The 124,571-nt window shown below is 42.4% G+C and overlaps 5 protein-coding genes and 1 pseudogene across 8 annotated transcripts; 2 read left to right on the forward strand and 4 right to left on the reverse strand.

The window, feature by feature from the left end:
* Nucleotides 1-4,865: 4,865 nt before the first annotated feature.
* Nucleotides 4,866-20,736, reverse strand: LOC145881478 (NACHT, LRR and PYD domains-containing protein 1 homolog). The gene is made up of 10 exons (XM_082978265.1): nt 20,722-20,736; nt 11,785-11,843; nt 10,463-10,527; nt 10,116-10,330; nt 9,671-9,927; nt 8,922-9,056; nt 8,657-8,789; nt 8,526-8,555; nt 6,462-6,744; nt 4,866-5,988 (listed from the first exon to the last, which is right to left on the reverse strand). Exons 3-10 carry the CDS (start codon nt 10,468-10,470, stop codon nt 5,982-5,984), a joined length of 1,068 nt encoding a protein of 355 aa, XP_082834391.1. The 5' UTR covers nt 10,471-10,527; nt 11,785-11,843; nt 20,722-20,736; the 3' UTR covers nt 4,866-5,981.
* A 5,158-nt stretch (nt 20,737-25,894) lies between these two features.
* Nucleotides 25,895-28,575, reverse strand: LOC145881480 (trace amine-associated receptor 7e-like). Its single transcript, XM_082978267.1, has one exon. The coding sequence runs from the start codon at nt 27,425-27,427 to the stop codon at nt 26,465-26,467; it is 963 nt and encodes a 320-aa protein (XP_082834393.1). The 5' UTR covers nt 27,428-28,575; the 3' UTR covers nt 25,895-26,464.
* Nucleotides 28,576-62,041: 33,466 nt separating this feature from the next.
* Nucleotides 62,042-63,047, forward strand: LOC145881494 (trace amine-associated receptor 13c-like; annotated as a pseudogene).
* Nucleotides 63,048-68,647: 5,600 nt separating this feature from the next.
* On the forward strand, nt 68,648-84,503 carry LOC145881477 (NACHT, LRR and PYD domains-containing protein 1 homolog). Its single transcript, XM_082978263.1, has 10 exons — nt 68,648-68,662; nt 77,467-77,525; nt 78,785-78,849; nt 78,982-79,196; nt 79,385-79,641; nt 80,256-80,390; nt 80,518-80,650; nt 80,752-80,781; nt 82,518-82,800; nt 83,318-84,503. The coding sequence occupies exons 3-10, from the start codon at nt 78,842-78,844 to the stop codon at nt 83,322-83,324; spliced, it is 1,068 nt and encodes a 355-aa protein (XP_082834389.1). The 5' UTR covers nt 68,648-68,662; nt 77,467-77,525; nt 78,785-78,841; the 3' UTR covers nt 83,325-84,503.
* Nucleotides 84,504-94,241: 9,738 nt separating this feature from the next.
* LOC106591190 (NACHT, LRR and PYD domains-containing protein 1 homolog) lies at nt 94,242-98,818 on the reverse strand. 2 transcript variants are annotated; one of them, XM_082978254.1, is made up of 7 exons: nt 98,081-98,818; nt 97,734-97,948; nt 97,289-97,545; nt 96,913-97,047; nt 96,741-96,780; nt 96,045-96,074; nt 94,242-95,665 (listed from the first exon to the last, which is right to left on the reverse strand). In XM_082978254.1, the coding sequence occupies exons 1-7, from the start codon at nt 98,227-98,229 to the stop codon at nt 95,331-95,333; spliced, it is 1,161 nt and encodes a 386-aa protein (XP_082834380.1). In that variant the 5' UTR covers nt 98,230-98,818; the 3' UTR covers nt 94,242-95,330. The 2 variants fall into 2 exon arrangements, with proteins under 2 accessions (XP_082834380.1, XP_082834379.1); XM_082978253.1 differs by having other exon boundaries at nt 96,648-96,780; nt 98,081-98,816.
* Nucleotides 98,819-103,463: 4,645 nt separating this feature from the next.
* Nucleotides 103,464-111,977, reverse strand: LOC123735922 (protein NLRC3-like). Of its 3 annotated transcripts, XM_082978240.1 has the most exons (9): nt 111,815-111,977; nt 109,914-111,711; nt 109,657-109,830; nt 109,204-109,377; nt 108,940-109,113; nt 108,503-108,676; nt 107,817-107,863; nt 107,131-107,680; nt 103,464-105,580 (listed from the first exon to the last, which is right to left on the reverse strand). In XM_082978240.1, the coding sequence occupies exons 1-9, from the start codon at nt 111,933-111,935 to the stop codon at nt 105,400-105,402; spliced, it is 3,393 nt and encodes a 1,130-aa protein (XP_082834366.1). In that variant the 5' UTR covers nt 111,936-111,977; the 3' UTR covers nt 103,464-105,399. The 3 variants fall into 3 exon arrangements, with proteins under 3 accessions (XP_082834366.1, XP_082834365.1, XP_082834364.1); XM_082978239.1 differs by lacking the exon at nt 109,204-109,377 and having other exon boundaries at nt 103,464-105,577; XM_082978238.1 differs by lacking the exon at nt 109,204-109,377 and having other exon boundaries at nt 103,465-105,580.
* Nucleotides 111,978-124,571: the final 12,594 nt, after the last annotated feature.

Genomic DNA, 124,571 nt, shown 5'->3' on the forward strand with positions numbered 1-124,571 from the left:
ATGTGATACAAATTTACCCTGTCCCCACCACCCAACAGACTCTTACCCTGCCCCCACCACCCAACAGACTCTTTTCCTGCCCCACAACCACCACCTAAGACTCTTACCCTGCCCCCCCACCACCCAACAGACTCTTACCCTGCCCCCACCACCTAACAGACTCTTACCGTGCCCCAAACATCCAACACACTCTTACCCTGCCCCCACCACCCAATAGACTCTTACCCTGCCCCCACCACCCAACAGACTCTTACCCTGCCCCCACCACCCAAAAGACTCTTACCCTGCCCCCCCACCACCCAACAGACTCTTACCCTGCCCCCACCACCCAAAAGACTCTTACCCTGCCCCCCCCCCCACCCAACAGACTCTTGCCCTGCCCACCCACCAGCCAACAGACTCTTACCCTGCCCCCCCACCCAACAGACTCTTACCCTGCCCTTGTCCATGTGACTAATAAACTCTAAATGTATTATTGTTATAATAACACTATTAATTGTTATTATTATTGTTATGAATAGAAGCATTATAAATAATGTTTTGTTATTTGTATTACTGCTGTTACCACGACAGCTATCTAGTAATCATTACTATTAATGCTGTTAATAAATGTCAACGCTATAATAAGAAACCCTTTCCTCTACTACTTCCTTATAAATGGACTTCCTGTTTCAACACAGTGGGCGGATTCAACACCTATAGGTTTATTTGTTGATATTTATGTCATGTAAAGTCTTCATACACTTAATACCAGTATTCAGCCTATAAATTAAGATTCTATCTAGTAAAAGTGCAGCTACATTGTTTTAATTTCCTGATTTGCTTTAATTAGGTGATATTTTGCAGTTTAACCAGGAGAGGGCAGTGTGACACAACAACCAGGTTTGGCAGTAGGACTCTAGACCAGTGGTTCACAACCTGTGGTCCCTGGGGGTGGTGCAGCTGTCCACATTATTTTTAGATTAGTATTTTATTATTCAACAATAATAACAGTTAGGAGTATTAATGGTATTATAAGCAATGTTACATTCCTTTTCACAATGCAAATAGTTTATGATAATAATAGACCATTACAGGCCTTATTACATTCACATGTATTGATAGAATTTGACCGGCAATATATTTGATGTGGAAAAATATCAGCGACTCTGTGAATGGTGGTCCTCAAGAGCTTTTGACGGTGACTTGATGGTCTCCAGAATGGAAAAGGTTGGGAACTGCTGAGCTAGTCAGTCACATCTGTGTGGTAACATGATAGGATGGGTAACCAATCATATACAATGATTCTGCAGCCCCAAAACAGACTGATTATAATGTATAGTATATGATGTTACATTGAACTAACAGTAATCAGAGACCTACTAACATACATAGATATACACACACACAATGTATTACATGTATTTGACAGGGATACTGCACATCAATCAACATTTCTATAAATGTGCCAGATTTAGCCAGCTAGCTAGTTTTCAACTGTAGTCCCTGGGCAGGTAGATAAACATAAAAAATACAACATTAAAAAACATTTAGTAAAACATTGTGTATACATGGGGTCTGATTGTCCTTCAGCCACTCTCAAGTCATTGGTAAAGGCGTGACAGGTTACACAGCTCCTTATATGTCCTTCAGACACTCTCAAGTCATTGGTAAAGGAGTGACAGGTTACACAGCTCTTTATATGTCCTTCAGTCACTCTCAAGTCATTGGTAAAGGAGTGACAGGTTACACCGCTCCTTATATGTCCTTCAGACACTCTCAAGTCATTGGTAAAGGAGTGACAGGTTACACAGCTCCTTATATGTTCTTCAATGGTCAATGTGTTCCAGACGTGAGGCTCTCACTGAGAAAACTGCTGATAGACTGAGGTGGTTGTGTTGATATTCAGTCTCTCTCATGAACCTCTAACAGGAAAGCTGCTGATAGACTGAGGTGGTTGTGTTGATATTCAGTCTCTCTCATGAACCTCTAACAGGCCAACACTGTACAATATATTCATCAAATACATTTATGTTGAATGTGTGTAGGACTGACTGACCCTCCTGCTAGATAGTGGTCCAGCTAGGTACCTAGTGGAGGACTGACTGACCCTCCTGCTAGATAGGGGTCCAGCTAGGTACCTAGTGGAGGACTGACTGACCCTCCTGCTAGATAGTGGTCCAGCTAGGTACCTAGTGGAGGACTGACTGACCCTCCTGCTAGATAGGGGTCCAGCTAGGTACCTAGTGGAGGACTGACTGACCCTCCTGCTAGAAGATCCACACTTCCAGGAGGCTGCAGAAGGAGAGATGCTGTGTGGTTGGTCCTTCAGTAAGTTTATTGCTATTATAGTGGTCGTTTGATTGACATTTTCTGTACATTTTTGTGACCCTGAATTAAAGCAACAGACAGCAACAACATGTTGAACCATCCTGCCTGTCTATTCTGCCTGGTCTCCCCACACCCAGGGGTTGACAACTGTTGATCTGAAGCAGTGAACAAAGACAGGGGTCCAGCTCCCCAAGAAGGTTGATCATCCTGGAACTTGACTCAGTTCCTTTTCTCAACACCATGTCGATGATGTCACGTGCCTTCTCTGCCCCCTCAGCTATCCCCTTTAGTGAGTCCATTTCCTCACTTCCTTCAGACAGAGTGAGTTGTAATCCCATAAAGTATCTAAGGAAGGTCTTTGGTCAAGATGTCAACGTGGTGGTGTGCATCTTTGACTAGCCTGACTATCAGCCTCCCCATCTGTATAGGACAAGAGATCATTCCAGTTCATTCCCTTAATTGTGTTTTCAAAATCATGTTGTGGAAATTCTTTCACACAGAGACACTCAAAGTCAATCTGAAATGAATCATTGTTTATTGTCAGCGAGCTGGAGAGGTTCCAACCAATCAGGATCTCTCCCTGGTCAGACCCAACTCAATGTACCATAGTACACATGTCAATCAGGATCTCTCCCTGGTCAGACCCAGCAGTTGTCTTATAAACGGCTAGACACAGACAAGTTATATTTGCATGATTTAGCATAATTAATGAATCATTACTGTTATGTTCCATTAATGTGTGTCACGGTTATCGTCGGTGAAGGAGGACCAAAATGCAGCAGGACTGTGTTTGTTCATTTATTAAATCAAAATGAACACAAAAAAACAACAAACGAAATACAGACAGTCTGGCAAGGCACAAGGCTAAACACAGAACAATCTCCCACAAACAAACACACCCAACTAATATAGGACTTCCAATCAAAGGCAACACCACACAGCTGCCTTCAATTGGAAGTCCACCCCAATTAACTCTACATAGAAACACACTTCCTAGACTACACATAGAAATACATAAACATAGACCATAAACCAAAAACCCGGAAATACTAAATCAAACACCCTTTTACCAAAACACCACATAAAACAAATACCCTCTGCCACGTCCTGACCAAACTACAATAACAATTAAGCCTTATACTGGCCAGGACGTGACAGTACCCCCCTTAAAGGTGCTAACCCCGGAAGCACCTTAAAAAAACAAAAAAACAACAACCCCAAACAACAAAACTACAATTCCCCTCTACTAAAGGGAGGGAAGGGAGGGTGGCTGCCGTCAACGACGGCACTGTGCTACACCCCCCCTCCCCAACCCACCTATATCTGGAGGTGGCTCCGGTTCTGGCCGTTCCAGGCAGTCGGGCCACTCTGGCAGCTCGGGGCAGTCGGGCCAGTCCGGCAGCTCGGGGCAGTCGGGCCAGTCCGGCAGCTCGGGGCAGTCGGGCCAGTCCGGCAGCTCGGGGAAGTCGGGCCGCTGCGGCGACTGTTGACTGGCGGGCAGCTCCGGCGACTGTTGACTGGCGGGCAGCTCCGGCGACTGTTGACTGGCGGGCAGCTCCGGCGACTGTTGACTGGCGGGCAGCTCCGGCGACTGTTGACTGGCGGGCAGCTCCGGCGACTGTTGACTGGCGGGCAGCTCCGGCGACTGTTGACTGGCGGGCAGCTCCGGCGACTGTTGACTGGCGGGCAGCTCCGGTGAGTGTTGACTGGCGAGGCTGGGTTTACGCACTTGAAGCCTGGTGCGTGGTTGTGAACACGCACCTCCAGGCTCGTGCGGGGAGCGGGAACAGGACGAGTCGGACTGGGTTGACGCACTTCCGGGTCCGCACGAGAGACAGGAGCTGGAAACCCAGGGCTATGGAGGCGCACAGTCGGTCTTGATCTTACCTCCTGCACAACCCGTCTTGGCTGGATGGAACTAGTAGCCCTGTACGAGCGGGGTGCTTGTACAGGGCAGACTGGGCTGTGCAGGGGCCTGATGGTAGCCGTGCGTAGAGCGGGAGTTGGGTAGCCTGGTCCTCGGAGGCGTACCAGCGACCAGATGCGCTGCGCAGGCATCCTCCTACCAGGCTGGATGCCCGCTCTAGCACGGCACCTGCGAGGGGCTGGAATAACGCGTGTGTATGGGTGAGATGTTTCGCTGAGGAGCGCACTATGGCGCTCTCCACCTCATACGCTCCTCCATATAACCACGGGTAGCTGGCTTCCGGCTCTTCCTATGCCTAGCCAAACTACCCGTGTGCCCCCCCCCCAAACAATTCTTGGGGGTGCCTCTCGTGCTTCAACACCAGTCGTGTTCCTCGGAAACGTTCCCGGTCCATACCAGCCTTTTGCCTTTCCTCTCTCTCTCTTACCACCTGTCCCCATGGAAGGCGATCTTTGGATCTCCTCCCAAGTGTAGGAGCCTTCTCCCTTCAAGATCTCCTCCCAAGTCCATCTCTCACCATAGTCCAACTCAAAATCCCACTGCTCCTTCCTCTGCTGCTTGGTCCTGGTTTGGTGGGAGATTCTGTCACGGTTATCGTCGGTGAAGGAGGACCAAAATGCAGCAGGACTGTGTTTGTTCATTTTGAACATTTATTAAATCAAAATGAACACAAAAAAACAACAAACAAGAGAACGAACGAAATACAGACAGTCTGGCAAGGCACAAGGCTAAACACAGAACAATTTCCCACAAACACACAGACAAACACACCCAACTAATATAGGACTTCCAATCAAAGGCAACACCACACAGCTGCCTTCAATTGGAAGTCCACCCCAATTAACTCTACATAGAAACACACTTACTAGACTACACATAGAAATGCATAAACATAGACCATAAACCAAAAACCCGGAAATACTAAATCAAACACCCTTTTACCAAAACACCACCCCGGACCACATAAAACAAATACCCTCTGCCACGTCCTGACCAAACTACAATAACAATTAACCGTTATACTGGCCAGGACTTGACAATGTGACCGACCAATACTGGTTCATAACATTTAACAGACCAATACTGGTTCATAGCATTTAACAGACCAATACTGGTTCATAACATTTAACAGACCAATACTGGTTCATAACATTTAACAGACCAATACTGGTTCATAACATTTAACAGACCAATACTGGTTCATAACATTTAACAGACCAATACTGGTTCATAACATTTAACAGACCAATACTGGTTCATAACATTTAACCGACCAGTACTGGTTCATAACATTTAACCGACCAGTACTGGTTCATAACATTTAACAGACCAACACTGGTTCATAACATTTAACAGACCAACATCTCACCAGTCTTCTTCTCTCTAAGCTGAGACCTTGAAACTGAGATATCTCCTTCTCAAAACAACGTCTGGGCTTACTGCCAAATTACAGCTACTGATAGTGAGGATTGTACAGTCAGCCACTTGATGAACACACAAATTAGTTTATAGAACAGCACATGAATAAAACACAGACATTTGTTAAAAGAATAGCAAACATTACAATTTCCCTTACAATCTTTAAGTGTCTTTGTCCACAGACTAGGAGACAGGGCTCAGCATCTTCAGATTAGGTGAAGTAGTGTCTTTGTCCACAGACTAGGAGACAGGCCTCAGCATCTTCAGATTAGGTGAAGAAGTGTCTTTGTCCACAGACTAGGAGACAGGCCTCAGCATCTTCAGATTAGGTGCTACAAGACAGAGGATGGAGGAGAAGGGAAGAGAGAGATCAGAAAGTATGGAGAAGAATGAGGAGTGAGATACACCTGAGATAATGATGTGATGATGGTCCTATGATACACCTGAGATAATGATGGTCCTATGATACACCTGAGATAATGATGTGATGATGGTCCTATGATACACCTGAGATAATGATGTGATGATGATCCTATGATACACCTGAGATAATGATGTGATGATGGTCCTATGATACACCTGAGATAATGATGTGATGATGTTCCTATGATACACCTGAGATAATGATGTGATGATGGTCCTATGATAGAACTATAACAAGAGACATTTATTACAGACATCAACACAAAAACATGCTTCCATTCTGAAAAATACTTTCTCTTTGATCTGGGTAGCTATGTTTTTATTTGACCTATATTTAATCATTCCACATATTCAAGGGAGGGAGAAAAGAAAAAGGTCTTACCTAGATTCACTCAAGTACTTAACAAGATGGTGTTCATGTTCAATGAGAGCTTTGAGACAAGCTCCCGTCACTTCTGGTCCTTTAGGGAGGACTGATCTCAGTAGTTCTCTCATTCGGTCCTGTTCAGTTGTTTCAGCTTTTATTCTGGAGTACTCTTCATCACCAATCATGCCCTTTGACCGCAGAACATCTGCTATTGGCATTGGGTTTTTGACTCCCTGAATGAGTATAGCCCTGTGATTCTGAAGAAACTCCTCAGCAGGAATCCCAATGAGTATTAATGCTGAAGGGGGGATCAATTAAATGAATATGTCTTTAGGGTGAACAGCAGCTGTTTCTACATCATGCAGTCTCTCCAGTTATCATTCCCCTGATAGTCATTTATTGAATAGAGCTGACTCCAGGGTTGTGGTCAATTCCAATTGAAGTCAGTCAATAAAAAATAAATAAAATTACTATTCTGTTTATTGAGAAGTCATTGAAAGTAGATGCCCTTTTCCAGTTATTGAATTGGAATTTCAGTTCACTTCCTGAATTGACTGACTTATTTGGTATTGACGCCTACCCTGGCTGACACGATTGCCTATTCTACATAACATACAGAGCCTTGCAAAAGTGTTCATACCCCTTGGATTTCTCTATTGTGTTACATAGTGGGATTAAAATGGATTTAGTTGTAATGTTTTGTCATCAATCTACTGAAAATAGTCTGTAATGTCAAAGTGGACATGTTCCCCATACATACAATATCTGGAAGTATTACATTTCAAGCACAGATTCAACTATATACAAAGACCAGGGATGTTTTTGAAAGCCTCGTGAAGAAGGGCAGTGATTGGTAGATGGGTAACAATAACAAAATCAGACATTTAATAATTATGCTGTGGATTACATATTAAACCACCCAGACACATCAAAGATAGTTGTCCTTCTGAACTGAGTTGCAGGACAGGAAGGAAACTGCTCAGGGACGTCACCATCAGGACACTGGTGAATTTAAAACAGTTCCAGAGTTCAACGTCTGTGATGGGAGAAAACTGAGGATGGATCAACAACATTGTAGTGACTCCATAATAACGACTTAAATGACAGAGTGAAAAGAAGAATACAAATATACAGAATAAAAATATTCCAAAACATGCATCTTATATGCAACAAGGTACTAAAGTAATACTGTAAAAAACATCTACAAAGGAAGACACTTTTTGGCCTAAATGCAAAGCCTCATGTTTGGGGCAAATCCAACACATCACTGAGTAACTGCCTCCTTATTTTCAAGCATGGTGGTGGCTGCATCATAGTATGGGTATGTTTGTCATCAGCAAATACTGGGGAGTTTTTCAGGATAAAAAATAAATGGAATGGAGCTAAGAATAGGCAAAATCCTAGAGGAAAACCAAGACACTGGGAGAGGAATTCACCTTTCAACAGAACAATAACCTACATAACAAGGCCAAATCTACACTTGAGCTGCTTACCAAGAAGACATTGAATGTTCCTGAGTGGCCAAGTTACAGTTCTGACTTAAATCTGCTTGTAAATCTATGGAAAGACTTAAATGGCTGTCTAGCCATGATCTCCAACATCTTGACAGAGCTTGAAGAATTATGAAAATAATAATGGGCTAATATTGTACAATCCAGGTGTGGAAAGCCCTTAGAGACTCACCCAGAAAGACTCCCAGCTGTAATCGCTGCCAAAGGTGTTTCTAAGTATTGACTCGGGGGGCTGAATACTTATGGAACGACTATTTTAGGCATTTCATTTCTATCAATCTAAATATATATATTCTTTGACATTAGAGTATTTTGTGTAGATTGTCGTCAAGAAATGACAATGAAATCCCTTTTAATCCCACTGTTAAACAAAATGTGACGCAGATAAGGCTCTGTATTTCTGTCTGAATGTTTTATATCATTACACCCCACTGAACATGACTCATGAAGACCTTCATCACCCCACTGAACATGACTCATGAAGACCTTCAGTGTCCTTCATCACAACTTGAAGAGATGTTAGCTCTGTAACCCGTTTTATAAACCTCATCCACAAAAACAAGCTTACATGTTGGATGAGAGTCTTTGCTGTATACATCTGAAAGACAAACAATAGAAAATATCATAAAACATTTTAAAAGCATCTGTTAGAAAAGGACATTGATGATTGACATACTGTTTATGTCTAGTATTTCTTACCTTTTGATACCACTGATTTCCATACTGTCCTCTCATCTTCCCCGATTAATTCCATCTCAATGTCAACCCCTGTGTTTCTCATAATCATCTGACAACAGCTTGGTGTGGTGTCTGCAGGTAACAGCTGAATCTTCTGTAGAAGGCCATATGGTGCAACGATTGAGACAACAGACAAGAGATAGAAAGAAATAGTGAAATAGAATGATATTCCAGTTATTCATATACAATATGACAGATTCATGTCCTCAGCCTGCTAAAACTGCACCTCTGGATTGATGGAAGTGGAGTGGGGATTCTTGAATGCAAACAAACTGTTCAGCTTTAAGGGCCCGTTTGGACTTGACAGGACGAATTCTGAAAATCCTTTGGACACCTGATCTTTCTCCCGTTCCTGAACAGCCTACAAAATGAGCAATGTAGTAGTCAGTCAGAACAATGTAGTCTCGTAATTCACACAACATGCAATCCATTTTTGTCAACAAAAAAATGTGTAGACTATTGTTCTACTATCCCAATTTTACCAGGATAATATTTTAAAGGTGTACCAGGTAAGTTGACTGAGAAGAGATTCTCTTTTACAGCAACAACCTGGGGAAAAGTTACAGGGAAGAGGAGAGGGGATAAATGAGCCAATTGGAAGCTGGGGATGATTAGGTAGCCATGATAGTATGAGGGCCAAATTGGGAGTTGAGCCAGGACACCGGGTTAACACCCCTACTCTTATGATAAGTGCCATGGGATCTTTAGTGACCATGGAGAGGACACCCATTTAACATCCCATCTGAAAGACAGCACCCTACACAGGGCAATGTCCCCATCACTGCCCAGGGGCATTGGGTTCTCCTTCGACCAGAGGGAGGAGTGCTGTCTACTGGCTCTTCAAATGAATGAGACAAAAATAGATTTATCACAGAGCTGCATGTTGTCTTTGTAATCTAGAGATTTTCAACAAACTATCAGCTTTCCTTCAGTAAGTTTCAACATACTGTTGTCACTTCAGTGAAAGTGCCTCACCTCTTTCTGACTGGAGTTTCTGAGGAGCAGGTACAGCCTTGAAATGACTGTTGACCTTTTTACTGCCATATAGAGGACCACGTCACAGTGGACATCTATGTTCAAAGACAGTAATCTCAGTATAACAGAGATAAGTGAGAACTTGGGATGGAGAATTTTAGCATGGAATCTGGTAACCTCATGCACTTCCTCTAAAGACACTCCATGTTCCTCTACATGAAGAATCTTCATCTCATTCCTCAGGGACGGGTTGGTCCCTGAACAACACAATAAAAAGGAGACAGAAAGACAAATATTGTATTATTAATCCAACTAAAACACAAAGAATATGCAGTATCAGATCACAGTAAACTCAAACTCCCAGAATAGTTCATTCATTCATTCAGGAAGTGAAACTCAGTTACATGAAAATGTCTTTCTGAATACTATTTCTATATGGTTTTACCTAAACAGACACAGTGTGGCAGATGAACTTCCTCCAGTTCACCTAACTCCATAGTGATATCCAGCAATGGACCACCTTGTGTGTACTGCATGTCTTTCAGAAGGTGACTGTAGGGTTCCCAGTTCCTGAAGTGATACTTCAGAATGACATCTCTCTCACACAGCCAGCGGAGCCCAGACACTGTGCACTCATAACTCCCTTTGGGTGTCCTGTGCCTGAGGGCAACAACAAGATATGGTAGAGAGGGTCAATGGTCAAATGGAGATGTTGGATTAGAAGACTATTCCCAAAGGTAATGGGGAAATACACTAGCAAGTGGAATGAAATGTTAAAAGTAGTTATTTTACCTGAACATTGTCACTCCCTGGACAGTGGAAGTCAAGGGTTCAATCTGAAGCCAGTGTGTGGAGTCCTGAACAAGGACAAGCATGCCAGTAATACATATGGGGCCTGTTTCCTGGACACAGATTGAGTCTAGTGCTGGACTAAAAAGCATACTCAATGGAAGTTTCAATAGAAAGATCTTATCGGTCCAGGACTAGACTTAATCTGTGTCTGGGAAACTGGCCCATTAACCAAAGTAACTAATCTAATGTATTTATTCAATGTTACTGTCACGAGTACTGTCTTCAAATTTCCTGTCATATAGGAGCCAAGGCGCAGCGTGCCGGTAATTCCACATACTTTAATAGAAGTGAAACCGAACAAAAACAATTAACAGGATAAACAGAAATGAACGTGACACAACTGCAGTACACACAAAACACTCATAGAAAGAATAATAATCCACAAACAGGTTGGGAAAAGGCTGCCTAAGTATGATTCCTAATCAGAGACAACGATAGACAGCTGCCTCTGATTAGGAACCATACTCGGCTCAAAACAAAGAAATAGACATCATAGAAAGCCCACCCCACACCCTGACCTAACCACATAGAGAAACAAACCCTCTCTCTCAGGTGAGGCGTGACAGTTACATGGAATGCTGGTGATTTATCAATTCAACTGTCAAATTAAAAAATATGACAATAGCTAAAATCCTGCATGACTACAAGCAGAACACAGGACTGTCTATATCCCAGTATGAATGGTTGGTCAGTACACACCTGGCTTTGAGACTGTGTTTATATTACTAAAGCAGAACACAGGACTGTCTATATCCCAGTATGAATGGTTGGTCAGTACACACCTGGCTTTGAGACTGTGTTTATATTACTAAAGCAGAACACAGGACTGTCTATATCCCAGTATGAATGGTTGGTCAGTACACACCTGGCTTTGAGACTGTGTTTATATTACTAAAGCAGAACACAGGACTGTCTATATCCCAGTATGAATGGTTGGTCAGTACACACCTGGCTTTGAGACTGTGTTTATATTACTAAAGCAGAACACAGGACTGTCTATATCCCAGTATGAATGGTTGGTCAGTACACACCTGGCTTTGAGACTGTGTTTATATTACTAAAGCAGAACACAGGACTGTCTATATCCCAGTATGAATGGTTGGTCAGTACACACCTGGCTTTGAGACTGTGTTTATATTACTAAAGCAGAACACAGGAATGTCTATATCCCAGTATGAATGGTTGGTCAGTACACACCTGGCTTTGAGACTGTGCCTGACTCCTGCAGGTATGTAAAAGTAAGAATTGACATTATGACTTACCTGAACATGGTCACAAGTCTTACAGCTCTGAGGAATCCCTGAAGTCAAAAGTAGCTGTTCTATAAAACATATTTAAATACAAGTAATTAGACTGTCAAGCAACCAGACGCATTTATGAAATTGCTTATTTCAGTTACTAATAACCATGCACCCATTAATAACTGACTGTAAACGCTGTTAAATTACCATGGATTGATGAGGAATTAAAAATGATATGGTTGAGAGGGAAAAGGAATGACAGACTACTGAGGGCAGTAGGGGCTGCGCTACCCCCTGAAAAATCAGAATGAAATAAATATATATATACATACAGTGGGGGAAAAAAGTATTTGATCCCCTGCTGATTTTGTACGTTTGCCCACTGACAAAGAAATGATCAGTCTATAATTTTAATGGTAGGTTCATTTGAACAGTGAGAGACAGAATAACAACAAAAATCCCCCAAAAAATCCAGAAAAACGCATGTCAAAAATGTTATAAAATGATTTGCATTTTAATGAAGGAAATAAGTATTTGATCCCTCTGCAAAACATGACTTAGTACTTGGTGGCAAAACCCTTGTTGGCAATCAGAGGTCAGACATTTCTTGTAGTTGCTCACCAGGTTTGCACACATCTCAGGAGGGATTTTGTCCCACTCCCATTTGCAGATCTTCTCCAAGTCATTAAGGTTTCGAGGCTGACGTTTGGCAACTCGAACCTTCAGCTCCCTCCACAGATTTTCTATGGGATTAAGGTCTGGAGACTGGCTAGGCCACTCCAGGACCTTAATGTGCTTCTTGTTGAGCCACTCCTTTGTTGCCTTGGCTGTGTGTTTTGGGTCATTATCATGCTGGAATACCCATCCATGACCCATTTTCAATGCCCTGGCTGAGGGAAGGAGGTTCTCACCCAAGATTTGACGGTACATGGCCCTGTCCATCGTCCCTTGATGCGGTGAAGTTGTCCTGTCCCCTTACCAGAAAAACAAACCCAAAGCATAATGTTTCCACCTCCATGTTTGACAGTGGAGATGGTGTTCTTGGGGTCATAGGCAGCATTCCTCCTCCTCCAAACACGGCGAGTTGAGTTGATGCCAAAAAGCTCCATTTTGGTCTCATCTGACCACAACACTTTCACCAGTTGTATTCTGAATCATTCAGATGTTCATTGGCAAACTTCAGACGGGCATGTATATGTATTCTTTAGCAGGGGGACCTTGCGGGCGCTGCAGGATTTCAGTCCTTCATGGCGTAGTGTGTTACCAATTGTTTTCTTGGCGACTATGGTCCCAGCTGCCTTGAGATCATTGACAAGATTCTCCCGTGTAGTTCTGTGCTGATTCCTCACCGTTCTCATGATCATTGCAACCCCACGAAGTGAGATCTTGCATGGAGCCCCAGGCTGAGAGATATTGACAGTTCTTTTGTGTTTCTTCCATTTGCGAATAATCGCACCAAATGTTGTCACCTTCTCACCAAGCTGCTTGGCGATGGTCTTGTAGCCCATTCCAGCCTTGTGTAGGTCTACAATCTTGTCCCTGACATCCTTGGAGAGCTCTTTGGTCTTGGCCATGGTGGAGAGTTTGGAATCTGATTGATTGATTGCTTCTGTGGACAGGTGTCTTTTTTACAGGTAACAAGCTCCGGTTAGGAGCACTCCCTTTAAGAGTGTGCTCCTAATCTCAGCTCGTTACCTGTATAAAAGACACCTGGGAGACAGAAATCTTTCTGATTGAGAGGGGGTCAAATACTTATTTCCCTCATTAAAATGCAAATCAATTTATAACATTTTTGACGTGCGCTTTTCTGGATATTTTTGTTGTTATTCTGTCTCACTGTTCAAATAAATCTACCATTAAAATTATAGACTGATCATTTCTTTGTCAGTGGGCAAACTTACAAAATCAGCAGGGGATCAAATACTTTTTTCCCCCACTGTATATACACGGCTCAAAAAAATAAAGGGAACACTAAAATAACACATCCTAGATCTGAAGGAATGAAATAATCTTATTAAATACTTTTTTCTTTACATAGTTGAATGTGCTGACAACAAAATCACACAAAAGTAATCAATGCAAATCCAATTTATCAACCCATGGAGGTCTGGATTTGGAGTCACACTCAAAATTAAAGTGGAAAACCACACTACAGGCTGATCCAACTTTGATGTAATGTCTTTAAAACAAGTCAAAATGAGGCTCAGTAGTGTGTGTGGCCTCCACGTGCCTGTATGACCTCCCTACAACGCCTGGGCATGCTCCTGATGAGGTGGCGGATGGTCTCCTGAGGGATCTCCTCCCAGACCTGGACTAAAGCATCCGCCAACTCCTGGACAGTCTGTGGTGCAACGTGGCGTTGGTGGATGGAGCGAGACATGATGTCCCAGATGTGCTCAATTGGATTCAGGTCTGGGGAACGGCGGGCCAGTCCATAGCATCAATGCCTCCCTCTTGCAGGAACTGCTGACACACTCCAGCCACATGAGGTCTAGCATTGTCTTGCATTAGGAGGAACCCAGGGCCAACCGCACCAGCATATGGTCTCACAAGGGGTCTGAGGATCTCATCTCGGTACCTAATGGCAGTCAGGCTACCTCTGGCGAGCACATGGAGGGCTGTGCCGCCCCCCAAAGAAATGCCACCCCACACCATGACTGACCCACCGCCAAACCGGTCATGCTGGAGGATGTTGCAGGCAGCAGAACGTTCTCCACGGCGTCTCCAGACTCTGTCACGTCTGTCACATGTGCTCAGTGTGAACCTGCTTTCATCTGTGAAGAGCACAGGGCGCCAGTGGCGAATTTGCCAATCTTGGTGTTGTCTGGCAAATGCCAAACGTCCTGCACGGTGTTGGGCTGTAAGCACAACCCCCACCTGTGGACGTCGGGCCCTCATACCACTCTCATGGAGTCTGTTTATGACCGTTTGAGCAGACACATGCACATTTGTGGCCTGCTGGAGGTCATTTTGCAGGGCTCTGGCAGTGATTCTCCTGCTCCTCCTTGCACAAAGGCGGAGGTAGTGGTCCTGCTGCTGGGTTGTTGCCCTCCTACGGCCTCCTCCACATCTCCTGATGTACTGGCCTGTCTCCTGGTAGCGCCTCCATGCTCTGGACACTACGCTGACAGACACAGCAAACCTTCTTGCCACAGCTCGCATTGATGTGCCATCCTGGATGAGCTGCACTACCTGAGCCACTTGTGTGGGTTGTAGACTCCGTCTCATGCTACCACTAGAGTGAAAGCACCACCAGCATTCAAAAGTGACCAAAACATCAGCCAGGAAGCATAGGAACTGAGAAGTGGTCTGTGGTCCCCACCTGCAGAACCACTCCTTTATTGGGGGTGTCTTGCTAATTGCCTATAATTTCCAGCTGTTGTCTATTCCATTTGCACAACAGCATGTGAAATGTATTGTCAATCAGTGTTGCTTTCTAAATGGACAGTTTGATTTCACAGAAGTGTGATTGACTTGGAGTTACATTGTGTTGTTTAAGTGTTCCCTTTATTTTTTTGAGCAGTGTATATACACACACACACTACCGGTCAAAAGTGTTTGAACACCTACTCATTCAAGGCTTTTCTCTTTATTTTTTACTATTTTCTACATTGTAGAATAATAGTGAAGACATCAAAACCATGAAATAACACATGGAATCATGTAGTAACCAAAAAAGTGTTACTCAAAATGTATTTTATGTTTGAGATTCTTCAAATAGCAACCCTTTGCCATGATTACAGCTTTGCACACTCTTGGCATTCTCTCAACCAGCCCAACCAATGCCAAGAGTGTGCAAAGCTGTCATTCCATATGTGTTGATTCATAGTTTAGGGTCGTTGTCTTATTGGAAGGTGATCCTTCACCCCAGTCTGAGGTCCTGAGCGCTCTGGAGCAGGTTTTCATCAAGGATCTCTGTACTTTGCTCCGTTCATCCTTCCCCTCGATCCTGACTAGTCTTCCAGTCTCTGCTGCTGAAAAACATCCCCGCAGCATGCCACCACCATGCTTCACCGTAGGGATGGTATTGACCAGGTAATGAGCTGTGCCTGGTTTCCTCCAGACCAAAGAGTTCAAGCTTGGTTTCATCAGACCAGAGAATCTTGTTTCTCATGTTCTGAGAGTCCTTTCGGTGCCTTTTGGCAAACTCCAAGCGGGCTGTCAGGTGCCTTTTACTGAGGAGTGGCTGATTAGTGGAGTGCTGCAGAGAAGGTTGTCCTTCTGGAATGTTATTCCATGTCCACAGAGGACCTCTCAAGCTCTGTCATAGTGACCATTGGGTTCTTGGTCAACTTCCTGACCGAGGCACTTCTCCCCCGATTGCTCAGTTTGGCCGGGCGGCCAGCTCTAGGAAGAGTTACAATCCTGTTTCGGAGCTCTATGGACAATTCCTTCGAACCTCATAGCTTGGTTTTTGCTCTGACATGTACTGTCAACTGTGGGACCTTATATAGACAGGTGTGTGCCTTTTCAAAATCATGTCCAATCAATTGAGTTTATCACAGGTGGACTCCAATTAAGTTGTAGAAACATCTCAAAGATGATCAACGAAAACAGGATGTACATGAGCTCAATTACGAGTCTCATAGCAAAAGGTCTGAATACTTACGTAAATAAGGTATTCATTTTCTAATTTTGCTAACATTTCTAAAAACCTGTTTTCAGTTTGTCGTTATAGAGTATTGTGTGTAGATTGAAAAAAAGTAATTTAATCCATTTTAGAATAAGGCTGTAACGTAACAAAATGTGGAAGTAGTAAAGAGGTCTGAATACTTTCCGAATGCACTGTACACACAAACATGATAACATACAGACCATACACTCACATACATGGATTTTGTGTTGTAGATATGTGGTAGTGGAGTAGTAGCCTGATGGCACACAGTTAATGTGTTGTGAAATGTAATGTCATGCTGTTTTTTTTTTAGATATCAGTGGAGGCTGGTGGGAGGAGATATAGGAGGACGGGCTCATTGTAATGGCTGGAATGAAATAAATGGAACGATATTAAACACTTCAAGCATATGGAAACCACGTTTGACTCCGTTCCATTTTCAACCCTCCAATCAGAAATTGGGAGAACACTCATAAAACTCCTGAAGTGTGTGTGTGTGTACGCGCAAGTGTCAAACTTCAAGAACATTGATAAGCAGGGCTACTTAAAGAACTGTATGTTACAGAGACTTGGTGTTGTTTATGGTGAAAAAACATTCTGATACAGATTATTTTGTGTTTTTTCCCTTACAATCAAAGCATTGCATGCTTATAACTCAATGCACTGCTTTTTAAAAATGGACAATGTTTTATTTAGGGACAAATTTGAACAAATTCTAAAATTGAACTAATGCCATTAACTCGATGAATTGTTTTAATCGTTTGACTTAGACTTGTAATAAAAAGGAATATAAGTGAGCAACAGGCTTAGAATGTTGTGTGGATATTGAAGTCATACATGATTTATACACTCATTACCATAATCTGACGTGAAAAGTATTAAGGATACAATTACATTGTTCTATTAATTCATGTTTGTGGAAGCAGGAAACAACATCGCTCTGGTCCATGTTTTGTAGACGTTAGGGGCCTGATTTCTGGTTCCCTAGTTTCTAAAATGAAAGCTTAAGCTTGTTTTGACCAAATGTGACTCACCACCTAGATTTGGTGTTATTCATTCTCAATTTTAAATTGTGTTTTTTACACTGGATAAAAGTAGAGACTCAGAGCTACAAAATGGTATATCATACACTGCATTTTGAGGAACAATGGGAACATAATTCTGCTTTGAAAGTTGATCAACTTGTAAACTCACTTTTGAGAAAATTGCCTTTGAATGTTTTGGTATTTAGTGAATAGCATCGTTCACACCCACTTAAGCTTTAGCCCCACCCATCTCGTTTCACTCTTGGAGTGTTCAGAGCACACCTGACACTCTGGCCGATTTGTTTACCTCTGTTGTTTATCTCATGAAAACAGCCTTACCAGCTCTGCTGACTTTTTGTCGACATTTACTGACACTGGCCATATTCAATGGGTGTTGTACACTTTAGCTTAAGACATGTAGCTAGATAGCTAGGTAAACAACGTGTAAGATCAACCACGTCACATAACGTTAGTTAACGTTAGCTAACATTATCTGGCTGGCTCGTTAACTAGTTACCCACCAGGTACAACCCTAAATCCGTAAACATGGGCACCCTCATAGATATTATCCTGACCAACTTGCCCTCCAAATACACCTCTGCTGTTTTCAACCAGGATCTCAACGATCACTGCCTCATTGCCTGCATCCGCTATGGGTCCGCGGTCAAACGACCACCCCTCATCACTGTCAAACGCTCCCTAAAACACTTCAGCGAGCAGGCCTTTCTAATCAACCTGGCCCGGGTATCCTGGAAGGATATTGACCTCATCCTGTCAGTCGAGGATGCCTGGTTGTTCTTTAAAAGTAATTTCCTCACCATCTTAAATAAGCATGCCCCTTTCAAAAAATGTAGAACTAAGAACAGATATAGCCATTGGTTCACTCCAGACCTGACTGCCCTCGACCAGCACAAAAACATCCTGTGGCGGACTGCACTAGCATCGAATAGTCCCCGCGATATGCAACTTTTCAGGGAAGTCAGGAACCAATACACAGTCAGGAAAGCAAAGACTAGCTTTTTCAAACAGAAATTTGCATCCTGTAGCTCTAACTCCAAAAAGTTCTGGGACACTGTAAAGTCCATGGAGAATAAGAGCACCTCCTCCCAGCTGCCCACTGCACTGAGGCTAGGTAACACTGTCACCACCGATAAATCCACGATAATCAAGAATTTCAATAAGCATTTCTCTACGGCTGGCCATGCTTTCCTCCTGGCTACCCTAACCCCGGCCAACAGCTCCGCACCCCCCACAGCTACTTGCCCAAGCCTCCACAGCTTCTCCTTCACCCAAATCCAGATAGCAGATGTTATGAAAGACCTGCAAAACCTGGACCGGTACAAATCAGCTAGGCTACACAATCTGGACCCTCTTTCTAAAATTATCCGCCGCCATTGTTGCAACCCCTATTACCAGTCTGTTCAACCTCTCGTATCGTCCGAGATCCCTAAAGATTGGAAAGCTGCCGCGGTCATCCCCCTCTTCAAAGGGGGTGACACTCTAGACCCAAACTGTTATAGATCGATATCCATCCTGCTCTGCCTTTCTAAAGTCTTCGAAAGCCAAGTCAATAAACAGATCACTGATCATTTCGAATCCCACCATACCCGTACCTTCTCCGCTGTGCAATCCGGTTTCCGAAATGGTCAAGGGTGCACCTCGGCCACGCTCAAGGTACTAAACGATATCATAACCGCCATCAATAAAAGACAGTACTGTGCAGCCGTCTTCATCGACCTGGCCAAGGCTTTCGACTCTGTCAATCACTGTATTCTTATCGGCAGACTCAATAGCCTTGGTTTCTCAAATGACTGCCTCGCCTGGTTCACCAACTACTTCTCAGACATAGTTCAGTGTGTCAAATCGGAGGGCCTGTTGTCCGGACCTCTGGCAGTCTATGGGGGTACCACCGGGTTCAATTCTCGGACCGACTCTTTTCTCTGCATATATCAACAATGTCGCTCTGGATTCCCTGATCCACCTCTACGCAGACGACACCATTCTGTATACATCTAGCCCTTCCTTGGACAGTGTTAACTAACCTCCAAACGAGCTTCAATGCCATACAACACTCCGTCCGTGGTCTCCAACTACTCTTAAACGCAAGTAAAACTAAATGCATGCTTTTCAAACGTTCGCTGCCCACACCTGCCCGCCCGTCCAGCATCACTACTCTGGACCGTTCTAACTTAGAATATGTGGACAACTACAAATACCTAGGTGTCTGGCTAGACTGTAAACTCTCCTTCTAGACTCATATTAAACATCTCCAATCCAAAATGAAATCTAGAATCGGCTTCCTATTTCGCAACAAAGCCTCCTTCACTCAGGCCGCCAAACATACCCTCGTAAAACTGACTATTGGCTAATAGCAGTAAAAACTGCTGTTCCATGAAATATATATATTTTTAACAACAATGAACATAGTGCCAAATCATGTCGTTACTACCCTGCATGAATCTGCTGGGAGCTAAGCAACCAGGTTCAATGTTAGCTAGCTAACATTAGGCTCTAACTAGCAAAGCAAACGGTTCTGGGATACGAATAATAACGTCATACACGTAACTTTAGCTAGGGAGCCAGCCAGCTAACGTTAACTAGCTAGCTAACAGTACACTTTAGCTTGAAATGAAACCCCTTTGTCAAAATTAGAAATATCTGAAAATGTAGTTAGCTAGACTATCCTACCCGTATACATCATCATGCATGATGGACGCGTCTCCCTTTCACAGATGCCATGCCACGGTTGCCCTTAGTTTGAAGATGTAATCCGGAGACAGGTGTTTCTTCCATCTCTTTAGCTATCATACTCTAATTCCACAGATTTCAAAACTCGATCCTCCAGAAAGTGGAGAGCAACTCTACTAAACAATACATTTTTAAAAAAGCAGCATTCAACAGGATTACCAACAGACTGACCAGGTCAAATAGACAGAAGCCTTCTATGGCAAACCAATCCGAACTCCTCTCTTTGCATGTCCAGCCCACTCATTATCTCAGCCAATTATGGCTAGTGGGAAGGTTTCTGACTTTTTCTGTAGCTTAACCAACAAGGCTCGTAATTTAACAGTCTTATTCATATTTACAGATGGCATACAAGTTATTAAGGCACATGAAAGTTCACATGTTCCATATGGCATTTCTGCCCCAAAAATGCATTTTGATAGAAGGCTCTCCTGTGAAGTCGTGACTTGCGACATATGCCTAGTTTCCTGAAACGGGTCACAAATACATAATTATTGTGTTCCTTGCCTGGGACTCAAGTATAAGCTGTAATCATATTTTGATTGGAAAACAAGTAAATCATTTAACACTCACTTTTCTCAGGTCCAGGCTTGATCCAACTCTCTCCACCATGGTCTCTGGTGTTGGGATAGCAGACAGATTGACCGTGATTAAACAACTACAACTTTATACTGTATAGCATACATGGATCTTTCTATAAATTAGGGTACCAGTGAGGGTTTCCTGCAGTGGACAACTTGTTACAGCTGTTGATAAGTCATTGATAATAATCAGGGGTGGATCAGCTTTAATATTGAAGATAGATTGTTGCTTCACACACACACTTACAGTTGAAGTCGGAAGTTTACATACAGTTAGGTTGGAGTCATTAAAACTCATTTTTCAACCACTCCACAAGTTTCTTGTTAACAAACTATAGTTTTGGCAAGTCAGTTAGGACATCTACTTTGTGCATGACACAAGTAATTTTTCCAACAACAGTTAACAGATAGATTATTTCACTGTATCACAATTCCAGTGGGCCAGAAGTTTACATACACAAAATTGACTGCCTATAAACAGCTAAGGAAAATTCCAAGAAATGATGTCATGGCTTTAGAAGCTTCTGATAGGCGAATTGACATCATTTGAGTCAATTGGAGGTGTACCTGTGGATGTATTTCAAGGTCTACCTTCAAACTGTGCCTCTTTGCTTGACATCATGGGAAAATCAAAAGAAAATCAGCCAAGACCTCAGAAAAATTGTAGACCTCCACAAGTCTAGTTCATCCTTGGGAGCAATTTCCAAACTCCTGAAGGTACCACGTTCAGCTGTACAAACAATAGTACGCAAGTCTAAAAACCATGGGACCACGCAGCCATAATACCGCTCAGGAAGGAGACGCGTTCTGTCTCCTAGAGATCAATGTACTTTGGTGAGAAAAATGCAAATCATCCCAGAACAACAGCAAAGGACCTTGTGAAGATGTTTTAGGAAACAGGTACAAAAGCATCTATATCCACAGTCCTATATTGACATAACCTGAAAGGCTGCTCAGCCATAAAAAAGCCAGACTATGGTTTGCAACTTCACATGGGGACAAAGATCGTACTTTTTGGAGAAATGTCCTCTGGTCTGATGAAATAAAAATAGAACTGTTTGGCCATAATGACCATCGTTATGTTTGGAGGAAAAAGGGGGAGGCTTGCAAGCCGAAGAACACCATCCCAACCATGAAGCACAGGGGTGGCAGGATCATGTTGTGGGGGACCTTTGCTGCAGGAGGGACTGGTGCACTTCACAAAATAGATGGCGTCATGAGGATGGAAAATTATGTGGATATATTGAAACAACATCTCAAGACATCAGTCAGGAAGTTAAAGCTTGGTTCCAAATGAGTCTTCTAAATGGAAAATGACCCCAAGCATACTTCCAAAGTTGTGGCAAAATGGCTTAAGGACAACAAAGTCATGGTATTGGAGTGGCCGTCACAAAGCCCTGACCTCAATCCCATAGAAAATTTGTGGGCAGAACTGAAAAAGTGTGTGCGAGCAAGGAGGCCTACAAACTTGACTCAGTTACACCAGTTCTGTCAGAAGGAATGGACCAAAATTCACCCAACTTATTGTGGGAAGCTTGTGGAAGGCTACCCAAAACATTTGACCCAAGTTAAATAATTCAAAGGCAATGCTACCAAATACTAATTGAGTGTATGTAAACTTCAGACCCACTGGGAATGTGATGAAAGAATTAAAAGCTGAAATAAATCATTCTCTCTACTATTATTCTGACATTTCACATTCTTAAAATAAAGTGATGATCCTAGCTGACATATGACAGGGAATTTTTACTAGGATTAAATGTCAGGAATTGTGAAAAACTGAGTTGAAATGTATTTGGCTAAGGTTAACTTCCGACTTCAAGGATTTACCCTTTGTCAACTATGACTCACCTTTGAATGTATTGGTCATTGATCTGATACAGGGTCACTGATGAGGTTTTCAACAAAAGAAACCCAAATCCAGGATGGAGGGGTTCAGTGAATGTGGTGTAGAATGTGTAAAGGTATGTCAGCGTACCAGAGGAGGACACACTATAGAAGGACAAAGTACCAGCTGGCCAGTCCAGATACACTCCAACTCTGTTAGATACAGGGCCAAGGATGGACCTACTATGGACTCCAGCATTGTAAAAGTCATAAACGCTCTCAGAGCCATACATACACCAGGAATTGCTGGTGAGTCCAATACATGCCTTTCCCATCATTCCTTTGTACACCACACCAATGGCAGGCCAACCACCATCCCAGTCCATCTCCCAGTAATAACGAGATCCAGATAAGCCTTCTCTGCAGAGAACTTGGCGATAACAGTCAAATCTGTCTGATTCAAGTCGTGAAATTAGTGCTGCGTTTGTGAAACAAGCATTTAGCATGTAAGATGTGTCTATATGGATCCTGGATCATATTATATCTGTGTCGATCCTTGATCATTATTTAGTTGTATTGACACTGGATCATATCATATCTGTTTTGATCCTGGATCTTCATATATCTGTGTCGATCCAGGGTCATCATATATCAGTGTTGATTCTGGACCGACATATGTGACGAACCGCCTTGATTCGGTCTTACGTAGCAAAATTTGAAATTTAGTTTTTTACATTGGATAAAAGCAGAGACACAAAGCTACAAAATGGTATATCATGCATTGCATTTGAGGAACAATGAGAAAGAAATTCTGCTTTGAAATTTGATATACTTGTAATCTCACTTTTGAGAAGAATATTTGGGACCTACTGGAGAGCTGTTCTTTGTCGACTCCCATTCAGCATTGTTCACACCCTCTAATCTTTAGCCCCCACCCAAACTCTGACAGCTGTTTACATGTTATCCAGAGCGTTGGTGACTGTAACTGTGCTGCTGGCAACAATTCAATTATGCTTTTTTTGCGGACGTTTACTGACACCGGCCATATTCAACGGTTGTTGAATTCATTAGTTATTCTGCGCACTGGCACACTCAGACAAGAGTGCTCTGAAATCGGAGTAGATGGCCAGACTGAATTTACAAACTCACCTGAAATGGTTACTTGCATAGTGGAGTCTTTTATTAAAACAGCTAACAATGAACCATAATCCAAAATCATGACATTACTATCCTGCATGAATCTGCAGGTAGCTAATTAACCAGGTTCAATGTTAGTCAGCTAGCATTAGTCTATAACTAGCCAAGCAAATGGATCTGAGGGAGAAACTCCCCAAATACAGGTGTGCTGAGCTTGTATCGTCATACCCTGTAATCACTGGCAAAGGTGCTTCAGCAAGTTACTGAGTCAAGGGTCTGAATACTTAGGGCTCTCCAGAGGGTGGTGTAGTCTTCCCAACGTATCACTGGGGGCACACTGCCTGCCCTCCAGGACATCTACTGTACCCGATGTCACAGGAAGGCCAAAAAGATCATCAAGACCATCAACCACCAGGGTCCACGGACTGTTCACCCCGCTATGATCCAGAAGGCGAGGTCAGTACAGGTGCATCAATGCTGGGAGCGAGAGACTGAAATACATCTCAAATCCATCAGACTGTGAAATAGCCATCACTGGCCGACTACCACCCGGTTACTCTACCCTGCACCTTAGAGGATGCTGCCCTATGTACATAGACATTAAACTTTTTTCTACCTTTATTTAACTAGGCAAGTCAGTTAACAACAAATTCTTATTTTCAATGACAGCCAAGGAACAGTGGGTTAACTGCCTTGTTCAGGGAGAGAACGAAAGGTTTTTACCTTGTCAGCTTGGGGACTTGATCTTGCAACCTTTCGGTTACTAGTCCAACGCTCTAACCACTAGGCTAGCTGCCGCCCAAATCCCTGGTCTGTCACTTTAAATGGAACACTAGTCACTTTAATACTGTTTATATGCTATTTTACCCATGTCATATGTATATACTGTATTCTGCTGTATTTTCTGTCAATACCACTCAGACATTGCTTGTCCTAAAATATGTATATATTTTTTAATTCCATTCTTTTACTTTTAGATTTGTGTGTATTATTGTGAATTGTTAGATACTACTGCACTGTTGGAGCTAGGAAGAAAAGCATTTCACTACACCTGCAATAACATCTGCTAAACATGTGTATGTGACATATAAAATGTGATTTTGATTTGATTTTGTAGTGTATTAAAGGTAGCAACCCTTTAAATGTAATGCTCAATTAAGTTATGTATTTAGATATTGGTTCCCTTACCCAGTAAGCAGTCAATGAACTGCTCTTAGTCTATGCCGCTTTGACATTGCTCATCCATATATTATTATGTTCATTCCTTTACTTAGATTTGTGTGTATTAGGTATTTGTTGTGGAATTGTTAGATATTACTTGTTAGATATTGCTGCACTGTCGGAACTAGATGCATAAATATTTCGCTATACTCGCAATAACATCTGCTAAACACGTTTTTGATAAATACAATTTGATTTGATTTCTAACGAGTGACTGCAATCAGTCAGTGCCTGGAAACAAGAATGTTATCATTTACAGACAAAACACGTTACTTCCTTCAGCACACTACTACAAGTGTGACTGTTTTGGAATAAAATGTTCAATATATTTCCTTTAACATCCTCTGTGTTGTGTGCTTATTGTTTAACCATTGATATGTTCTAGGTCATTTTGAGACCTTAAGGAGCATCAGGTACTGCTGGAATATCTACCAATAGAATGTCCATCTTTTTGTGATAAATTACACTGGTCACTGTTCGAAACATTTATGAAGTATTAAGAAAGTATGAATAGTCCTCACTTTATATTAGGGACTGCAAAACTACTTTACTAATGATCAGTAAATGGTTTATAAGAATATTTATTAAACATCTCATGAGTAATCTTCTGAATCATTATTGCAGACTATACCAGTTGTTTGTAAATGTATGAATAACTAGCTTACTAAAATAAATATGGGAGTAATGACAAATTATGGATGAACTATTTACTAATCCATGATAAACTATTTAGTGTGTTACCCAATCTCTATATTAATTCACACTAAACAGCGTCTGAGAGGGCTGCTCTGGCGTGACCCCTGACCTGGCAGCATTGATGTAGTGAGAGTAGTGGTAGTGTTCATACCCAGTATGTTGAGGTTGAAGTGTCTACTGTGGTCTCCTGCTCTGTTGTGTTGAATAATTAATGTATATACTGTAGCAGTTATTTATAAATGTCAGAATACCTAGCTGAATAACATTTCACAAATGTGGCCTTAATATGAAATGGTGAGCAAACTGTAAATGCCTTACAAATGGTTTATTACTGAATGTTATTATAAAGTGTTACCCATAATTGCATATTCTTACATTTACCTTCATCTACTTACACAATACACCATTGAGATAGACTTGGATGTTATCTGATATCATGCAGTATTGTACATTTCAGCTTTACTACACTTGATGAAGACGTTGGGTAAACATTTTGCCACTAGAGGGAGATGTTAAACCACATATAGAACGACTCATGACGTCCTCAGAATGTACTATTATAATACTTACAATTTATCATTAAGTAACACAGAACAACCACAGCCTTAGGTATTTGGAGTACACAATCCACAATGACTACAATGTCCTTTATAAAACAATCTTATGCCTTCTCTAAGTTATTCCAATCCAACCCAGACAAAATCATTCTGAATCAACACCACATGTATCTATGATGACAACACTGAGATAAGCAATGTCAGTGTATTGTTACATGAAATAAATAATTATAAGAATTGTAGAACAAAATGATATCAAACCTATGTTTGCCAACCTAGGGAATAAAATTATAGGATCTATAAACGTCTTATCTTCAAAGTTAAAATAAGTTTAGCTGTCACTTTGAACCATGGATAAAAGAAAGCATAAATTATTGGATTTATTAAGGAATTAACAAGTGGCAGAAAACTGATGAAAAATGATACGAAATTGTCAACTAAAATAGAAAACGTGAAGAAAATAAATAGAAATGGAATCCAACAAATGAAATAGTTGATAACAACAATTGAAAGAGTTTTTGCAGCTTTTTTTTCAGACTTTTTAGCCTGTAGAGTTTTAACACCAGACACACTGGCAGCCTCTTTTGAAAATACCTTTCTGGCCTGTGATCTGGCCACCACAAAGATTTTCATATAAAGTGTTATAATAATAGAGCATGGGACAGCCATTGTAATTACAAGGTCAATGATATTACCCCAGGTTATTCCTTCAACAATGAAACATTCTTTCAAACACCTACCAGGTACCTGTAAATATAGAAAGTGTTTTATAATAGCAGCACGGTATATGATACAACAACACCAGGTAATGGATATGCAACACATCATTCTTGTTGTTGTTATTTTAGAGTGGTACAATAAGGGATCAGACACAGCAACATAGCGGTCAATAGATATCAAGACCAAATTACCCAGAGATAAAGAAGTACATAAAAAAGAGATGTAGAATTGAAACACACAGAAATATTTCCCAAACCCCCAGCAACGTTCCATTTTTGCTACAGTCGTTACTGGTATCACAATCAGTCCCACCAGCAGATCTGACACAGCCAGAGAGAGGATGAGCAGGTTGGTTGGAGTGTGGAGCTGCTTGAAGTGAGAGATGGAGATGATCACCAGTATGTTCAAAAATACTGTAACTGCTGAAATCAATGACAAGAAGATGTACAGTGTAATGTAGATAGATGTCGATAGCAAAGCCTTTCTGCAAGAAGAGTTTCTGTCTTGAAAACAGTATTGAACATCTTTGTTTTCCTCCATTTGTAATAAAAGGTAAAAATGCTGAGGTCCTTCTCCTGCTTGGTCCTGTGTGTGACCCTGTCAGGTCCGCCTTCTGACAAACTCTGAGCTCTGCCTCTCTATTTATCCCTAAGTGGCAAACAGATACTCTCCTCCCCAGCGTCTCTCTGCACACACACACACACGCACACACACACACACACACCACCAACAAAACATACACAAGTGAGCACAGAAATGAACAAACGGTTGGTTAAACAAATCATTGGTGAAAGGATGATATAATGAATGACAGGATTGGATGGTGCTGTGCCCACCTAGCCTGTCCTTCAGCCTTACTGATAGTTAGAGATGACAGATATGGTACATTTAATCAACTAAGCATTTTAATGGGGAAAATATAGCATGGGTGATGTTTTGGTCCATCAAAGGCTATTTTACATGGGAAATAGGATAACTGTGCAGACTAACTGGTTTGGGTGATGTCAGTGCTTAGTTTGGAACATAATCCACAACCTCAGGACACATGATGGCACGACACATGTCAGCTGGCAACTGTTTAGGAAAGTTGACAGTAGGGAAGTTGATGAGATAGCATAAGTTCATGGTGTACGCTTATAGCAAATGCAATCAAAATTGTCTCATTCCATAGGAACATAGACTTTAAAAATGTCCATCTGATCTGAATTATACACTACAAAATCAAATCAAAATCAAATGTTATTGGTCACATACACATATTTAGCAGATGTTTTTGCGGGTTTAGTGAAATTCTTTGTTCCTAGCTCCAACAGCGCAGTAGTATCTAGCAATTCACAACAATACACACAAATCAAAAGTAAATGAAGGGAATAAAGAAATATATAAATAATAGGAAAAGCAATGTCTGCATTGATGCACCTGTACTGACCTTCCCTTCTGGATGATAGCGGGGTGAAAAGGCCGTAGCTCGGGTGGTTGATATCCTTGACGATCTTTTTGGCCTTCCTGTGACATCGGGTACTGTAGGTGTCCTGGAGTGCAGGCAGTCTGCCCCCGGTGATGCATTGGGCAGACCGTACCACCCTCTGGAGAGCCCTGTGGTTGTGGGCGGTGCAGTTGCTGTACCAGGTGGTGACACAGCCGGACAGGATGCCTCCAGTTGTCCCCAAAGCACACACATCCCTGGGTCGAGCTGCAAGAAACATTCAAACTGAACAGTTTTATCTTAATCTCTTCATTCAAAGACTCAATCATGGACACTCTTACTGACAGTTGTGGCTGCTTTGCGTGATATATTGTTGTCTCTACCTTCTTGCCCTTTGTGCTGTTGTCTGTGCCCAATAATGTTTGTACCATGTTTTGCGCTGCTACAGTGTTGTGCTGCTGCCATGTTGTGTTTCTACCATGTTGTTGTCATTTTGTGTTGCTACCATGCTGTGTTGTCATCTTAGGTCTCTCTTTATTTGGTGTTGTGTTGTCTGTCTTGCCGTGATGTGTGTTTTGTCCTATATATATATATATATATATACTACCGTTCAAAAGTTTGGGGATACTTAGAAATGTACTTGTTTTTGAAAGAAAAACATATTTCTTGTCCATTAAAATAACATAATATTGATCAGAAATACATTGTAGACATTGTTAATGTTGTAAATGACTATTGTAGCTGGAAAGTTCCTCTGTCCAGTTTCTGTGTTCTTTTGCCCATCTTAATCTTTTATTTTAATTGGCCAGTCTGAGATATGACTTTTTCTTTGCAACTCTGCCTAGAAGCCCAGCATCTCGGAGTTGCCTCTTCACTGTTGACGTTGAGACTTGTGTTTTGCGGGTACTATTTAATGAAGCTGACAATTGATGACTTGTGAGGCGTCTGTTTCTCAAACTAGACACTCTAATGTACTTGTCCTCTTGCTCAGTTGTATATTAATACAACTTAATAGCGGAGAAGGTAAAGTGGGATTCGAAATGGTCGGTGATCTGTTTGTTCACTTGGCTTTCGAAGACTTTAGAAAGTCAGGGCAGGATGGATTTAAGTCTGTAAAAGTTTTGGTCAAAAGTGTCTCCCCCTTTGAAGAGGGGGATGACCGTGGCCGCTTTTCAATCTTTAGGAATCTCAGACGATACGAAAGAGAGGTTGAACAGACTAGTAATAGGGGTTGCAACAATGGCGGCGGCTAATTTTAGGAAGAGGGGGTCCAGATTGTCTATCCCAGCTTATTTTTTGGGATCCTGAGTTTGCAGCTCTTTCAGGACATCAGCTGTCTGGATTTTGGTGAAGAAGAAGCGGGGGGGGGGGTGCAGTTGCTGGCGGGGGGTGCAGAGCTGTTGACCGGAGTAGAGGTAGCCAGGTGGAAAGAATGGCCAGCTGTAGAGCAATGCTCATTGAAAATCTTGATTATCATGGATTTATCAGTGGTGACAGTGTTTCCTAGTCTCAGTGCAGTGGGCAGCTGGGAGGAGGTGCTCTTATTCTCCATGGACTTTACTGTGTCCCAAAACTTTTTGGAATTACTGCTGCAGGATGCAAATTTCTGTTTGAAAAAGCTAGCCTTTGCTTTCCTAACTGACTATGTGTATTGGTTCCTGACTTCCCTGAAAAGTTGCATAACACGGGGACTATTCGGAGCTAGTGCAGTACGCCACAGGATGTTTTTTGTGCTGGTCAAGGGCAGTCAAAGTCTGGAGTGAACCAAGAACTATATCTGTTATTAGCTCTACAGTTTTTGAAAGGGGCATGCTTATTTAAGATTGTGAAGAAAGCACTTTTAAAGAACAACCAGGCATCCTCTACCGACGGGATGAGGTCAATATCCTTCCAGGATACCGGGGCCAGGTCGATTAGAAAGGCCTGCTTGCAGAATTGTTTTAGGGATAGTTTGACAGTGATGAGGGGTGGTCGTTTGACAGCGGACCCATAACGGACTCATGCAATGAGGCAGTGATTGCTGAGATCCTGGTTGAAAACAGCAGAGGTGTATTTAGAGGGCAAGTTGGTCAGGATGATATCTATGAGGGTGCCCATGTTTACGGATTTGGGGTTGTACCTGGTAGCTTCCTTGATAATTTGTGTGAGATTAAGGGCATCTAGTTTAGATTGTAGGTCACCTAGCAGTACAAACTCTGACGATAGATGGGGGGCAATCATTTCACATATGGTGTCCAGGGCACAGCTGTGAGCTGAGGAGGGTCTATAACAAGCGGCAACAGTGAGGGACTTATTTCTGGAGAGATGGATCTTTAAAAGTAGAAGATAGATTGCAATTCCGCCCCCTTTAGCAGTTCTGTCTTGACAGAAAATGTTGCAATTGGGGATGGAAATGTAAGACATTTTGGTGGACTTCCTAAGCCAGGATTCAGACATGTTTAGGACATCAGGGTTGGCGGAGTGTGCTAAAGCAGTGAATAAAGCAAACTTAGTGAGGAGGCTTCTGATGAACCAAGACTTTTACAGTTGCAGAAGTCATGAGAGTGCCTGGGGACACACAGGGCCTGGGTTAACCTCGACATCACCAGAGGAACAGAGGAGGAGTAGGATGAGGGTACGGCCAAAGGCTATAAGAACTGGTTGTCTCCTGACCCCTCCTGTCTCAGCCTCCAGTATTTATGCTCCAGTAGTTTATGTCGGGGGGCTAGGGTCAGTCTGTCACATCTGGAGTATTTCTCTTGTCTTTTCCGGTGTCCTGTGTGAATTTAAATATGCTCTCTCTAATTCTCTCTTTCTCTCTTTCCCTCTCTCGGAGGACCTGAGCCCTAGGACCATGCCTCAGGACTACCTTGCTTGATGACTCCTTGCTGTCCCCAGTTCACCTGGTCGTGCTGCTGCTCCAGTTCCAACTGTTCTGCCTGCAGCTATGGAACCCTGACTTGTTCACCGGACGTGCTACCTGTCCCAGACCTGCTGTCCCAGACCTGCTGGAACCCTGACCTATTCACCGGACGTGCTACCTGTCCCAGACCTGCTGTTTTCAACTCTCTAGAGACAGCAGGAGCGGTAGAGTTACTCTCAAAGATCGGCTATGAAAAAGCCAACTGACACTTACTCTTGTGTTACTGACTTGTTGCACCCTCGACAACTACTATGATTATTATTATTTGACCATGCTGGTCATTTATGAACATTTCAACATCTAGGCCATGTGCTGTTATAATCTCCACCCGGCCCAGCCAGAAGAGGACTGGCCACCCCTCATAGCCTGGTTCCTCTCTAGGTTTCTTCCTAGGTTTTGGCCTTTCTAGGGAGTTTTTCCTAGCCACCGTGCTTCTACACCTGCATTGCTAGCTGTTTGGGGTTTTAGGCTGGGTTTCTGTACAGCACTTTGAGATATCAGCTGATGTAAAAAGGGCTGTATAAATACATTTGATTTGATTTGATTGTCTAGTGTTTTGGGAACAGAGAATAAAAGGAGCAGTTTTCTGGGCGTGGTAGGATAGATTCGAGGCATAGTGTACAGACAAGGGTATGGTAGGGTGCGAGTACAGTGGGGGTAAACCTAGGCATTGAGTGACGATGAGAGAGGTTGCATCTCTGGAGGCGCCAGTTAAGCTAGGTGCAGTCTCCGCATTTGTGGGGGGTTGGACAAGGGGGCTATCTGAGGCATATTGAGCAGCACTAGGGGCTCTGCAGTAAAATAAAACAATGAGAGCTGCAGTAAAATAAAACAATGAGAGCTGCCCTAAACAACAGTACACAAGGCATATTGATATTAGAGAAAGGCATAAAGTAATCACAGGTGTTGATTGGGAGAGTTAAGACAACAACAGTTGAGACAACAACAGCTAGGACAACAACAATGGGTAAATGGCTATGAATGGGCAGAGAGGGTCAGTTAGCTATACACAGGGCCTGAGTTCGAGGCTGGGGCCGACAGCTAAACAAAATGAAGTACCGTGTAAATGAACAGTCCAGCAGGCATCAGCTGTGTAGTCGAGTGATCATAGGGTCCAATGACCAGCAATAGATGAAACTGGGAGCCGTTCAGTAGTCGATTATTCCACTAGGCGAGCGGGAGACACGGCGTTCAGGAAGCTAGCAGGCCAGGGCAGCAGAAAGATCATCACTAACATCCACGACGCAGAGACCGGTTGAGAGCACATCGGTCGAATTACGTCAGACCAGTAGTGATGGATCGGTGGGGCTCCGTGTCGACAAAGGGTCCAGGCCAATTGGCAAGAGAGGTATTGTAGCTGGTGTACTTCGTTTGCTATCAGGAGAGGGGCCTAGCTCGAGGCAAGCTCGAGGCTAACTGGTGCATGCTTCTGGACAAGGGCATTAGCCACAATAGCAACTAGCTAACTGCGAAGATCCGGTGTAATGGTCCAGAGCTTGCGACAGGAATCCGGTGATGTAGTGGGGGGAAAAAGCAGACCGATATGCTCAGGGCTGATATCGTGCCAGATATAAGTTCCAGATATAAGGTTAAAAAAAATAGCAGATCCATACCACATTGGGTGAGGCGGGTTGCAAGAAGGTATATTTAATTTGAAAATGGAAAAAAAGATATTGAAATATAATGAAATATATACCAAAAAAACGAAAAAGATCATATTTACATGGGACGAAAACAAACACCTCTTACTGCTGCGCCATCTTGGAAAACAAAGTGCAGGAGCAAGACGTCGGTATCCGTGACGTGGCTGGTTTTTCCTTTGTAATCCCTGGTGGTCTATAGACCCTGGCACATAAATCTTGTGTCTAAACCTTTGAATTGCGACTCCAGTTTTTCTCTCTACTGACCTTTTGCCTGTTTGATTGCCGAAGTTGTCCAAATACTTATAAATTCTTTACTTGGGGGGAATAGATACATAAGGTGTTTCTAAACTGTAAAACAGATACTTACGTTAAAGCCCTATTCTAAAAAATGTTGAATATATCTTTTTTTACCCCTAATCAATCTACTCACAATACACCATAAGAATATTTTAAGATAATACACAACGCAGAGGACTAACGGTCAAGAGGGAATTAACGATCAATGGAAATAGTGTTTTTTCTGTAATAGGGAAGTAATGATGAATGGGTCAGAGACATGTAAGGAATTTGTCTAGGCATTGAGCCTGAAACAGGATACTTATTTGGCCATTGGCCCAGTTTTTTTGCAAGGAATTCTAATTGGTCAACCACAGGCTAGGGTTGGGTTATAAAACTACATCATGTCTATTTGTTCTGTGGAGAGAATCACTGAGGAGAGGGGAGAATGAACATCTACCTCTCAGCATAAAATCTATGATATGTCCTCTTTGAATAAACCGATTATTCTCCCTTGATCTGTTTTGGGGTCTGTGTTATTGAAGAGTAACATCAAGTGCTAACCTGATGAAAAAAAAACTGGTTTTATTTTTTTGGCAAATGTATAACACATTTCAAACTGAAATGTACATAAGTATTCAGACCCTTTACTCAGTAGCTTGTTGAAGCACATTTGGCAGCGATCACAGGATATGACGCTACAAGCTTGGCACATCTGTGTTAGGGGAGCTTGTCCCATTTTTCTCTGCAGATACTCGCGAGCTCTGTCAGGTTTTCCTCCTAACGTGACACCTGGCATTCAGGCCAAAGAGTTCAATCATGGTTTCATCAGACCCGAGAATCTTGTTTCTCATGGTCTGAGAGTACTTAAGTTGCCATTTGGCAAACTCCAAGGCTGTCATGTGCCTTTTATTGAGGTGTGGCTTCTGTCTTGCCACTCTACAATAAAGAGCTGATTGTTGGAGTGCTGCAGAAATGGTTGTCCTCCCATCTCCAAAGAGGAACTTTGTAGCTCTCTCAGAGTGACCATCAGGTTCTTGGTCACCCCCCTGACCAAGGCCCTTCTCTCCCGAGTGCTCAGTTTAGCCGGGCGGCCAGCTCTAGGATGAGTCTTGGTGGTTTAAAACTTCTTCCATTTAAGAATGATGGAGGACACTGAGGTCTTGGGACCTTCAATGGTGCTGACATTTTTCCCCAGATCTGTGCCTCAACACAATCAGATCTCTACGGACAATTGTCGCCTGATATTAAACATTTGATCTCATATCCAAAGTCCTGGAGTAAAGAGCTAGATTTTTTTAAACGTTTTCTTGCAGAGTGAAACAGAGGACAGGGATTACTTTCAGTACGTACATTGGCCAGAGTAAAACAGTATAGATCACAATCTGTGACAGAGGGATAACTTGACTTATTCTATACTGAACAAAAAAATAAACGCAAGAGTTACAGTCATATGGAAATCAGTCAATTGAAATGAATTCATTAGGCCTATGGATTTCACGTGATTTGGAATACAAATATATATATATGTTGGTCAAAGACATACAAAAGTATGGGGACACCCCTTCAAATGAGTGGATCTGGCTATTTCAGCCACACCCGTTGCTAAGAGTTGTATGAACTTGATCACACAGCCATGCAATCTCCATAGACAAACACTGGCAGTAGAATGGGCTTACTGAAGAGCTTAGTGACTTTCAACGTGGCACCGTCATAGGATGCTACCTTTTCAACAAGTCAGTTCGGCAAATTGCAGCCCTGCTAGAGCTGCCCCGTTCTACTGTAAGTGCTGTTACTGTTCAATGGAAACATCTAGGAGCAATAATGTCTCAGTCACAAAGTGGTAGGCCACACAAGCTCACAGAACGGGAAGGTGTGAATCTTTTGTACTCGGTTGCAACACTCACAACCGAGTTCCAAACTGCCTCTGGAAGCAACGTCAGCACAAGAACTGTTCGTCAGGAGCTTCATGAAATGGGTTTCCATGGCCGAGCAGCCACACACAGGCCTAAAATTACCATGCGCAGTGCCTAGTGTTGTCTCAAGAGGTGTAAAGCAATGGAAGTTCCAACAGCAATTATCCAACATCTAGTGGAAAGCCTTCACAGCAGAGTGGGGGCTATGATAGCGGCTAAGGCCGGATTAACTCCATATTAACAGAACTAGAGAAACAGGAAGGCGGGAAAGAACGCTGGTAAGACCTGACAAGACAAGACGAACTGGCAACAGACAAACAGAGAATATAGGTATAAATACACAGGGGATAATGGGAAGATGGACGACACCTGGAGGGGGGTGGAGACAAGCACAACGACAGGTGTAATATCGCAAACGGACATGGCAGTTTCACCGATACGAATTACAGCTTTAAAAGGAAATGTCACTCAAAAACAAGAATCAAAGTGTCGACAGCCACATCATCATGATGATGCAAAATATTGCATGATGCAAATGGCATCGTCATACTCTATGATGATGTGGCCGGTGACTCTTTGATTCTTGAAAGTCCAATTTATTAAAAAGTTGACATCAGACATACAAATCATTGTGGGACTGTATCAACATTGGACTAGTAAAAAAAATAACTAAGGATAGTTTTTCAGTGTAATGTGTAGCAGAGGTGAGTAAGACTCATGCTCTTGTGATGAGGTAGCCCTGCATGGTACTTCAAAATCAGTGTCACCCTCGGTCCAAGAGGGTCTTTCCTCTTGGACTTTTGGTTAAGATGTTGGTTTTCCACTCAGGATACCACGGTTCAGATCCCAACTGTGACAGAGTCATGACTCAGAAGTGGGATTGTTGACCTGTGCAGGGAAGACTAGTTTAGGGGTGAGGGTTGTAATGAGGCCTAATGGAAGTTGTACTCACACAAATGACAATAGAGCTGTACTTAGGTTCACTTTGAATGTTTATGCTGTATTGGGGCCTTATTAGGGCCCTGGAGTAAAGCGTTTGTGTCTCCAACACCTTTAATTGGTAGAATTCCTTAGAGTTTTGGACATCATTGTTCCAGAGCCTTGCATACAGGTAATAACAGGACCCTCTGGTGTCAGAAACTTAAGTCAAACTAACATCATTAAAGAGTTGTCCACTTACCCGGTAGAGACAATATAGTCCCAGTGACATCAGTCACAGAGCACAGGTCGACTTTTGCTGATGTAATATGCTCAATATGCTAAGAATCATTCTAGGTTTACCTAGGTTTACCTACAATGTACTCACATCCTACCTTACCTTTGTCTGTACACTATGCCTTGAATCTATGCTATCATGCCCAGAAACCTGCTCCCTTTACTCTCTGTTCCGAACGTTCTAGACGGCCAGTTCGTATAGCCTTTAGCCGTACCCTTATCCTACTTCTCCTCTGTTCCTCAGGTGATGTAGAGGTTAATCCAGGTCCTGCAGTGCCTAGCTCCACTCCCACTCCCCAGATGTTCTCATTTGTTGACTTCTGTAATAGTAAAAGCCTTGGTTTCCTGCATGTTAACATTAGAAGCCTACTCCCTAAGTTTGTTTTACTCACTGCTTTAGAACACTCTGCCAACCCGGATGCCTTAGCCGTGTCTGAATCCTGGCTTAGGAAAACCACCAAAAACCCTGAAATCTACATCCCTAACTATAACATTTCCCGCCAAGATAGAACTGCCAAAGGGGGCGGTGTTGCAATCTACTACAAAGATAGCCTGCAGAGTTCTGTATTACTATCCAAGTCTGTACCCAAACAATTTGAGCTTCTACTTCTAAAAATTAACCTTTCCAGAAACAAGTCTCTCACTGTTGCCGCTTGCTATAGACCACCCTCTGCCCTCAGCTGTGCCCATCGACACCATATGTGAATTGATTGCCCCCCATCTATCTTCTGAGCTAGTGCTACTAGGTGACCTAAACTACCAACACCCCGGCCATCCTACAATCTAAGCTTGATGCCCTCAATCTCACACAAATTATCAATGAACCTACCAGGTACAACCCCAAATCCGTAAACACGGGCACCCTCATAGATATCATCCTAACTAACTCGCCCTCCAAATACACCTCTGCTGTTTTCAATCAAGATCTCAGCGGTCACTGCCTCATTGCCTGCATCCGTAATGGGTCTGCGACCAAACGACCACCCCTCATCACTGTCAAACGCTCCCTATAACACTTCTGTGAGCAGGCCATTCTAATCGACCTGGCCGGGGTATCCTGGAATGACATTGACCTCATCCCGTCAGTAGATGATGCCTGGTTATTCTTTAACCTGTTGGGTCTAGGGGGCAGCATTTGCACGTCTGGATAAAAAAAATGTACCCGATTTAATCTGGTTACTAATCCTACCCAGTAACTAGAATATGCATATACTTATTATATATGGATAGAAAACACTCTAAAGTTTCCAAAACTGTTTGAATGGTGTCTGTGAGTATAACAGAACTCATTTGGCAGGCAAAACCCTGAGACATTTTCTGACAGGAAGTGGATACCTGATGTGTTGTATTGACTTTAAACCTATCCCATTGAAAAACACAGGGGTTTAGGAATATTTTGGCACTTCCTATTGCTTCCACTAGATGTCACCAGCCTTTACAAAGTGTTTTGAGTCTTCTGGAGGGAGATCTGACCGAACAAGAGCCATGGAACGGTGATGTCCCATTAGACACCTGGCGCGCTAGTTCATGTTGGGTACCCTCGTTCCAATACGTTATAAAAGAGTATGCATTCGTCCACCTTGAATATTATTCATGTTCTGGTTAAAAAAGGCCCTAATGATTTATGCTATACAACGTTTGACATGTTTGAACGAACGGAAATATATTTTTTCCCCTCGTTCATGACGAGAAGTCCGGCTGGCTTACATCATGTGCTAACGAGACGGAGATTTTTGGACATAAATGATGAGCTTTTTTGAACAAAACTACATTCGTTATGGACCTGTGATACCTGGAAGTGACATCTGATGAAGAGAATCAAAGGTAATGGATTATTTACATAGTATTTTCGATTTTAGATCTCCCCAACATGACGTCTAGTCTGTATCGCAACGCGTATTTTTCTGGGCGCAGTGCTCAGATTATTGCAAAGTGTGATTTCCCAGTAAGGTTATTTTTAAATCTGGCAAGTTGATTGCGTTCAAGAGATGTAAATCTATAATTCTTTAAATGACAATATAATATTTTACCAATGTTTTCTAATTTTAATTATTTAATTTCTGACGCTGACTTGACTGCCGGTTATTGGAGGGAAACGATTTCCTCAACATCAATGCCATAGTAAAACGCTGTTTTTGTATATAAATATGAACTTGATAGAACTAAAAATGCATGCATTGTCTAACATAATGTCCTAGGAGTGTCATCTGATGGAGATTGTAAAAGGTTAGTGCATCATTTTAGCTGGTTTTATGGTTTTGGTGACCCTGTCTTTGACTTGACAAAACATTACACACAACTCTTGTAAATGTACTGTCCTAACATACTCTAAATTTATGCTTTCGCCGTAAAACCTTTTTGAAATCGTAAAACGTGGTTAGATTAAGGAGATGTTTATCTTTCAAATGGTGTAACATAGTTGTATTTTTGAAAAATTTGAATTTTGACATTTATTTGGATTCAAATTTGCCGCTCTTGAAATGCACCTGCTGTTGATGGAGTGCACCACGGGTGGCACGCTAGCGTCCCACCTAGCCCCAAGAGGTTAAAAGTGCCTTCCTCACCATCTTAAATAAGCATGACCCATTCAAAAAAATTGGAACTAGGAATAGATATAGTCCTTGGTTCACTCCAGACCTGTCTGCCCTTGACCAGCACAAAAACAACCTGTGGCATTCTGCATTAGCATCGAATAGCCCCCGAGATATGCAACTTTTCAGGGAAGTTAGGAACAAATATACACAGGCAGTTAGGAAAGCTAAGGCTAGCTTTTTCAAACAGAAATTTGCATCCTGTAGTACAAACTGAAAAAAGTTCTGGGACACCGTAAAGTCCATGGAGAATAAGAGCACCTCCTCCCAGCTGCCCACTGCTCTGAGGCTAGGAAACACTGTTACCACCGATACATCCACTATATTTGAGAATTTCAAGAAGCATTTCTCTACGGCTGGCCCTGGTCAACTGCCCTGCACCCTCCACAGCAACCCGCCAAATCCCCCACCATTTCTCCTTCACCCAAATCCAGATAGCTGATGTTCTGAAAGAGCTGCAAAAGCTGGACCCCTACAAATCAGCCGGGCTAGACAATCTGGACCCTCTCTTTCTAAAATTATCTGCCGAAATTGTTCCAACCCCTATTACTAGCCTGTTCAACCTTTCTTTCGTAACGTCTGACATTCCCAAAGATTGGAAAGCTGTCACAATCATCCCCCTCTTCAAAGGGAGTGACACTCTAGACCCAAACTGCTACAGATCTATATCTACCCTACCCTGTCTTTCTAAGGTCTTCGAAAGCCAAGTTAACAAACAGATTACAGACCATTTCGAATCCCACCGTACCTTCTCCGCTAGTCATGGGTGCACCTCAGCCACGCTCAAGGTCCTACACGATATCATAACTGTCATCAATAAGAGACATTACTGTGCAGCCGTATTCATTGACCTGGCCAAGGTTTTTGACTGTCAATCACCACATTCTTATTGGCAGACTCGACAGCCTTGGTTTCTCAAATGATTGCCTCACCTGGTTTACCAACTACTTCTCTGATAGAGTTCAGTGTGTCAAATCGGAGGGCCTGTTGTCTGGACCTCTGGCAGTCTCTATGGGGGTGCCACAGGGTTCAATTCTCGGGCCGACTCTCTTCTCTGTATACATCAATGATGTCGCTCTTGCTGCTGGTGATTCTCTGATCCACCTCTACGCAGACGACACCATTCTGTATACTTCTGGCCGCTCTTTGGACACTGTGTTAAGGGAAATAGGCAATGGATTCCTATGGGGAGAGAAGTCAATGCAAACTGTTTGATGTAAACAACTTATTTTCACTGTTAAGGGTTAATGCCACACGGTCAAGGTTAGGCTTGCACAGATTGGGAGGACCTTAGGAACATTCCTGTGGTTGAATTGTCCTTCTAACCCTAACGGTTCCGCCACTGTCCCCCAAAAGCACCTGAATTTTAGGGCCAGGCTTCATTTTGGGCCTACTTTTTGAACGGTCGCTGCGCTCAGACCGAGTGAGCTACAGTCAAGGGGGGCATCTCTTTGAACTCGGCATGGCCTAGAGACTATGGTGATGCCATTATTAGTGTTGATTTCAGTCTGTCATTTTAAACATATTGCAAATGTACAAAAGTCAACCAGCAAGTCAGCGTCCATCAGTGAATTAGATGTCATTCTGACACCATCTGACACCAATCCCACTTTTTCCAACTCGTTTAGAAGCCAACTATCACATATTTCAGAGCAGGCCCATTATTCCCAGCGCCACCAGATCAAACAAAATAAAAACGTAAAACATGTAGTTACGTTTTAGCTGTGGGTCCAGCTCTGACTTTATGTGTAGGCCTATGTGAGGCGACCCCGAATCCCAAGTTTCGGCTTGATAGGTCATTCGGTGCCCGAGCAACGACCTTAATTGATGCTGAAAATCCACCTTTTCCGGGCATTGCTACGGGGTCCTTGAATGAGCTATCGGACAGAAACATTGGGGTCCATCTCTATGGGCCGAGGCGGTTTCAATGCACCTCTAGTCTTGTCACTCTGGGACTTTTCTAAATGTTGTCATTTTCGCGATGGTCAAAATGAATTGAGATCATTGCAAATGTACTTGGCTGTTTCTCGGCCTGAGAACCTTCCAGAGCCACATAACTCACCATGCACGACCGACTTAAGCTCTAGAACAGGTTTCTAAAGTTTCAGAGCTCTAGGTCTGATGGTTCTTTGATAGTTCAAACGCAGGTAACTATTGCAGTCTCTGTGTGTCTCTCAGCCCCACACTGTGTCACTGCCCATTGACTGTGTGTGTGTGATTTCAGAAAATCACAGAATATCACAGAAATCACATAGAGCTCCAAAACCCACCTTAACGGATTCGTCTGAACACGTCACAACTGGATCTTTAACTTTTTGAAGAAAAAAATACTTTAACCATCAGCAATTGTACATTGTACTAATTCTCATAAATTACGATAGATAAATGTCTGGTTCTTTTTTTCCTGACACCGTAGCTTCATGTACTTTGACGTGAAGCGGTCAAATGAGCGCTCTATGAACGTTTTTGACATTTAATCTCACAAAATGGGCCTTAACTTAAAAAGCATTGAGGCCTCGACGCCATCTTGTTTCTGAGCTAACAGCCCAGATGGCCAAACTCATGCTCATGCAATCTCCATAGACAAACATTGGCAGTAGAATGGGCTTACTGAAGAGCTCAGTGACTTTTAATGTGGCACCGTCACAGGATGCCACTTTTCAAACAAGTCAATTTGTCAAATTTCTGCCCTGCTAGAGCTGCCCCGGTCAATTGTAAGTGCTGTTATTGTTCAATGGAAACATCTAGGAGCAACAATGTCTCAGCCGCGAAGTGGTAGGCCACACAAGCTCACACAACAGGAAGGCAGAATCCTCTGTCCTCGATTTCAACACTCACTACCAAGTTCCAAACTGCCTCTGGAAGCAACGTCAGCACAAGAACTGTTTGTCAGGAGCTTCCTGAAACGGGTTTCCATGGCCGTGTAGCCGCACACAGGCCTACAATCACAATGTGCAATGCCAACTGTTGGCTCGAGTGGTGTAAAGCACACCACCGTTGGACTCTGAAACAGTGAAAAACGCCTTCTCTGGAGTGACAAATCTGGATTTGGCGGATGCCATGAGAACGCTACCTGCCCCAATGCATAGTGCCAACTGTAAATTTTGGTGGTGAGGAATAATGGTCTGGGGCTCTTTTTCATAGTTTGAGCTAGACCCCTTAGTTCCAGTGAAAGGAAATCTTAACACTACAGCATACAATGACTTTCTAGACTTTGTGACAACAGTTTGGGGAAAGCCCTTTCCTGTTCCAGCATGAAAATGCTTCCATGCAGAAAGTGTGGTCCATTCAGAAATAGGTATGTTGGGATCTGTGTGGAAGAACCTGTCTGGCCTGCACAGGGCCCTGACCTCGAGCCCATTGAACACCTTTTGGGATGAATTGGAACGCCGACTGCGAGCCAGGCCTAATCACCCAACATCAATGACCAACTTCACTAGTGGAAAGCCTTCCCAGAAGAGTGGGGTCTATTATAGTGGAAAAGGGCTGACCAACTCCATATTAATGCCCATGATTTTGGAATGAGATGTTCAATGAGCAGCTGTCCACATACTTTTGGCAATTTAGTGTCTAAGAAATTTCTGGAAAAACTAGGAAACAGAACTAGAGAAACAGGAAGGTGGAAAAGAATGCTGCTAAGACCTGACAAGACGAACTGGCAACAGAAAAACAGAGAATACAGGTATAAATATGCAGGGGATAACGGGAATATGGGCGACACCTGGAGGGGGGTGGAGACAAGCACAATGACAGGTGAAACAGATCAGGGTGTGACAAAATCGCATGTGTAATATCGCAAACAGACATGGCAGTTTCACCGATACGAATTCCATCTTTAAAGGGAAACGTCACTCAAAAACAAGAATCAAAGTGTCGACGGCCACAACATCAAGATGATGCGAAGTATCGTATGATGCAAAAGTCATTGTCATACTGTATGATGATGTGGCCGGTGACACAAAAGTTGACATCAGACATATAAAACATTTTGGGACTGTATCAACAGTGGACCAGTAAAAAAAATTACTTAAGATGGTTTTTGAGTGTAATTTCCCTTTAAGGGCATAATTGCTAACCTCTTGGCAACTCCACACTATTAGCCACAACCCAAGGTCAGCGATGGAGCGCCACACGGCCACCCGGGCTCTAATCGATTTGACACATTGCTGCAAAACTCGCACTGCCGTCAGCAACGCAGCCAAGGAGTACAGCCTGGAGGTATATGGTACGTAAACAACAACCCCAAAATGCTACAAATGTAGGTGTACAGTGTGTGTGTGTGTGTGTGTGTGTGTGTGTGTGTGTGTGTGTGTTTTGTCCCTCCAGTCTCCCCCATTATCTGTGGTCAGAACCAGGTCCAGGACATGTGAGTGTGGTGATGAACAACCCTGCGTCTCTAACCTGTGACATCCCTCTTCCTGCTATCACCTGGCTGAACGATGGAAACACAACAGAGCAGGAGACCACAGCAGACACTTCAACCTCAACATACTGGTTATGAACACTACTACTACTCTCACTACTACTATTCTCACTACCACTACTCTCACTACCACTACACTCACTACCACTACTCTCACTACCACTACTCTCACTACTACTACTCTCACTACTACTACTACTCTCACTACTACTACTACTCTCATTACTACTACACTCACTACCACTACTCTCACTACTACTACTCTCACTACTACTATTCTCACTACCACTACTCTCACTACCACTACCACTACAGTCACTACCACTACTCTCACTACCACTACTCTCACTACTACTACTCTCACTACGTCACTGCTGCCAGGTCAGGGGTCACACCAGAGTCTTTTGGCATGTTAGATATGTCTATATTGACCCTGGATCATATTATATATGTGTTGATCCTGGATCATGGCCCATGAAATCAGGATGTGCCAACTCAGAAAGGCCAGGTAAAAAAAAGGAAATATCAGTTCTGTACTTGTGAAAATGTCTTGTTATTTGTCAAAAACACTACAGAGAGGGTGTAGGATTGAGAGTGAGGTTAGGGGGAGGTTTAGTCTGAAAACCTACCTCTTAATGAGTATCTTTACCAATGCCACAACCCCCCCCCCCCATGTGCTAAATGACTAAAATGTAAAATGTGTTGCAGAGGTGAGTCAGACTCATGGTCTCGTAATGAGACCTGTTTAGGGGTGAGGGTTGTACTGAGGCTGAGGCCTAATGGAATCGGTGACGTCACTCTATTTGAGACCTTAAAGTAGTTGTTGCTTGCTCTGCAATGGTCGCGGCTTTTGTGGAGCGATAGGTAACGATGCTTCGAGGCTGACTTTTGTCGATGTGTGCAGAGGGTCCCTGGTTCGAGCCCAGGTAGGGGCGAGGAGAGGTACAGAAGAAACATTGTTACACTCACACATATGACAATAGAGCTTTACTTAGGTTCACGTTGAATGTTTATGCCTTATTAGGGCCCTGGAGTAAAGCATTTGTGTGTCTCCAACACCTTTAATTGGTAGAATTCCTTAGAGTTTTGGACCTCATTGTTCCAGAGCCTTGCATACAGGTGATAACAGGACCCTCTGGTGTCAGAAACTTAAAAATGCCAAACTAACATCATTAAAGAGTTACACAGTAGAGACAATATAGTCCCAGTGACATCAGCCACAGACGTTTGCTTGCTTGTGTGTGTGTGTGTGTGTGTGTGTGTGTGTGTGTGTGTGTGTGTGTGTGTGTGTGTGTGTGTGTGTGTGTGTGTGTGTGTGTGTGTGTGTGTGTGTGTGTGTGTGTGTGTGTGTGTGTGTGTGTGTGTGTGTGTGTGTGTGTGTGTGTGTGTGTGTGTGTGTTCTTGTTTGACACCTTAAATAAATAAAAATATTGGGTCAGAATACTGCAGGGTGATGACTGGTAAATATTATGTGTCCCAATGATGTAACTGTCTCCCTCAACTTGAATCATTGTTTCATACTTCAGTTCAGGTGGACATTTTTACAAGTCTATGGAATGTTCCTATGAAATGCAATTAGAACATACACCATAAAGATGTAGCGTCTTATCAACTGCTTGACTGTTATTTTCTTATGCACTGACCAAATGACACATGTCATGATGTGTCCTGTAGTTTCGCAACGCCATCCTTCCAAATCTCCTTTTGTTGTCTTGAATATTGGAACTCTAAAGAACTTCAGTTTCACATTTTGCATTTCAATGGCAGGGCTGGCTTCTAACGCTCACCGTTAGTTTTGTATCTTATGACAGCTTGCTTGTTGCTGAACATATTTCAGAAACACACCCTCTGTTTGAAGCTCCATCTATGCAAAATAGTTGATTGGTTTGATAAGTGACAACCTGTCACCAGTCCACAGAACCTTTATAGAACCTTAGGAAAGAGTTCTTTATGGCACCATGAAGGTTTCAATTAGAACCTTACGATCATGGTTCTTTACACGTTTAACTGTCTCTTCTTGAAATTGAATTTCCAATAGTTTATTTTTTTCAACTTGATGTTTATTTTGGAAATAACCAAACTCTACCGGACAGTTGAGAAGTCAAGGGGGTCATACCAACGATGCCGTTATGGAATGGCAATTTGCATAGCATTTATCCAAATCTCAACAATATTACAAAATCACTTTAGGTCTGCTTCTAATGGCTTTTTTTCTGAATGTAGTTAAGTATTGTTCAAAATGAATTTGGACTGATGTCAAATGTGTATAAATTATGTTAATTGCACATGTGTGTATGAAATGAATACATTTTCAGATGGTGTTGGTTTTCTTACATTTCAATTAATCCAGGTCCTTCCACCATGTTTCCAACATGTTCAGACTACATTTTGAGATAATATATGACGAAGTGCAGTTTATATTATGTTTTGGGATGCTGGAAAACAGTGTTGGGGCACTGTGTTGTAAACAATTCAATCATATTGTTAGGCGGAGCAGCACAGGGGAACCCAAGATGAGACTTAGACAAGGAAACTGGGATGAATGAACCAAGGTATTTATTACAACAGGGAGAGATGGAGTGCAGATCTGGGGAAGCTCGGATGAGTTGTAGGAAACCAGATGTGTAGGCTGAGGTTGGAGTAAGCTTGGTTGGGACAGGGTAAACAGGTCCAGAGGGGAATCCAAGGGAGTGGTGGTGTGTTGAATCCAGAACAGGGTAGCAGGGTGGTGAGATGTGGAACAGGAGACAGGAACCAGAGTCAGAGCGGCAAAACTGCAGTGAGAGGATAAACAGCGTCAGGCAGGGAAACGGGCACAGCAGGATACAGGATCTTAAATAACAACAAATAGCTAGAAGCATGACTGACTGAACAGAGATTACAATCTGTCAGATTGGAAGTGGCAGGACTGAGTATTTGTAGAGGTCTTGATTATGGAATGGGTTGCAGCTGGTGGGGATCTGCTCTGACTCCAGCACACCTGTCTCCAACCACACACACACACACACACACACAGAGGGAGAAGGAGGGGGAGAGTGAGAGTGTACTGGGGGAATGGCTGCAGGTCAAGGAGACACCGGATGTCCACTAGGGGGTGTGGCAGGAGCAGGCATACGACCCGGCTAGTCAGGGTGTGAGGTATGAAAATCCTGTACGAGGGTTCAGAATGTGATGGGGCACCCAGCAACGCTTCTCAGGCCTGTATCCCTCCCAGTCCACCAGATACTGCCAACTGGGACCCTGACGGCACACATCAAAAAGCCGCCGGACGGTATAGGCAGGATGGTCATCGATGAGCCGAGGGGGTGGAAAAGCAGCTGCAGGGGGGGACAGAGGTCTGGAGCAGACTGGTTTAATCAAAGACACATGGAAGGTGGGGTGGATTTTGAGAGAGTCTGGAAGTTTCAGATGCACAGCAGATGGGTTAATGACACTATCAATCTCAAATGGACCAATGAATTGGGGGGCTAGTTTTTTGGAAGCCACTTTCAAGGGCAAGTCCTTAGACGAGAACCATACCTTTTGGCCTGGAGTGTAGACTGGAGTTGAAGCACAGCAATGGTTAGCTTGGGATTGGGTCCTGGTGGAGGCACGGTGAAGAGCAGCCCGGGCCCTCCTCCAGGTGCGATGACAACTTTGCCTGTGGTCCTGGACTGAGGGCACTGCTACCTCGATCTCTTGGGCAGGGAACAAAGGGGGTTGGTAACCCAAAGCACACTCAAAGGGTGACATACCGGACGAGGTGTTGATGAGCATGTTGTGGGCATATTCCACCCAGGGTAGCTGAGCACTCCAGGAGGTAGGGTATCCCGTCAGTTGTGAACTGACGGAATAGGGTGTCAGGATTGGTATTCTTAGATCCGGGGCGATGAGTGTGATGTTGAATCTTCCGAAAAACAATTCCCAGCTGGCCTGCCAAGGGTTCAGACGTTTGGCGGTCTGGATGTAGGATAGGATTTTGTGATCCGTCTACACAATGAAGGGAGAACCGAACCCTCTAACCAGTGACGCCACTCCTCAAGAACCAGCTTCACGGCCAGAAGTTCCCAGGTTACCAATGTCAAAATGTCTCTCTGCAGGTGAGAGCTTGCAGGAAAAGAAGGCACATGATGGAGCTTCTGAGCAGAGGGTGAACGTTGAGACAGAAAAGCACCTACCCCGGTGTCGGCAGCGTCCATTTCGAGGATGAACTTGAGTTCTGGTTCTGGCTGGGTAAAGATTGGAGAGGAAGTGAAGCGGTGCTTGACTTTCCAGAACACTGCCTCATGGGACCAGTGGAAAGGAGTGGAGGTGGTGGTGAGAGTGGTGAGAGGAGCTGCCAAATGACAGTAGTCACGGATGAAACGTCTGTAAAAATGGGCAAACCCCAGGAAACACTGTAGCTGCTTCAGATTAGCAGGCACAGGCCACTGTGACTGCCCTAACATACATACAGTGCATTTGGAAAGTATTCATACCACTTTACTTTTTCCACATTTTGGGGCTAGGGGGCAGTATTGCGAATTTTGAAAAAAATCTGTGCCGCTTTTTAACTGCCTCCGACACCAACTCAGAAGCTAGGTTATGCATATTATTAACCTGTTAGGGCTAGGGGGCAGTATTTACACGGCCGGATAAAAAAAAGTACCCGATTTAATCTGGTTACTACTCCTGCCCAGTAACTAGAATATGCATATAATTATTGGCTTTGGATAGAAAACACCCTAAAGTTTCTAAAACTGTTTGAATGGTGTCTGTGAGTATAACAGAACTCATATGGCAGGCAAAAACCTGAGAAGATTCCATGCAGGAAGTGGCCTGTCTTACAAGTTGTTGTTCTTCTTGCCTCTGTTTATTGAAGACTGAGGATCTTTGCTGTAACGTGACACTTCCTACGGCTCCCGTAGGCTCTCAGAGCCCGGGAAAAAGCTGAACGATGTCGAGGCAGCCCCAGGCTGAAACACATTATCGCCTTTGACAAGTGGCCAATCAGAGGACAATGGGCTTAGGCGCGTGCCCGAGTCGACCCCATGCTTTATTTTCTTTCGTCTGTTTACCTATTTGCAGATTCCCGGTCAGAATATTATCGCTTTTTTACGAGAAAAATGGCATAAAAATTGATTTTAAACAGCGGTTGACATGCTTCGAAGTACGGTAATGAAATATTTAGAAATCTTTTGTCACGAAATGCGCCATGCTCGTAACCCTTATTTAGCATTCGGATAGTGTCTTGAACGCACGAACAAAACGCCGCTGTTTGAACATAACTATGGATTATTTGGGACCAAACCAACATTTGTTATTGAAGTAGAAGTCCTGGGAGTGCAGTCTGACGAAGAACACCTAAGGTAATCAAACTTTTCTAATAGTAAATCGGAGTTTGGTGAAGGCTAAACTTGCTGGGTGTCTAAATAGCTAGCCCTGTGATGCCGGGCTATCTACTTAGAATATTGCAAAATGTGCTTTCACCAAAAAGCTATTTTAAAATCGGACATATCGAGTGCATAGAGGAGTTCTGTATCTATAATTCTTAAAATAATTGTTATGCTTTTTGTGAACGTTTATCGTGAGTAATTTAGTAAATTGTTAGTAAATTCGCCGGAAGTTTGCGGGGGGTATGCTAGTTCTGAACGTCACATGCTAATGTAAAAAGCTGTTTTTTTATATAAATATGAACTTGATTGAACAAAACATGCATGTATTGTATAACATAATGTCCTAGGTGTGTCATCTGATGAAGATCATCAAAGGTTAGTGCTGCATTTAGCTGTCTTCTGGGTTTTTGTGACATTATATGCTAGCTTGAAAAATGGGTGTCTGATTATTTCTGGCTGGGTACTCTGCTGACATAATCTAATGTTTTGCTCTCGTTGTAAAGCCTTTTTGAAATCGGACAGTGTGGTTAGATTAACGAGAGTCTTGTCTTTAAATAGCTGTAAAATAGTCATATGTTTAAGAAATTGAAGTAATAGCATTTCTAAGGTATTTGAATAACGCGCCACAGGATTCCACTGGCTGTTATGTAGGTGGGACGATTTGGTGCCACCTACCCTAGAGAGGTTAACAGATTTGGATAGAAAACACTCTGAATTTTCTAAAACTGTTTGAATGGTGTCTGTAAGTATAACAAAACTCTTATGGCAGGCAAAAACCTGAGAGAAATACAAGCAGGAAATGAAAATGAAAATGTTGTGGCTGTACTATTTTCGAGTGCTAAAAGAACACACAGTGACAAAGGATTCATTTTGCACTTCATACGACTTCCACTAGATGTCAACGATCTTTATAAAGTTGTTTGAAGCATCTATGATGAACAGAGACCGGATGACAAGGAAGGGAAGTTGACGTCCCTGGGATGTCGTCACTTCATTATTGCGCGCACATGCGCATTCATGTGAGATGAGACTTTGTATTTCAAACGTTTATCAAGACACAGGAGAGGTCCTGTTGAAATATTTATCCGTTTCACGTTCTCAAGGCCCTAAAGATTGATGCTAAACAACGTTTGACATGTTTGAACAAACGTAAATAGATTTTTTTAAACTTTTCGTCGTGACTTCCTCCCCCCCGCCCTACATTTTGAGTAGCCTACTGAACGTGCTAACAACGTGGAACAACTTGGAGTTCTTTGGACATAAATTATGAACTTTGTCGAAAGAAACAACATTTGTTGTGGACCTGGGTATCCTGGAAGTGCCTTCTGATGAAGATAATCAAAGGTAAGGTAATGTTTACAATAGTATTATTGATATTAGATGGTTCCAAGATGGTGCTAACCTGTATAGCCTAGCCTATTGTTCTTAGCATAGCACCCCGTTTATTGCAAAGTGTGATTTCCCAGTAAAGTTATTTTGAAATCTGGCAATGCGGTAGCATTTACGAGATGTTAATCTATAATTCATTGAATGACAATATTATAATTTACCAATGTTTTCGAATAGTAATTTTGTAAATTTTAACGCTGATCACCGGAAGCATTTGAGGGAAAAAATAATCTGAATTTCACCGCCACTGTAAAATGCTGTTTTTGGATATAAATATGAACTTGATGGAACAAAAAATGCATGTATTGTCTAACATAAGGTCCCAGGAGTGTCATCTGATGAAGATTGTCAAAGGTTAGTGCATAATTTTAGCTGGTTTTCTGCTTTTGGTGACGCCTGTCTTTGAATTGACAAAACATTACACACAGCTATTTTCAATGTACTCTCTTAAAACCTGTTAGGGCTAGGGGGCAGTATTTGCACGGCTGGATAAAAAAATGTACCCGATTTAATCTGGTTACTAATCCTACCCAGTAACTAGAATATGCATATACTTATTATATATGGATAGAAAACACTCTAAAGTTTCTAAAACTGTTTGAATGGTGTCTGTGAGTATAACAGAACTCATTTGGCAGGCAAAACCCTGAGACATTTTCTGACAGGAAGTGGATACCTGATGTGTTGTATTGACTTTAAACCTATGCCATTGAAAAACACAGGGGCTGAGGAATATTTTGGCACTTCCTATTGCTTCCACTAGATGTCACCAGCCTTTACAAAGTGTTTTGAGTCTTCTGGAGGGAGATCTGACCGAACAAGAGCCATGGAACGATGATGGCCCATTAGACACCTGGCGCGCGAGTTCATGTTGGGTACCCTCGTTCCAATACGTTATAAAAGAGAATGCATTCGTCCACCTTGAATATTATTCATGTTCTGGTTAAAAAAGGCCCTAATGATTTATGCTATACAACGTTTGACATGTTTGAACGAACGTAAATATATTTTTTCCCCTCGTTCATGAAGTGAAGTCCGGCGGGTTTAGATCATGTGCTAACAAGACAGAGATTTTTGGACATAAATGATGAGCTTTTTTGAACAAAACTACATTCGTTATGGACCTGTGATACCTGGAAGTGACATCTGATGAAGAGAATCAAAGGTAATGGATTATTTACATAGTATTTTCAATTTTAGATCTCCCCAACATGACGGCTAGTCTGTATCGCAACGCGTATTTTTCTGGGCGCAGTGCTCAGATTATTGCAAAGTGTGATTTCCCAGTAAGGTTATTTTTAAATCTGGCAAGTTGATTGCGTTCAAGAGATGTAAATCTATAATTCTTTAAATGACAATATAATATTTTACCAATGTTTTCTAATTTTAATTATTTAATTTGTGGTGCTGACTTGACTGCCGGTTATTGGAGGGAAACGATTTCCTCAACATCAATGCCATAGTAAAACGCTGTTTTTGGATATAAATATGAACTTGATAGAACTAAAAATGCATGCATTGTCTAACATAATGTCCTAGGAGTGTCATCTGATGGAGATTGTAAAAGGTTAGTGCATCATTTTAGCTGGTTTTATGGTTTTGGTGACCCTGTCTTTGAATTGACAAAACATTACACACAACTCTTGTAAATGTACTGTCCTAACATACTCTAAATTTATGCTTTCGCCGTAAAACCTTTTTGAAATCGTAAAACGTGGTTAGATTAAGGAGATGTTTATCTTTCAAAGGGTGTAAAATAGTTGTATGTTTGAAAAATTTGAATTTTGACATTTATTTGGATTCAAATTTGCCGCTCTTGAAATGCACCTGCTGTTGATGGAGTGCACCACGGGTGGGACGCTTGCGTCCCACCTAGCCCATAGAGGCTAACATAACCTAACTTTATGCTTTCGCCGTAAAGCCTCTTTGAAATCGGACAACGTGGTTGGATTTAGGAGATGTTTATCTTTCAAATGGTGAAAAATAGTAGATTTTTTGAGAAATTGAAATTATTAGATTCTTGCAGTTTTGAATTTCCCGCTATGGTATCTTGTCAATAAATCCCGGTACCGGGATCAGAGCGGGAAGGGGTCCTCTAGAGGTTAAGTTACAGCCTTATTCGAAAATGTATTCAATTATTTGTATTTCTCATCAATCTACACACAATACCACATAAACCTTTTTTTTGTTAATTTTCAAATGTATTAAAAATAAAAACAGAAATACTTACTTAAGTATTGAGAACGTTTGTTATGAGACTCAAAATTGAGCTAAGGTGCATCCTGTTTCCATTGATCATCCTTGATGTTTCTACAACTTGATTGGAGTCCACATGTGGTAGATTCATTTTTTTTTAAACATTTTAGTCATTTAGCAGACACTCTTATCCAGAGCGACTTACAGTAGTGAATGCATACATTCCATGCATTTTTTTTGTTGTACTTGCCCCCCGTGGGAATCGTACCCACAACCCTGGCATTGCATACACTGTGCTGGCATTGCAAACACCATGCTCTACCAACTGAGCCACAGGGATTCAATTGATTGGACATTATTTGGAAAGGCACACACCTGTCTATATAGATTCCCACAGTTGACAGTGCAGCTCTGAGTCAGCATTGTGTCGAGGCACAGATCTGGAGAAAAATGTCTGCAGCATTGAAGGTCTCCAAGACCACAGTGGTCTCCATCATTCTTAAATGGAAGAAGTTTAAACCACCAATACTCTTCCTAGAGCTGGTCGCCTGGCCAAACTGAGCAATCTGTGGAGAAGCGCATTGGTCAGGGAGGTAACCAAGAACCCGATGGTCACTCTGAGAGAGCTACAGAGTTCCTCTGTGGAGATGGGAGAACCTTCCAGAAGGACAACCATCTCTGCAGCACTCCAACAATCAGGTCTTTATTGTGGAGTGGCCAGACGGAAGGCACACTTCAAAAAAAGGCACATGACAGCCTTGGCGTTTGCCAAAATGCACGTTAATGTACTCTCAGACAATGAGAAACAAGATTCTCTGGTCTGATGAAACTAAGATTGAACTCTTTGGCCTGAATGCCAAGTGTCACGTTTGTAGGAAACCTGGCACCATCCCAGTGGTGAAGCATTGTGTTGGAAGAATCATGCTGTGGGAATGTTATTCAGTGGCAGGGACTGGGAAACCAGTCAGAATCGAGGGAAAGATAAACGGAGCAAAGTAAAGAGAGATTCTTGATGAAACCTGCTACAGAGCGCTCAGGACCTCAGACTGGGGCGAAGGTTCACCATCCATCAGGACAATGACCCTAAGCACACAGCCAAGACAATGCAGGAGTGGCTTCGGGGCAAGTTTCTGAATGTCCTTAAGTGTCCCAGCCAGTTCTCGGGCTTAAACCCGATGGAACATCTATGGAGAGACCTGAAAATAGCTCAGCAGCGACGCTCCCCATCCAACCTGACAGAGCTTGGGAGGATCTGCAGAGAAAAATGGAAGAAACTCCCCTAATACAGGTGTGCCAAGCTTGTATCGTCATAGCAATTGCTGCCAAAGGTGCTTCAACAAGGTACAGGGTAAAGGGTCTGAATACTTATTTAAAATTTCCATTTTAAATGTTTCATCAGGTTAGCAGTTGATGTTACTCTTCAATAACATAGAACCCAAAACAAATCAGGTGGAGAAAATAGGTTTATTCAAAGAGGACAGATGTTAGATGTTAGGCTGAGGTTGATGTTCATTCTCCCCTGTCCTCAGTGATACTCTCCACAGAACAAAGAGACAGGAAGTAGTTTTATGACCGAAACCTAGTCTGTGGTTGACCAATTAGAATTCCTTGCAATAAAACTGGGCCAATGGCCAAATAACAAGTATCCTGTTTCAGGCTCAATGTCTAGACAAATTCCTTCCATGTCTCTGACCCAATGATCATTAATTCCCTATTACAGAAAAAACACTATTTCCGTTGATCGTTAACTTCTATTGGCTAGGTGGGACACAGCCAGTGAAATATCAGGGCGGCAAATTCAAAAACAACAAAATGTCATAATTCAACTTCCTCAACCATACAACTATTTTACACCATTTTAACCTGTTGGGGATAGGGGGCAGTATTTGCACGGCTGGATAAAAAACGTACCCGATTTAATCTGGTTACTACTCCTGCCCAGAAACTAGAATATGCATATAATTATTAGCTTTGGATAGAAAACACCCTAAAGTTTCTAAAACTGTTTGAATGGTGTCTGTGAGTATAACAGAACTCATATGGCAGGCAAAAACCTGAGAAGATTCCAAACAGGAAGTACCCTCTCTGACCATTCCTTGGGCTTCTTGGCTCTGTTTATTGAACATTTAGGATCTTTGCTGTAACGTGACACTTCCTACGGCTCCCATAGGCTCTCAGAACACGGGAAAAAGCTGAATGATGTAATTCCAGCCGCTGGCTGAAAAACTTTAGCGCGTTTGGATGGTGGTTGATCAGAGGGCCATCAGACTGAGGCTCGTGCACGAGGGGATCCCATGCTTTTACTTTCTCTATCTCTGAACGTAAACACGCTTTGCCTGTCGGAATATTATCGTTTTTTTACGAGAAAAATGGCATAAAAATTGATTTTAACCTCTATGGGCTAGGTGGGACGCAAGCGTCGGCATCACAGGGCTAGCTATTTAGACACCCAGCAGGTTTAGCACTCATCAAAGTCAGATTTACTATAAGAAAAATGTTATTACCTTTGTTGTCTTCGTCAGAATGCACTCCCAGGACTTCTACTTCAATAACAAATGTTGGTTTGGTCCAAAATAATCCATCGTTATATCCAAACAGCGGCGTTTTGTTTGTGCGCTCTAGACACTATCCTAAAGGGTAAATAAGGGTGACGAGCATGGCGCATTTCGTGACAAAAGAATTCTAAATATTCCATTACCGTACTTCGAAGCATGTCAACCACTGTTTAAAATCAATTTTTATGCCATTTTTCTCATAAAAAAGCGATAATATTCCGACCGGGAATCTGCGTTTAGATAAACAGACAAAGGAAAAGAAACCATTCGGTCGAAGCGGGCACGCGCCTAAGCCCATAGTACTCTGAGTGGCCACTTGCCAAAAGCGATAAAGTGTTTCAGCCAGAGCCTGCCTCGATATCTTTCAACTTTTTCCCGGGCTCTGAGACCCTATGGAAGACGTAGGAAGTGTCACGTTATTGCACAGATCCTGAGTCTTCAATAAAAAGAGCCAAGATGAAACACTACTTCTTAGACAGGCCACTTCCTGCTTGAAATCTTCTCAGGTTTTGGCCTGCCATAGGAGTTCTGTTATACTCACAGACACCATTCAAACAGTTTTAGAAACTTTAGGGTATTTTCTATCCAAAGTCAATAATTATATGCATATTCTAGTTACTGGGCAGGAGTAGTAACCAGATTAAATCGGGTACGTTTTTTATCCAGCCGTGTCAATACTGCCCCCTAGCCCTAACAGGTTAAACAGCGGTTGACATGCTTCGAAGTACGGTAATGGAATATTTAGAATTTTTTTGTCACGAAACGCGTCGGGCGCGTGACCCTTATTTACCCTTTCGGATAGTGTCTTGAACGCACGAACAAAACGCTGCTATTTGGATATAACAATGGATTATTTGGGACCAAACCAACATTTGTTATTGAAGTAGAAGTCCTGGGAGTGCATTCTGATGAAGAACAGCGAAGGTAATAACATTTTTCTTATAGTAAATCTGACTTTGGTGAGTGCTAAACTTGGTGGGTGTCTAAATAGCTAGCCCTGTGATGCCGGGCTATCTACTTCGAATATTGCAAAATGTGCTTTCACCGAAAAGCTATTTTAAAATCGGACATAGCGAGTGCATATAGGAGTTCTGTATCTATAATTCTTAAAATAATTGTTATGTTTTTTGTGAACGTTTATCGTGAGTAATTTAGTTTTGTTCGTTAAAGTTCATATTTATATCCTAAAACAGCATTTTACATTGGCGCGTGATGTTCAGAAAATGTATTCCCACCAAAACGACCGGTGAATGTGCACATCAATTTACAAAAATACTCATCATAAACATTGACAAAATATATAACATATATTTAAAGAATTATAGATAGACTACCCCTGGATGCAGCTGCTGTGTCAGATTTTAAAATAGCTTTACAGAGAAAGCAAATTTTACAATATTCTGAGTACATAGCTCAGCCATCACGGCGAGCTATTCAGACACCCGCCAAGTTCGGGGCAACCTAAACTCAGAATTAGTATTACAAATATTCTCTTACCTTTGCCGATCTTCGTCAGAATGCACTCCCAGGACTGCTACTTCCACAATAAATTTAGTTTTTGTTTGAAATAATCCATATTTATGTACAAATACCTCCGTTTTGTTCGTGCGTACAGATCACTTATCCAAAGGCATAACGCGCGAGCGCGGAACGAGAGACAAAGTCAAAATGTTCCATTACCGTACTTAGAAGCATGTCAAATGCTGTTTAAAATCAATCTTTATGGTATTTTGTACGTAAAATTGCGATAATATTCCAACCGGACAATAGCATATTCATTCAAGAAGAAAAAGAAGGAACGGCATGCTCGCGTGCTTTGCTGACCGCGCATATCCAATCCCTTTGTTGCCAGGCAGACCACTCAGTAACTGAGCTCCTATTATCTGCCCAGTGACAGGAGAATGCTCAAACTACTTTCTGAAGGCTTTAGACAGCCAATGGAAGCCTTGGGAAGTGCAACGTCATCCCACAGACACTGTAGCTTCGATAGAGAATCAAATGAAGACCTACAATTCTCAGACTTTCCACTTCCTGCTTGGATTTTTCTCAGGTTTTTGCCTGCCATATGAGTTATGTTATACTCACAGACACCATTCAAACAGCTTTAGAAACGTCAGAGTGTTTTCTATCCAAATATAATAATAATAATATGCAATTTCTAGTTTCTGGGCCAGAGTAGTAACCTGTTTAAATTGGGTACGTTTAAACTGCTGGAGACCTCGGGCTGAAGGGCGACTCTGGCTGCGCCGATTCCGGACTGTAGGGCGACTCTCGCTGCACCGATTCCGGACTGTAGGCCGTCTCTCTCGGCTCCGGACTGTGGGCCGTCTCTCTCGGCTCCGGACTGTGGGCCGTCTCTCTCGGCTCCGGAGTGTGGGCCGTCTCTCTCGGCTCCGGCCTGTGGGCCGTCTCTCTCGGCTCCGGACTGTGGGCCGTGTCTCTTCGGGGCATTGTCGCCGGAAGCTCTGGACGAGGCACTGTTGCCGGAAGCTCTGGATGGGGACTGCGCACTGAAGGCCTGATTCGTGGGGCTGGCTTAGGACGCGCCAGACTAAGGACACGCACCACAGGGCTAGTGCGAGGAGCAGGAGCAGGATGAGCTGGACTGGGCTGACGCATTGGAGGCCTCGTGCGTGGGGCTGGTAGTGGAGGCGCCAGACTGGAGACACGCACCTCAGGGCTAGTGCGGGAAGCGGGAACAGGATACACTGGGCCGTGGAGGCGCACTGGCGGTCTCGAGCGCACCTCCTGCACAACCCGTCCTGGCTGGATGGTAATAGTAGCCCTGTACGAGCCAAGTGCTGGCACAGGGCAAACTGGGCTGTGCAGAGGCCTAATTGCTGTGCGTAGAGCAGGTGTAGGGTAGCCTGGGCCTAGGAGGCGCACTGGTGGCCAGATGTGCTGTGCAGGCATCCTCCTTCCAGGCTGGATGCCCACTCTAGCACAGCACTTGCGAGGGGCTGGGATCGCTCGCACCGAACTGTGCGTGCGCATGGGCGAGATCGTGCGCACTTCCGCATACTCCGGCGCTCTCCACTCTATACGCCCCCCATAATAAGCACAGGGAGTTGGCTTAGGTCTACGACCTGACTTAGCCACAAAAGAGGCTAAGAGGCTAAGCCACAAAATAGGATGATCGAGCAGCAGTGAGGGCTCTTCGATACTGCACGGTACTGTCTTTCCAAGCTTGTCGGAAGACTTCCAGTTTGGTGTAGCGTCATTTCCGTTCCAATTTTCTGGAAGCTTGCTTCAGAGCTCGGGTATTTTCTATATACCAGGGAGCTAGTTTCTTATGACAAATGTTTTTTTTGTTTTTAGGGGTAGGACTGCATCTAGGGTATTGCACAAGGTTAAATTGAGTTCCTCAGTTAGGTGGTTAACTGATTTTTGTACTCTGACGTCCTTGGGTGGGCGGAGGGAGTCTCGAAGGGCCTCTAGGAGTCTTTAGGTTGTCTGAGAATTTATAGCACGGCCTTTGATGATCCTTCATTAAATAGTACCCGCAAAACACCAGTCTCAACGTCAACAGTGAAGAGGTGACTCCGGGATGCTGGCCTTCTAGGCAGAGTTGCAAAGAAAAAGCCATATCTCAGACAGGCAAATAAAAAGAAAAAAAGAACACAGACAATGGACAAAGGAAGTCTGCCTAGAAGGCCAGCATCCAGCAGTTGCCTCTTCACTGTTGACGTTGAGACTGGTGTTTTGGGTCCTATTTAATGAACCTGACAGATTTTAAAGCTAAGCCTTTGATACTGATCAAATCAAATCAAATCAAATGTATTTATACAGCCCTTCTTACATCAGCTGATATCTCAAAGTGCAGTACAGAAACCCAGCCTAAAACCCCAAACAGCAAGCAATGCAGGTGTAGAAGCACAGTGGCTAGGAAAAACTCACAAGAAAGGCCAGAACCTAGGAAGAAACCTAGAGAGGAACCAGGCTATGAGGGTTGGCCAGTCCTCTTCTGGCTGTGCCGGGTGGAGATTTTAACAGAACATGGCCAAGATGTTCAAATGTTCATAGATGACCAGCAGGGTCATATAATAATAATCACAGTGTTTGTCGATGGTGCAACAGGTCAGCACCTCAGGAGGAAATGTCAGTTGGCTTTTCATAGCCGATCATTCAGAGTATATCTACCACTCCTGCTGTCTCTAGAGAGTTGAAAACAGCAGGTCTGGGACAGGTAGCACATCCAGTGAACAGGTCAGGGTTCCATAGCCGCAGGCAGAACAGTTGAAACTGGAGCAGCAGCACAGCCAGGTGGACTGGGGACAGCAAGGAGTCATCAGGCCAGGTAGTCCTGAGACATGGTCCTAGGGCTCAGGTCCTCCGAGAGAGAGAAAGAAAGAGAGAAAGAGAGAGAGAATTAGAGAGAGCATACCTAAATTCACACAGGACACAGGATAAGACAGGAGAAATGCTCCAGATATAACAGACTGACCCTACCCCCCCGACATATAAACTACTGCAGAATAAATACTGGAGGCTGAGACAGGAGGGGTCGGGAGACACTGTGGCCCCATCCGACAATACCCCCAGACAGGGCCAAACAGGCAGGATATAACCCCACCCACTTTGCCAAAGCACAGCCCCCACACCACTGGAGGGATATCTTCTACTGGTAAGGCCTAGAAGGTAGGGAGTGATGTATTTTCTGTTTGTCGCTATTGTCAAAGTCTGATTATTGTGGTGTTGAAAATGCAAGACATGATATTGAAGCGCCCAAAGTCGTTACGCTTTGTTTATTAGTTGTGTGATTTATTGGCAAAGAAACCTATTGGTGAAAACTTATGTTGCATTGCATTTATTTTATATTCTTGGCATCAAAATGTTGGAAATCTGATCTCCCACTCGATGATAATTGTCGGCAGCCAGCTCTCATCGTGTTGTAAGCCTAATGAAACATGCAAGGAGATTGAGCTCGTCCGTGTTGGTCGGCGATCCCTCAACCTTCTGGCCCGTAGCCCTGCGTGGCATCGACAGTGCCACAAAAGTATGCTGAAGTGGCAATGTCGATATCCACGTTTCTAAGCATTATTTAGAGTTAATTCTATGAGGGAGGAGGTTGTGTACATTTTTTACAGTACAAGAGGAGGTTCATGTGAAAATATTCCCTGTACATTTTGAACTGCCCCTAATTACTTGAAGTGCTTTTGAGATCACTGATCGATACAACTGAACTGAACTGGAAATCACACTTCTTGATCACATTAAAAAAAACATCAATGGGTGATTGGGTCAGAATACAGTTTGGTTGTTCTGATGTCTGACAAAAAGTATTTGTCACCGTGATGGTTCATAATTCAGGTCAGATGGACAATTTTAAACGTCTTTGGAATATTTATATGGAATGCCACTATTCATTTTGATTATAAGTGCTATAAGCATGTACACAATAAAGTTATGCCATCTCATCAACTTCCTTACTGTCAGCTTTCCTACACTAGCCAGCTGACATGTGGCATCTCGTCTTGTTTTCTGAGGTTGTAGATTATGTTCCAAATTGAGCACTGACATCACCAAAAACAGTTAGTCTGCACAGTTATCCAATTTCCCATGTTTAAAAACCTTTAAATGACCAAATCATCACCCATACTATATTTTCCCATTTATAATGCTCAGAATGGTCTTCCTGACGGGCCACCCCCAGGTGGTAAGGGTAGGTAACAACACATCCGCAACGCTGATCCTCAACACAGGGAGCCCCTCAGGGGTGCTCAGTCCCCTCCTGTACTCCCTGTACACTCATGACTGCACGACCGCATGACAGGCACAACTCCAACACCATCATTAAATTTGCCGATGACACAACAGTGTTAGGCCTGATCACCTACAACGATGAGACAGCCTATAGGGAGGAGGTCAGAGACCTGAACGTGTGGTGCAAGGGTAACAACCTCTCCCTCAATGTGATCAAGACAAAGGAGATGATTGTGGACTACAGGAAAAGGAGGACAGAGCATGCCCCCATTCTCATCGACGTGACTGTAGTCGCGGTTGAGAGCTTCAAGTTCCTTGGTGTCCATATCACCAACAAACTATCATGGTCCAAGCACACTAAGACAGTCACGAAGAGAGCACGACAAAGCCTATTCCCACTCAGGAGACTGAAAAGATTTAGCATGGGTCCTCAGATCCTCAAAAAGTTCTACAGCTGCACCATCGAGTGCATCATGACTTGTTGCATCACTGCCTGGTATTTGTAACTCCTCGGCCTCCGACGGCAAGGCATTACAGAGGCTAGTCAGTACGACCCAGTACATCACTGGGGCCAAGATTCCTGCCATCCAGTCCCTCTATACCAGGTTATGTTAGAGGAAGGCCCTAAAAATTGTCAAAGACTCCAGCCATCCTAGACATAGACTGTTACCTCTGCTACCGCACGGCAAGCGGTACCGGACTGCCAAGTCTTGGTCCAAAAGACTGCTTAACAGCTTCTACCCCCAAGCCATAAGACTTCTGAACAGCTAATCAAATTGCTACCCAGACTATTTGCATTGCCCCTCGCCTCTTTTACGCTGCTGCTACTCTCTGTTTATTATCTATGCGTAGTCACTTTAATTCGACCTACATGTACATATTTTCTCAGTTACCTCGACTAACCGGTGCCCCCTCACATTGACTCTGTACCGGTACACACTGTATAAAGCCTTGCTATTGTTATTTTACTGCTGCTCAAATTATTTGTTACTGTTATTTTTTGCTTCTCTATTTTTCACTTAACATTAATTTTTTCTTAAAACTGCATTGTTGGTTAACAGCTTGTAAGTAAGCAGTTCACTGTAATATCCACACCTGATCGGCGCTTGTGACAAATACAATTTGATTTGAATTGGAGAAAATGTACCTTTTCTCTCATCTCTAACTATCAGTAAGGCTGAAGGACAGGCTAGGTGGGCACAGCAACATCCAATCCTGTATTACATTACATCATGCTTTCGTTAATTATTTGTTTATCCAACCGTGTGTGTGTGTGTGTATGTGTATGTGTATGTGTGTGTGTGTGTGTGTGTGTGTGTGTGTGTGTGTGTGTGTGTGTGTGTGTGTGTGTGTGTGTGTGTGTGTGTGTGTGTGGTGTGTGTGTGTGTGTGTGTGTGTGTGTGTGTGTGTGTGTAGATCAAAGATGCTGGGGAAGGGAGTTTCTGTCAGTAACTCAGGGATAAATAGAGAGGCAGAGCTCAGAGTTTGTCAGAAGGCGGACCTGACAGGGTCACACACAGGACCAAGCAGGAGAAGGACCTCAGCATTTTTACCTTTTATTACAAATGGAGAAAAAGGAAGATATTCAGTACTGTTTTCAAGACAGAAACTCTTCTTGCAGAAAGGCTTTGCTATCGACATCTATCTACATTACACTGTACATCTTCTTCTCATTGATTTCAGCAGTAACAGTATTTTTGAACATACTGGTGATCATCTCCATCTCTCACTTCAAGCAGCTCCACACTCCAACCAACCTGCTCATCCTCTCTCTGGCTGTGTCAGATCTGCTGGTGGGACTGATTGTGATACCAGTAACGACTGTAGCAAAAATGGAACGTTGCTGGGGGTTTGGGAAATATTTCTGTGTGTTTCAATTCTACATCTCTTTTTTATGTACTTCTTTATCTCTGGGCAATTTGGTCTTGATATCTATTGAGCGCTATGTTGCTGTGTGTGATCCCTTATTATACCACTCTAGAATAACAATAACAAGAATAATGTATTTTATATCCATTACCTGGTGTTGTTGTATCATATACGATGCTGCTGTTATAAAAAACTTAGTAAATGTGCAGGTACCCAGTAGGTGTTTGAAAGAATGTTTTATTTTTTGAAGGAATAACCTGGGGTAATATCATTGACCTGGTAATTACAATGGTTGTCCCGTGCTCTATTATTATAACACTTTATATGAAAATCTTTGTGGTGGCCAGATCACAGGCCAGAAAGGTATTTTCAAAAGAGGCTGCCAGTGTGTCTGGTGTTAAAACTGTACGGGCTAATAATTCTGAGAGAAAAGCAGCAAAAACTCTAGGTATTGTTGTTATCAACTATTTCATTTGTTGGATTCCATTTCTATTTATGTTCCATTTTTTTCCTATTTTAAGTGACAATTTCTTACCATATTTCATCAGTTTTCTGCCACTTGTTAATTCCTTAATTAATCCAATAATTTATGCTTTCTTTTATCCATGGTTCAAAGTGACAGCTAAACTTATTTTAACTTTGAAGATAAGAGGTTCATAGTTCCTATAAATGTTTTCCCTCGGTTGGCAAACATAGGTTTGATATAGTTTTGTTCTACAATTGTTATAATTATTTATTTCATGTAACAATACACTGACATTACTTATCTCAGTATTGTCATCATAGATACACGTGGTGTTGATAGAGATTGATTTGTCTGGATTGGATTGGAATGACTTAGAGAAGGCATAAGCTTGTTTTATAAAAGACATCATAGTCATTGTGGATTGTGTACTCTAAATCCTAAGGCTGTGGTTGTTCTGTGTTACTTAATGATAAAAAGTAAGTATTCTAAAAGTACATTCCGAGGACGTCATGAGTCTTTCAATATGTGGTTTAACATCTCCCTCTAGTGGCTCAATTGTGACACAACGTCTTCATCAAGTGTAGTAAAGCGGAAATGTACAATACTGCATGTCAGATGACATCCAAGTCTATCTCAATGGTGTATTGTGTAAGTAGATGAAGGTAAATGTAAGAATATGCAATTATGGGTAACACTTTATAATAACATTCAGTAATAAACCATTTGTAAGGCATTTACAGTTTGCTCACCATTTAATATTAAGGCCACATTTGTGAAATGTTATTCAGCTAGGTATTCTGACATTTATAAATAACTGCTACAGTATATACATTAATTATTCAACACATCAGTGCAGGAGACCACAGTAGACACTTCAACCTCAACATACTGGTTATGAACACTACCACTACTCTCACTACATCACTGCTGCCAGGTCAGGGGTCACACCAGAGCAGCTCTCTCAGAAGCTGTTTAGTGTGAATTAATATAGAGATTGGGTAACACACTAAATAGTTTATAATGGATTAGTAAATAGTTCATTCAAAATGTTTCATTACTTCCATATTTATTTTGTAAGCTAGTTATTCACACCTTTATAAACAACTTTTATAGTCTGTAATAATGATTCAGAAGATCACTCATAAGATCTTTAATAAATGTATTTATAAACCATTTACTGGTCATTAGGGGTGGCAGGGCAGCCTAGTGGTTAGAGTGTTGGACTAGAAACCGCAAGGTTGCAAGTTTGAATCCTTGAGCTGTTAAGGTACAAATCTGACATTCTGCCCCTGAACAAGGCAGTTAACCCACTGTTCCTAGGCTGTCATTGAAAATAAGAATTTGTTCTTAACTGACTTGCATAGTTAAATAAAGGTTAAATAAAAAAATTGTAAAGGAGTTTTGCAGTCCTTCATCTGAAGTGAGGACTATTCATACTTTCTTAATACTTTATAGATGCTTTGAACAGTGCGCCTGTTCACTACACTCTGCTCTCCTGCACCTGACTTCTCCTCCCGTACACACCCTTGACAATGTTAAAGGAAATATATTGGTCATTTTATTCCAAAACAGTCACACTGTTGTAGTAGTGTGCTGAAGGAAGTAACGTGTTTTGTCTGTAAATGATAACATTCTTGTTTCTAGGCTGTGACTGATTGCAGTCACTCATTAGAAATCAAAACAAATTGTATTGGTCAAAAACATGTGTTTAGCAGATGTTATTGCAGGTGTAGCGAAATGCTTATGCATCTAGTTCCGACAGTGCAGCAATATCTAACAAGTAATATCTAACAATTTCACAACAAATACCCAATGCACACACATCTAAGTAAAGGAATGGAATTAATAATATATGAATATATGGATGAGCAATGTCAGAGTGGCATAGACTAGGAGCAGTTTACAGACTGGTTACAGGGTAAGGGAACAAATATATAAATACATCATTTAAATGAACATTACGTTTCAAGGCTTACTACCTTTAATACACAACAAAATGATTTCATAATCACATTTTATTGGTCACATACACACATTTACCAGACGTTATTGCGGGTGTAGTGAAATGCTTTTGTTCCTATCTCCAACAGTGCAGTAGTATCTAACAATTCACAATAATACACACAAATCTAAAAGTAAAAGAATGGAATTGAAAAATATATACACATTTTAGGACAAGCAATGTCTGAGTGGTACATATGAGATGAAAGGGTAAAATAGCATATAAACATTATTAAAGTGACTAGTGTTCCATTATTAAAGTGACCAGGGATTCCATGTCTATGTACATAGGGAAGCATCCTCTAAGTTGCAGGGTTGCGTAACCGGGTGGTAGTCTGCCAGTGATGGCTATTTAACAGTCTGATGGCTTTGAGATGTATTTCAGTCTCTCGGTCCCATCATTGATGCACCTGTACTGACCTCGCCTTCTGGATCATAGCGGGGTGAACAGTCCGTGGATTGGGTGGTTGATGGTCTTGATGATCTTTTTGGCCTTCCTGTGACATCGGGTACAGTAGATGTCCTGGAGGGCAGGCAGTGTGCCCCCGGTGATACGTTGGGAAGACTACACCACCCTCTGGAGAGCCCTAAGTATTCAGACCCTTGACTCAGTAACTTGCTGAAGCACCTTTGCCAGTGATTACAGGGTATGACGATACAAGCTCAGCACACCTGTATTTGGGGAGTTTCTCCCTCAGATCCATTTGCTTGGCTAGTTATAGACTAATGCTAGCTGACTAACATTGAACCTGGTTAATTAGCTACCTGCAGATTCATGCAGGATAGTAATGTCATGACTTTGGATTATGGTTCATTGTTAGCTGTTTTAATAAAAGACTCCACTATGCAAGTAACCATTTCAGGTGAGTTTGTAAATTCAGTCTGGCCATCTACTCCGATTTCAGAGCACTCTTGTCTGAGTGTGCCAGTGCGCAGAATAACTAATGAATTCAACAACCGTTGAATATGGCCGGTGTCAGTAAACGTCCGCAAAAAAAGCATAATTTAATTGTTGCCAGCAGCACAGTTACAGTCACCAACGCTCTGGATAACATGTAAACAGCTGTCAGAGTTTGGGTGGGGGCTAAAGATTAGAGGGTGTGAACAATGCTGAATGGGAGTCGACAAAGAACAGCTCTCCAGTAGGTCCCAAATATTCTTCTCAAAAGTGAGATTACAAGTATATCAAATTTCAAAGCAGAATTTCTTTCTCATTGTTCCTCAAATGCAATGCATGATATACCATTTTGTAGCTTTGTGTCTCTACTTTTATCCAATGTAAAAAACTAAATTTCAAATTTTGCTACGTAAGACCGAATCAAGGCGGTTCGTCACATATGTCGGTCCAGAATCAACACTGATATATGATGACCCTGGATCAACACAGATATATGAAGATCCAGGATCAACACAGATATGATATGATCCAGTGTCAATACAACTAAATAATGATCAAGGATCGACACAGATATAATATGATCCAGGATCCATATAGACACATCTTACATGCTAAATGCTTGTTTCACAAACGCAGCACTAATTTCACGACTTGAATCAGACAGATTTGACCGTTATCGCCAAGTTCTCTGCAGAGAAGGCTTATCTGGATCTCGATATTACTGGGAGATGGACTGGGATGGTGGTTGGCCTGCCATTGGTGTGGTGTACAAAGGAATGATGGGAAAGGCATGTATTGGACTCACCAGCAATTCCTGGTGTATGTATGGCTCTGAGAGCGTTTATGACTTTTACAATGCTGGAGTCCATAGTAGGTCCATCCTTGGCCCTGTATCTAACAGAGTTGGAGTGTATCTGGACTGGCCAGCTGGTACTTTGTCCTTCTATAGTGTGTCCTCCTCTGGTACGCTGACACACCTTTACACATTCTACACCACATTCACTGAACCCCTCCATCCTGGATTTGGGTTTCTTTTGTTGAAAACCTCATCAGTGACCCTGTATCAGATCAATGACCAATACATTCAAAGGTGAGTCATAGTTGACAAAGGGTAAATCCTTGAAGTCGGAAGTTAACCTTAGCCAAATACATTTCAACTCAGTTTTTCACAATTCCTGACATTTAATCCTAGTAAAAATTCCCTGTCATATGTCAGCTAGGATCATCACTTTATTTTAAGAATGTGAAATGTCAGAATAATAGTAGAGAGAATGATTTATTTCAGCTTTTAATTCTTTCATCACATTCCCAGTGGGTCTGAAGTTTACATACACTCAATTAGTATTTGGTAGCATTGCCTTTAAATTATTTAACTTGGGTCAAATGTTTTGGGTAGCCTTCCACAAGCTTCTCACAATAAGTTGGGTGAATTTTGGTCCATTCCTTCTGACAGAACTGGTGTAACTGAGTCAAGTTTGTAGGCCTCCTTGCTCGCACACACTTTTTCAGTTCTGCCCACAAATTTTCTATGGGATTGAGGTCAGGGCTTTGTGACGGCCACTCCAATACCATGACTTTGTTGTCCTTAAGCCATTTTGCCACAACTTTGGAAGTATGCTTGGGGTCATTTTCCATTTAGAAGACTCATTTGGAACCAAGCTTTAACTTCCTGACTGATGTCTTGAGATGTTGTTTCAATATATCCACATGATTTTCCATCCTCATGACGCCATCTATTTTGTGAAGTGCACCAGTCCCTCCTGCAGCAAAGATCCCCCACAACATGATGCTGCCACCCCTGTGCTTCATGGTTGGGATGGTGTTCTTCGGCTTGCAAGCCTCCCCCTTTTTCCTCCAAACATAACGATGGTCATTATGGCCAAACAGTTCTATTTTTATTTCATCAGACCAGAGGACATTTCTCCAAATAGTACGATCTTTGTCCCCATGTGAAGTTGCAAACCATAGTCTGGCTTTTTTATGGCAGTTTTGGAGCAGTGGCTTCTTCCTTGCTGAGCAGCCTTTCAGGTTATGTCAATATAGGACTGTGGATATAGATGCTTTTGTACCCGTTTCCTACAACATCTTCACAAGGTCCTTTGCTGTTGTTCTGGGATGATTTGCATTTTTCTCACCAAAGTACATTGATCTCTAGGAGACAGAACGCGTCTCCTTCCTGAGCGGTATTATGGCTGCGTGGTCCCATGGTGTTTAGACTTGCGTACTATTGTTTGTACAGCTGAACGTGGTACCTTCAGGAGTTTGGAAATTGCTCCCAACAATTTTTCTGAGGTCTTGGCTGATTTTCTTTTGATTTTCCCATGATGTCAAGCAAAGAGGCACAGTTTGAAGGTAGACCTTGAAATACATCCACAGGTACACCTCCAATTGACTCAAATGATGTCAATTCGCCTATCAGAAGCTTCTAAAGCCATGACATCATTTCTTGGAATTTTCCTTAGCTGTTTAAAGGCAGTCAATTTTGTGTATGTAAACTTCTGGCCCACTGGAATTGTGATACAGTGAAATAATCTATCTGTTAACTGTTGTTGGAAAAATTACTTGTGTCATGCACAAAGTAGATGTCCTAACTGACTTGCCAAAACTATAGTTTGTTAACAAGAAATTTGTGGAGTGGTTGAAAAATGAGTTTTAATGACTCCAACCTAACTGTATGTAAACTTCCGACTTCAACTGTAAGTGTGTGTGTGAAGCAACAATCTATCTTCAATATTAAAGCTGATCCACCCCTGATTATTATCAATGACTTATCAACAGCTGTAACAAGTTGTCCACTGCAGGAAACCCTCACTGGTACCCTAATTTATAGAAAGATCCATGTATGCTATACAGTATAAGGTTGTAGTTTGTTTAATCACGGTCAATCTGTCTGCTATCCCAACACCAGAGACCATGGTGGAGAGAGTTGGATCAAGCCTGGACCTGAGAAAAGTGAGTGTTAAATGATTTACTTGTTTTCCAATCAAAATATGATTACAGCTTATACTTGAGTCCCAGGCAAGGAACACAATAATTATGTATTTGTGACCCGTTTCAGGAAACTAGGCATATGTCGCAAGTCACGACTTCACAGGAGAGCCTTCTATCAAAATGCATTTTTGGGGCAGAAATGCCATATGGAACATGTGAACTTTCATGTGCCTTAATAACTTGTATGCCATCTGTAAATATGAATAAGACTGTTAAATTACGAGCCTTGTTGGTTAAGCTACAGAAAAAGTCAGAAACCTTCCCACTAGCCATAATTGGCTGAGATAATGAGTGGGCTGAACATGCAAAGAGAGGAGTTCGGATTGGTTTGCCATAGAAGGCTTCTGTCTATTTGACCTGGTCAGTCTGTTGGTAATCCTGTTGAATGCTGCTTTTTTAAAAATGTATTGTTTAGTAGAGTTGCTCTCCACTTTCTGGAGGATCGAGTTTTGAAATCTGTGGAATTAGAGTATGATAGCTAAAGAGATGGAAGAAACACCTGTCTCCGGATTACATCTTCAAACTAAGGGCAACCGTGGCATGGCATCTGTGAAAGGGAGACGCGTCCATCATGCATGATGATGTATACGGGTAGGATAGTCTAGCTAACTACATTTTCAGATATTTCTAATTTTGACAAAGGGGTTTCATTTCAAGCTAAGGTGTACTGTTAGCTAGCTAGTTAACGTTAGCTGGCTGGCTCCCTAGCTAAAGTTACGTGTATGACGTTATTATTCGTATCCCAGAACCGTTTGCTTTGCTAGTTAGAGCCTAATGTTAGCTAGCTAACATTGAACCTGGTTGGTTAGCTCCCAGCAGATTCATGCAGGGTAGTAACGACATGATTTGGCACTATGTTCATTGTTGTTAAAAATATATATATTTCATGGAACAGCAGTCTTTACTGCTATTAGCCAATAGTCAGTTTTACGAGGGTATGTTTGGCGGCCTGAGTGAAGGAGGCTTTGTTGCGAAATAGGAAGCCGATTCTAGATTTCATTTTGGATTGGAGATGTTTAATATGAGTCTAGAAGGAGAGTTTACAGTCTAGCCAGACACCTAGGTATTTGTAGTTGTCCACATATTCTAAGTTAGAACGGTCCAGAGTAGTGATGCTGGACGGGCGGGCAGGTGTGGGCAGCGAACGTTTGAAAAGCATGCATTTAGTTTTACTTGCGTTTAAGAGTAGTTGGAGACCACGGACGGAGTGTTGTATGGCATTGAAGCTCGTTTGGAGGTTAGTTAACACTGTCCAAGGAAGGGCTAGATGTATACAGAATGGTGTCGTCTGCGTAGAGGTGGATCAGGGAATCCAGAGCGACATTGTTGATATATGCAGAGAAAAGAGTCGGTCCGAGAATTGAACCCGGTGGTACCCCCATAGACTGCCAGAGGTCCGGACAACAGGCCCTCCGATTTGACACACTGAACTATGTCTGAGAAGTAGTTGGTGAACCAGGCGAGGCAGTCATTTGAGAAACCAAGGCTATTGAGTCTGCCGATAAGAATACAGTGATTGACAGAGTCGAAAGCCTTGGCCAGGTCGATGAAGACGGCTGCACAGTACTGTCTTTTATTGATGGCGGTTATGATATCGTTTAGTACCTTGAGCGTGGCCGAGGTGCACCCTTGACCATTTCGGAAACCGGATTGCACAGCGGAGAAGGTACGGGTATGGTGGGATTCGAAATGATCAGTGATCTGTTTATTGACTTGGCTTTCGAAGACTTTAGAAAGGCAGAGCAGGATGGATATCGATCTATAACAGTTTGGGTCTAGAGTGTCACCCCCTTTGAAGAGGGGGATGACCGCGGCAGCTTTCCAATCTTTAGGGATCTCGGACAATACGAGAGGTTGAACAGACTGATTTGTACCGGTCCAGGTTTTGCAGGTCTTTCATAACATCTGCTATCTGGATTTGGGTGAAGGAGAAGCTGTGGAGGCTTGGGCAAGTAGCTGTGGGGGGTGCGGAGCTGTTGGCCGGGGTTAGGGTAGCCAGGAGGAAAGCATGGCCAGCCGTAGAGAAATGCTTATTGAAATTCTCGATTATCGTGGATTTATCGGTGGTGACAGTGTTACCTAGCCTCAGTGCAGTGGGCAGCTGGGAGGAGGTGCTCTTATTCTCTATGGACTTTACAGTGTCCCAGAACTTTTTGGAGTTAGAGCTACAGGATGCAAATTTCTGTTTGAAAAAGCTAGTCTTTGCTGTCCTGCCTGTGTATTGGTTCCTGACTTCCCTGAAAAGTTGCATATCGCGGGGACTATTCGATGCTAGTGCAGTCCGCCACAGGATGTTTTTGTGCTGGTCGAGGGCAGTCAGGTCTGGAGTGAACCAATGGCTATATCTGTTCTTAGTTCTACATTTTTTGAAAGGGGCATGCTTATTTAAGATGGTGAGGAAATTACTTTTAAAGAACAACCAGGCATCCTCGACTGACGGGATGAGGTCAATATCCTTCCAGGATACCCGGGCCAGGTTGATTAGAAAGGCCTGCTCGCTGAAGTGTTTTAGGGAGCGTTTGACAGTGATGAGGGGTGGTCGTTTGACCGCGGACCCATAGCGGATGCAGGCAATGAGGCAGTGATCGCTGAGATCCTGGTTGAAAACAGCAGAGGTGTATTTGGAGGGCAAGTTGGTCAGGATAATATCTATGAGGGTGCCCATGTTTACGGATTTAGGGTTGTACCTGGTGGGTAACTAGTTAACGAGCCAGCCAGATAATGTTAGCTAACGTTAACTAACGTTATGTGACGTGGTTGATCTTACACGTTGTTTACCTAGCTATCTAGCTACATGTCTTAAGCTAAAGTGTACAACACCCATTGAATATGGCCAGTGTCAGTAAATGTCGACAAAAAGTCAGCAGAGCTGGTAAGGCTGTTTTCATGAGATAAACAACAGAGGTAAACAAATCGGCCAGAGTGTCAGGTGTGCTCTGAACACTCCAAGAGTGAAACGAGATGGGTGGGGCTAAAGCTTAAGTGGGTGTGAACGATGCTATTCACTAAATACCAAAACATTCAAAGGCAATTTTCTCAAAAGTGAGTTTACAAGTTGATCAACTTTCAAAGCAGAATTATGTTCCCATTGTTCCTCAAAATGCAGTGTATGATATACCATTTTGTAGCTCTGAGTCTCTACTTTTATCCAGTGTAAAAAACACAATTTAAAATTGAGAATGAATAACACCAAATCTAGGTGGTGAGTCACATTTGGTCAAAACAAACTTAAGCTTTCATTTTAGAAACTAGGGAACCAGAAATCAGGCCCCTAACGTCTACAAAACATGGACCAGAGTGATGTTTCCTGCTTCCACAAACATGAATTAATAGAACAATGTAATTGTATCCTTAATACTTTTCACGTCAGATTATGGTAATGAGTGTATAAATCATGTATGACTTCATTATCCACACAACATTCTAAGCCTGTTGCTCACTTATATTCCTTGTTATTACAAGTCTAAGTCAAACGATTAAAACAATTCATCGAGTTAATGGCATTAGTTCAATTTTAGAATTTGTTCAAATTTGTCCCTAAATAAAACATTGTCCATTTTTAAAAAGCAGTGCATTGAGTTATAAGCATGCAATGCTTTGATTGTAAGGGAAAAAACACAAAATAATCTGTATCAGAATGTTTTTTCACCATAAACAACACCAAGTCTCTGTAACATACAGTTCTTTAAGTAGCCCTGCTTATCAATGTTCTTGAAGTTTGACACTTGCGCGTACACACACACACACTTCAGGAGTTTTATGAGTGTTCTCCCAATTTCTGATTGGAGGGTTGAAAATGGAATGGAGTCAAACGTGGTTTCCATATGCTTGAAGTGTTTAATATCGTTCCATTTATTTAATTCCAGCCATTACAATGAGCCCGTCCTCCTATATCTCCTCCCACCAGCCTCCACTGATATCTAAAAAAAAAACAGCATGACATTACATTTCACAACACATTAACTGTGTGCCATCAGGCTACTACTCCACTACCACATATCTACAACACAAAATCCATGTATGTGAGTGTATGGTCTGTATGTTATCATGTTTGTGTGTACAGTGCATTCGGAAAGTATTCAGACCTCTTTACTACTTCCACATTTTGTTACATTACAGCCTTATTCTAAAATGGATTAAATTACTTTTTTTCAATCTACACACAATACTCTATAACGACAAACTGAAAACAGGTTTTTAGAAATGTTAGCAAAATTAGAAAATTAATACCTTATTTACGTAAGTATTCAGACCTTTTGCTATGAGACTCGTAATTGAGCTCATGTACATCCTGTTTTCGTTGATCATCTTTGAGATGTTTCTACAACTTAATTGGAGTCCACCTGTGATAAACTCAATTGATTGGACATGATTTTGAAAAGGCACACACCTGTCTATATAAGGTCCCACAGTTGACAGTACATGTCAGAGCAAAAACCAAGCTATGAGGTTCGAAGTAATTGTCCATAGAGCTCCGAAACAGGATTGTAACTCTTCCTAGAGCTGGCCGCCCGGCCAAACTGAGCAATCGGGGGAGAAGTGCCTCGGTCAGGAAGTTGACCAAGAACCCAATGGTCACTATGACAGAGCTTGAGAGGCCCTCTGTGGACATGGAATAACATTCAAGAAGGACAACCTTCTCTGCAGCACTCCACTAATCAGCCACTCCTCAGTAAAAGGCACCTGACAGCCTGCTTGGAGTTTGCCAAAAGGCACCGAAAGGACTCTCAGAACATGAGAAACAAGATTCTCTGGTCTGATGAAACCAAGCTTGAACTCTTTGGTCTGGAGGAAACCAGGCACAGCTCATTACCTGGTCAATACCATCCCTACGGTGAAGCATGGTGGTGGCATGCTGCGGGGATGTTTTTCAGCAGCAGAGACTGGAAGACTAGTCAGGATCGAGGGGAAGGATGAACGGAGCAAAGTACAGAGATCCTTGATGAAAACCTGCTCCAGAGCGCTCAGGACCTCAGACTGGGGTGAAGGATCACCTTCCAATAAGACAACGACCCTAAACTATGAATCAACACATATGGAATGACAGCTTTGCACACTCTTGGCATTGGTTGGGCTGGTTGAGAGAATGCCAAGAGTGTGCAAAGCTGTAATCATGGCAAAGGGTTGCTATTTGAAGAATCTCAAACATAAAATACATTTTGAGTAACACTTTTTTGGTTACTACATGATTCCATGTGTTATTTCATGGTTTTGATGTCTTCACTATTATTCTACAATGTAGAAAATAGTAAAAAATAAAGAGAAAAGCCTTGAATGAGTAGGTGTTCAAACACTTTTGACCGGTAGTGTGTGTGTGTATATACACTGCTCAAAAAAATAAAGGGAACACTTAAACAACACAATGTAACTCCAAGTCAATCACACTTCTGTGAAATCAAACTGTCCACTTAGAAAGCAACACTGATTGACAATACATTTCACATGCTGTTGTGCAAATGGAATAGACAACAGCTGGAAATTATAGGCAATTAGCAAGACACCCCCAATAAAGGAGTGGTTCTGCAGGTGGGGACCACAGACCACTTCTCAGTTCCTATGCTTCCTGGCTGATGTTTTGGTCACTTTTGAATGCTGGTGGTGCTTTCACTCTAGTGGTAGCATGAGACGGAGTCTACAACCCACATAAGTGGCTCAGGTAGTGCAGCTCATCCAGGATGGCACATCAATGCGAGCTGTGGCAAGAAGGTTTGCTGTGTCTGTCAGCGTAGTGTCCAGAGCATGGAGGCGCTACCAGGTGACAGGCCAGTACATCAGGAGATGTGGAGGAGGCCGTAGGAGGGCAACAACCCAGCAGCAGGACCACTACCTCCGCCTTTGTGCAAGGAGGAGCAGGAGAATCACTGCCAGAGCCCTGCAAAATGACCTCCAGCAGGCCACAAATGTGCATGTGTCTGCTCAAACGGTCAGAAACAGACTCCATGAGAGTGGTATGAGGGCCCGACGTCCACAGGTGGGGGTTGTGCTTACAGCCCAACACCGTGCAGGACGTTTGGCATTTGCCAGACAACACCAAGATTGGCAAATTCGCCACTGGCGCCCTGTGCTCTTCACAGATGAAAGCAGGTTCACACTGAGCACATGTGACAGACGTGACAGAGTCTGGAGACGCCGTGGAGAACGTTCTGCTGCCTGCAACATCCTCCAGCATGACCGGTTTGGCGGTGGGTCAGTCATGGTGTGGGGTGGCATTTCTTTGGGGGGCCGCACAGCCCTCCATGTGCTCGCCAGAGGTAGCCTGACTGCCATTAGGTACCGAGATGAGATCCTCAGACCCCTTGTGAGACCATATGCTGGTGCGGTTGGCCCTGGGTTCCTCCTAATGCAAGACAATGCTAGACCTCATGTGGCTGGAGTGTGTCAGCAGTTCCTGCAAGAGGGAGGCATTGATGCTATGGACTGGCCCGCCGTTCCCCAGACCTGAATCCAATTGAGCACATCTGGGACATGTCTCGCTCCATCCACCAACGCCACGTTGCACCACAGACTGTCCAGGAGTTGGCGGATGCTTTAGTCCAGGTCTGGGAGGAGATCCCTCAGGAGACCATCCGCCACCTCATCAGGAGCATGCCCAGGCGTTGTAGGGAGGTCATACAGGCACGTGGAGGCCACACACACTACTGAGCCTCATTTTGACTTGTTTTAAAGACATTACATCAAAGTTGGATCAGCATGTAGTGTGGTTTTCCACTTTAATTTTGAGTGTGACTCCAAATCCAGACCTCCATGGGTTGATAAATTGGATTTGCATTGATTACTTTTGTGTGATTTTGTTGTCAGCACATTCAACTATGTAAAGAAAAAAGTATTTAATAAGATTATTTCATTCCTTCAGATCTAGGATGTGTTATTTTAGTGTTCCCTTTATTTTTTTGAGCCGTGTATATACAGTGGGGGGAAAAAGTATTTGATCCCCTGCTGATTTTGTAAGTTTGCCCACTGACAAAGAAATGATCAGTCTATAATTTTAATGGTAGGTTTATTTGAACAGTGAGACAGAATAACAACAAAAATGTCCAGAAAAGCGCACGTCAAAAATGTTATAAATTGATTTGCATTTTAATGAGGGAAATAAGTATTTGACCCCCTCTCAATCAGAAAGATTTCTGTCTCCCAGGTGTCTTTTATACAGGTAACGAGCTGAGATTAGGAGCACACTCTTAAAGGGAGTGCTCCTAACCGCAGCTTGTTACCTGTAAAAAAGACACCTGTCCACAGAAGCAATCAATCAATCAGATTCCAAACTCTCCACCATGGCCAAGACCAAAGAGCTCTCCAAGGATGTCAGGGACAAGATTGTAGACCTACACAAGGCTGGAATGGGCTACAAGACCATCGCCAAGCAGCTTTGTGAGAAGGTAACAACATTTGGTGCGATTATTCGCAAATGGAAGAAACACAAAAGAACTGTCAATATCTCTCAGCCTGGGGCTCCATGCAAGATCTCACTTCGTGGGGTTGCAATGATCATGAGAACGGTGAGGAATCAGCACAGAACTACACGGGAGAATCTTGTCAATGATCTCAAGGCAGCTGGGACCATAGTCGCCAAGAAAACAATTGGTAACACACTACGCCGTGAAGGACTGAAATCCTGCAGCGCCCGCAAGGTCCCCCTGCTAAAGAATACATATACATGCCCGTCTGAAGTTTGCCAATGAACATCTGAATGATTCAGAATACAACTGGTGAAAGTGTTGTGGTCAGATGAGACCAAAATGGAGCTCTTTGGCATCAACTCAACTCGCCGTGTTTGGAGGAGGAGGAATGCTGCCTATGACCCCAAGAACACCATCTCCACCGTCAAACATGGAGGTGGAAACATTATGCTTTGGGTTTGTTTTTCTGGTAAGGGGACAGGACAACTTCACCGCATCAAGGGACGATGGACGGGGCCATGTACCGTCAAATCTTGGGTGAGAACCTCCTTCCCTCAGCCAGGGCATTGAAAATGGGTCGTGGATGGGTATTCCAGCATGATAATTACCCAAAACACACAGCCAAGGCAACAAAGGAGTGGCTCAACAAGAAGCACATTAAGGTCCTGGAGTGGCCTAGCCAGTCTCCAGACCTTAATCCCATAGAAAATCTGTGGAGGGAGCTGAAGGTTCGAGTTGCCAAACGTCAGCCTCGAAACCTTAATGACTTGGAGAAGATCTGCAAATGGGAGTGGGACAAAATCCCTCCTGAGATGTGTGCAAACCTGGTGAGCAACTACAAGAAATGTCTGACCTCTGATTGCCAACAAGGGTTTTGCCACCAAGTACTAAGTCATGTTTTGCAGAGGGATCAAATACTTATTTCCTTCATTAAAATGCAAATCATTTTATAACATTTTTGACATGTGTTTTTCTGGATTTTTGGGGGGATTTTTGTTGTTATTCTGTCTCTCACTGTTCAAATGAACCTACCATTAAAATTATAGACTGATCATTTCTTTGTCAGTGGGCAAACGTACAAAATCAGCAGGGGATCAAATACTTTTTTCCCCCACTGTATGTATATATATATTTATTTCATTCTGATTTTTCAGGGGGTAGCGCAGCCCCTACTGCCCTCAGTAGTCTGTCATTCCTTTTCCCTCTCAACCATATCATTTTTAATTCCTCATCAATCCATGGTAATTTAACAGCGTTTACAGTCAGTTATTAATGGGTGCATGGTTATTAGTAACTGAAATAAGCAATTTCATAAATGCGTCTGGTTGCTTGACAGTCTAATTACTTGTATTTAAATATGTTTTATAGAACAGCTACTTTTGACTTCAGGGATTCCTCAGAGCTGTAAGACTTGTGACCATGTTCAGGTAAGTCATAATGTCAATTCTTACTTTTACATACCTGCAGGAGTCAGGCACAGTCTCAAAGCCAGGTGTGTACTGACCAACCATTCATACTGGGATATAGACAGTCCTGTGTTCTGCTTTAGTAATATAAACACAGTCTCAAAGCCAGGTGTGTACTGACCAACCATTCATACTGGGATATAGACAGTCCTGTGTTCTGCTTTAGTAATATAAACACAGTCTCAAAGCCAGGTGTGTACTGACCAACCATTCATACTGGGATATAGACAGTCCTGTGTTCTGCTTTAGTAATATAAACACAGTCTCAAAGCCAGGTGTGTACTGACCAACCATTCATCCTGGGATATAGACAGTCCTGTGTTCTGCTTTAGTAATATAAACACAGTCTCAAAGCCAGGTGTGTACTGACCAACCATTCATACTGGGATATAGACAGTCCTGTGTTCTGCTTTAGTAATATAAACACAGTCTCAAAGCCAGGTGTGTACTGACCAACCATTCATCCTGGGATATAGACAGTCCTGTGTTCTGCTTTAGTAATATAAACACAGTCTCAAAGCCAGGTGTGTACTGACCAACCATTCATACTGGGATATAGACAGTCCTGTGTTCTGCTTGTAGTCATGCAGGATTTTAGCTATTGTCATATTTTTTAATTTGACAGTTGAATTGATAAATCACCAGCATTCCATGTAACTGTCACGCCTCACCTGAGAGAGAGAGGGTTTGTTTCTCTATGTGGTTAGGTCAGGGTGTGGGGTGGGCTTTCTATGATGTCTATTTCTTTGTTTTGAGCCGAGTATGGTTCCTAATCAGAGGCAGCTGTCTATCGTTGTCTCTGATTAGGAATCATACTTAGGCAGCCTTTTCCCAACCTGTTTGTGGATTATTATTCTTTCTATGAGTGTTTTGTGTGTACTGCAGTTGTGTCACGTTCATTTCTGTTTATCCTGTTAATTGTTTTTGTTCGGTTTCACTTCTATTAAAGTATGTGGAATTACCGGCACGCTGCGCCTTGGCTCCTATATGACAGGAAATTTGAAGACAGTACTCGTGACAGTAACATTGAATAAATACATTAGATTAGTTACTTTGGTTAATGGGCCAGTTTCCCAGACACAGATTAAGTCTAGTCCTGGACCGATAAGATCTTTCTATTGAAACTTCCATTGAGTATGCTTTTTAGTCCAGCACTAGACTCAATCTGTGTCCAGGAAACAGGCCCCATATGTATTACTGGCATGCTTGTCCTTGTTCAGGACTCCACACACTGGCTTCAGATTGAACCCTTGACTTCCACTGTCCAGGGAGTGACAATGTTCAGGTAAAATAACTACTTTTAACATTTCATTCCACTTGCTAGTGTATTTCCCCATTACCTTTGGGAGTAGTCTTCTAATCCAACCTCTCCATTTGACGATTGACCCTCTCTACCATATCTTGTTGTTGCCCTCAGACACAGGACACCCAAAGGGAGTTATGAGTGCACAGTGTCTGGGCTCCGCTGGCTGTGTGAGAGAGATGTCATTCTGAAGTATCACTTCAGGAACTGGGAACCCTACAATCACCTTCTGAAAGACATGCAGTACACACAAGGTGGTCCATTGCTGGATATCACTATGGAGTTAGGTGAACTGGAGGAAGTTCATCTGCCACACTGTGTCTGTTTAGGTAAAACCATATAGAAATAGTATTCAGAAAGACATTTTCATGTAACTGAGTTTCACTTCCTGAATGAATGAATGAACTATTCTGGGAGTTTGAGTTTACTGTGATCTGATACTGCATATTCTTTGTGTTTTAGTTGGATTAATAATACAATATTTGTCTTTCTGTCTCCTTTTTATTGTGTTGTTCAGGGACCAACCCGTCCCTGAGGAATGAGATGAAGATTCTTCATGTAGAGGAACATGGAGTGTCTTTAGAGGAAGTGCATGAGGTTACCAGATTCCATGTTAAAATTCTCCATCCCAAGTTCTCACTTATCTCTGTTATACTGAGATTACTGTCTTTGAACATAGATGTCCACTGTGACGTGGTCCTCTATATGGCAGTAAAAAGGTCAACAGTCATTTCAAGGCTGTACCTGCTCCTCAGAAACTCCAGTCAGAAAGAGGTGAGGCACTTTCACTGAAGTGACAACAGTATGTTGAAACTTACTGAAGGAAAGCTGATAGTTTGTTGAAAATCTCTAGATTACAAAGACAACATGCAGCTCTGTGAGAAATCTATTTTTGTCTCATTCATTTGAAGAGCCAGTAGACAGCACTCCTCCCTCTGGTCGAAGGAGAACCCAATGCCCCTGGGCAGTGATGGGGACATTGCCCTGTGTAGGGTGCTGTCTTTCAGATGGGATGTTAAATGGGTGTCCTCTCCATGGTCACTAAAGATCCCATGGCACTTATCATAAGAGTAGGGGTGTTAACCCGGTGTCCTGGCTCAACTCCCAATTTGGCCCTCATACTATCATGGCTACCTAATCATCCCCAGCTTCCAATTGGCTCATTTATCCCCTCTCCTCTTCCCTGTAACTTTTCCCCAGGTTGTTGCTGTAAAAGAGAATCTCTTCCCAGTCAACTTACCTGGTACACCTTTAAAATATTATCCTGGTAAAATTGGGATAGTAGAACAATAGTCTACACATTTTTTTGTTGACAAAAATGGATTGCATGTTGTGTGAATTACGAGACTACATTGTTCTGACTGACTACTACATTGCTCATTTTGTAGGCTGTTCAGGAACGGGAGAAAGATCAGGTGTCCAAAGGATTTTCAGAATTCGTCCTGTCAAGTCCAAACGGGCCCTTAAAGCTGAACAGTTTGTTTGCATTCAAGAATCCCCACTCCACTTCCATCAATCCAGAGGTGCAGTTTTAGCAGGCTGAGGACATGAATCTGTCATATTGTATATGAATAACTGGAATATCATTCTACTTCACTATTTCTCTCTCTGTCTGTTGTCGCAATCGTTGCACCATATGGCCTTCTACAGAAGATTCAGCTGTTACCTGCAGACACCACACCAAGCTGTTGTCAGATGATTATGAGAAACACAGGGGTTGACATTGAGATGGAATTAATCGGGGAAGATGAGAGGACAGTATGGAAATCAGTGGTATCAAAAGGTAAGAAATACTAGACATAAACAGTATGTCAATCATCAATGTCCTTTTCTAACAGATGCTTTTAAAATGTTTTATGATATTTTCTATTGTTTGTCTTTCAGATGTATACAGCAAAGACTCTCATCCAACATGTAAGCTTGTTTTTGTGGATGAGGTTTATAAAACGGGTTACAGAGCTAACATCTCTTCAAGTTGTGATGAAGGACACTGAAGGTCTTCATGAGTCATGTTCAGTGGGGTGATGAAGGTCTTCATGAGTCATGTTCAGTGGGGTGTAATGATATAAAACATTCAGACAGAAATACAGAGCCTTATCTGCGTCACATTTTGTTTAACAGTGGGATTAAAAGGGATTTCATTGTCATTTCTTGACGACAATCTACACAAAATACTCTAATGTCAAAGAATATATATATTTAGATTGATAGAAATGAAATGCCTAAAATAGTCGTTCCATAAGTATTCAGCCCCCCGAGTCAATACTTAGAAACACCTTTGGCAGCGATTACAGCTGGGAGTCTTTCTGGGTGAGTCTCTAAGGGCTTTCCACACCTGGATTGTACAATATTAGCCCATTATTATTTTCATAATTCTTCAAGCTCTGTCAAGATGTTGGAGATCATGGCTAGACAGCCATTTAAGTCTTTCCATAGATTTACAAGCAGATTTAAGTCAGAACTGTAACTTGGCCACTCAGGAACATTCAATGTCTTCTTGGTAAGCAGCTCAAGTGTAGATTTGGCCTTGTTATGTAGGTTATTGTTCTGTTGAAAGGTGAATTCCTCTCCCAGTGTCTTGGTTTTCCTCTAGGATTTTGCCTATTCTTAGCTCCATTCCATTTATTTTTTATCCTGAAAAACTCCCCAGTATTTGCTGATGACAAACATACCCATACTATGATGCAGCCACCAACATGCTTGAAAATAAGGAGGCAGTTACTCAGTGATGTGTTGGATTTGCCCCAAACATGAGGCTTTGCATTTAGGCCAAAAAGTGTCTTCCTTTGTAGATGTTTTTTACAGTATTACTTTAGTACCTTGTTCCATATAAGATGCATGTTTTGGAATATTTGTATTCTGTATATTTGTATTCTTCTTTTCACTCTGTCATTTAAGTTGTTATTATGGAGTCACTACAATGTTGTTGATCCATCCTCAGTTTTCTCCCATCACAGACATTTAACTCTGGAACTGTTTTAAATTCACCAGTGTCCTGATGGTGACGTCCCTGAGCAGTTTCCTTCCTGTCCTGCAACTCAGTTCAGAAGGACCACTATCTTTGATGTGTCTGGGTGGTTTAATATGTAATCCACAGCATAATTATTAAATGTCTGATTTTGTTATTGTTACCCATCTACCAATCACTGCCCTTCTTCACGAGGCTTTCAAAAACATCCCTGGTCTTTGTATATAGTTGAATCTGTGCTTGAAATGTAATACTTCCAGATATTGTATGTATGGGGAACATGTCCACTTTGACATTACAGACTATTTTCAGTAGATTGATGACAAAACATTACAACTAAATCAATTTTAATCCCACTATGTAACACAATAGAGAAATCCAAGGGGTATGAACACTTTTGCAAGGCTCTGTATGTTATGTAGAATAGACAATCGTGTCAGCCAGGGTAGGTGTCAATTCCAAATAAGTCAGTCAATTCAGGAAGTGAACTGAAATTCCAATTCAATAACTGGAAAAGGGCATCTACTTTCAATGACTTCAATTGGAATTGACCACAACCCTGGAGTCAGCTCTATACAAGAAATGACTATCAGGGGAATGATAACTGGAGAGACTGCATGATGTAGAAACAGCTGCTGTTCACCCTAAAGACATATTCATTTAATTGATCCCCCCCCTTCAGCATTAATACTCATTGGGATTCCTGCTGAGGAGTTTCTTCAGAATCACAGGGCTATACTCATTCAGGGAGTCAAAAACACAATGCCAATAGCAGATGTTCTGCGGTCAAAGGGCATGATTGGTGATGAAGAGTACTCCAGAATAAAAGCTGAAACAACTGAACAGGACCGAATGAGAGAACTACTGAGATCAGTCCTCCCCAAAGGACCAGAAGTGACGGGAGCTTGTCTCAAAGCTCTCATTGAACATGAACACCATCTTGTTAAGCACTTGAGTGAATCTAGGTAAGACCGTTTTCTTTTCTCCCTCCCTTGAATATGTGGAATGATTAAATATAGGTCAAATAAAAACATAGCTACCCAGATCAAAGAGAAAGTATTTTTCAGAATGGAAGCATGTTTTTGTGTTGCTGCCTGTAATAAATGTATCTTATTATAGTTCTATCATAGGACCATCATCACATCATTATCTCAGGGGTATCATAGGAACATCATCACATCATTATCTCAGGTGTATCATAGGACCATCATCACATCATTATCTCAGGTGTATCATAGGAACATCATCACATCATTATCTCAGGTGTATCATAGGACCATCATCACATCATTATCTCAGGTGTATCATAGGACCATCATCACATCATTATCTCAGGTGTATCATAGGACCATCATCACATCATTATCTCAGGTGTATCATAGGACCATCATCACATAATTATCTCAGGTGTATCTCACTCCTCATTCTTCTGCATACTTTCTGACCTCTCTCTTCCCTTCTCCTCCATCCTCTGTCTTATAGCACCTAATCTGAAGATGCTGAGGCCTGTCTCCTAGTCTGTGGACAAAGGCACTTCTTCACCTAATCTGAAGATGCTGAGGCCTGTCTCCTAGTCTGTGGACAAAGGCACTTCTTCACCTAATCTGAAGATGCTGAGGCCTGTCTCCTAGTCTGTGGACAAAGACACTTCTTCACCTAATCTGAAGATGCTGAGGCTTGTCTCCTAGTCTGTGGACAAAGACACTTCTTCACCTAATCTGAAGATGCTGAGGCCTGTCTCCTAGTCTGTGGACAAAGACACTTCTTCACCTAATCTGAAGATGCTGAGGCCTGTCTCCTAGTCTGTGGACAAAGACACTTCTTCACCTAATCTGAAGATGCTGAGGCCTGTTTCCTGGTCTGTGGACAAAGACACTTAAATGATTGTAAGGGAAATGTTTATGTTTGTGCTATTCTTTTAACAAATGTCTGTGTTTTATTCATGTGCTGTTCTATAAACTAATTTGTGTGTTCATCAAGTGGCTGACTGTACAAATCCTCACTATCAGTAGCTGTAATTTGGCAGTAAGCCCAGACGTTGTTTTGAGAACGAGATATCTCAGTTTCAAGGTCTCAGCTTAGAGAGAAGAAGACTGGTGAGGTGTTGGTCTGTTAAATGTTATGAACCAGTATTGGTCTGTCAAATGTTATGAACCAGTATTGGTCGGTCACATGAATGGAACAAAACGGTAATGATTCATTAATTATGCTAAATCATGCAAATATAACTTGTCTGTGAATAGCCATTTATAAGACAACTGCTGGGTCTGTCCAGGGAGAGATCCTGATTGACATGTGTTCTATGGTACATTGAGTTGGGTCTGACCAGGGAGAGATCCTGATTGACATGTGTACTATGGTACATTGAGTTGGGTCTGACCAGGGAGAGATCCTGATTGACATGTGTACTATGGTACATTGAGTTGGGTCTGACCTGGGAGAGCTCCTGATTGACATGTGTACTATGGTACATTGAGTTGGGTCTGACCAGGGAGAGATCCTGATTGACATGTGTACTATGGTGCATTGAGTTGGGTCTGACCAGGGAGAGTTCCTGATTGACATGTGTTCTATGGTGCATTGAGTTGGGTCTGACCAGGGAAAGCTCCTGATTGGTTGGAACCTCTCCAGCTCACTGACAATAAACAATGATTCATTTCAGATTGACTTCGAGTGTCTCTGTGTGAAAGAATTTCCACAACATGATTTTGAAAACACAATTAAGGGAATGAACTGGAATGATGTCTTGTCCTATACAGATGGAGAGGCTGATAGTCAGGCTAGTCAAAGATACACATCACCACATTGACATCTTGACCAAAGACCTTCCTTAGATTCTTTATGGGATTACAACTCACTCTGTCTGAAGGAAGTGAGGAAATGGACTCACTAAAGGGGATAGCTGAGAGGGCAGAGAAGGCACGTGACATCATCGACATGGTGTTGAGAAAAGGAAATGAGTCTAGTTCCAGGATGATCAACCTTCTTGTGGAGCTGGACCCCTGTCTTTGGTCACAGCTTCAGATCAACAGTGTTGGAGTACCAACCTAATGGTAGAATGGATAGTAACAGTGTTGGAGTACCAACCTAATGGTAGAATGGATAGTAACAGTGTTGGAGTACCAACCTAATGGTAGAATGGATAGTATCAGAGTTGGGGTACCAACCTAATGGTAGAATGGATAGTAACAGTGTTGGGGTACCAACCTAACAGTAGAATGGGTAGTAACAGTGTACAAACGTTATGGAGAAAAAACATTGTGTGTGTGTGACGACTCTCCCGGGGATAAATACACCTTTCCCCCATTCATTGAGGAGACTCTCTCCACCCAGACACACTGTTGTTTTTGGTTGTGGCATTTTGGGGCTTCGTTGTGTTCATTTGTTTTGGCACCTCTCAACAGCCCTCATTATCACCATCTGTGAACACATCCACTCACTTCCACTACTGACTACACACCCCATTTTTACTTGTATATAGTTGACTTTATTTAATACATGTTTTTCTATATCTCCACGTTGTCTCCCTCTTTGTTATGGACTATGAGCCGGTTCGTAACAGTGGATGAGAATTATAATCTGAATCATTTGGACCGGGGAGAACTGATCCTAGATCAACCCTCCTATTCAACACCATGGGGTGTATTCACTAGGAAACAGACCTGATCCTAGATCAACACTCCTATTCAACACCATGGGGTGTATTCACTAGGAAACAGACCTGATCCTAGATCAACACTCCTATTCAACACCATGGGGTGTATTCACTAGGAAACAGACCTGATCCTAGATCAACACTCCTATTCAACACCATGGGGTGTATTCACTAGGAAACAGACCTGATCCTAGATTATCACTCCTATTCAACACCATGGGGTGTATTCACTAGGAAACAGACTGTCACGTACAGTAGGCCAGAAGGCTAAACTGGAAAACTTAAACTCTATCAAAATAAAAAGATGGCGGAGCCGCAAAAGTTCTTCTGTGCATTTATTTACATAGTGATTCCGGAACAAAAACAACAGTACTGCCATCAAACATATACCTTATGGGACAGCTAAAAACAATGCTGCCCCATCCACAGCTCAATCCAAAATGCCTCTCCATGAACTGAAAGAGAGGCTCCTTTTGTAGGGCTAGCCCCTCCCCTCAGAACAATTAACACTAATTAATTAATTAATTAAGCAATTACCTATTCAAACCTTCCTTTTCCATTTGACTAAACATACTAAAGTATATACATTGCAACACGTTCTTTATGAAACAATATCACAATATAGCATTTACAAAATTACATCACTACTGACAGTGTCTTTCAATATTTCCATTTACTTTAACCTCTTCACTATAGGGGGCAGTATTTTCACGGCTGGATGAATAACGTACCCAAATTAAACTGCCTCCTACTCAGACTCAGAAGGTAGGATATGCATATTATTAGATTTGGATAGAAAACACTCTGAAGTTTCTAAAACTGTTTGAATGATGTCTGTGAGTATAACAGAACTCATATGGCAGGCAAAAACCTGAGAAAAATCCAACCAGGAAGTTTGACCTCAGATGGCTGTAGTCATTTCAAATGAAGTTCTATCTAAAATGCAGTGTCTGTGATGTCATATTGCACTTCCTAAGGCTTCCACTAGATGTCAACAGTCATTAGAACCTCGTTTGAGGCTTCTAGAATACGATTTGATTGAATAACACCCGGAAGAGTAACTGGTCGACCTGGGGTCATTTCCTTACCTCGCGCACGCTCACGAAGGATTAGCCATTTTTCTTTTTCTTTTGTAATGAATCTGCTATTGTCCGGTTGGAATATTATTGCAATTCTACAATTATAATACCCTAAAGATTGATTGTGAACATGGTTTGACATGTTACTACAAACGCTGAGGGAACTTTATAACTTTTCGTCGACGGTAGAATGATGCATTTTGGAATGGGGATCTGGACGCGCCATCAAAACGGATTTATTTTGACATAAATTATGGACTTTATCAAACAAATGAACATTTCTTGTGGAAGTGGGAGACCTTCCGAGTGCATTCAGCCGAAGATCAGCAAAGGTAAGATAATGAAGGTCATTAAACCTTTATTTACGAATTTGGGGCAATGATTTAAGATATCTTGGATTTGATGTTCTAAATACTTGGAATTTATCAATAATAGGAGCTTAGTTATTCTACACAGATTCACTAAGGTGTTTTTACTTTGTGTATTAACAAAATTGATAAGGGAGCAGGTCTGCGAAGACCTGAGGTACATGTGCACTACCATAAATAAAACTAGCTTAAAACTGTTGGGGCTACAGGTTAGCAATGAACCCCGAGTCGGGATTGCTAACAAGGCTGGAAATTCAAAACATCAAAAATCTAATAATTTCAATTTCTCAAACAATCAACTATTTTACACAATTTAAAAGATAAACATCTCCTTAATCTAACCACATTGTTCGATTTTCAAAGAGGCTTTACGGCAAAAGCATAAAGTTAGATTATGTTAGGACAGTACATAGCCACAAAAGTACAAACATCCAATTTCAATTCAAGGTCAGGCGTCACCAAAAGCAGAAACCAGCTAAAATTATGCACCAACCTTTGACAATCTCCATCAGATGACACTCCTAGGACATTATGTTATACAATACATGCATTTTTTGTTCCATCAAGTTCATATTTATATCCAAAAACAGCATTTTACAGTAGCGTGAAATTCAGATTTTTTTCTTCTCTGAAATGCTTCCGGTGAACATAACAAAATTACTATTCGAAAACATTGGTAAATTATAATATTGTCATTCTGTCACGTCCTGACCAGCAGATGGAGCTGTTGTTGTAGTTTTGGGGTCAGGACGTGGCAGTCTTGTGTGTGTGATTGTTCTGTGTTGGTCTTGTGACTCCTGATCAGGAACAGCTGGGGATCGTTGTTCCTGATTGGGAGTCATATATGTAGGAGTATGTTTGTCACTTGGTTTTGTGGGTAGTTGTTTTTGCACTGCGTATTGTGTGCCTGCAAAACTGTTCCTGTCTTATATATTGTTTGAATTGTGAAGTGGATGCTCTACTCCTTTATTTTTATTAAAGATGAGTATTCACATACCTGCTGCGCCTTGGTCCATTTTTACAGAAGACAGCCGTTACAGAACTACCCACCAAAGGACCAAGCAGCAGAAGAGGAGGAAGCCACAGGAGAAGAAAATGGAAGAATGGACCTGGCAGGACGAAAGAAAATTCTGGGCGGACAAGTTAAGGGAGCTAAGGGAACCCGAGAGGCAGCCCCAAGATTTTTTTGGGGGGGGGCACACGGGTAGTTTGGCCAGGCCAGGGAAGAGCCGTAAGCCAGCTACCCGTGACTACAGGGAGGTGCGTACGAGGTGGAGGGCGTCATGTTACGCTGAGGTGCGCACCATCTCGCCTATACGGACGCACAGCCCACTTCGCCCAGTACCAGCGCCCCGCAGGTGCCAGGGCAAGGGGAGCATCGAGCCGGAAGGGGTGATGCCAACCCTGCACTCAAGACCGCCAGTGCGCCCTTTCGGTCCGGTGTTTCCCGCTAGACACACTAGCATGGAGGTGCGTGTCTCCAGGCTGGTACGTCCAATACCTGCCCCACGCATCAGGAGTCAACAGTCGTCATCAGAGCTGCCCGCCAGTCAACAGTCACCAGAGCTGCCCGCCAGTCAACAGTCACCAGAGTTGCCCGCCAGTCAACAGTCGTCGGAGCTGCCCGCCAGTCAACAGTCGTCGGAGCTGCCCGCCAGTCAACAGTCGTCGGAGCTGCCCGCCAGTCAACAGTCGTCGGAGCTGCCCGCCAGTCAACAGTCGTCGGAGCTGCCCGCCAGTCAACAGTCGTCGGAGCTGCCCGCCAGTCAACAGTCGTCGGAGCTGCCCGCCAGTCAACAGTCGCCGGAGTGGCCGGACTGCGCTGAACTGCCGGAGTGGCCGGACTGCGCTGAACTGCCGGAGTGGCCGGACTGCGCTGAACTGCCGGAGTGGCCGGACTGCGCTGAACTGCCGGAGTGGCCGGACTGCGCTGAACTGCCGGAGTGGCCGGACTGCCCTGAACTGCCGGAGTGGCCGGACTGCCCTGAACTGCCGGAGTGGCCGGACTGCCCTGAACTGCCGGAGTGGCCGGACTGCCCTGAACTGCCGGAGTGGCCGGACTGCCCTGTTCTGCCGGAGTGGCCGGACTGCCCTGTTCTGCCGGAGTGGCCGGACTGCCCTGTTCTGCCGGAGTGGCCGGACTGCCCTGTTCTGCCAGAGTGGCCGGACTGCCCTGTTCTGCCAGAGTGGCCGGACTGCCCTGTTCTGCCAGAGTGGCCGGACTGCCCTGTTCTGCCAGAGTGGCCGGACTGCCCTGTTCTGCCAGAGTGGCCGGACTGCCCTGTTCTGCCAGAGTGGCCGGACTGCCCTGTTCTGCCAGAGTGGCCGGACTGCCCGGTTCTGCCAGAGGTGCCCGCCTGCCCTGATCTGCCAGGGTGCCCGGCCTGTCAGGATCAGCCCGAGTGGTCCTCCTGCCCTCCGGTCCAGCCCGAGTGGTCCTCCTGCCCTCCGGTCCAGCCCGAGTGGTCCTCCTGCCCTCCGGTCCAGCCCGAGTGGTCCTCCTGCCCTCCGGTCCAGCCCGAGTGGTCCTCCTGCCCTCCGGCCCAGCCCGAGTGGCCCGCATGCCCTCCGGCCCAGCCCGAGTGGCCCGCATGCCCTCCGGCCCAGCCCGAGTGGCCCGCATGCCTTCCGGCCCAGCCCGAGTGGCCCGCATGCCTTCCCGGCCCAGCCCGAGTGGCCCGCATGCCTTCCGGCCCAGCCCGAGTGGCCCGCATGCCTTCCGGCCCGGCCCGAGTGGCCCGCATGCCTTCCGGCCCGGCCCGAGGGGCCCGCATGCCCTCCGGCCCGGCCCGAGGGGCCCTCCTGCTCTCCGGCCCGGCCCGAGGGGCCCTCCTGCTCTCCGGCCCGGCCCGAGGGGCCCTCCTGCTCCCCGGCCCGGCCCGAGGGGCCCTCCTGCTCCCCGGCCCGAGGGGCCCTCCTGCCCCCCGGCCCGGCCCGAGGGGCCCTCCTGCCCCCCGGCCCGGCCCGAGGGGCCCTCCTGCCCCCCGGCCCGGCCCGAGGGGCCCTCCTGCCCCCCGGCCCGGCCCGAGGGGCCCTCCTGTCCCCCGGCCCGGCTCGAGGGGTCCGTCTGCCTGGCGCAGCTATCGGCTCCACCGAAGTGGGCGACGCCGAGGGTGGAGCAGGGTCCACGTCCTGCACCGGAGCCACCTCCAGGATAGGTGGGTTGGGGAGGGAGGGTGTAGCACAGTGCCGTCGTTGACGGCAGCCACCCTCCCTTCCCTCCCTTATTGTTTAGGGGTTATTGTTTATGGGTTTTGTTGGGGATTTTGTTTGTTGGTGTTTTTTCGTTGTTAGGTGCATTCCGGGGTCTGCACCTTGAGGGGGGGGTACTGTCACGTCCTGACCAGCAGATGGAGCTGTTGTTGTAGTTTTGGGGTCAGGACGTGGCAGTCTTGTGTGTGTGATTGTTCTGTGTTGGTCTTGTGACTCCTGATCAGGAACAGCTGGGGATCGTTGTTCCTGATTGGGAGTCATATATGTAGGAGTATGTTTGTCACTTGGTTTTGTGGGTAGTTGTTTTTGCACTGCGTATTGTGTGCCTGCAAAACTGTTCCTGTCTTATATATTGTTTGAATTGTGAAGTGGATGCTCTACTCCTTTATTTTTATTAAAGATGAGTATTCACATACCTGCTGCGCCTTGGTCAATTTTTACAGAAGACAGCCATTACACATTCAAAGAATAATATATTATCATCTCGTAATTGCTACCGAATGGCCAGATCTCAAAATAACTTTACTGGGAAATCACATTTTGCAATAAACGGGGTGCTATGCTAAGAACAATAAGCTATGCTATACAGTTAGCATCATCTAATATCGATAATAACATTGTAAATATCCCCTTACCTTTGATTATCTCCATCAGAAGGCACTGCCAGGAATCCAAGGTCCAGAACAAATGTGGTTTCTTTTGACAAAGTTCATAATTTATGTCCAAATAACACCAAGTAGTTTGCGTTCATTATGCTCCCACAAAACGTGGTGGGGGCGGTGTAAAATCACGCCGAAAAGCTAAAAAAACCTAGTAAATAATCTATTTACGTTCGTTCAAACATGTCAAACGTTGTTTAGCATTAATCTTTTGGTCCATTTTTAACGTTAAACATCAGTAATATTTTCACACAACCTATCCTATGTCTAGATAAACAATTATGACAAACTCACGCTTCTCAGATTTATGCGCAGGCGCAAAAAAATGAAGTGACGACATGTCAACTTCCATGCATTCTAATTTGCTCTCTGTTTATCATAGACGCTTCAAACAACTTTATAAAGATCGTTGACATCTAGTGGATGCCGTAGGAGTTGCGAAATGAATCCTTTCTCACTATGGTATCTATAAAACAATGACACTAAATAGTACAGTCACAAAATTCACATTTTTTTTTAAATCTATTTTTCACAGGTTTTTGCCTGCAATATGAGTTTTGTTATACTTACAGACACCATTCAAACGGTTTTAGAAAATTCAGAGTGTTTTCTATCCGAATGTGTTAATAATATGCATATCCTAGCTTCTGAGTTGGTGTAGGAGGCAGTTAAAAATTTCTCAATACTGCCCCCTAGCCCCAACAGGTTAATAATTGAGGTCAGTGTTTTTCTTTGTGAAGTGGCCGAGAGGTTATTAAGAAGGGATATAAAATAGGTGCTGTGAGATAGGACGGTAATTTTGTGCAAAGAGGATAACTTAAATGGTTATTTAACGAGTGGTAAATTAACCATAGATCCGAATCAAGAGACATACCTAAATAAAGTCCTAAATTGAGGAGAGGAGAGGCTATAAAATAGGTTTGTGAGATAGAATTACCATCCTATGTGAACAAGATAACTCAACTCAAATGGTCAATTAACAAGAGTGAATTAACCATAGATGCAATTCAAAAGACAACACTGAAATAAAGTCCAAAAAGGAGGAGAGGCAAGAGCATTCAATTAAACAAGACTAGGTAAATTAATTATAGATCCAAATTAACAGATTGGAATTAAACAAAACAAGGTAAGATAATCATAGATCCAAATTAGTAGTCATAATAGAACAAAACCAGGTTAAAGTGAAAAGCAAATACACATAGATCGTCAGCATAGAGTGAGAGCACCCACATAGAGAGGAGTGACACAATTCTAGATTGTGAGAAGAAGACACATAGATTGTGATACACATAGAAGTTTTAAATTTAATTAGAGTTGTAATAATAACGGTAGAAAGCACTCACATAGAGATTAATAGTAAGTACACACAGATTGTGAGAAGAAGCATAATAACAACGATAGTTATTGGATAACCATGGGTGGCAAATCCTCAAAGGAGGTGCAGGAATTAACGGGAGATGAGCGATACATGGAGTTAAATGTTATAAAATAAATATTTATTTCGGTCCAATGTGGAGAAGGAAGTATGAATTTGATGGAAGTTTGGATGTAGAAAAGTTGGGACTAATGATAAGAAAGATACATAAGGTATGTGGGGACAAGACAGGGAAACAGCAGGTCAAGGGTTAGATATAGCCAGGGTGTGGCTGTCTGAAGCCCGGAGAAGAAGGCAAGTGTAGAGAAAGAGAGAGAGAAGGTTTGAAGAAGGATATCAGCAGGGGGGAAATAAATAAAAATGATGTGCGTGTGAGATAGGGTTATTGACCAGTTAAAAGTCATAAGTTCAGTAACTCGTATATGTGTGAGACCTAATAACTTATCAAAAGTCACAATAGTAATTATTCCTAAATTCTGAGAAAGAGAAAAAGAGAGAGGCAGAGTAAACGGGAGCAAGGTTAAGGAGAGTAATCGCAGGAGAAAGGCTTAGACATTTACATTAGGGCTATGTTCTGGAAATTGTATTGGTAGTACGTGCCTAATTTTACGACTACAGATATTTAGAAATAGGGTTGTTTGCGAGCAGTCTTCATCATTTCAATAGCACGTTGGTGGTTCAGCGGTAGAATTCTCGACTGCCAGGCGGGAGGCTCGGGTTCGTTTCTCAGCCTATGCATCAGTGGATTATAATTTAAGGTGCTGATTGTCATTCAACTGTTGGTATGTTTTGCCTGGAAAGATTCGGTTGTTAGTGGTTGTTTAACCTGTTATGGCTAGGGGGCAGTATTTTCACGGCTGGATAAAAAACGTACCCGATTTAATCTGGTTACTACTCCTGCCCAGTAACTAGAATATGCATATAATTATTGGCTTTGGATAGAAAACACTCCAAAGTTTCTAAAACTGTTTGAATGGTGTCTGTGAGTATAACAGAACTCAAATGGCAGGTCAAAACCTGAGAGATTCCTTTACAGGAGTTATCAAGGAGTTACAGGACAAAAATGTTGACAGCTGCGCCATACAGGTTGCAAAATAACTGGGAGGAGATTTTCGATGTACCAATTCCATGGCATATGGTTTATGAACTGGTACAAAAAAACTACACTTGACTCAACAGTTTTTCAATTTAAATGATTATATAAATTTCTTGCAACCAACATAATGATATATATATATATATGGCAACAATACAACAATCTCAGCTCTGTAGATTTTGTTGTGAAGAGACAGAATCATTAGATCATTTATTCTGGTATTGCCCCGATGTAGCTAGTTTCTGGTCATAGGTTCAGGAACGGTTAAAAAAATCACATGCACTTAAAGTTAACCTTACAAATAGCAATGTTGGGCGATTTGGAAAGACACAGTCAGTCAATTAATTACATAATAATACTCGCAGGAAAGGTTTTCATCTTTAGCTCACAATCTGTGGATACCATACAATTAGAAAGGTTCAAACATTTTGTAAAACATCACATCCTAATTTAAAAATATATGGCTCATGGAAATATGTGTGTAAATATGTATATGTATGTGTAGCAAAAAAGCTGAAATAAAACTACGATATTTGTCCTCTGAAGAGGGTGGTGGAGGATTGTTGTTGCTTTTTTGACCAAGATTTACAGCCCAGTCAGATCAGGGGTGTATTAATTAGTCACCCACCGTAGCACAACGTTTTGCAACAAAAAAGTAGTTTCTTTTGGACAAATTCAGGTAGTGTTGATTTAGGATCAGGTCTGTTTCCTAGTGAATACACCCCATGGTGTTGAATAGGAGGGTTGATCTAGGATCAGGTCTGTTTCCTAGTGAATACACCCCATGGTGTTGAATAGGAGGGTTGATCTAGGATCAGGTCTGTTTCCTAGTGAATACACCCCATGGTGTTGAGTAGGAGTGTTGATCTTGGATCAGTTATCCCCGGTCCAAATGATTCAGAATTATTCTCATACACTGTTACGAACCGGCTCATAGCCTGTAACAAAGAGGGAGACAACGTGGAGATATAGAAAAACATATTTATTAAATAAAGTAAACTATATACAAGTAACAATGGAGTCTGTAATCAGTAGAGTGAGTGGATGAGAGGTGCCAAAACAAATGAACACAACGAAGCCCCAAAATGCCACAACCAAAAACAACAGTGTGTCTGGGTGGAGAGAGTCTCCTCAATGAATGGGGGAAAGGTGTATTTATCCCCGGGACACAGCCGAGCCCAGGTGTGTCCCATTTCACTGACGACCCTTCCAGCTCTGCCCACCGACATCCTATTAAAGAAAACAAGATCAAAGAGAAAGAATTCTGCAGTCTGAGTGGGAGGGTCGTCACAGTGTGACAGAGCGGGAGGGTCGTCACAGTGTGACAGAGCGGGAGGGTCGTCACAGAGTGACAGAGCGGGAGGGTCGTCACAGTGTGACAGAGTGGGAGGGTCGTCACAGTGTGTTTGTGTGTGTGTGTGTGTGTATGTGGACTCTGTATTTTCGGCAGACAGAGTGGGAGGGTTGTCACACACACTTTTTCACACAATACTGTAAACTGTGTCTCCATAACATTTGCACAGTTATTTTTGTATTTTGTAATCCAACACTGTTACTATCCATTCTACCATTAGGTTGGTACCCCAACACTGTTACTATCCATTCTATCATTAGGTTGGTACCCCAACACTGTTACTATCCATTCTACCATTAGGGTGGTACCCCAACACTGTTACTATCCATTCTACCATTAGGTTGGTACCCCAACACTGTTACTATCCATTCTATCATTAGGTTGGTACCCCAACACTGATACTATCCATTCTACCATTAGGGTGGTACCCCAACACTGTTACTGTCCATTCTACCATTAGGATGGTACGCCAACACTGTTACTATCCATTCTACCATTAGGTTGGTACCCCAACACTGTTACTATCCATTCTACCATTAGGATGGTACCCCAACACTGTTACTATCCATTCTACCATTAGGTTGGTACCCCAACACTGTTACTATCCATTCTACCATTAGGTTGGTACCCCAACACTGTTACTATCCATTCTACCATTAGGATGGTACCCCAACACTGTTACTATCCATTCTACCATTAGGTTGTTACCCCAACACTGTTGATCTGAAGCTGTGACCAAAGACAGGGGTCCAGCTCCCCAAGAAGGTTGATCATCCTGGAACTTGACTCATTTCCTTTTCTCAACACCATGTCGATGATGTCACGTGCCTTCTCTGCCCTCTCAGCTATCACCTTCACTGACTCCATTTCCTCCTGGTTGATGACTGTGTGTTGCAGGAGTCCGTCCAGCAGTTCATTCAGGGCAGGTCTTGACACTCGTTTCACAAACTCTGTCCGTAGAGAACGCAGCTGCAGTTTTGTAGAACCAGTCAGACTGCTCTCAGCCGGACGCCCTGCCCCCAACACAGCACCTGAGAGAGTCAGGTTACAAAATAACTACATTTGTACATTTACATTTCAGTCATTTAGAAGCAGACTCCTAAAATAAAAGTATTGAGAAAACATGATCTTTTACAATAACGACCTGAACATATCACATATTCACATTTAGGGACGGTTTCACAGACATAGAAAAACAGGCTGGGTCATTCAGAACCAGGCTAATCTACATTAAGTCCTGGAGGAGATGTCATTGGGTCATTCAGTATCAGGTTAATCTACATCAAGTCCTGGAGGAGATGTCATTGTTCTTGAAGACAGTATTTTATAATCAGGACCTGTCCAGGTCCTACAGTAAACCATGTTGACTGGCCCTCAAGTCATTGGTTTGTATATCTCATGTTTACTTACTAGTTGAATGGGTTTCAGTGATGTATTCATCTGAAAGAAACAAAAATAGGTTATATCACTCTAAATAGCATCTGTCAGAAATAACAGTTATGATTGACATATTGTCAAAGGAATTTTCTATCCTAATGATAATAATTAACAATCAACAAGCCTTGACTAATCCCCGGGGTTTGTAAGACACTGGGTTAATAATTAGGCATGGACTCAGCTTCCTGCAAAAGGTTCATACGGCTTTATTCAGAGAACGTTCTGAGGTCCAAATAACAAAGATGTTCATTTTATCCTCTCTCTCCGCTTACGCACACACCTCCACACCAACCGTAGATAACCTATGCACACACATACGCACAGACAGTAGGTGAACAGTATCTCTTCCTTGACCTCCCACCACTGTTCCAGCACTGCCTGTTCCTTTCCCCATAGATTAGGAGAACCTTGAAGGCTACTCCCGGTATCTCACACACACATGTCTAGACTTGATGGGACTAACATTCAGTACATTGACTTACAGTTTATTATCCATGCTACATAACTACTAATTCATAATGGATTATTGATTCATTTACCTTCATTAGATAATTCTCTTATCACATATTCTCCTACCTATTGGTACCATATCTCTCCATACAGTCCTCTCATCATCCCCGATTAACTCCATCTCAATGTCAACCCCTGTGTTTCTTATAATCATCTTACAACAGCTTGGTGTGGTGTCTGCAGGTAACAGCTGAATCTTCTGTAGAAGGCCATATGGTGCAACGATTGAGACAACAGACAAGAGATAGAAAGAAATAGTGAAATAGAATGATATTCCAGTTATTCATATACAATATGACAGATTCATGTCCTCAGCCTGCTAAAACTGCACCTCTGGATTGATGGAAGTGGAGTGGGAATTCTTGAGTGCAAACCAACTGTTCAGCTTTAAGGACCCGTTTGGACTTGACAGGACCAATTCCGAATATCCTTGGGACACCTGATTTTTCTCCCGTTCCTGAATAGCCTACAAAATTAGCAATGTAGTAGTCAGTCAGAACAATGTAGTCTCATAATTCACACAACATACAGCTCACTGAGAAACCAATGTTAGTCATAGTTTTTATTGTATTAATTAATGTTACAACAGAAATAGATTTCTCACAGAGCTGCATGTTGTCTTTGTAATCTAGAGATTTTCAACAAACTATCAGCTTTCCTTCAGTAAGTTTCAACATACTGTTGTCACTTCAGTGAAAGTGCCTCACCTCTTTCTGACTGGAGTTTCTGAGGAGCAGGTACAGCCTTGAAATGACTGTTGACCTTTTAACTGCCATATAGAGGACCACGTCGCAGTGGACATCTACGTTCCAAGACAGTAATCTTAGTATAACAGAGATAAGTGAGAACTTGGGATGGAGAATCTTAGCATGGAATCTGGTGACCTCATGCACTTCCTCTAAAGACACTCCATGTTCCTCTACATGAAGAATCTTCATCTCATTCCTCAGGGAAGGGTTGGTCCCTGAACAACACAATAAAAAGGAGACAGAAAGACAAATATTGTATTATTCATCCAACTAAAACACAAAGAATATGCAGTACCAGATCACAGTAAACTCAAACTCCCAGAATAGTTCATTCATTAATTCAGGAAGTGAAACTCAGTTACATGGAAATGTTTTTCTGAATACTATTTCTATATGGTTTTACCTAAACAGACAAAGTGTGGCAGATGAACTTCCTCCAATTCACCTAACTCCATAGTGATGTCCAGCAATGGACCACCTTGTGTGTACTGCATGTCTTTCAGAAGGTGACTGTAGGGTTCACAGTTCCTGAAGTGATACTTCAGAATGACATCTCTCTCACACAGCCAGCGGAGCCCAGACACTGTGCACTCATAACTCCCTTTCGGTGTCCTGTGTCTGAGGGCAACAACAAGATATGGTAGATGTGGTAGAATCGTCAAATGGAGATGTTGGATTAGAAGACAATTCCCAAAGGTAATGGGAAATACACTAGCAAGTGGAATGAAATGTTAAAAGTAGTTATTTTACCTGAACATTGTCACTCCCTGAACAGTGGAAGTAAAGGGTTCAATCTGAAGCCAGTGTGTGGAGTCCTGAACAAGGACAAGCATGTCAGTAATACATATGGGGCCTGTTTCCTGGACACAGATTGAGTCTAGTGCTGGACTAAAAAGCATGCTCAATGGAAGTTTCAATAAGAAAGTTCTTTAACCTGTTTGGGATAGGGGGCAGTATTTTCACGGCCGGATGAAAAAACATACCCGATTTAAACTGGGTACTACTCTTGCCCAGAAACGAGAATATGCATATTATTAGTAGATTTGGATAGAAAACACTCTGAAGTTTCTAAAACTGTTTGAATGGTGTCTGTGAGTATAACAGAACTCATATGGCAGGCAAAAACCTGAGAAAATCCCAAGCAGGAAGTGGCCTGTCTGAGAATTTGTAGTTCTTCTTTTGATTCTCTATCGAAACAACAGTATCTGTGGGGTTACGTAGCACTTTCTAAGGCTTCCATTGGCTATCATAAGCCTTCAAAAAGCGGATTGAGGCGTCTTCTGTCTCTGGGCAGAGTAGAGTAGCTCAGTTTGTCAGTGGTCTGCCTGGTGACAAAGAGATTGGATATGCGCATTCACGTGAGCACGCAGTTTTTTCTTTTCCTCTTTGAATGAATACACTATTGTCCGGTTGGAATATTATCGCTATTTTACGAGAAAAATACCATAAAAATTGATTTTAAACAGCGTTTGACCTGCTTCTAAGTACCGTAATGTAACATTTAGATTTTTTTTGTCTCGAAATGCGCTCGGATAGTTACCTGAACGCACAAACAAAACGGATGTATTTGGACATAACTATGGATTATTTGGAACAAAAATAACATTTATTGTGGAAGTAGCAGTCCTGGGAGTGCATTCTGACGAAGATCAGCAAAGGTAATACAATTTTTCTAATAGTAATTCTGAGTTTAGTGAGCCCCGAACTTGGCGGGTGTCAAAATAGCTAGCCGTGATGGCTGAGCTATGAACTACACACAGCAGTGCAAAAACAACTTCCCACAAATCCCATGACAAAAACACCCCTCTTAAATAAGACCTAACAGAACATTAAAACCTGTTGGGGCTAGGGGGCAGTATTGAGAATTTTGAAAAAAGTATGTGCCCATTTTTAACTGCCTCCTACACCAACTCAGAAGCTAGGATATGCATATTATTAACAGATTTGGATAGAAAACACTCTGAATTTTCTAAAACTGTTTGAATGGTGTCTGTAAGTATAACAGAACTCATATGGCAGTCAAAACCCTGAGACAAATTCTGACAGGATGTGGATATCTGATGTGTTGAATTACTTTTAAGCCTATGCCATTGAAACACACAGGGACTCATTAATCATTGAGCACTTCCTACGCCATCCACTAGATGTCACCAGTCTTTACAAAGGGGTTTGAGTCTTCTACTGTGAAAACTGACCGAACAAGAGACTTGGAACGTTGGTCATAAGCGGATGGCCAATACTACTCTGGCGCACGAGTGCATGTTTGGGTACTCTCGTTCCAATACGTTTTAAAAGAGAATGCAATCGTCCGCCTTGAATATTTTTGAAGTTCTGATTGAAAAAGGCCCTAATGATTTATGCTATGCAACGTTTGACATGTTTGAACGAACGTAAATATTTTTTTTCCCCTCTTTGATGAAGGGCGACGTTCATGTTTTTGAGTAGCCTACAGGACGCGCTAACAACACAGAGCTTTTTGGACATAAATTATGAGCTTTTTCGAACAAAACTACATTTGTTATGGACCTGGGATACCTAGAAGTGCCTTCTGATGAAGATAATCAAAGGTAAGGCAATATTTACATAGTATTTTTGATTTTAGATCTCTCCAACATGGTGCCTAGTCTGTATCGCCAAGCCTATTTTTCTGAGGACAGGACCTTGTTTATTGCAAAGTGTGATTTCCCAGTAAAGGTATTTTTAAATCTGGCAATGCGGTTGCGTTCACGAGATGTTAATCTATAATTCTTTGAATGACAATATAATATTTTACCAATGGTTTCGAATAGTAATTATTTAATTTTTTGTGCTGATTGACTGGCGGTATTGGAGGGAAAATATTTCCTCAACATCAACGCCATTGTAAAATGCTGTTTTTGGATATAAATATGAACTTGATAGAACAAAAAATGCATGTATTGTCTAACATAATGTCCTAGGAGTGTCATCTGATGAAGATTGTCAAAGGTTAGTGCATAATTTTTGCTGGTTTTCGGCTTTTGGTGAGCCTGTCTTTGCATTGACAAAACATTACACACAGCTATTTTCAATGTACTGTCCTAACATAATCTAACTTTATGCTTTCGCCGTAAAGCCTTTTTGAAATTGGACAACGTGGTTAGAATAACCTGTTATGGCTAGGGGGCAGTATTTTCACGGCCGGATAAAAAACGTACCCGATTTAATCTGATTATTACTCCTGCCCAGAAACTAGAATATGCATATAATTATTATCTTTGGATAGAAAACACTCCAAAGTTTCTAAAACTGTTTGAATGGTGTCTGTGAGTATAACAGAACTCATTTGGCAGGACAAAACCTGAGAAGATTCCTTACAGGAAGTGCCCTCTCTGACCATTTCTTGGCCTTCTACACTCTCTTTATTGAAAACTGAGGATCTCTGCTGTAACGTGACACTTCCTACGGCTCCCATAGGCTCTCAGAAGGCGGCAAAACGGTGAATGATGACTCTGCTGTCTCTGGCTGAAAAACAGTAGCGCATTTGGATAGTGGTCGATCTGAGAACAATGAGACTGAGGCGCGTGCACGAGCCGACACCATGTTTTTATTTTTTTGTCTTTGAACGAAAACAGGGTTTCCCGGTCGGAATATTATCGCTTTTTTACGAGAAAAATCGCATAAATATTGATTTTAAACAGCGATTGACATGCTTCGAATTACGGTAATGTAATATTTAGAATTTTTTTGTCACGAAATGCGTCGTGCTCGTCACCCTTCTTTACCCTTTCGGATAGTGTCTTGAACGCACTAACAAAACGCCGCTGTTTGGATATAACTATGGATTATTTGGTACCAAACCAACATTTGTTATTGAAGTAGAAGTCCTGGGAGTGCATTCTGGGAGTGCATACCTTTGCTGTTCTTCGTCAGAATGCACTCCCCGGACTTCTACTTCAATAACAAATGTTGGTTTGGTTAAAAATAATCCATAGTTATGTTCAAATATCCTCTGTTTTGTTCATGCGTTCAAGACACTATCCGAAAGGTAAAGAAGGGTGATGCGCCTGACGCGTTTCGTGACAAAAAATTCTAAATATTCCATTACCGTACTTCGAAGCATGTCAACCGCTGTTTAAAATCAATTTTTTTGCAATTTTTCTCGTAAAAAAGCGATAATATTCCGACCGGGAAACCCTTTTTTAGTTCAAAGAGAGAGAAAATAAAAACATGGGGTCGCCTCGTGCACACGCCTCAGTCTCATTGTACTCTGATCGACCACTATCCAAAGGCGCCAATGTTTTTCAGCCAGGGGCTCCAAAGACATCATTCAGCTTTTTCCCGCCTTCTGAGAGCCTATGGGAGCCGTAGGAAGTGTCACGTTACAGCAGAGATCCTCAGTTTTGAAAAAAGAGAGTCAAGAAGCCCAAGAAATTGTCAGACAGGCCACTCCCTGTAAGGAATCTTCTCAGGTTTTTGCCTGCCATATGAGTTCTGTTATACTCACAGACACCATTCAAACAGTTTTAGAAACTTTAGGGCATTTTCTATCCAAAGCCAATAATTATATGCATATTCTAGCTTCTGGGCAGTAGTAATAACCAGATTAAATCGGGTATGTTTTTTATCCGGCCGTGCAAATACTGCCCCCTACCCCCAACAGGTTAACTTTTGACTATCGATACCGACAGAATAAGAACAAGTCTTTGATATTAATTATTAGTCTGCAGCTAAGTACTCGATATCATCAAACGCGAAGACCGACGAAACATCCATTCTATAACGACATTAACCTCTTACATCTAGACGTTCTGCTAGCGGAACACCTGCTCCAATATCCAATGATGGGCGTGGCGCGAAATACAAAGTCCTCGAAAATCCGAAAACTTCAATTTTTCAAACATATGACTATTTTACACCATTTTAAAGACAAGACTCTCCTTTATCTAACCACACTGTCCGATTTCAAAAAGGCTTCACAGCGAAAGCAAAACATTAGATTATGTCAGCAGAGTACCCAGCCAGAAATAATCAGACACCCATTTTTCAAGCTAGCATATAATGTCACAAAAAACAAAACCACAGCTAAATGCAGCACGAACCTTTGATGATCTTCATCAGATGACACTCCTAGGACATTATGTTATACAATCCATGCATGTTTTGTTCAATCAAATTCATATTTATATCAAAAAACAGCTTTTTACATTAGCATGTGACGTTCAGAACTAGCATTCCCCCGAACACTTCCGGTGAATTTACTAAATTACTCCCGATAAACGTTCACAAAAAACATAACAATTATTTTAAGAATTATAGATACAGAACTCCTTTATGCAATCGCAGTGTCCGATTTTAAAATAGCTTTTCGGTGAAAGCACATTTTGCAATATTCTGAGTAGATAGCCCGGCCATCATGGCTAGCTATTTTGACACCCACCAAGTTTGGTACTCACCAAACTCAGATTTACTATAAGAAAAATTGGATTACATTTGCTGTTCTTCGTCAGAATGCACTCCCAGGACTTCTACTTCAATAACAAATGTTGGTTTGGTTCCAAATAATCCATAGTTATATCCAAATAGCGGCGTTTTGTTGTGCGTTCAAGACACTATCCGAAGGGTGACGCGCCCGGCGCGTTTCGTGACAAAAAATGTCCAAATATTCCATTACCGTACTTCGAAGCATGTCAAACGCTGTTTAAAATCAATTTTTATGCAATTTTTCTCGTAAAAAAGCGATAATATTCCGACCGGGAGTCGTTGTTTTCGTTCAAAGACTGAAAATGAAAACATGGAGTCTTCTCGTGCACGCGCCCCCAGTCTCATTGTTCTCAGATCGACCACTATCCAAATGCACTACTGTTTTTCATTCATGGCCTGCAAAGTCATCATTCAACGTTCTGGCGCCTTCTGAGAGCCTATGGGAGCGTCAGAAAATGTCACGTTATGCCAGAGATCCCCTGTTTTGGATAGAGATGATCAAGAAGGCCAATAAATGGTCAGAGAGGGCGCTTCCTGTTTGGAATCTTCTCAGGTTTTGGCCTGCCAAATGAGTTCTGTTATACTCACAGACACCATTCAAACAGTTTTAGAAACTTTGGAGTGTTTTCTATCCAAAGCTAATAATTATATGCATATTCTAGTTTCTGGGCAGGAGTAATAATCAGATTAAATCGGTACGTTTTTTATCCGGCTGTGAAAATACTGCCTCCTATCCATAACAAATTAATGATAGTCGCTTTGAAAGACCCTTTCTAACGAAGATCGACGACACACTGAGCGTAAATATATATATTGACTGAAATTGTTTCCGAATGAGTGAGCGTTCATGTGCAAAGGATTAGCATATCAATGGTTAATATTTATCAGCTCTGTAGGGTCTTCTCCTCTGCCCCCACCCCCCTTGTTTGTTTAACAGGCCTCCATGCCTGTTTAGCCCACTAGGGCACATTACTCCACCAATTCTTTGTGACGATAACCAACTGTTTGTATGCTTTCTGTGAATTACTTAGTTTAGTAAATAAATGATTTTAAGACAATTGATGTATGGATGACTTTTAGTAAAGGCTGGATTCGTGCAGATACAACAATTTACGACGTTTGGAATGAGACTGGAAGCGAGGTAAAATACACCATTTAAACCAGAAGATAATCGGCCTATACTATAGTACAATATTTTTACATTTACGTCATTTAGCAGACGCTCTTATCCAGAGCGACTTACAAATTGGTGCATTCACCTTATGATATCCAGTGGAACAACCACTTTACAATAGTACATCTATATCTTTTTTTTTTTTGGGGGGGGGGGGGGGATTAGAAGGATTACTATATCCTATCCCAGGTATTCCTTAAAGAGGTGGGGTTTCAGGTGACTCCGGAAGGTGGTGATTGACTCCGCTGTCCTGGCGTCGTGAAGGAGCTTGTTCCACCATTGGGGTGCCAGAGCAGCGAACAGTTTTGACTGGCCTGAGCGGGAACTGTGCTTCCGCAGCGGTAGGGGGCCCAGCAGGCCAGAGGTGGATGAACGCAGTGCCCTTGTTTGGGTGTAGGGCCTGATCAGAGCCTGAAGGTACGGAGGTGCCGTTCCCCTCACAGCTCCGTAGGCAATGTTATAATATAGGAAAGTTATATTAGGAAAATTATAACTTTGTAATCTGAATATTTTCCTTGGTGCCCTGATCTCCTGGTTAATTACAGTTTAACAATTAATCAGTTTAATCGCGTGATAATAATTACAGGGAGTTATTTTGATAAACATGTCTTCAGTTAATGGTGCCCAAAGACACGACACTGTCTAATGACAAAATATGACAACAGCTAAAATCCTGCATGCCTACAAGCAGAACACAGGACTGTCTATATCCCAGTATGAATGGTTGGTCAGTACACACCTGGCTTTGAGACTGTGTTTATATTACTAAAGCAGAACACAGGACTGTTTATATCCCAGTATGAATTGTTGGTGAATACACACCTGGCTTTGAGACTGTGCCTGACTCCTGCAGGTATGTAAAAGTAAGAATTTAAATTATGACTTACCTCAACATGGACACAAGTCTTACAGCTCTGAGGAATCCCTGAAGCCAAAAGTAGTTATTTAAAACTGACAATCTCATGTAATAATGAATTAATAATTATTAAATAGACTTGTAATAAAAATGAATATAAGTGATCAACAGTCTCAGAAAGTACACTCATTAGCCTACCATAATCTGACATTAGCATTATATTAATTAATGTTTGTGGAAGCAGGAAACAACATCGTTCTGGTCCATGTTTTGTAGATGTTGGGGTCTGATTTCTGGTAGATCCTAGGATGAGAGCTTAAAGGTAGAGTCAGCTAAATGATGATGTACGAGCATCACCACAGATATTGTGATGAGCAAGATGCCTGACTTCTCTCTCACACAGTCACACACAGTATCTGCCCATGTGGAAGGGTTCTCTTCACTCTCTTACAGAGTGTTAGCCACGGGACCAAAACAGGTTTAGCCTTGCGCTCCAACATTCTTAGTTGTTGTAGAAATTGACCCACTATGCTGTTTACTTTGTGCATCTATTTCATATCGCTGACTCTACCTTTAAGTTTGTTTTGACCAAATAGATCATGATTGTGTTCCTTGCCTGGGACTCAAGTATAATGAACGCTTTAAAACTAATTTGATTAAAAAACAATTATCAGTTAACTCACATTTATCAGGTCCAGGCTTGATCCAACTCTCTCCACCATGGTCTCTGGTGTCCTCAGGTCCAGGCTTGATCCAACTCTCTCCACCATGGTCTCTACTGTTGGTAAAGCAGAAGGATAGACTGTGATTAAACTAAATACAACTTATAAAGGCTTTATATATCATACATACAGTCTTCATAAGACATACAACAAGTTTATATGGGGTGAGAGAACAACTCCCTATGTAGGGCGCATTGCCTAAATGTGACATAACCAACTATGTCAACTTTCATATCTTGAGGAAAGCCCTTAGAGATGTGAAGTCACCAGGTATCATGAGTTACATACCCCCAGGTAGTGATTAGAGAGAGAATGACATTACAGAGAGGCTGTTCTATTCAACAGGTTCTGATGCCCTCTAGTGGTTAGAGAGAGAATGACATTACAGAGAGGCTGTTCTATTTAACAGGTTCTGATGCCCTCTAGTGGTTACAGAGAGAATGACATTACAGAGAGGCTGTTCTATTTAACAGGTTCTGATGCCCTCTAGTGGTTAGAGAGAGAATGACATTACAGAGAGGCTGTTCTATTTAACAGGTTCTGATGCCCTCTAGTGGTTAGAGAGAGAATGACATTACAGAGAGGCTGTTCTATTTAACAGACTGAAATTAAATAGAGGACAGGAATCTACTAACACATTAAAACACACCACTACTACTAATCTAACTGTCTGTAGGTCCAACAGAACACATTAAAACACACCACTACTACTAATCTAACTGTCTGTAGGTCCAACAGAACACATTAAAACACACCACTACTACTAATCTAACTGTCTGTAGGTCCAACAGAACACATTAAAACACACCACTACTACTAATCTAACTGTCTGTAGGTCCAACAGAACACATTAAAATACAACACTACTAATCTAACTGTCTGTAGGTCCAACAGAACACATTAAAACACACCACTACTACTAATCTAACTGTCTGTATGTCCAACAGAACACATTAAAACACACCACTACTACTAATCTAACTGTCTGTAGGTCCAACAGAACACATTAAAACACACCACTACTACTAATCTAACTGTCTGTAGGTCCAACAGAACACATTAAAACACACCACTACTACTAATCTAACTGTCTGTAGGTCCAACAGAACACATTAAAACACACCACTACTACTAATCTAACTGTCTGTAGGTCCAACAGAACACATTAAAACACACCACTACTACTAATCTAACTGTCTGTAGGTCCAACAGAACACATTAAAACACACCACTACTACTAATCTAACTGTCTGTAGGTCCAACAGAACACATTAAAACACACCACTACTACTAATCTAACTGTCTGTAGGTCCAACAGAACACATTAAAACACACCACTACTACTAATCTAACTGTCTGTAGGTCCAACAGAACACATTAAAACACACCACTACTACTAATCTAACTGTCTGTAGGTCCAACAGAACACATTAAAACACACCACTACTACTAATCTAACTGTCTGTAGGTCCAACAGAACACATTAAAACACACCACTACTACTAATCTAACTGTCTGTAGGTCCAACAGAACACATTAAAACACACCACTACTAATGTAATTATAGAAATGATGAAACAAATGATGAAATATTGCTATGACTCACCTCTGAATGTGTTGGTCATCTATCTGACACAGGGTCACTGAGGAGGAGGAGGAGCAAACCCCAAACCCAGGATAGAGGGGTTCAGTAAATGTGGTGTGTTCTGTGTAAAGGTGTGTCAGTGTACCAGAGGACACACTATAGAAGGACAAAGTACCAGCTGGCCAGTCCAGATACACTCCAACTCTGTTAGAATCAGGACCAGAGATGGATCTACTGACTCCAGGATGGTTAAAGTGATAACCACAGTGAGAGCAGACTAAACTCCAGGACTTCCTATTGCCTCCAATCTTACTGTCGTCCTCCCATCCATTCCTATTCATTCCTTTGTACACCACACCAATGTCAGCCTTGCCACCATCCTTCTCCACCTCCCAGTAATAACGACATCCAGATAAGCCTTCTCTGCAGAGAACTTGGGGACTACAGTCAAATCTGTCTGGATGGTCTTCATAATGCTGATCCTCCACCACACATGTCACCTTCCTGTTCCCCTCAGACAGTATCAGGTTTGGGTTTACTGTATTTGGGTCCAGGGTGAGATGACAGGCATCTGTAGACAAAAGGAGAGTTTAATCAAACCACATCTTCATATAAAATGTTGTTTTGTAGGTACAGAACAAGTATTGATTAGTTACTATGTTACTATAGTTCTGAATATGTAGTTAATTAGGATTGAAGAGACTTACATTTCCTCAGCCCTGATTTCAGCCTGCACTCTCCACCATGATCCACACTGTAGGAGAAACAGGTTATTGACTGACAAAGACCTAATAAAGCAGTCAACATTTAAACCATATTGTTGTGTTCTGGTGCACTATCCAAGTTCATTACTAGAGACATACAGGTATTCTATCCTACCTACTGCATACAGAACGGAGTACAATTCATTACTAGATACATACAGGTATTCTATCCTACCTACTGCATACAGAACAGAGTACAATTCATTACTAGAGACATACAGGTATTCTATCCTACCTACTGCATACAGAACGGAGTACAATTCATTACCAGAGACATACAGGTATTCTATCCTACCTACTGCATACAGAACAGAGTACAATTCATTACTAGAGACATACAGGTATTCTATCCTACCTACTGCATACAGAACGGAGTACAATTCATTACTAGAGACATACAGGTATTCTATCCTACCTACTGCATACAGAGCGGAGTACAATTCCAACAGGATATCAGAGATGCAGAAGAAGAGTATTCATGTGGTGATGATGTATGCTGTGTTGGAGTGCTCAGCCTGCTGAGTAAACTTCCCCTTAATTCTACCATCATGTCCTCATGTTACTGAACCTACTACACTACATATGACACAACCACTGCTCACACTATTAGGACATCTATTCTGACTTACTTCAGCTTCATCAGTTTATATGTGGGATCCACCAGAGCAGCTGAAAGCAGTCCTCCTGCAGAGTCTCCTGGGTGATTGTAGCTCAGGTCCAGCTCTTTCAGGTGGGAGGGGTTTGACCTCAGAGCTGAAGACAGAGCAGCACAGCCCTCCTCTGTGACCAGACAGCCAGACAGCCTACAGAGAGACACACAACAGCTGTCTAGGTTGGTGTACTGGTGTCAATCATCTTGTAGGACACCCATACATTTGTCCATGACACAAACATTGTGATGAAACATCAGATTTTCAGAGTATTTGTTTTACTAAGCTCAGTACCGACCTGACTGAAACAGCTGTACTTACCCCAGTGTGTGTAGTTTACAGTCTGGATCCTCCAGTCCAGCAGACAGCAGTGTAACTCAGCTCAGTACAGACCTGACTGAAACAGCTATACTTACCCCAGTGTGTGTAGTTTACAGTCTGGATCCTCCAGTCCAGCAGACAGCAGTGTAACTCCTGAGTCCTGCAGGTCATTGTCTCTCAGCTCCAGTTGTTTCAGTTGTGAGTTGGGTGAACTCAGGACTGAGGCCAGATCTGAACAGCAACCCTCTGTCAGACCACACTGACCTAGACTAGAGGGCAGAAGAGCACATGATTAACACATGTTTAAAACATCCACATAATAGCTCATACTGAAGATATTACTGAAGATATTAACTCACACTAGTGTCTGTATGTTGCGGAGTGGACTGGTTAGTCCAACACAGAGCAGCTCCACTCCTCTGTCTCCCAGGTCATTGTTGCTGAGGTCCAGTTCTCTCAGGGGGGAGTTTGGTGTCTGCAGAGCTGAGGCCAGAGTCTCAAAGGATTCATATGTGAGTTTACACCCATCCAGTCTGGAGAGAGGAGATATGTCGATACACTGTTAAATATGCAAAGCTTTAAGAATAATGAGATGCATTAAGACAATAACAGAAGGACATGACTAGACTATGTTAAAAACATACTAACTCACGCAAGATATTTAACCTTAGTTTCATATATTTATCACATTTCATGTATGTTTCTGCATATTTACCAAGATGTTCAAATAATGTTAAAAACATTGTAACACGTAAAAACTAGAAATATATAAACACTATAAAGACAGTGGATACTGAAGATAGTTAACTCACACTAGTGTCTGTATGTTGCAGAGTGGACTGGTTAGTCCAACACAGAGCAGCTTCACTCCTCTGTCTCCCAGGTCATTGTTGCTGAGGTCCAGTTCTCTCAGGGGGGAGTTTGGTGTCTGCAGAGCTGAGGCCAGAGTCTCATATGATTTATATGTGAGTTTACAGCCATCCAGTCTGGAGAGAGGAGATAATCTGTTAGATATACAAATCCTTCATTATAATGATACTGTATACATCAACTCAATAACAGAACTTACAGTGCTCTCTTGCAGGTTTTCACTACCGGCAGCAACCTCTGATAACCTTCCTCTGATGTGTTGTATGTCTTCAGGTCAAACTCCTCCAGCACCTCCTCTGACATCAGTAACAGGTAGGCCAAGGCTGAACATTGGTCAGGTTTTAGCTCTGTTTCTGAAAGAGTTCCTGATCGCAGGGAGGTCTGCATGTCTTCAACTAGAGAGTTGGCACCAAGTTCATTCAGACAGTGGAACAAGTTGATGATCCTTTCTGGTGAGGATTCCTCCTTGATCTTGTATGAAAGGTACCTGACTGTTCTCTCAACTGTTTCCTCATTGGTCTGTGTTGTACTTCCTGTCTGTGTCAGAAGGCCTCGTAACAGATTCTGATTGGACTCCAGTGAGAGACCCAGAAGGAAGCGGAGGAACAGGTCCAGGTGTCCATTCTCACTCTTCAAGGCCTGGTCCACTGCTCTCCTGTGTAAGTCAGACAACTGTATTGACTGCTTCTCTTCATCACTAGTGGGGGAGAAAACATTTTCCTTCTTGTCCAGACATGATTCTAAAGCATGCACTGCTGCTAGAAACTCCTGAATGCTCAGATGCACAAAGCTGTAGACATTCTCTTGGTACAGCCCAGATTCTTCTTTAAAGATCTCTGTACACAATGCTGAGTACTCTGATGCCTTTGTGACATCAAGGCCACACTCTCTCAGGTCCTCCTCATAGAAGATCAGGTTGCCCTTCTGCAGCTGTTGGAAAGCCAGCTTTGCAAGTTTCAGGATCATCTCTTTGTCTGACTGAGACAGTTCTTTTGGGTTTGTCTCTGTGGCTTTGTTGTACTTCCTGTTCTTCACAATGGTTTGGATGAGCATGAAGTGTGAGTACATCTGGGTCAGAGTTTTGGGGACTTCATCCTTCTCTGCCTCTTTCAGCATCATCTCAAGGACAGTGGCTGATATCCAACAGAAGACCGGCATGTGGCACATGATGTGGAGGCTCCTTGATGTCTTCATGTGTTTGATGATTTCATTGGCCAGATTCTGATCTGTGATTTTCTTCCTGAAGTACTCCTCTTTCTGTGGATCATTGAACCCTCGTACCTCTGTCACCTGGTCAACACACTCAGGAGGGATCTGATTGGCTGCTGCAGGCCGTGAGGTTATCCAGGCGAGAGCAGAGGGAAGCAGATTCCCCTCGAGGAGGTTTGTCAGCAGCACGTCCACTGAGGTTGGCTTCGTGACATCACAGCACTTCTCATTGTTTTTAAAGTCTAGAGGAAGTCGACACTCATCCAGACCATCAAAAATGAAAACAGTTTTGGTTTCACCATCTTCAATGCTGTCAATCTCTTTCAGCTCTGGGAAGTAGTGGGAAAGAAGTTGCATCAGATTGTATTGGTCCTTTTTCAGGTTCAGATCACGGAAAGGAAGAGGAAACATGAAATGAACGTCCTGATTTGCTTTTCCCTCTGCCCAGTCAAGGATGACCTTCTGCACAGAGACTGTTTTTCCAATGCCAGCGATTCCTTTTGTCAGCACAGTTCTGATAGGTTTGTCTTGTTCAGGTAAAGGCTTGAAGATGTCGTTGCATTTGATTGGCGTCTCTTGTGTGGTTTGTTTCTTGGATGCCATCTCTATCTGTCTAACCTCATGTTCATTATTGAACCCTCCACTTCCACCCTCTGTGATGTAGAGCTCTGTGTAGATGTCCTTTAACAGACTTTGGTTTCCATGGTGTCCAATTCCTTCAGATATGTGTTGATACTTGTGTTTCAGTTTAGCCTTAATGTCTTGTTGGACTGTCAGCAGAGTTTGACCTGTAGGAAAACAACGAGAGTTGGGACTCATTAGTTTGTGTGTGTGTGTTTTATAAGGGCCTTTGTACCGTTCTTTGTAATATTGTATGAAATACAGTCTTACTTCTTCTGTCCAGAAGGTTGTGTGTGATCTTTAATGCATCCTCACTGTCCAAAGTCTCCACTTCCTTATTGTCATCTGGTAGTGGTTCCTGGCTGAAAGCAGGTGGCTGATCACTCTTCATTGATAGCGGGCTGGTTGTAGGGGACTCTGCACTGGGCTTCTGGACACTGAACAAAACAGGGAGAGATCACCTCATCAATATCTCATCAACTTCATTTTAACAACTGTATAATGGACCTTCTACTGTATAATTACTGATGTTTCTTTTTAAATGAATCCACATTTGGGAAAACAGCAGCACTGAGTGGTTTCTACTCTGTCTTTTATAAAGCTAGCCATCTTCAGTTAGCTATCCATCTTCAGTTAGCTAGCCATCTTCAGTTAGCTATCCATCTTCAGTTAGCTAGCCATCTTCAGTTAGCTATCCATCTTCAGTTAGCTATCCATCTTCAGTTAGCTAGCCATCTTCAGTTAGCTAGCCATCTTCAGTTAGCTATCCATCTTCAGTTAGCTAGCCATCTTCAGTTAGCTAGCCATCTTCAGTTAGCTAGCCATCTTCAGTTAGCTAGCCAGCTTCAGTTAGCTAGCCATCTTCAGTTAGCTAGCCAGCTTCAGTTAGCTTGCCATCTTCAGTTAGCTAGCCAGCTTCTGTTAGCTAGCTATCTTCAGTTAGCTTCACATTCCAGGTCCGGCTTCATCCATACTATGATGGTGTATACGTCCGCTGCTAAGTCTAGTAGGCTTATAACTGTGTGTTGCACATGGCTAGTCGAACCCCGAACTCTTCATTTAGGCAGGTTAACTCAGAGCTAACTCCACTTATCCTGAATGAAGTGTCTGAGCCACTAGTTGAGGACCAATGAAATCAGATACCATTCCTCTCACACAGATTGGGTCATCCTCCCCTTCATTTGAGGAAGATGACCGATTTAAAGATTGGATTAATCATATAGCTCTGCATTGACATGATTGGTTGACAGTAGGTGGGGGCGGGATGTCCTGTTTAAACACAAAATCACTTCCTTGACAACAGCTCTGCACTGCTCCTCAAAGAACAGGAAGTATGAATGCCCTGACTTCTACAAAGGCCGTATCACCGTAAAATGCTGCAGGGCAAATGCAGACGTCAGATTGACCATGCAGAGCCTTTATTTTTGTATTTAACCTTTATTTAACTAGGCAAGTCAGGCACGTCAGCGGTGCTGCAATCTACTGCAGAGATAGCCTGCAGAGTTCTGTCTTACTATCCAGGTCTGTACCCAAACAATTCGAGTTCCTACTTTTAAAAATCCACCTTTCCAGAAACAAGTCTCTCACTGTTGCCGCTTGCTATAGACCACCCTCTGCCCCAGCTGTGCTCTGGACACCATATGTGAACTGATTGCCCCCCATCTATCTTCAGAGTTCGTGCTGCTAGGTGACCAAACTGGGACATGCTTAACACCCCGGCCATCCTACAATCTAAGCTTGATGCCCTCAATCTCACACAAATTATCAATGAACCTACCAGTTGCAACCCCAAATCTGTAAACACGGGCACCCTCATAGATATCATCCTAAACAACTTGCCCTCCAAATACACCTCTGCTGTTTTCAACCAAGATCTCAGCGATCACTGCCTTATTGCCTGCATCGGTAATGGGTCTGCGGTCAATGGCCATGCTTTCCACCTGGCTACCGCTACCCCGGCCAACTGCACTGCACCCCCCCACAGCAACTCGCCCAAGCCTCCCCCATTTCTCCTTCACCCAAATCCAGATAGCTGATGTTCTGAAAGAGCTGCAAAATCTGGACCCCTACAAATCAGCTGAGCTAGACAATCTGGACCCTCTCTTTCTAAAATTATCTGCCGAAATTGTTGCAACCCCTATTACTAGCCTGTTCAACCTCTCTTTCATATCATCTGAGATTCCCAGAGATTGGAAAGCTGCCGCGAACATCGCCCTCTTCAAAGGGGGTGACACTCTAGACCCAAACTGCTACAGACCTATATCTATTATATCCTACCCTGCCTTTCTAAGGTCTTCGAAAGCCAAGTTAACAAACAGATTACCGACCATTTTGAATCCCGCTATACCTTCTCCGCTATGCAATCTAGTCATGGGTGCTGGTCATGGGTGCACCTCAGCCACGCTCGTGGTCCTAAACGATATAATAACTGCCATCGATAAGAGACATTAATGTGCAGCCGTATTCATCGACCTGGCCAAGGCTTTCGACTCTGTCAATCACCACATTCTTATCGGCAGACTCAACAGCCTTGGTTTCTCAAATGACTGCCTTGCCTGGTTCACCAACTACTTCTCTGATAGAGTTCAGTGTGTCAAATCGGAGGGCCTGTTGTCCGGACCTCTGGCAGTCTCTATGGGGGTGCCACAGGGTTAAATTCTCAGGCCGACTCTCTTCTCTGTATACATCAATGATGTCGCTCTTGCTGCTGGTGAGTCTCTGATCCACCTCTATGCAGACGACACCATTCTGTATACTTCTGGCCCCTCTTTGGACCCTGTGTTAACTAACCTCCAGACGAGATTCAATGCCATACAACACTCCTTCCGTGGCCTCGAACTGCTCTTAAATGCAAGTAAAACTAAATGCATGCTCTTCAACCAATCGCTGCCCGCACCTGCCCGCCCATCCAGCATCAGTACTCTGGACGGTTCTGACTTAGAATACGTGGACAACTACAAATACCTAGGTGTCTGGTTAGACTGTAAACTCTCCTTCCAGACTCACATTAAGCATCTCCAATCCAAAATTAAATCTAGAATCGGCTTCCTATTTCGCAACAAAGCATCCTTCACTCATGCTGCCAAACATACCCTCATAAAACTGACCATCCTACCGATCCTCGACTTTGGCGATGTCATTTACAAAATAGCCTCCAACACTCTACTCAACAAATTGGATGCAGTCTATCACAGTGCCATCCGTTTTGTCACCAAAGCCCCATATACTACCCACCACTGCGACCTGTACACTCTCGTTGGCTGGCCCTCGCTTCATACTCGTCGCCAAACCCACTGGCTCCAGGTCATCTATAAGTCTTTGCTAGGTAAAGCCCCGCCTTATCTCAGCTCACTGGTCACAATAGCAGAACCCACCCATAGCACGCGCTCCAGCAAGTATATCTCACTGGTCACCCTCAAAGCCAATTCCTCCTTTGGCCGCCTTTCCTTCCAGTTCTCTGCTGCCAATGACTGGAACGAACTGCAAAAATCACTGAAGCTGGAGACACATATCTCCCTCACTAGCTTTAAGCACCAGCTGTCAGAGCAGCTCACATATCACTGCACCTGCACATAGCCCACCTGTAAATAGCCCATCCAACTACCTCATCCCCATACTGTATTTATTTATTTATTTATCTTGCTCCTTTTGCACCCCAGTATCTCTACTTGCACATTCATCTTCTGCAAATCTACCATTCCAGTGTTTAATTGCTATATTTTAATTACTTCGCCACCATGGCCTATTTATTGCCTTAACTCTGTTATCCTACCTCATTTGCACACACTATATAGCCTTTTTCTACTGTATGTTTGTTTATTCCATGTGTAACTGTGTTGTTGTATGTGTCGATCTGCTTTGCTTTATCTTGGCCAGGTCGCAGTTGTAAATGAGAACTTGTTCTCAACTAGCCTACCTGGTTAAATAAAGGTGAAATAAAAAAATAAATAAAAAAATAACAAATTCTTATTTATAATGACAGCCTACCAAAACCTTCTATGGATGATATGTTTACAGCCACAATGCAACAAGCTGTTAAACAGATTGGTGTGCTTATGAAAGCAAAGCATCCTAAGTCGGCATTAACGCTAAGTAATAAAATAAAGGAGGAACTTCTAAAAACCTATTTCACAACATAGTCTGCTGAACTTGCAAGATAACTTTTCTTTGATTGTGATTTCGGCCCAAATGAACATTTGTTACTGCCTCATTGTAACGCCCTGTCCATAGAGAGGGGTTTTTGTTCTTTATTTTGGTTAGGCCAGGGTGTTACATTGGGTGGGCGTTCTATGTTCATTTTTCTATGTTTTTGTATTTCTTTGTTTTGGGCCGTGTGTGGCTCCCAATCAGGCACAGCTGTAGTTTGTTGTTGCTGATTGGGAGTCACACATAAGTAGCCTGTTTTTCCTTTGGGTTTTAGTGGGTGATTGTATTCTGTAAGTGTGTTTTCCAGACAGAACTGTTTCTGGTCGTTTTTGTTTCGTTTTGTATTGTGTTCGTTCAGTCAATTAAAATTCTAATCATGAACACATCCTCCGCTGCACCTTGGTTTAATTCTGACGACGGCCGTTACACTCATGGATTTGATATTTCAGCATGATCTCAACAAAGTGTTCAGTGTTCGACTAGCAATGTGCCTCATTCACGAGCAGTTAAAAGCCTGCTAGAGTGAAAAGGCTCTGCATGATCAATCTGCCGACTGCATTGACCAGAAGTCAGGGCATTCATACTTCTTCACTTTGCTGAGTAGAGCAGAGCTGTTGATCAGGAAGTTTAAACCTCCCGCCCTCACCTACCATCAACCAATCATGTCAATGTGGAGCTATACGGAGCCCTCCACATTGTTGCAAAATTTGGGAGGTGCATGGCATCGCCGTACAAAGCTCAATTTGGCCTCCAAGCCTCTGGAGGCTCCACAATTGCTTAACTGATCAAATCAAATTTATTTATAAAGCCCTTCTTACATCAGCTGATATCTCAAAGTGCTGTACAAAAACCCAGCCTAAAACCCCAAACAGCAATGCAGGTGTAGAAGCACGGTGGCTAGGAAAAACTCCCTAGAAAGGCCAGAACCTAGGAAGAAACCTAGAGAGGAACCAGGCTATGAGGGGTGGCCAGTCCTCTTCTGGCTGATCCTCTGAACCGTATACCACATTGCCAGATCAAGCAGAAATTGGCTTTAATAGCGACAGGCGGGTGAGCAATTTCCACCGTCGTAGTATGGATGAAGCCTGACCTGGAATGTGACGCTAACTGAAGCTGGCTAACTGAAGCGGGCTAACTGAAGCTGGCTAACGGAAGCTGGCTAACTGAGGCTGGCTAACTGAAGCTGGCTAACTGAAGCTGGCTAGCTTTATAAATGCCTGAGTAGATGTAGCTATAGCTTGCTTCGTAGTGTAACACTTAGGTTAATTCTGAAGGATTCGTTGCCATAGAGATGTACCTGGCTAAAAGATGAGACACTCGTGGTACTGGGTATCTCGAGTTGAACTCAGAGCAGTGGCATGTATTCATGGATGCCAGGCTTCCCCAAAAAATTGACCAATAGAAAAAAAATACAAAGAATAAAACCATTCATCTTACGCCTCTCTGCTTTTCATAATGTTCCTTCAATTCACAAGAGGCTGAATGTATCTCAGAGGAGAAGGCATCTGAGTGAGTGAAACAGCGCCCCCTCTGTCTCTAAACATGTAGGACATCTATTCTATTCAATTCAAGGGGCTTTATTGGCATGGGAAACATATGTTTACATTGCCAAAGCAAGTGAAAAAGATAATAAACAAAAGTGAAATAATCAATAAAAAATTTACAGTAAACATTACACTCACACGTTTCAAAGGAATGGACATTTTAAATGTCATATTATGGCTATGTACAGTGTTATAACGATGTACAAATGGTTAATGTACAAAAGGGAAAATAAATAAACATGAATATGGGTGTCATGGGCGTCGTAAGGATTGGACCAAGGCGCAGCGGGTAAAGTGCTCTTCTTCTTAATTTATTTAAAGAAAGCACTTAAACAAAAGACGAAAACAGTTCCATAAGGCTCCCAGGCTATACAGAAAATAACCACCCACAAAACACAAGTGAAACAAACACAACTAAATATGGCCTCCAATTAGAGACAACGACAACCAGCTGCCTCTAATTGGAGGTCATTGCCAAAAACCAACATAGAAATAGAAAACTAGATTTAAACATAGAAATAGAAAACATAGAACCTAAACCAAAAACACCAAAACACACAAAACAAACACCCCCTGCCACGCCCTGACCAAACTACAATGACAAATAACCCCTTTTACTGGTCAGGGTGTGACAATGGGTTGTATTTACAATGGTGTTTGTTCTTCACTGGTTGCCCTTTTCTTGTAGCAACAGGTCACAAATCGTGCTGCTGTGATGGCACACTGGTATTTCACCCAGTAGATATGAGAGTTCATCAAAATTGGATTTGTTTTGGAATTCTTTGTGGGTCTTTGTAATCTGAGGGAAATATGTGTCTCTAATATGGTTATACATTTGACAGGTTAGGAAGGGCAGCTCAGTTTCCACCTCATTTTGTGGGCAGTGTGCACAAAGCCTGTTTTCACTTGAGAGCCAGGTCTGCCTATGGCAGCCTCTCAATAGCAAGGCCATGCTCACTGACTCTGTACATAGTCAAAGCTTTCCTTAATTTTGGGTCAGTCGCGGTGGTCAGGTATTCTGCCACTGTGTACTCTGTAGCATTGAAGACAAGGGAAGCCAGAGAGCATCTGGCATTCCTTGACAAAAAAAGTATACAAAAATTACCTCATTGTGGCTTGCTTGCCAGCTAGGTAAATCTTGCCCTTTCCTAAATTAGCCATGGATGGAGAGAGGGATTTGGACTTGTGGTTTTACTTAATTCTCCGTAATGGCTAATGATTATAACGGCGATTCTGATCCAACCATTCATTCATTAAAGTGGGTACTGTGTGACAGGGTGACAGACTGTTTTGTCAACATGAAAGACAGGAGGATGGCATTTGTGTTTCTTTACAAGTAGGGTGAGTCAACATTATCTTTCTACTTCCACACACACAGCCACATCATATTTAGCTTATGTTGATTGGACTAAATTATTTTTGGTTGAACTGGTGTTGGAACAGTGGAGGCAGATCCTGTTTTCTTTGTGACTTGCTGTAACTCTCTGTGGTTCTAAATCAATAGTTGTTCAGTGGTCAGAAAATGTCAGAAACATTAACTTGACCATGCTGTAGGTCATGTAACTGTTTGTTACATGCAATATGCTTTGTGGACTTCACTGGACAGAGGTTTCTATCCGGTTTTGTGATAAAACAAAGTTGTGGTTGAATTTATTCTGCCACAGTGTCTTATTGTCTCAGCCTTTAGTCCTATATATAACTGTGTCTTATTGTCTAGACCTTTAGTCCTATATATCACGGTGTCTTATTGTCTTAGCCTTTAGTCCTATATATCACTGTGTCTTATTGTCTAAGCCTTTAGTCCTATATATCACAGTGTCTTATTGTCTCAGCTTTTAGTCCTATATATCACTGTGTCTTATTGTCTCAGGCTTTAGTCCTATATATCACTGTGTCTTATTGTCTAGGCCTTTAGTCCTATATATCACTGTGTCTTATTGTCTCAGCCTTTAGTCCTATATATCACTGTGTCTTATTGTCTCAGCCTTTAGTCCTATATATCACGGTGTATTATTGTCTAGGCCTTTAGTCCTATATATCACGGTGTCAAGGCATATGAATTAACAGGTTATAGAGCACACAATGAAATGATCACAACACATGGGTTTTAATATGGCTGCCTCCCCCAGTGATTTTACCCACACACCGCTACTGATTCAGAGTTGACCACATTTGACTCTCTAACTCCTCATATCTGATGAACAGTGATTTGTTGACACCGGAGGGAGAAGAGCATCCGGCAGCGTGTGCAACGATGTCCGAGAGGGAAAGAAAACTGTGTTCGTTGTTTGTAGTAACATCTTTGTTGTTGTAACATCCCAAACGGATGGTTTCACCGTTAAGGAATCTAGCTTTAAGAGAACTGTATATATTTACAATTAATCGCTTACCTCTTAGAACTGGTGTCTTGAGTCATTTTAGAGGCAGTGGTCCCCTCCTCTCTCTCCCCAGAGAGACTTATTTTAGAGGCAGTGGTCCCCTCCTCTCTCTCCCCAGAGAGACTTATTTTAGAGGCAGTGGTCTCCTCCTCTCTCTCCCCAGAGAGACTCATTTTAGAGGCAGTGGTCTCCTCCTCTCTCTCCCCAGAGAGACTCATTTTAGAGGCAGTGGTCCCCTCCTCTCTCTCCCCAGAGAGACTTGTTTTAGAGGCAGTGGTCTCCTCCTCTCTCTCCCCAGAGAGACTCATTTTAGATGTAAGTCACAGCTCACTCAGCTACAATAAGAAATAACAGAACAGTCAATATTTCTGAACATTGAAGAACCAATAACAATGACAACACTTTTACGGTCTGTGGTCAGAGTTTAAACAGAGACTTCATGTTGCATTTAAACATTTACAGTCCAATCTGTTATTACTTTGACCTGGATCTCCATTAGCTAGTCTACCTGGTTGGATCCCCTCAGTCCATAACAACAGCTGTCTACATGGGCTCCACACACAACTAAAATACATTATAGACATCTACTTTACATTGAAAGATGGTAGTAGACATTATAATGTGCAATCAATCGCCTATAACAACTCTATACCTCATAGCCTATAACATAAAATATTAATTAGGCTAATCAATATAAATCAACATAAAAGCCTAAAATTATTATTCTTGAAAGTTGAAATCAGTATTGTAATAACTTTACAATTCTGCGGATGTTTATCCCCCTAAATCACCTCTCTCTACAATAGTCTAAGTTCTGGTTTAATAGTAGCCTACAAGGTGACACGCATTGCTTTGTTATGCAAGAAAATGTCCAAAAATGGACACATTGGTTTGTCTGGCAAGTCCGTTTGATTGTGCATGAGCTGGGGTGTACTACTTAGTGCACACCGTACCAAACCGTTGCGTTTTGGAACGACAACGACTTTCAAATTAGTCTAAGTTCTCAAACACTTTTCTATAATAAATTGTAAAAGGCTACAAACCTCAAACATGTTTCTTCGGCTGTTATTTCTCTACTTCCTTATACAATGTTGGCTACTTCCCATTTCAACACAGTCGACGCGTTCAACACGTATAGTTTTATATTATATGTTCATATTTATGAAACATTAAGTCCCCAAACCCAGACGACGCTGGGCCAAATTGTGCGCCGCCCTATGGGTCTCCGGATCACGGACAGTTACAGCCCGCGATCGAACCCGGCTATGTATTGATGCAGTGTCTTAGACCGCTGCGCTACTCGGGAGCTTAAGTTAAAACAGCTGACAGATATTTCTTCCTTACCCTTTAAGAGAATACAGCCTACACACCATCGTTTCTTGTTCTGGTTTAGTAGTAGCCTACAAGGTGACACGCATTGCTTTGTTATGCAAGAAAATGTCCAAAAATTGACACATTGGTTTGTCTGGCAAGTCCGTTTGATTGTGCAATAATAATAATAATTCAGAGCTGAACTGACTTTTGGAAACCCTGATTTAGTCAACATTTACATCGTTTATGTGCCATTTGTTGCATGTCACTTTTACTTGACCGACTTGACGAGACGGACTAGTTTCTTTAGCGACAGATTTACACAATTCCGACGCACGTCTTCTTTCAGGAATTGAAACAACGCAAAGTGTCGACTGTGTTGGGGATCATCGGATAGCAAATCACGATAATGTGCAATCAATCACCTATAACAACAACTCACTACCTCATAGCCTATAACATCACATATTAATTAGGCTAATCAATATAAATCAACATAAAAGCCTAAAATGATTATTCTTGAAAGTTGAAATCAGTATTGTAATAACTTTACAATTCTGCGGATGTTTAACCCCCTAAATCACCTCTCTCTACAATAGTCTAACTTCTCAAACACTTTTCTATTTTAAATTGTAAAAGGCTACAAACCTCAAACATGTTTCTTCGGCCGTTATTTCTCTACTTCCTTATAAAATGTTGGCTACTTCCCATTTCAACACAGTCGACGCGTTCAACACGTATAGGTTTTTTATATTATATGTTGATATTTATGTCATATAAAGTCTTCATACACTTCATGCAGGTGTTCAGCCCATAAATTCATATTGTATCTGGTAAAAGTGGATTTGTATTAATGTGATGTGATTGAGTGATGTTTTGCAGTGCTACCAGCAGAGGGCAGTGGGACAACAACCAGGTTCGGCAGAAGGACGCTGGACGGGTCATATCTGTGTTGTTATGGTAACATGATAGGATGGGTAACCAATGATAGACAATGATTCTGCAGAACCCAAAACAGACTGATTATAATGTATAGTATATGATGTTACATTGAACTAATCACATTTATTAAAGACCAACTCACAGAGACACATAAATACATTCCATAACTTTTCATTTTATTTATTGAAAATGTATTTGACAGGGATTCTGCACATCAATCAACATTTCTGTAAATGTGCCAGATTTAGCCAGCTAGCTAGTTTTCAACTGTAGTCCCTGGGCTGGTAGATAAACATTTTAATAAAAACTAAATAAATGTTTTTGCCCTAACACAACTGATTCTACTAATCAAAGGCTTGATGATAATTAGTTAATTAGTTTAATCTAAGGTGTTCGTTCTCGGGTAAAAACTAAAACATGCAGCCCTTTGGGGTCCCAGAGGAGAGGTTTGGAATAAACTGACCTACAATGTTACACAAATTAACTCATGATTTATTAATTATCTCACCAATTCCACACACACACACACACACACACACACACACACACACACACACACACACACACACACACACACACACACACACACACACACACACACACACACACACACACACACACACACACTCTCCTTCCCGCTAACTTTAGACCATGTGTATGCACAGTTTCTAGTGGTTGAAGTATTGCATTTCAAGAAGGCCAGTAGATTAGTATTTAGTGTAAATGTGGGATATGATGGACACGTGTATTCATAAGAATAAAAAGGTTGATAACAAGATGCAATCATTTACCGTTACTGAGAAGAGAGAACATCCATTCTGTTTATCTTTACATTTTAAAATAATTAGAAATAGCCATCTATTTCCTAGGCTTTTATTTATTTCGTTTCCATGATCGTTGCATGATAAATTCCTCACCTTTTCTGTGATGTTTTCATACTCACGAGGTAGCATATAGGCCTACAACGAGGTTACCATTCCTCCCATCTCTCGTTTAATTGGACCCACTTCACAGCAGTAAATAGATAAGCTATTTCAAGTATTTTGCTCTATGTAAAATACCAGGGGCCACATTTGTAAACGTTGTCTACACACAAAATATGCCACAAAACATCCATGTGCCAGTTTTCACGCAAATGTTGTCATTTATAAAAAGTGAACTTGACATGAGAATATGCTAATCCTCCCGCTAACTTTAGACCAGGCGTCCTTACAGTTTCTAGTGGTTGAAGTCTTGCATTGCAAGAAGACAAAAGTAGACTAGTAGTAGCCTGGTGCAGATGGGGAATATATGACGCGACTCTTATTCAGAACTAAAGAACAGGTAGGCCTGGCTAAATATAATAAAAAGATGCAATCATTGGCTGTTAGTGAGAAGAGCGAAAATTGATGTATCTTTACTTTCTATAATAATTAGAAGTAGGCATATATTTCCTGTTATTTATTTCATTTCCATGATCATTGCAGAATAAAATCTATACTCGCCAAATATCCTATAGGCCTATAACAAGTTAGGATTGGCTACCATTCGTCCCATCTCTCATTTAATTGGACCCGACTTCACAGTAGTAAATAGATAAGCTACGGTATTTCAAGCAGACTATTTTGCTCTATGCGATCCGATCCGAAGCGCAGTTTAACGTTAGAACAGACGATTCACCTTTTCTATTGACGTTTGTAGGCTACGTCTGAATATGGTAATGTGACATTTCTTGCCTAGACAATATTTCATTTATAAACATAAAACATTATCATAATCATTGAGTAATAAATTCTTCACCTTTTCTGCCATGATGAGTTCATATTCCTGATGTAGTCTACAACAAATTACCATGCGCATTTCTCATTTAATTGGGCCTATTAGTAGCGTCTTTTGAACATAACATAACCTATCACCTTCACATTAAGAGTAGAAGTCTTCTCTGTTCACATAGTCTATCACCTTCACATTAAGAGTAGAAGTCTTCTCTGTTCACATAGTCTATCACCTTCACATTAAGAGTAGAAGTCTTCTCTGTTCACATAGTCTATCACCTTCACATTAAGAGTAGAAGTCTTCTCTGTTCACATAGTCTATCACCTTCACATTAAGAGTAGAAGTCTTCTCTGTTCACATAGTCTATCACCTTCACATTAAGAGTAGAAGTCTTCTCTGTTCACATAGTCTATCACCTTCACATTAAGAGTAGAAGTCTTCTCTGTTCACATAGTCTATCACCTTCACATTAAGAGTAGAAGTCTTCTCTGTTCACATAGTCTATCACCGTCACATTAAGAGTAGAAGTCTTCTCTGTTCACATAGTCTATCACCGTCACATTAAGAGTAGAAGCCTAGTTGAACTTGTTTTGGTGATTTCATGGTGATGTGGGTACCGTCTATTTCTCCATTCGTATTTGGGAACCCATTGATGGCAAAGAAACCCTTCAACCAGTTGTGCGATGGTATAAATTGTATGTTACACATTTTGCTGATGATTGCATCCAAAACACTGGCTCATCGAGTGATGTGTGATGTCGCTGGCCGATCAGAAAGCTTCCTCTGAAAAGTGCCCGTTGCCAAAAACCCAAGGGTAGATAGCACTTTGACGTGCACCAGAATGACATGGGTTGCCTTTCTATGGTAGGTCTTAAATCCTCGCAAAGATGCTATAAGATTGATTTTGCCAAGGGATATCTGATAAGCCAATCTGTACTTTCTGCTAAAAAG

This window comes from Salmo salar, chromosome 08, assembly GCF_965601325.2.
Source record: "Salmo salar chromosome 08, fSalSal1, whole genome shotgun sequence".
Classification (NCBI taxonomy): Eukaryota; Metazoa; Chordata; class Actinopteri; order Salmoniformes; family Salmonidae; genus Salmo; species Salmo salar.

What these genes read in the sequence shown, in the direction of transcription:
- LOC145881478 (XM_082978265.1), bottom strand. An exon ending in GAAACTCCAGTCAGAAAGAG is followed by an intron (nt 9,057 to 9,670) that starts GTGAGGCACTTT and finishes CTCATTTTGTAG; the next exon opens with GCTGTTCAGGAACGGGAGAA. An exon ending in CCACTTCCATCAATCCAGAG is followed by an intron (nt 8,790 to 8,921) that starts GTGCAGTTTTAG and finishes GGCCTTCTACAG; the next exon opens with AAGATTCAGCTGTTACCTGC.
- LOC145881480 (XM_082978267.1), bottom strand. Translation starts at nt 27,427, where the DNA reads ATGGAGGAAAACAAAGATGTTCAATACTGTTTTCAAGACAGAAACTCT.
- LOC145881477 (XM_082978263.1), top strand. An exon ending in GCCACACTGTGTCTGTTTAG is followed by an intron (nt 79,197 to 79,384) that starts GTAAAACCATAT and finishes TGTGTTGTTCAG; the next exon opens with GGACCAACCCGTCCCTGAGG. An exon ending in GAAATCAGTGGTATCAAAAG is followed by an intron (nt 80,651 to 80,751) that starts GTAAGAAATACT and finishes TTTGTCTTTCAG; the next exon opens with ATGTATACAGCAAAGACTCT.
- LOC106591190 (XM_082978253.1), bottom strand. Translation starts at nt 98,229, where the DNA reads ATGCTTTTTAGTCCAGCACTAGACTCAATCTGTGTCCAGGAAACAGGC. An exon ending in GAAACTCCAGTCAGAAAGAG is followed by an intron (nt 97,048 to 97,288) that starts GTGAGGCACTTT and finishes CTAATTTTGTAG; the next exon opens with GCTATTCAGGAACGGGAGAA. An exon ending in GAGAGATATGGTACCAATAG is followed by an intron (nt 96,075 to 96,647) that starts GTAGGAGAATAT and finishes TGTTTCTTTCAG; the next exon opens with ATGAATACATCACTGAAACC.
- LOC123735922 (XM_082978240.1), bottom strand. Translation starts at nt 111,935, where the DNA reads ATGAAGAGTGATCAGCCACCTGCTTTCAGCCAGGAACCACTACCAGAT. An exon ending in TATAAACTGATGAAGCTGAA is followed by an intron (nt 107,864 to 108,502) that starts GTAAGTCAGAAT and finishes TTTCTCCTACAG; the next exon opens with TGTGGATCATGGTGGAGAGT. An exon ending in GATGACCAACACATTCAGAG is followed by an intron (nt 105,581 to 107,130) that starts GTGAGTCATAGC and finishes CTTTACCAACAG; the next exon opens with TAGAGACCATGGTGGAGAGA.